This window comes from Seriola aureovittata, chromosome 17, assembly GCF_021018895.1.
Source record: "Seriola aureovittata isolate HTS-2021-v1 ecotype China chromosome 17, ASM2101889v1, whole genome shotgun sequence".
NCBI lineage: Eukaryota > Metazoa > Chordata > Actinopteri > Carangiformes > Carangidae > Seriola > Seriola aureovittata.
In genome coordinates this window covers 12,449,056-12,593,234 of record NC_079380.1, presented here as the reverse complement: position 1 = coordinate 12,593,234, position 144,179 = coordinate 12,449,056, and the positions used below count along the sequence as shown (strand labels likewise).

General features: G+C 41.1%; 3 protein-coding genes and 1 long non-coding RNA gene across 16 annotated transcripts; 1 reads left to right on the top strand and 3 right to left on the bottom strand.

Moving 5' to 3' along the window:
* Positions 1-29,334: 29,334 nt before the first annotated feature.
* Positions 29,335-36,949, bottom strand: LOC130185365 (transmembrane protein 235). Of its 2 annotated transcripts, none has more exons than XM_056401806.1 (4): positions 36,371-36,949; positions 35,096-35,173; positions 34,430-34,584; positions 29,335-31,151 (listed from the first exon to the last, which is right to left on the bottom strand). In XM_056401806.1, the coding sequence occupies exons 1-4, from the start codon at positions 36,567-36,569 to the stop codon at positions 31,026-31,028; spliced, it is 558 nt and encodes a 185-aa protein (XP_056257781.1). In that variant the 5' UTR covers positions 36,570-36,949; the 3' UTR covers positions 29,335-31,025. The 2 variants fall into 2 exon arrangements, with proteins under 2 accessions (XP_056257781.1, XP_056257780.1); XM_056401805.1 differs by having other exon boundaries at positions 34,430-34,567; positions 36,371-36,941.
* A 493-nt stretch (positions 36,950-37,442) lies between these two features.
* On the top strand, positions 37,443-41,694 carry LOC130185766 (uncharacterized). Its single transcript, XR_008830201.1, has 3 exons — positions 37,443-37,664; positions 41,045-41,144; positions 41,305-41,694. It is a non-coding gene; the product is annotated as an uncharacterized LOC130185766 (long non-coding RNA).
* A 2,136-nt stretch (positions 41,695-43,830) lies between these two features.
* On the bottom strand, positions 43,831-51,852 carry fscn2a (fascin actin-bundling protein 2a, retinal). 3 transcript variants are annotated; one of them, XM_056400646.1, is made up of 5 exons: positions 50,893-51,852; positions 47,365-47,521; positions 47,119-47,258; positions 46,845-47,039; positions 43,831-46,691 (listed from the first exon to the last, which is right to left on the bottom strand). In XM_056400646.1, the coding sequence occupies exons 1-5, from the start codon at positions 51,713-51,715 to the stop codon at positions 46,486-46,488; spliced, it is 1,521 nt and encodes a 506-aa protein (XP_056256621.1). In that variant the 5' UTR covers positions 51,716-51,852; the 3' UTR covers positions 43,831-46,485. The 3 variants fall into 3 exon arrangements, with proteins under 3 accessions (XP_056256621.1, XP_056256623.1, XP_056256624.1); XM_056400648.1 differs by having other exon boundaries at positions 46,845-47,012; positions 47,137-47,258; XM_056400649.1 differs by having other exon boundaries at positions 46,845-47,031; positions 47,153-47,258.
* A 27,616-nt stretch (positions 51,853-79,468) lies between these two features.
* On the bottom strand, positions 79,469-143,211 carry LOC130184787 (BAH and coiled-coil domain-containing protein 1). 10 transcript variants are annotated; one of them, XM_056400815.1, is made up of 29 exons: positions 142,928-143,211; positions 139,486-139,809; positions 112,082-112,264; positions 104,795-104,920; positions 102,244-104,580; positions 101,232-101,346; positions 100,900-101,099; positions 100,600-100,761; positions 98,853-99,178; positions 98,163-98,508; positions 96,381-97,316; positions 94,929-95,098; positions 94,638-94,774; positions 94,309-94,425; positions 91,414-91,528; positions 90,875-91,109; positions 90,550-90,741; positions 89,378-89,551; positions 88,964-89,247; positions 88,218-88,298; positions 87,622-87,751; positions 87,407-87,521; positions 86,893-86,968; positions 84,571-84,679; positions 84,336-84,452; positions 84,069-84,230; positions 82,171-83,420; positions 81,785-82,021; positions 79,469-81,693 (listed from the first exon to the last, which is right to left on the bottom strand). In XM_056400815.1, exons 2-29 carry the CDS (start codon positions 139,655-139,657, stop codon positions 81,484-81,486), a joined length of 8,814 nt encoding a protein of 2,937 aa, XP_056256790.1. In that variant the 5' UTR covers positions 139,658-139,809; positions 142,928-143,211; the 3' UTR covers positions 79,469-81,483. The 10 variants fall into 10 exon arrangements, with proteins under 10 accessions (XP_056256790.1, XP_056256785.1, XP_056256788.1 ...); XM_056400810.1 differs by having other exon boundaries at positions 90,550-90,744; positions 142,928-143,210; XM_056400813.1 differs by having other exon boundaries at positions 90,550-90,744; positions 90,875-91,106; positions 142,928-143,210.
* Between the last annotated feature and the right edge of the window lie 968 nt (positions 143,212-144,179).

The window sequence follows — 144,179 nt, the reverse complement described above, 5'->3', positions numbered from 1 at the left end:
AAAGAGTGCGAGTAATATAGAACTGTATATGCAAAAACTGACACACACACACACACACACACACACACACACACACACACACACCCATTTTGCCTATATAGCACCACATGAATCAACAGAAGTTGCCTCAGGGCAATTTTCATACAGAGCAAATTGAGGCCATACTCCTTTCAGTCAGCTTTTCTTATTGTTGTATGTCAAAATGTCTCTTTTGAAAAAGGCCCATCACGGTGTCGTCATTACTTTTCCACTGAGAGAGATACAGTAAACACCACATTTTACACGAACTAAGTTTCCTGCACTGCAGGGCTTAGCTTTTAGTATTAGCACGTGGTACAGCTAATGTCTAAGTATTAGCACCAGAAATGATTGCTGTCAGCACTGAATCAAAGCCGCACAGTTTTTCCTTTAAAGTATCACTAAGACTTAAAGTGATACAATGAAGTTTTACATGGGGTTACTGGTAGTTCCTTAAAGAGGGGAACTACCATTTAGGGAACTACTGCTATGTTGTTTAGTGATTCTTCCAACTTAAAGTATCGATTTGACCTTTGCAAGAAATGAGGAAGGTCACAGAAGCTAAACAACTTACAGCAAGTTGCATAGTTAAATTCAACGAAATAAAGCAGTTTGTTGCCGTAAAGAGGAAGCAGGATTGTTTAATTTTCAGGTAATCTTCTGAAATGTCACTCTTAGATTCAGATTTTGTTCACAAGCAAGATAAACATTTTTGGTTGTCTCACAAGTGTGCAATGTATTCTAAGTTAAAATACTGTAAGCATTTATTGTCATGCTGAATTCATTTTTTACAGTGGCAAAAGTAACTTAAGGCTCACTGACCAATGAAAGCTGCCATAAGTTGCATATGATACTCCTACTGTGCAACAGGGCAGGCCTGTTTGTGTCTGTGCCTACTCATTTTGCCTAATTTGCCCACTTTGAACTCAGCACGTGCGTATACAGTAAGCTGACGTCCCTATTGGAGCTCTTGAGCGCATGGTGAATAAACAGCGAAAGCCCGATTCCCACTCATCTTTCCAGTCTCTCAGTCTGTTTACAATTCCACAACTGCTGGTCGCCATGGAGCTAATGTCAATGAGCTCCAGATGCCAGTTATCTTAGCCAACCAGGGAGAAGCTTTGAGTCATCACAGCCCGCAAGTCCCTCCCTCCAAGACTCTTCTCCCGGCATGCCCCTCCTGTTCCTCCTCCGGGCCTTCAGATTTACTGTAAGCACTCCACTACCCTGTGCTATACTCCACTTCAGGCTATCATTCTATAAATCTGCATCTTCGAACCTGGATCCTCTGCCATTTCAGCAACTCTGTGCAGGGGGGTGGGGTTTCCAAGCAGAGAATAGAAAAAGCACATAAAGTAGGAATATGAGCGAATATGACAAAATTAGACTTTTACGCCATTGCCACTGACAGGATTGTGCACAAGTACTTTCTGGCAGCTCTCAAAAGCAACTTGGCTATTTTAGTCTTATCACACGTTAAGCAGATCCCAGATTCCAAGGAAAATGTATACAAGTGACATAACTATTAGTATTCAGATTGTGCAAGATGTCTCCTGCACAAGGCCCACTTTTCCACGCATTAATTTGAATTATAGCATCTTTCAGTAACTGTGGTTGCACTATACTGCCAACTTCTGATGTCCCTGCTTCATGTCAAATTCACAAGGAATGTGATATACACTCCTTGGCCACTTTATTAGGTACAACCATACAACCTAATACAATTCAGTGCAACATCTCTGCCACGCATTCTTCCACTACAAAGCTTATAATGACCAGTTTTTACTTAAATGTCCAAAGGGGTGTTAATTCAACTCTTTATTACTGAGCTCATAGTTTTTGTGTTGTACTGGACAATATTATATTCTACATATATATCAACACCACTGCAAACTACAACCTGAAAATGAACATTATTATCTTTCTAAAGGGAGAATCTATGGTTGAGCTGTTGTATTGGATCACATTAGATTTTACAGGTGTATCCAATAAGGTGTTGTTACCTTTTCAGCTGTGGCAATTTAGTGCTTTTACATAAGTTTTCAGTTGAGGGTGGAATTATGTAGAGATGTTTTGAATCATTTATGTATTACTCCTACTATAGCTCCTGTTGTAGTGTGAAAACCTACCTACACTTTTACTGGAAACCAACCATACAAGTAACAAAAGGGCACTTAGAAATATTTACATTTCCTTGGTAATGTGATCCATGTTGTACAATTTGTCATTCTGTAGTAAAAATGCTACTTTGAGTCATACAGGAACCAGAATTAGGCCATGTCACAGTGTGGTTCCACACACCTACACAGTGAGCTAACAATAGTCGGCAGGTGATAGATACAGTACGTTTATATAAACCATTAATTGTGCTAGTTCACAGGTGCAAAAGTGAACTGGAAAAAGAGTGGTGTGTCTTTGAACCAGATAAAGCTGTTTGGGTGCTCCACTCATGAAATTACTGAAATCCTGCTGGTTCAGGTAAGTCATTGATAGTTTTTCTTTCTTTTCTGCATTTACTGAAACCAGTCGGAGTGATTTCAACTGTCAATCAGGTACTGAATGTAAACAAATGCCAGCTGAAGAGAAATCCCTAACAGTCCTCCCGCACTGCTGGGAAACACCCTCTGAGTCACCGCTGCAAAAGAGTAGGCTGCACAAGATAGTTCAATGCACTGTGCTAACACAGCCTTCATTACGCAGGTCACCCATACTCATGTAATCAGCAGTCAAACAGCGCCGAACGCATAGTGTACAATGGAAAGAAAAAAGTGGCAACACCTTTAACAAGCCTGTTGCCGCGTAGCCCTCTGATGATGCCCTGACTCACTTCCTGATCATCTTGTCTGAGTGGGAAGCACTTGTACAATCAACATTTGTTCACTAGCTTTGGTTATCATACGCTCAAACTAATAAGCAGAAAATACAGATGCTGTACGCTGCAGGGATACTTTGCTCTCTGGTGTAGCCTGTGCTGTTGTGAAAAATATATACAGCCAGTTTTCTTCTGAATCATAAACAATGTCTTTTGATACACACGTCACTTTGTCCTGAAAACAGTGTCTGTTGACAAAACAAGCTGAACAGTTTGTTCTATAAATAATCTATATATCACCAGGACAGTTTTCAGCTTGTATTGGGCTATTATATAACAACACTGTGCGTGTGTGTGTGTGTGTGTGTGTGTGTGTGTGAGTGTGTGTATGTGTAATCTTTTATTTCACCAAGGTGTGTCTCTCTCACATCAGGACACCTGATTACGTTTGTGCTGTGACATAATTGGGAAATGCGACACTTTTACGCAAATACTCTTCCCATTCATTGTAGAGCACAGGTTGTCATCACCATGGGAACCAAATAATACGGTATTTGTCCGTGAACATTATACTTTATGCAATCTGTGTGTAGACACGTATCAAGAGGCAGTATGCATGTTGTTCAGGGTACATTCTGCTCACATTAATCACAAGTGGGAATTGGCTGTGATAACAGTGGTTCTATAATGTTTATTACTATTATTTATTACTTTACATTTGCATCATATTGTTATTACTCAGCATTAATTCAGCAAATAAAACATTGTTTATACCAAAGATATTACATCAGTACCAGAAAACTTGGATATTAAAGCAACAAATATACACAAACTTCCTCTTCTTGCGAAACCATCCAGTTTTGCAAGAAGAGCCAAATACTTTTTCCCCAGAAGTACTCAAGTACTCAAAATTCCAGGGATTTCCTCTTAACTCTTCTTGGGTATCAGTTCAGTTGTCAAGCTTTAAAAGCGATTTTAGATCATGTGGTGTGTAGAGGTAACAACTGTGTTTACAAAGTAGGTCTACCACCCACGCCACCCAAAAGGAGAAATCTACAGCTGTCTGGCTGTGGCGTACCGTATCAAACAGAAAGTAACAGCTGGCAGATAAACAGGCGTGACACAGGGGTGTGACTAGTAGTTCCTCAGAAATTTCCTCTGAATTAGACTTTCTATAGATGGCGTTATGGTACGTAAAAGATGAACAGATAAGTTTATCGGCTCTGTGTTCTTTGTCACTATCAGTCTGTGTAGATGTGTTGTGCCGATCAGTGTGTTGAGATATGCTATTTGTGAGGCTCTTTAAAGTCAATGACGCATGACATGTACAAACACATTTACTTCTGTCATTCCATCAGTCTTTTAAACCCAATGCACAATCCACAGTACATATAAAATGATGTTAACAAGAGATACATTCAATAATGATTAGGAGAGTAAACAATGGTGTGCATGTCAACATATCATTGATTGTTATTTTGCAGGTTAGTGTTTGTCAGTGTGGTGATAAGTTATATTGTTTTTACATGAAAAGACCAAAACCAACAATGAATTTAACCCACAAACTATCATCAGAGCAGCCAGAGACTGATATAACCTATACTGTCCAAACACTATTAAAAACTGGACTGGGTTAGTTCCTTCATTATGATTAACATGGGAACTATAGTTTATTATTTATTTAGTATATTTTTGTGACAAACTTTTAAAGATTTACATCTTCAGTAGGAAACGATGAGAGTCACATTCAGGCTGGGAAATTATTGGCATTTATTGAAATAGATTGTTGGTTTTGGTCTTTTCATGGTATTAGTTGAAATTAAGAAGAAAATTGAAGCAACGGCCTGTAATATGCAAAGTTGATCTTATTTGCCTTTGGCAATCAGAATTCAACTAAAGTCTGTTGTTTGTTCTTTGTTTGTTCTTTGTTTCTTCAACAATTCCAATTCTATTTGCCAGCTGTAGCTATCCTGACTTTCATCAGCTGAAACAAAACAGAGGTTTTGCAAAGAATAGGGGTGAGCTGCATTTCCCTGGAAGCCATGTGGCAGATGCCTGCAGGCACTGATCCAACTGAACATCTTCATACTCCTAGCACTCAGTGGGACTAGTTAGCACCACCTCTTTATGCAGCATGTCCTCACTTTAAAGCAACAGCCGTGAGTCATGTCCATGGGTATAACTATGTATTAGATTAGATTCCAGGTGAACTTTTTACTTCCTGCATAATGAGGTTGTTATCAGGTGTATGATACTTTATATGCTTCTTCTCTGCAAGTGGCAATAATGAACATGTGAGTGACTGTCCAATATCAAAGTGTTCCTGTTAAAAGTATCTGCCGCTTCATGATAATTGCCTTAACAGTTAGTGTCATTTAAAGTAAAGCAAACCAGCTTGGATTAAAAACAGAAGTAAATAGAGTTAAGTACAACAATATGAATGCACTGTCAAGCTTATTCACTTCTTTTTCATGCACATAGGGAACCTTATTATGCCCTTGCTTTTGGCAGCTATCTGATGTTTCACCTTCATGCAAAAGGTAAACCTTCTAAATCAGGTTAAAGGAGTAATCTGCCAATTTAGCATTGCATTTCCATAACAGTCAGACTTGCAAGGTATCAAAGTATCAAGGCAACCTCTCTCTTACTCCTGAGGTTTTTTTCATTTTCAAACCTGCAGTCTTCAGTCCCAGCCAGCATCAAATCAGACCTCCTGCAGCTCCTTATGGAGCCACAAAAGGTCACACACATTTTTTCCACACGTGCAGGAGTACTCCCCAACCACTGAAAACAGACTTTGATGTGTTAAACCAGTATAGTTCAGATTAAGACAAACCCAATAAACAGACTTCTACTGAAACTGGATGTGGTGCTGGCATTTATGTGAACACAGATGTTGCTGCGTGCTGTTTTCTGCCGTTCCACAAGTCAGCTTGGCTCTCAGGGGAAAGACAGAGTTTCTTTTTGATTGGCCAGTGTGGAACGTGCAATGTGACCAAACACTGGAATTCATCACTTGAAAGATAGAGAGAGAGAGAGAGAGAGAGAGAGAGAGAGAGAGAGAGAGAGAGAGAGAGAGAGAGAAATAGATCCAAAGCCACATTTTTGGATCATGTGTGGATCATAAGCCAGTAGCAGAAGCTTTACTGGAAAGCCTCTGATAATGTGACATCTAGCTGAGCCATTCAATACATCAAGTCACGTACTCAGTATACTATGACAACTGTTTGTATGTATGTGTGTGTGTATGTGTGTGTGTCTGTCTGTGTGTGTGTGTGTGTGTGTGTATGTGTGGGGGGTCTGACAGCTTTGTGGGGACCAAACTGCTGGATGCCACGAATTTAAATGCGAGTTTGAGGGTTGAGATTGAGACGTAAAAGACAAAGAGATAAAGAGAGAACTTGCCCATATGTGTCTACAATATTTCTATATTGTATTTACACTGAGCGTAAGTAAGCTAAATATGCACATTAGGCAACTATGTTTTGATAAGAGAACAAAAATCTGAACCCAGAGCTTTGTCAGATGGTGTGAACAGAAGACATTTCCTGTAGCAGAGGTCATCAGTTGACCAGAAATTACTTTGAATACCCTCGAGGAGTGCCGGGATGGTGCGTCACCAAACAATGATAAAATCTATGATAGTAAATCTATGATAATGATACACCAGAATTCATTTATAAAGCAGCTTAAATATTTGTCTCTGAAAAGTGGTTGTAGAAAATTTAAAGTTGCATAAAATGGAACCATTTAAGTAAAGAACCTAAAAAGTGCTTGAGTAAATGTACTTTGTTACTTTGATGTATGTTATATGTACAGTATGTTATATCTGGACTTGCATGAAAAAGTACATTTTACATTGTAAATAGAATCGTGCATGAGTGAGGCCTAAAACCTGGAAAGTTAATCATTTTTGCACCTCTGGTTCCCACACACTGAAGTCTCTGGGTTTTTGGTTAGATGCCTGAAATTAGGTCTGGTGTTAACACAAGCTGAAGATATTTTTTTAATTCTACAACATAAAAGAGACAGAGACGTTTAACATCATGACACTGAACACAAAAAACGATCTACTCACCACTGTGCTTTTACAGTCTTGTTGTGTTTATATTTGCACTCTTGCAAACTATAACTAACTTTATAAGAGGAAAGGCTTTTGCAGAAGAGGTAAAAACACTAAACAAAATTACAAGTTGGAAGTTCAGTGGTGCTGACACTGAAGTCATGCAACCATGGTGTAGTTCGTTTATAGTCTAACATGACCTTTTTACCTTTTAACTTCAAAAATCAGAAAAGTGGTGTTCATTTGCTAAGATTATCTTGCTGAACATAACATGTAAATATTATAGACTTGTTAAGGGAACCAGGGTGATGCTAACTTTCAGGTTGGCCTACAAAAACACATCATCCCTGTGGCACTGTATAAGGCTCATAAGGATGTTTTATGCAAGAAATAATACTAAACAAGATGCAAGTTCCAGGATTGTAATGGATGATGTGGCGGCTAAGAACCACCCGACGCAAAAATGGTATGTATGTCTGGATTCATGCAACAATCAAACACATTTGAAATCAAATTTGTGTAGATCTTACTGAAGAGTAATTTGAAATCTTATTTCATTGGTTTCACAAAATAGCCCTGCTTCACCTGAGCTTCACTGTTACACCCAATATCCATTCTAAGTAAACATGCAAACAGTAATGATATACAGAGACCACAAGCACAGCACGATGTAGACTTTTTGCTAATTATTTAGATTAGACTTTTGTTATCATATGATCAGCTTTTAATTAATTAAATTTTACTGGCTTTAACATTATACAGTGTGTTTTACTATGAGATCTCACCAACAGGTAGCATGCATAAGACAAAAAAAAAAAAACAAAAGCACAAAAAAAACAAAAACAAACAAAAAGGAAGCAGCATGCTCAGGGTCACAGAGGGCATCCATTTCAAAAGACGCTGTTTTAAATCCTTCCCAGCTCTTGGCTGTGTTAGTTAGTGAACAGTGTTGTTCTGTAGTCAATCCAAGTAAAACTCTGTTGTTCAAAAAACAACAACATTTGGCTAAACATTAATGCGTTACTTGAATTTGAAACATTGTCAGCATGTGGGCTCCAACAGTGTGCTTCTTTTGTTTTGTTTTAGGAGTGTCACTTCGCTTGAAAATATCTTTGACTAATGGCAGGTCCTCACTTGTGCTTTTGAAAGATTTTAGGCAACATAGGGAATTTTGCCTTGGGAACACAAGTACAAACTTAGACCGGTTGGGGCTCTCTGCAGAAAATATCTGGGAGTGAATAAAGAGAATTACTCATGCAACCTTTTCAAAACATTTTGACACAAGCTGTCCCTTGTTTTGGTCACAACAGGGATCTACAGAGATATTCCCTCCACTTTCATATCAGAAGAGACAAGGAAAAATGTATTGGTGTTGTATTTCTAATCCTTTTTGATCCTTAAAATCCAATGGGAGTGGGGTGGGGGGCTATTAAGGTTTTTAGTAGGGAATTCCTGTTAGGACTCGAAAGGTGTCTCAGGAAAAACAAGCGGTTGCCATGGAGATGTCTGCTGAAGACACGTCACAGGAAACCGCACGGCACAGAGAATGCTCCAGAAACAGATCCTGCCACTTCCATGGAAACTCAGCGCGGCGGGCAGGGAACAATCTGATACTGTGCACTGTTCACTCTGTCCCAGCAGGCCTCACACAGCACCACACACCGACTCAAAAGCAGGTCCTGCCGCACGCTGACTCTCACAACACAACACAACACAACACAACAAACCTCAACCTCAAATGTCACTGTCATGATCATAAAGCCCACCATTATGGGCTCAGTGGCCTGTAGAGGAAATAAACTTTTTTTTTCTGGTGCTTTTTTCTTGATGGGAAAACCCTTCTATAAATGGACCCAGATCTCATGGCTTTCCATTACCATGAAAAGTTTGTTTTCAAATTTAACTTACATTATAAATAATAAGTTAATGAATGTTTTTGATTTACGCTCATAACCCTTCTTTGTTTTGTGTTTTATGTCTCTGCATGTGTGGAAATGAGAGTTTCATCTGCATCTGTGAATCTCAAAAAACTTTAATGATCATCAAAAATGCAGCTGGTTTTTATTTTCAGTTTATGTTTGTTTAAAAAGCCATACAGTGTAAAGTGTATTTACTGTGTTTTAGTTGAATGAATTCAGTATGAAGTACAATGACAGGGTGAAGAAGTTCATTTTCCAATTAAGCTTTACAAGGGGAAGGCTTGATCTAAGTTGCTTTGAACATTGATGCCTGATGTTCTGGGTCAAATAATTGGGATTAGTGTGCACCAAGGTTAATTAAGAATTGTGTTATATCCACTACAAAAAACCCAGTATGTGGCACTTCCGTAAAATATAATGAGAGAAAAAGGGAGGTTTGCAAGCATGGTAGTAACAACTTGGGCAAGACTGTTATCTGTGCAAGACTATAGGCTAGTATATTGAAAGTGGAAGAACATATTTTGATTATAACTGTTTTATATAAATTTATATAAAGGTCAGTAATTGAGGCTACGTTACAGCAGGATCACCAAAGCTGAATGACTGAAAGGTGAAGAAAAAACACATGTGTAACTAATTCAATTTTTGTTGCAATACGCTAATGCCAAAGGCTCAAACTGTCATAAACATAATAACACAGACTCTGGGAATAGCCATGTGTCAGTGCAGGTTCAGTGTGAGGTGTCATGGTGCAGGGAGTGCTTATATGCCAGTTTGTGTAACAACTGGACCACATTTGCATATGTATGCATAATTAAACATTACAGCCAGCCACGGCGCAGGTCTCATCATGTGATAAATTCACATTTTGCCCAGATTTTTTCTCATGATCATTGGCTTAATTTTCTCCAGAGGGTGGTGAATTTGCCAGATACCAGCCCAACACAGGATTTATACAGCTGAGCTGGATGTTTGCGCCATGAGTGTGCTACATGAGTGAGCATGGACCAAGATTTCTTGAACCCAATTGTATACGGCTTTGTGAATGTCAAAGATTTTGTTCTGTTCTGAAGGGGAAAGTGGACTTTGCCTTAAAAATGAAGTATATGATTAATTATTATTGAAGTATGAGCCCTTACAGACTATGACAGAGCATGTAAAGTGGAGTAATGTGCATTAATGTAAGACTCCACTTGGAAATATAATAATATAATAATCGCATTTGAACTGAACTGACTCACAGTATTGGAAAAAGCCGGTCCAAAGCGTTGCTTAGTAACAAACTGGGAGAAAATAAGACGTACAGATGGAACTTCGGCAATATGTGTTGAATATTTCAACTTTATTGAATGCCATTTCCACGCCTGGGATAGTAACTTTTAGAACACAGTTTTAGACACAGTTTAGAAAAATGAGCTCACAGGTCAATAGAGGACAGGATACATGCAGGAAGACTCATTTTCACTGGGCTGACTCATATGTTTAATATATAGAGATTTAGAGGAAGAGGAAACTTGTATTCAACAGATTGTCTCTCCCTCTATATCTCTCTTGGTAATTTTTTATTTTTATTAATTTCACTGCAGGGATCATTATCTGCATTAATTACAAGCCATTATAGTTTACATAATGATCACAATAGTGTTCCTGGTTGTGCCTCTGTGTTCATTTTGTGGTGTTGGTGGTTGTTCAAGCTGGTTTACCAGTATGTTACAAGAATAAAGTACTCATTCTTCCTGTTTTTTTGACAAAAAAAAACATTTTACCCTATTGTACTTACCACAGAACCTTGGGACAAACCGATAGATGTTACAGAGAAGCTACAATAAAACACCAGTGTGCGGTACTCCCTGAGGACATTATTATCAAGGCTCCTAATGTGTCTGTGACTATAATTGGTCAAGTGATTATTTCTCAGTGTAAGGAGGAACTTAAGCAGTGCGCTGAGATAGCTCGTAAAACCTTTGAATGAACAAAGGTGATTATTAGAATAATAAAGGTTGAGTCACAAAGTACACACAGTGACTATAAACTGGGATGGATCACTGTTCCCATCATCTACACACACACACACACACACACACACACACACACACACACACACAATTTATCATGTTAGTTCATCTTCATACCCGAATGAGAGTTCACCACTGTTCTGAGTTGTTCATGGTCTTTTACATCTTGTTCAGTTAAGATAGCCCTCAGCTGTAATGAATATTCAATTTGGGAAGTGCAACTACAGAAATACTGCAACTAATGTAATAATTGCAACATTGGTCAAACCAGGAAAAAAAAAAAAAAAACATTGCTGCATGCAGTATTTGCTGTATATCCTGGCACCAAGATGCTATGATGTACAGTACACGCTTGCAAAATGCCTCTAACTAGAAACACATTTGCTCAATTTAAATACCAGAGGAAGTGCTGAAATAGCCCTGTGTATTAAGTATGAAATAGTGACTGATTGCACAGGTGCAAATGTAAAAAAAAACCAAACAAACAAAAAAAGAAAAAAAAAAACACAGATGCCATATCTTGCAGTGAACGGATCACTGAGAAACACAGCTGCAGGAAGGACATTTGTGAACATTTACACTACTGGGAAGTTCATTATCAGTGATCACGTATGTGGTCATGAGGTTTGCCTTGCAGTTTTGGAACTTTCTGACACAGAGAGAGAGGAAGTGGATTTTTTTTTTTTTTTTCCAGTTGATATGATGAAAGGCTGCCAAAATATTCCGCAATGGTCACACTGAGTTGGTGTGGCTGTAATTAGCTGGAAATAGACATCTGTGTTATAATGAACCTGTCCCTGAATCACTTCCATTCTGATAAAAATGAGTGATTTTGAAGAGATGACTGGTGTGCTGCTTTCATGATTTCCTATGAAATAACGTGTACTAACTCATATGTTTCTAAGTGTTTTTTTTTCCATGGAACTGGGTGTATTTATGTGATTGTATCTATCTCAGTGTAATCTGTCATCATTAAATTATACAGTAGTTCAAAAGGGCGTAATGTTTGTGGTTCATATGAACTGGCCTGTGTGTTAAACCCCAATAATGGACTATATTTAAGCCAGCTGTAGTTTGTTTGAGAAATGTAGGGGAAGTGAGCGATTGATTCTCATTCACTCAGTATTTTTGTGGTAATTGGTAAATGGTCTTTGGGAAAAGAACATGATACAAGTTACAAAACATGTTTCCACACAATTACAGGTGTGAGATAGACAGAGAAATGAGTAAGTGGATGAGTGATTTAGAGGTGGAACAAAAAAACAAAAAAAACAACAAAAAAAAGCAATGAAACCTGTGTAACATGAAGGGTCAGTCGCTATCAGAACAGCTTGTCTGGATACACTTTGTATGAATGAGAAAATGACTCCCATAGATAGAAGAATGGGAGGAGACGAGGGAGAGCAGGGGTGGGGAGGGGAGGGTAGTTGCTCTCTTAGTAACAATTCAGGGAACTGATTGTGGCCTCTGAGAAGTGTGAGTCATCCTGTGTCGCACCAGGAAACCCTTCAGATGTTGCTCACAACCTGTGCCTTGAGCAAAATGCAACTACATTTTATGCAAAACGATCACACTCCTCCTAACCTCTCTCTCTCTCTCTCTCTCTCTCTCTCTCTCTCTCTCTCTCTTCGTTCTCTTTTTTTGTTTTTTAAACTTACACCATCTATGTGTGGGCACAGCATTCCCCACTTTCTGCCCCCACATAGCGTGTTCTCTCTCTCCCCACTGCAGTTTTACTTTACTCTAAAACTCATGCAGGATATTGACACATTGGTGATTGGAAGTAGCAACGTAGGAACACAAATGACTTCACATGCCAGACTGCTCACGTCAGTTGTATTTGTTTAAAAACCTCATCCCTGTTTCCCATAAAAGAGAGACATATAATGTAGTCAGCCTGAGTTATTGGCTGTAAACTGTGTATAAGTAAATACTGAAACTTATAAAAGCAATATAAATGATGAATTGCTCAACCAAAAAAAAAGAAAAAATATATATATTTGGAAAGAACAAATGAATCAGGAGTCAGGACATGTAGCTTCAGCCAACATCTGACTCACTCATCTGGAATCTGTGTATGTAAGCCCCACCAGAAGTTTTTACCAAGCTCTAGTGGACTTTTTATGTCCTTTGCTGAAAAATCAAGCAAACTTCATTCTTTTGAAATGCAGCTATTTCTAATAAAACACCAGTGTTGAAAGGTAGAGAAACTTCCCCCATGTTTCTCTCTCTCTCTCTCTCTCTCTCTCTCTCTCTCTCTCTCACTCTCTCTCTCTCTCTCTCTCTCTCTCTCTCTTTCATAATGTGTGACATCAGGTCGAGAGAGCAGAAAACCCTCCCCCTCCTCTCACCCCACAGCAGTGATAGGAAGTGACACTGCCGGGACCCCTGTGTCTCAGCTGTGGTGATGATAACACCTGAGGCCCACTCCTGCCAGACGATTCGTTTCCTCTAAACTCTGCCTCTTTTACCACGAATGTACCAGTGTCATGTTTAGTCAGAAGAATCTAAAGGCATTATCCACTCAGATTGAACAATTCCATTGCTTCGTTGTTGGGTGGGCAAAGTAAGTGTGATTACTCGCAGTTCCTGTAAGATTTACGAAGTTTCACTGTGGTGGTAGATAGAGGTGTGAGGAACTCACTGTCATGTAGTAATAAGCCCCCTCAGAGTGACATTGAGTACTTTTTGATTTTTATGATTAAACACAGTTTTTTTCCCATCACAGTGACATGTAATGAGAATACATTCATAAACCAAATGGAAACATAATCTTCATTTTACTTTATCATCACCTTCTTTTAATCATTTATTGTGTGTGGGATTTTTACAGCTAGCTATTATATTTACATATATATTTACTCCCAAAAATTATTTTAAAATTCTTGTATGACACATACAATTTGAATTTTGTTAAGACACAAATTCACAGGTTAGAAGGTGTAGTTTATTTTTTCATTTAAAGAAACAGCAGATGCTGTTGCTTCACCACGTCTGGGATAGTTTTTCTCTAGTATGCTACGTCTTCATCCGGTGTGTTTGTGTGTTTGTGTGTTTGTGTGTGTGTGTGTGTGTGTGTGTGTGTGTGTGTGTGGGCTGTGTGTGTGTGTGTGTGTGGAGGGGGAGTCAGAGAACAGAGAAAATGACACAAAGGAGACAGAGAGAGAGAGAGAGAGAGAGAGAGAGAGAGAGAGAGAGAGAGAGATAGAGAGAGAGAGACACAGTGCAATAAACTCACACTTGCACAGCAAATTGTGGGAAGTGAGAGTGAAACACTTCTGGCTTTGGACATCAAAGATGTAAACCTCATATCTTTATGTTAATCTGACTCAGGTGAGCTGTGTCAAAGAAGTCCTCTCCCTGCTTCCTGGAAAAGCCTGTTGCAAAACTAAGAGTTTTTTTTTCTTAACACATCAGATAACCAGAAAGCATAAGCTTCCCATAAACTACAGGCTTGCAACATCATAAAACCACAGACTCTCACGAAAAGAAAACACAAGAAAAGAGAAACATATAAAATGGCATGACAACTTAAAAAAAAAAAAAAAGTTTGATTAAGTCAGTATGCTACATTTTTAAGATTTAGAACAGCTTAAATTCACTTTAGGATTCTGCTCTCCCTGATGTGGCCTTCCTGGAAATCAAATGGATGGCCTTATTTGGAAGCCAAATAACATATGCGCCATTCAAATGTCCATTTGTTCCAGTAATTCAGATATGACACATGGAAATGCCTCATTACACTCCGCTGCACATCACATGTACGCTCCTGTATACAGCATTTCCTGACATTCATTAGTTCTATTTGAAAATTTCCCACTTAGATATGGTTTTCACTCATTCCTTTTCCAAGTCAATACATACAAATAAAGCATTATTAGTAACTCATACTTACTGTCACATGTACCCCTGCCAGAATATGTCTATAAATATATTGACTCTTCATCACTCTTTTAAAGTCTCCGTCAGTTTTTCCGTCCAGTGGTGCAAGGGCACAAAGACCAGCTGCTTGTTAACTGGTGTGTGTAGAAGGGGATAACAACATGCAAATGTTTAACAAATAGGACCCAAGGGTCAACAACCCCTCATTTTGTCTTTGGGTAAAAATATTACAATCATACATACTACAAACATCATATCTGGGAAGCCGACTGAAGCAGTCAGCAATAGCTCTGTGTGTGCTGTACCTGTGCTGGTGACACTCTCAGGGGCAAGTTTGTCTTTTGATTTATACACTCTGAGGTGTTTTACTTGAATTCATTACATAGGTTTAGCTTTTATAGTCATGTTGAAGTCTCAATACAATTAAAATATTATTGATTTACTTTCAAATGTTGCTGTCAAACATATATATCTTAGATGGTAGATAAGCTGCTTTCCCAAAAAGAGCCATTCCCATGAAACTCATTAGACCCAGTAAAAAATTGTGTGTTTTTGCACTGAAACACAGAAAAAAGATTGCTTTCCCATATGCTATGACTATTCCCAAAAAACGATTCAACTTGCTAAATAGCTTGTGAAATTATGAAACAGGCAGTTAAGAATGATACATGAGTGTCCTATCATCAAAAGTAACTCTGGCATCTGTTTCCACACAGAAAAACAGTCTGGTCATTTAAGGTTCATATGGGAAAGGATCTTAAGTCATAACATCTTTCCATTAGCTATGAATGTGAAGTCAGACACAGACAAGACTGAATTTACAAAAGCAGCTGCTTTGTTTCTCTTTTGTTTTTGTTTTTTATACAGACACCAATTTGTAATTTTGTAACAATGCATTTGGTCTTAGATTATTATTGTCCACATGATTTCCTCCAGTAAAAGACAGCTGGCAGCAGGTTCGTCCCGCACAACCGAAGAGTTACAGTAAGTGCATATCAGTGAGGGAGAGGTCTATGCATGCAAACACTGCATGTGTGCACAGGGTGTGCAGCTTGAAACTGATAACTCACATCTTCTGTGGAAGCCGTAGTACAGTGGTCAGTATTGCTTACTTCAGTTTTCTTTGTAATCAAGACAGAGCCTCTTATTCCTGAGAAGTCTGTGCTGCTACCATTTCCTTTGAAGTTTATTTGCTTGATATAACAAAGTATTATGACATGGTACTTAAGATAGATAAAGCAACACAATTGGATAACTATGAATTTTGTGATGTGGAACTGCTTCGTCAGTTGGTCATTGTCTGCTTTAGTCAATGTCTGCTCAGTCATGTGAAAGTTTTACAGTAGATAACACAGAGTGGAAACGTTTTTTGTTTTTTTTTACACATAAGCCACAAAAGGTCAGTGTGTTGAGGTGTGTGAAATGCAGATAATAATTTGTTAGAATGAAGCCCTGAAAACAGATGCCACACATGGACCCCCATGAGGTCAATAACAAACAGAATGGTGTGGCATGCAAAAGCACCACATTCCCAGAGGAGGGACATTCATGGATATCAAGAAGCTGAGGTGAAATATTAAACACAGGGAGGATGAAAGAGACAAAAAGAGAAAGAAAGACAGGTGGACAAGTTGTGCAGCTGTAGAAGAAAAACAGGCTAAACACACATGCACACAAAAAGAGAGTAACAATCCTCTAATTCAAATGCTACAGGGCTCTTTGTGATGCAGGATATGGATCTGTTGTTCCACTCTTTACAGGAAGGGCTGACCGCACTGTTCCTATGGCAACCAGGTGACATGGTACGCAGAACCCTTACTCGCTGAGCAAATAGGTCCAGCGGTCAGGCTGCCTATGGAGACCACAGCTCATGACCCTGACCAGATCACATCAACGGTGACGCCAACCAAAGCCCTGCATTCACCCATCTGCCACTATTGAGTCATTCAAACATTTCCAGTCAAATAAGCTCAGATACAATCATGCACATGCAAGTCTATACGGATAAACAGACAAATGCATGCACACAGACAGAGACACAGGCAGACTGATGCACAACTGGCAGGCAGGAGAAGAAATTTGGTGCAGTGTAGTGAAAACCTCCCCAGCTTGAATAAATCAACCTCAGTAATAAGATGAAGGATCTGTGCCATAGTTTGCCTGCAGAAAGAAAGAGTGAAATGAGACTTGAGGGTCAGTAGACACTAAATCAATTTGTCCAATTATCAAATCATTCAGGTTTCATTTTCAGCGCTCAAAAGCGCAACGTTAGAAAAATGTTCAGCCAGAGCTGTGCACATTGATTTATACTTTTTATGGGTGACTGGTGTGTTAGTTGAAAATGAGTTTCCAAAGAATACCTCATGTATTTTTCTGTATTGTTTCACACTTTATGGGCACGGACTTCAGAGCAGTGCGAAAATCTACTTGCAGAGACTTGCTCGAGCAAGTAAACATTGAAATGCTTCTAGTTGGTACCAACACTGAAAGCATGGTAGCAGGTTACGTGCTGGAGTATGTATTTAATTTCTTATAGTCACTTCTGTTCACTTCAGCATGGTATCATCTTGCAGAGACCTGCTTGAGATGATTAATCTATTGCTGTGAACATTTCTGTAGCATTAATTCATTATCGATTTGTGAAAACTAAATTCAAAGTTTTAGATGTCAGATTTATCCTCTTGTACTTGAACACCAACCTGGAAGACTTTTTAAATGAATGACTATTTGCTACTGTATTACAGCAATTATATACAAATCGTTAACTCACTGAGTCAGGATTAGGCTTCCCACATATGTCAAACAAATTTTCAAGTAAGCAAGTTGATTTTAAAAATGTGCATAAATACAAAGATAAAAATCAGATGCAGATACTTTTTTAAAATTTTTTTTATTTGGGAGCGAGATAAAATGACTGTGTTATGATGGATATCCCTTGAGCGCATTTTTGAATTATTATCTGGGGATGCTGTGAATGGTGGATAAAGAGCTGCTGTGGCACAATAGGCCAGACTCCATTTGTCCTGCCTGAGAAACCCAAGCTCCTCCGGTCTTAGGTAATGCCATAGTGTTGGTATATGACTGCACGAGTGGATCAGATGACAGCAGAGAGACCAGGGAGAGACACTTCCATTTTTAATCAACTCGCTGACAGACACATCCTCTCTCTCTCTCTCTCTCTCTCTCTGTCTGTTTCTCTCTCTCTCTCTATCTCTATCCCTCTCTCGCTTACTCTCTTAGAGCTGAAAATAGCAATGAAGTCCCATCAAACAATGTCCTGGGCCTATAGATCAGGCTGCATTATTTTGTCGGGATGGGAGCTCGGTCTAAAATTGGTTTCACTTTTGTCATCTATCAGAAGCTTCAAGCTGAGTTTAGTGCTACAGCAGAGAGTAGTCTACTGAGCTTTCATGACAAACTGAAGAACTGAGAGGTGCTGTGCAGAATAGATGGATGAGATATGCAGCGACAGTGACCAACATAGATAGACTTTTCTGTAAGTGTGTATATGTAGTAGTTTAGATAGTTAATCGATTAAAGACAGATTGATAAGAGAGAGTATATTTCTTACAGTTTTGCTAGTTTTGCTGCATAAGTGCATAAAAGCAGTTCATATTAGTAAATATGAGGCCTCTTCACACTTCATAGTTTCTGAGCAACAGAAAGCAACAGATTGATTCTGCTCCTACAATTCATTTTCTCAAATGGCAGCAAAGTGTTAATATTAAGAATTGTACTACACATTCCACTGGATATTGGGTAACCACTTACATAAAATTCCCTCAGGGCGCAGACAGACTTCATTGTTGACACCTATGGCTGGTGGGATTCTTTTACCACACACTCACATGCCATGAGTATGAATACTATTCATGGCAATGAAATGTCACTGGAAGGATTAGGTACTGTAACTGAGGTACTAAAGTCTGACTGCGTCACTTTGAATGAAGAACAAAGGGCTAACATTTTCCACATTATGTGGGAGGAAAGTTAAAGGGAAATCGTGTGTGTATGTGTGTGTGTGTTGGTGTGTTTGTGTGTTTGTGGTTAGATTATATCTGGATTTGTGACAGATTATATTTGTCATTCCCCTATGAGGATGTAGTTTTAGGGTTAAGAGAATTATGATTAGACTTTGCCATTTCCTTCTTTGTAGTTCCCTCCAGTAACAAGTGTTGTTGTAGTAAAGAGTTTGTACATGGGCAGTATCCAATGGATCATATCATGGGGACCATGTATTTAAAGCAATGGTTGCAAACTCTGAACATTTTCTTCATCAGTCCCAGTGGACTTGTGGTTCCTTCTCACTCTTTGAGTTAGGCTTGCATACAAACTGATTGGTCTATCTCACTGCCAATCAAAATATCTATAGCCCTGGTCCTGATGAGTAAATGAGCCATCATGCATGCTTTTAACACCTTGTGTGTGTCAATATGGCAATCCAATCTATGTGTGAGCATTCAAGGTACTGTAGGTTGTGCCCAACTCTACTTAATGGTGAAAGTCAGTATGAGAAGTTCTGTTTTTCATTGATTTTCCTTTTGTAAATAATTTCTAGAAGTAAATCTTTTACTTTGTTTATTTTCGTCTATACTATTTATTGTTTATCAGTTATTGGTCATTGGTTATCAGTTGTTGGTTATGGGTGAGGCTTTTGGAAGTCCATATTTCCTGTCAGTTTCACCAAAAATCTCACAGATTCCACTGATGAGTTGGATTACTGTTCTAAACTTTCATACTTGGCAACTTCACTTCTGATAAAATGCATTTTGTAACATTTTTGTTGAATTTTGTTTTGGTGAACCTAAATTCTACATGTTTATATGTCTATATGCATCATAAATCTTTAGTGCAACTATTCATATAAAATAAATCTTCTTATGCAAGTAATTCTGAATTCTGAATAAGTTAATATACAATGCACCTCTATTTGAGACAAATGAGAGACGCAAGTTGGACAAACAAATGTTTTAGGGCGAAAGGGTGAATTACAGCAAAAAGTCTAAATTGCACAAGATATGTAAAAGTACAGCTGTATTTTTAGCAATATACACTTTGTGTTTAAAACTTCCTCAGAAAAAAAATTCTTTTACTGTGGAATTGATCTTAATGTGTAATGGGTAATAACTCATTTAGCATTCTGAATTTCATATGAATCCTGGCCACATGCCTCAATAAGAAAATGTTGTGTGGAATTTTGTCAGTGACACAATATAAATGATTAGGTCAACCGTTTCCTCTTTCCTAGTAACATGAACAACAGGTTTGGTGTTTGACCTGCAGTATCAGCAGACGAGTAGTTCCCACCCTATCAGAATGAATTTAACAGAAAGTCAGACTGTTAATCATTAACTTCTGAAATAATATGGGATCTGCAGGAGCATGAATTTGTTACTGAGCTGGTGGTTATGTGTGCATAGCCTGAGGTGACCTTTACTGTTAAAGGTTTGGTAGACAGGCTGTCTCTATTCTTGTGTCTTTGTTGTGACCCCCATCTTGCTGTTGTAATATTTCCACACCAATGAGTATTTCACTAAGGCAAATAAATTGTAAAATTTATGTCAAGCTTTCTCTGTTTCCTAGATGTGGAAGGGAGAAAGGATGACACAAGAGAATAAGAGCAGAGAGAAAGGTTGGACAGAGGTGTGGAAACAGGCTATGGAAAAAAAAAAAAGTTAAATGTTTTTGGCATTCAACGTTCTTTACTCCAACACCTGGCTGCAATATGGAGTTCACTTGCATCAATCCTCTGACCACCTCGTCTAACCCAAACCCAAGCTCCTGTCTGTTTTCATTGGAAGATAGCGGAGAGAAAGGAAAGGAGGGGTAGGGGTGCAGAGAGATTGGGTATGTGTGGCGGGCAGAAGCGTTGGCAGGAACACCAACAATGAGCTCATGTTAGCCCTTCCCATCTTGGCTTGACTTCTGCTTCATCCCCCACGATGAGCTTCACTGTGAGGTGTTTATGGCCCCTTTGCTGAATCCCAGTGGGAGGGACCTTGTCCTGCTAGTGGAGGGCACAGGCCGAGCAGATTAAGATGGAAAAGGGCACATAGTGACCATGCCACAGCGCTGTTTGTTTTGGCAGCAAAGCCATGTCTACGGGAATGAACACACACATCTCAGCTAAGCTAAACTGATGGCACTAAATCCAGAATTGGAACTCTGCAGACATAGCAGTCAGCAGATGTTAGCTGTGTAAATGGAAATGAGTTCTATCCTTGGAGACACTGCATGATTGCTTGTTTGTTTACCATGTGAGTATATGACTCAGAGAAGCTTTGAGAGGGAGATGTTGTTCACTCACACACACACACACACACACACACACACACACACACACACACAGCACCACAAAGGGGGGCTTTGTTCTGCCCCCACATGAAGAGATCAAAAATGGGTCAAAAAGGCATTCCAAACACTGGACAAAGGACTTTTCCTGCTACAAGACATGGGCGTTGACATTATCCACATGAAAGCCCCCAGCCAAGTTTCTGGTTAAAAGCCTCTGCAGAAAGAGATTGGGACAAACTTGAACCTTTAAGACAATAAATCCCTCCTCATGGTTATTCTCATAAAAAGCAGGATGAGAAAACAGCTGCAAGGTCATTTGAGTGCAAGCCAACAAACACTTGAAAATAAAAAAAATACTTTGCAAATGTATGGAGAGTGTTCAGGTCAGATGGGAAACACTTTAGAGGTCTCTGCATCCAATAATCTAGTTGGATCCAGTAACAATCTTCTGAATCAACATGCAAACCTTAGGGAAGTTGCCATTATTAATGCAAACAACTGGTATTCAAAAAATAAGAAGTGTTTGCATAGATTTTGTTTGAGACTGCAGGACCTTACTGTAACTAACACAATAGAATAGGAGGAAACAGTGCCAGCACCCAGCCGAGCCTTACTGGAAGCACAGTGCCCTCTGGATTACCTTATGACACATATGTGTCACTTCTTGCCAGAAAGGAGTGATTGAGTGGCTGGCACAGAGACAAAATAGATTATATCAATGCCTTAATAGTACTGTTACTGCAACTGTACAGAGTGTACCTGTACACCTTGTTGTGTGTCATTATGGTAATCCAATCTATATGTGAGTATTAAAGGTAATTTAAGTTGTGTCCCACTCTACTTAATGGCGAAAGCCAGTAATAAATCTTTTACTTTGTTCATTTTCGTCTATACTATTTACCGGTTATTGTTCATTGGTTATCGGTTGTTGGTTATCGGCGAGGCTTTTTTGAGGTCCATTTTTTCCTCTCAGTTTCACCAGAAACCTCACAGATTCCACGGATGAGTTGGATTACTGTTCTAAGCTCTCTTACTTGGCAACTTCACTCCTGATGAAATGCATTTTGTTTTGGTGAACCTAAATTCTGCATGGTTATATGTTTATATGCATCATAAATCTTTAGGTGCAACTATTCACATCATTCCAAACAATGGACAAAGGACTTACAAGACATGGGCAGTGACAAACTCTGGGTTGAAGTCTGTGCGTGACTAGTGTAGAAAATGGAAGAATGCTGACACCTGGTGGATGATGGGATACCACTCTACAACACTGTGTGTCTGTCTGGATGATTGATTACTCGCTTACAGGCTCGCTGCATGCATAATGAGTTTGTGATAAAGCTCAGGGAAGCTCCTGCTTATCACAAAGAAACCATTTGGACATATTTACCACCGGGGTTTATTGTAAATGGGTTTGGTTTTGGCTACTGCACGATTTCAGATACTTTATTACATGGGTGTAGTTACATTTATTAATGAAATAAAATGATCCAGATCTGCAGGTTTCTACACAGTGTTAGTGTACTTTGATCTTCAATTTTCCTTTCAAACCATGTTAGGAGCTTGGCTAAGGCAATGTTACTCCGTCATCCACATATCTGATCCTGAGTGAAACATTTTAGTAGCTACTGGATGGACTGTCATCATGACTTTGGTGATCCCTATTTATTAGACATCAACAGGTTAAATAAGAGATTGGAAGGCTGACTTTAATTTAATTAAGTTTTAGTTCTAATTCAAGGTTGGTCTAATCAATGTTTTTACTGTATAAAACAAAAGGTCAAATGGATAAGTTTAATGTCAAAGGTGTCATTCACAATGACAAATCCAATTTTAAAACCCAAATTTATTTCCCATCCCTGCAGTACTCCTCAGATCTGCTGAGTGTTTCATCATCTTTCAGCTCTGTGTTTTAGTTTTTACAGTTTTGAGTCAGTGTCGCTGCTCTCATCAGTTGTTGATTCAGTGCACACTGGGCAGCTGCATTCTCTGGAGAAGGTCTGCACACTTTCCTGCCCAGCATCAAACATCAGGTAAAGTCAGTGAAAGCTTGGTAAAAATAAATTGGAGCATTTAGCTTCTGAAAAGTTTTGTATTTCCCTCAGGACCAACAAAGAGAGTGAGTACTGGACTTCTATTCATTGTATTGTCAGAGACACAACTCCAAATGAATTCTAATGTTGCCCTGTGCCAGTTGGATGTGTAAATAGGCTGGATGTGTTTGACATATACCACTTGCTACCTGCATATATGGTAATATTCTTCCTTAAGTTTGATTTACATAAGTGCATGAAACTGTTGTAGGTTTAAATAATTTTTTTTTCCTCCAAGTGTTTTATGTGGATTCATGTGTGACTCACCAAAGGAAAGGAAACATGTTGTCACTTAATCAGTGATGCTGCAGGATTTCTATGTGTGCGATAAAATCTTTCCAGCTAGACAATCTGTACAGAAAGCAGCATTCTAATTTTGAAATCTGTTCTGCTTTGTAAGCTTCTTGTTGTCTTTCACAGCAGCCCTTGCAGCACACTGTGGTTTAATCACAGCATCAACTGCAGTTATTGCTGCTTATTTCGGGAGTTTTAAGAATTTTTCCACATGGACAAAGAAAAGCTTCTGTCCCTCTATGCTTAGTGGAAAAGAAAAGAAAAAAAAACTATAATTTCATCCTTATAGGTTTATATAAGCTTAGTCAGAGAATGTCATGAGGATTCAGGTGGCGACTTGAATCAAATTAGAGGCCACGTGTATCATAGTTTATTGGGTTACCATGACTCTGGAAGGCATGACGCCATCACAGCTGCCGCAGCCACACTGCATGATGTTTCCAGGCAGCAAGGGACATGAAGCCTGTTTCTCACTGACAATTTGCTTCATTCCCTCTTTGCATTATTTGTTGGCTTCATTTAACCTTATTAGCCTCACATGGACTGTGGCTTCTGGCAATTTGGTAGTGCAATGAAGGAAGCTGCACAGTAGAGATAAGAATACATTTGGCTCCAACAGGAACAATTTATCTTTGTCTTTTGAAATAGACCCAGTACGGCAGAGAAAGTGGAAGAGCGTGGCAGAGGTGCAGGAGAAATATAGCTATTTATGCAGCGCTCTCCTGGACCTCTCTCTGCTTTCCTTTCTCCTGGGTTATGGACGACAGCATTGTGCAGCTTTCAGGAAGTGGGACTATTCTATTCAGAGAGGGGAATAAGTGATTCATCTTACTATTCATTATGTTTGTTCTCTCCATTTCTGCTTCGATCCGCCTCTGAAATAATTTTTCCACGTTCTTTATGTTGACGCATTAAATAATTTCTCTTTACAAACTTCTAAACTGCCAGGGAAGTTTTCGAGTTTTCTTCCCTCTCAGCTGAAAGGACACGTTTTTTTATAGGCTTTTTTTTGCTGAATGAATTTTAAAAAATCAACAGAAAAAACGAACTACTCTGGCTAACACTGGTTATGGTTAGTTCAACAGTGAATAGAGCCACAAGGCCTGGCATAAACATTCAAAATGAGTCATACACTTGCCTGGTCTATGGTCTGATAAAACACTGTTTCTGTTCATCTTTTGGTACAATATATAATTGGAGAAGCATCAATAACAATTTGTAATAATTTCAGATAACCCAATCACAACAATACAATGAGCAAAACTAAGAATTGCAGGTTGTGTGGCTGCAGTGGGGCATGTAATAACATTACTCAAAACTTGCTGAACATAAAGACTTTAATAATATATTCAGCTTCTCATTTTATTCCATTGAGTGATTTTAATTCAGCCACCATTACAGGCCTAATGAAAAATGGAACATGTAGCATAACTAAGGTATATACTGTATATACACTGTTGCCCATAAAGTTGGAATAATTTTGTTTTCAGACACAATCCTCTGTTTATTCCTATTCAAATGCATCAGTAATCACTTTGGAAGAGATTGACTACTAAAGTTTTGAGAAGATATACACTTTATCTGTCAAGAATAAATCACATTGTCACAATCATTTCATGGAAAGAGGTAAAAAATATTTTATTCCAACTATATGAGCAACAGTGTATATTTGTAAATATATATATACAAATGTTTATGCCAAATGTAAAAGTAATGTGTGTGTAGATATACACCACACACACTTTTTTATTTATCATTTATCCTTGTGTGAACTATTCCCTCTGTTTCATCACTTACCTGATTTTCAACAGACGAACCAAATGAAAAGGAGATCCATGGCACCTTCAATTTCCTGAATGATCCCATTACCATTGGTGTTCACTGAGCAACAGACAGGTCTAATTAACTTTTCAAGTGCTTTCTAGGTAAGAGAAAACACATCTTATTCACGTTCCTCCAGGGATTGAGTCCCTTCTCGGTTTATGAGACCACTCAATCCTGAGACATCAGCTCCACACACCCCTCAACTGCAGTGCTAGACTGAAGCAATGTGATTTGGTGTGAAGTGTCCAAACAGGTTAAAGATTTAAGCAGCTACCACAACACGGAAGAATGATAGTTTGAATCAGAATGTGGAGATGAAAATGTTGGAGAAACGACCCTTGTAACCCTGCTTCCCTGTGAGAAAATGTGAGAAAGTTAGCTGAATCGGCTACATGAATCACTCTATCCTCACTTCCAATAATAATATATTATATATGACTACAATTATATACAGTAATAGTAGTGGCAAAAAAAAAAAAAAAAATCTGGAAATAAATGTGGAAATATAAAGAAATATAAAGAAAACGAACAAATATAAAAATAATAATTATAAGCATTTTAATTTATTTTAACATTATTTTGTTCATTTATTTCTGTATATATTTATTTATATATTTGTAAAAATATATATGAATCTGTTTTTTTGCATATTACTCCATATTTAGGTTTTTTTTTAAGTGTATTTATTTTTCATATAAAGTCATTTATTTATTCTTCTCCCTTTATTTTTGCTAATAATTCTCCCTATTGTTTTTCCTTTTCAATCAACTGGATTTCAGCAAGCCCTGCTCAGCCTGAGCAATTCCTGAACCCGCTTTTAAGCACAGACAATAGGAAGTATGTGCCAAAGACTGTGCGAGTGCAGTGTTTGTATGTAAGGGCTATACTGTACAACTATATGGGTGTGCTTTTTAGATCTGACGGGCTGTAAAGTAGCTCTCCTTTAGGTCCCTCTTCAAGGGTTATTTTTGTATGATTTCTACACAATCATACATACTCTACCATGTCATGCATCTGTTCAGAGCCTTTCATGTAAGAATTGTTGGTTCAAGATTGCAGATACAAAACACTGCTTTTCCTGGAAATCTAAATGGACCTGAATGCAAGCAATGTCGTCAGCAGCTCATTATCTATGATAGTATGTTAAGGGAAATTTAAAAAAAAAAAATTACAAAAGTCATAGTCATAGCAGTATAATGAGTCTTGCTCCCAGTTCCAAAAATAGTTCTTAATAATGTGTAATCTCAGATGTGATCTACTTAATTCAAAGTGTTGACAATGTTTTTATGTGACTTCAATACAAAATATGAAATCAAATGTGCTGATAAAAACCTTGTAGAGCACAAACTTGGACTTATATTTTTCATTGTGCTGTTCTTGAATCTGCTTTAATTTATGTACACTTCATCAGTCCTGCAACATGGATCAGGATTGATGCCCTTGAGGCAGTGATATAGTCACTTTCTGTAACATTTCAGTGAGTGGCCTATTCATCATAATGATGACAGAGCTACTGACAGAAACCTGATGGCACCCACTAACATGCTTACATACAGTAAATCACTAGATGATTGTATGGCTTACACCAGTATTGAGATAATTATTTTAGACAATAACATGGTTTCCAACCTTTGCCCAATGTAATCTTCTTTTTTTTTCTGTAGTATATATGTTGTATAATGGGAATGTTGTATGGCCATATATACACACATACAGTAAAAACACATTAAGGTCCAGTCCACACTGAGTGCTGATGTCAACAACTGTCTGATGGAGAAATAGCTACAGTATCATGTTCACAGACTTAAGTTGAGGTGAGCATAAGCAACGCTAACTGAATTGGACTGAATCAAAATGTGTTTGAGAAATCCCAGAAAAGATAAGCATCTAGTTAAGCTTGGTATCATAGGCTGTGCAGGAGTCCAAAACTTTAGGGTGTTCTCCAACAACAAGAGGATTGATTTATAAATGCATTGATTATTACATGGTCCAGAGTTTCAAAAACAGCTGCCCAGGGAAAGGTTTTGAGTGAGGTAAGTAGTTCTGACAAAATAAGTTGTGTTTCTTCAATAAATTCTTAAAGCTGAGAGCCTAGAGGTTGTCCAAGTCAAAATTACTGCACTCTGTCAAGGACAAGGCCACAAACTAAAGAGTAATGGCTTAGCACCAACTTTGGTGTTCTTCTGCCAAAGCGGATTGAATTATTATGTTTCATAAAAGTTTAACGGGATTTCAGCAGGCCTAATATATAAAAGGGGGGCTGCAAAACTCAGCCACTGCACTTTGGTCCTTCCTTTATAGCTCTCTGCTCTCTGTACCATCTGAGAGAGGATTACTGGGCAGGAAGCTGCCAAACAAACAGCTGAGTGGACACAATATTTCATGGTTTGGATTCTGATTCACAAGCTGAGTCACATTAAATCATGTTGCAAATCACATTTAGGCAAACATAAGCACACCTTTCAATATAATGTCTATCTCTACCATGAGCACCCTTGGCAAAACATTGCTGTTCCCCCTGCAGTGTGGAACAGTGCACTTTAGAAGTGCCTTTATTGCAGGCTCACATCTTGGGGTCACAAATTCCACTTAGAACACTATTAGTTGAAAGTGCATCTCACATTTTGGCCTGCAACTCTTAAATGTCCCATATTTTGCACTTTTCTGGTGTTTTATTTAAAGTGTTGATATCCATAAGAAGATATACTTATACCACAAACCATCCAATTTACATCTCCTTTCTCTGGCTTCTCTCTGGAGCTCTAGCAACAACAGGTCAGTAAGCCAATCAGAAGCGAGGCTCGGAGCCTCTCCTCTGAGTGGCTGCCTGTTTTCTGAGTGATTGAATAAAAATATAGCAGATTTTATTTTAACACTCAGAGAAACCAAATCCTGCAAGGTTGGATAGTGGGGCATGGCTGAGAGCAGGGCATGTGTAGTTGTGACAGACAGTCCTGACAGCTTGTTTTAAGGCTCAGTTTCTGAATACAGACTGTGTGGATTTCTCTGTGGACTGAACATTTTGATACTTTCACAGTATTAATATATAACCTAGACCTGCTTTATAATCAAAAAAGACACAAACCTCTCACTTTTTATAATATGGGACCTTTAAACTATCCTATGTGTCAAATGTTTTTGCCAAATGACAAAATCATGGATGTAGTCTAGACAGTTTCAGTCAATTCAGTTAGTCAGCACTCTTCTTCATATATAACAAGTGGTTTCTTAGCAGAATTTTTATAAAACTAAGGCATGGGCTGAATTGAGATTTCTTAGACTGCTGCTACTGCTACATACAGTCATTGCTCATAAATTACAATGTATGAAAGTTGAATAAGCGTATCAGTTTCTTGGAAAATTCCTGTACAGCTGTCAGGAACTCTCGCATCATACACTATGGATCATTCAGCTCTATGACAAAATTGTCAGTGAACAAAAACAAAAGGAGGTAGGCCTATCATTGCAAGCGCCTCCTCCAATTATGATCAAAATTGATCAAAATTGATCATTATGTCCGTGTGCAGTATTCTCTGCTTCAAACACTTTCCCCTCAACCCTGCATTATTGCTCACATTCTCACTTGTGTTTTGCATAGCAAATAAAAATTGTACTAAATTCAGTCATATGAAAAAGAATATGGGAAGGTTAAAAACAACAAATTGTTTCTCCTGGATTACCTAAACTTATACAAAAACACTGCACTGTGCAAATTCATATTAAAAACAACCAGCAGAAAAGCCTGGATGTGAGTGATGTTTATGGATGGCAAAGGCCACTAGTATTGGAATGGCTAAAGTTTAATGAGTTCCCTGTAGAGTTTTCTTTCTTTTTTTTTAGTTTTTTTTTAATGTTCCCTCTTTAAATGCATGCGCTTGGATGCTTTGGAACCTGCATGATCTTATTTCACCTTTTTTATTGGCACATTCCCACCTTTTACTGCATGGTACAACACAAAAGATAGTAATATAGTGAATATTATGAGCCCATCTTTGTGTTAAATTTCACTATTGTCACAGCGTTTCCAAAGGTTTGAATGTTATAAACATATAAATTTTGGAATGGATGTAACTTTTATAGGCAGCAGTGTTAAAACATATTAAGCCGACACTTTTGAATTCTTCTAGGCTGTGAGTGGCTACTCTTTACACAATCGCTTTTCTGTCTGGCCTGACTCCTGGTGCGCTTCATGTACATTCAGAGGCAGGCAATTTAACCTGAGGCTCAGTGGCTGGGTATTGTAGTCAACAGCAAAATTGTGTTGTAAATAGAAAATACACACAGTGCATGACAAACACATCTCCATAATGTTTTAGATGATCTTATTGTCTCACAACACAAAAATCTTCAGGACACGGGAAATTTCATTACAGAGTCAGAGCGTGTCACTGATATTGGGAATCATTTGATCAATGCGTTCTTTTTCCATACAGTATGTATTCACGCTGCAGCTGGATGGATGTTTCATTGCTTTTCTGTCACAGCTAACAATAAAAAGAATCAGTTATGAAAGCATAAGCAAGGTCTTGTAATCATTGGGAAACGAGAACAACAACAACAACAACAACAACAAAAACAACAACAGCAGCAATACATACTATGGCATTCCAAAGTGCTAAAAGTTGCATTTTTACAGTGCTCTTTTTACTGCCAGTATGCAGAGAGGAAACGTCTCATTTTGGACAGCACAGAGAGAATAGTACAATATCTAGCTGTTAACTACAGCTAAGAAGGCAGCACATGCACAAATTCTGTACTGCCGAAACAGCTTGCATGATCCCCAAGAGTGCACTTATCTTCAGCCCAGTTCCCATGATTAATGGATTCACCAGTCGATGGGTACAGAAGGTTGTTAGCAGTAGGGACAAACTAACATTTTAGATGTTTCTCTAAAAGTCACGACACTCAGCAGCCAACATGGTCTTAACTTCCACATAAAGCAAATGCTAACTGTTTTTTAAAAGCTGTAAAATGCAAATTACTCCGGAATATGGAGCAACAGTGCAGCAGCTGGTCTATTATGAAATACTACACTTACCACCTCTGATTTTGCTGAGTCTGTGTGGCTCTATTGCTTGCTGCAGAATCAGCAATGTTTTCACTTGAATGATATACTGGGATATGTATTCAAATACAGTACAACACATCTCACAGAAAACATATTATTTAATAAAATGTGAACCCCAGACTCTGACAGAATTGCCTTTGCAATATCATAGTCATTAGCTACACAAATATATGGACTCGAATATGGCAACACAAGGCTGAAATTACTGAAACACATTAAAAGAAGAACCAAATAATAATTCTGCATTCATCTAATCTGCAGCAATTACTCTGTGAAAGGTTAGCCTCTTTTTTATGTGTTTCTGTGACCACATCTATAACACCATTGTGGACTGGGACAATGGACAGAAATTGATACTAAAAGGATGAAAGGTAGCCAGCGACACAACAAACCAGAGAAAACAATGAAGAACAGATGTACAGCAGTGGTACTTATTCAGCATCTATGTATCTATGGCTGCAGTTACGCAAAGCCAGCTTGCATCTACATTTTTTTGTCTTGGTCCTCGACCCACTTGTTGGACTACAATACTCTTCTAAGCCGTACCAAAAATAAATGAATAACAACAGCAATAAAATACTATCCAACCTGTGGGCCTTTTAGCTTCACTCACTCCACAATCTATAACATGGCGATGGCTACACCAGAGTCATAATGTCCCTTCATTTGAGTTATCCTGGCAGCGAGCATGAGCAGGAGTCCCGTGGCCACTTCCAGGCTGTAGGAGAGCCAGGCTGTGGCTAAGGACCAGCCGAAGGACACGTCCACATAGGCGAGGTTCTCCGGGGACACGGTCTGCTGGAACTCCTCCATGGCCTGGTTGGAGTATTTGATGTAAATGCTGACCCCGGAAAGCGTGAAAAGACCTGTTGGTGCACAAAGACAGACAGATGGTACCACTGGAGAAACCCTCCAGATTTCAACACATTCTCGTGTACCTGTAATATGAAAATGGATCCATCTTGAGGCACTGAAATGAAGAACGAGGCTCACACCATAATTGCCATTAACAACCTTTTGCAATGAGGTCATTAAGGTAATAATGCATTACGCAAATAATCTTTTACAGTCCAATTTTCTTCACACAACCAAGTGGATAGTATTAGATGATGTAGACTTAAACCTGTTAGCCCATTAATGAGAAACAATTAGTATAATCTTCAAGCATTAATGATTTAAAGCACTTTTAAGAAAAGCTATTTTTCTCATTCATTTGCAAATTATTCCTGCAAGATGCTTCTACATTTAATCAGATCCTTTACTCTACAGGAGGAAGGTGTGGTGTAAGTATGAACCCTTTTCACTGTGTTTTGTTTTTGATTTTTATGGTTCCCAAACAAACAGATGAAACGTTACACATGACAATTATCACAGAGGTGAGATGACAACAATAACTTAATTAACGCCATCGAATGTCAATTGCAAAATACCTTAAATGCAGAGTGTTGTGCCGAATGGTACAACATGTACAATTCAGACTGACCTTTAGTGTGGCACCATGGAAGGCAGAACCACTGCACACTGTGTCCTGCAGCATTTAACTGCTCTTAATTACAGATCGTTTTAAATTGCAACAGGGGGCTTTCTCATTGTCCATCAAGTAGTGTGCTTTATATGTCAGTAAGAAAGACAGAAAGAAAGAAAGAAAGAAAGAATGAAAGAAAGAAAGAAAGTACATGAGCAAGTCGTTTGTATATATAGACCTAAACTGATGATTGTAGTTGAAGAACACTTCTTTGTGCAAGTACCAATGAACACAGTCTTTCTTGCAGGATATTATTGCTCCGGAATGGGCCAGATTTCAGATGACATCCATTTTGTATGTATAATCTCCAACATACTTGTATGATAACCAGATGGAAGGCATACTTCCCCACTGCATCACCTTACCCAGATTGGGGAAACCAGGACATCTTCCTGGAGCCACACCTTAGAGAGGAACATCTGGTGACCGGGTCTTAGCCTATAAGGTCTGGTTGGGTACAGCCTGAAGAATTTATATGGAACTACCACGGTGAGGGACCACCACCTGGACAGGCACTGGGTTGGAGTGCACTGTAAACTGGGTGGCAGGGACCTGAGCGGGCCAATCCCTGGTGTCACAGACTAGGTCTCGGGACCTGGGTGCCTCCCATTGGAGGTCTCGTCCAATCTTGGATTTGCTATACATCTATCCTGCTCACTTAGAAATTTAAACATTTCAATAGGCTGAAGGCTGCATTTCAAAACAACCCTCAGTTGCAGAGTCTGAGCTGAGGAAGTAGTAAATATTGTCCAAGGTGGAAATGTCAGTTTTTTCCAGATCTCAAATTCACAGAGGCCTGTGCATCAGTGCTGCAGTACGTGATGCGAGTGTTCAGAGTGGGATTTCAAAGAACTATTGATAACATAGCTCAACATAAAACTTGTGTTTGGATATACCATCTCTCATACTAAAATTTCAAGCTCAGAAATAGATAGCTCATGCATTAAATAAGAAGGAATAAAAGCAGAACAAAACATTGAAATCCATTATCTCTTTCTGTTTGCCTAATATCAGGGGTGGTTTGAAAGTGCAAGAGCTTAGTGCTCGCAGGTCCTTTGAAGTAGAGATGTGGACAGGACATTCTGTGCAAAGCATGAAATTAGCTGTCTCTACTGTGGGGCATGGGAGGCTTGGTCTGTCAGCAGAGGTGGCGCAGAACACAATGAGCCCCTCAACTTCTGTGACAGACTCATGCATTCACTCTCAACCTTACACAAACAGATATACAAACTCATTCCCTTTGAGTTCAGACCTAAGCAAATGCATTATTTGATAGATTCTATATTTCTATATTTATTGTGACTGCCCAGCAGCTGAACCCTTCCCAGTCAAGGAAAGAGAGCAATCTTTTTGTTACTGTATTGCTGATGAAAGCGTGTCCTGCTGTTTAAGGAAACAGCTGATCAGGTCACGGTTCGGTCAAACCAAGGGCATTTTCTGCTCAGTGTCAGTTTTATCTTGGAACTCCATTTATATTGGTTCAATTTATAATTTTCAGCATTCAATATTCTCTTGTATGGTCTGATACAAAATCATATGAACTATTTCAAGGGCAATCACAATTACACTTTGGAAAGATGTATATCTAATGTGCCATTTGCTCACAATCAATTTCTACAAAAAGAGAGTTTCCTTTTTGTTATTTTCTTGATATTTTATAGGGAATAGCACAAGAGAGAGTCTACTGATGATTCCACAGGGGAAGTCTGACTGAATTGTTCAATCAAGGACAAGCTCTTTGTGGCATTTCAGTAGATCAGCAATCACTCCACCTGCTGTGATCAATAATGTAAATGTTTGCAGTCTAAAATGATACTCAGGCTCACCAGGAACCAGCTTGCAATTATGATTTATTTTATGCATATCTGATTGCTATATGCTAAGAAGTCAACTATTTTTATTCACACCATTCTGGTTACCATCTGGAAAAAGATGTCAAAACTGACTATAATTGCATCTGAATGCCACGAGTCCATCTTGGAGAGTCTATTCTCAACTTCAGGCAAAAGTGTTGCACATGTCACACGAGTCTAACAGTGTTATGTGTGTTATTTCCTTTTCACCATAAAATCCCCATCACCACCGACTCTAACTGTGTGAGAACACAAGGATCATTACCTAACTCAACTCAACTAAGTCATTTGGGGCTTTTAATGTCCAAACAGAGATATTTAATATGTAGCTGCAGATACGAAAGTATTTTCAAGTCAACTGCAAGATATAATATTTACACAATAAGTATAGCTGTTCAATTATACTGTTGATATCTAGAAAGGCTGAAATGAGCCTCTAGTTGTTGCCTTTAGTCTGAAGTGAATCAGAAGTGAGTGAGAGCAGCTGAAATGGAATTTCCAAGGTTTTTTAAGTGAAGTTAAGACACACACACACACACACACACACACACACACACACACACACACACACACATACACATGTATGATGAGCCACCCACGCACTTTCTCTTGCGTTGTACATCTTACTTACATACCAAGCAAAGGATATGCTTCAGACCAGCCAAGCACAGAGCATATGCCATTGCTACAGAAGGCTAAGGAAAAAAACAGAACAAAAATCAAACAAAAGGAAAACAAAGACAACAGCAATTCTGTGTGAACTTACTGCAGAAGAGAAAGTACGTTGCTGATCCAGCCAGCAAGTTGGGGCTGTAGGCCAACGAACTGACAAGTCCAAAGATCCAGCCAAACACCAGCAGGACCAGGCTAAGGGGCAGCACGATGACCACCACCCTGTGTAAGCCTGCAGACACACATGTGCTACATACAATCAAGAAAAGGTTACAGTGCTTAAAGATTTTAAAGGAATAACCTGTGATTTTTTCTCTCTTGTCAATTCAGGATTTGGATTTTACAATACTGCTGCGTGCAATCATGTGCAAAGGCAGTTGAGATTTTCAGATTGATTTCTATCATCTAAGGAGCTATTGGTTTTCATTTTCATTGTCAGTGGGGTATGAAAATCTGCCTACAGTGGACATCTCTGTCGAGGTGGCAAATACATACTATGTTTTTTTTTAACTCTAAGGACACTGTCATCCAAAATTTGTTTTTCTTTTTCGCTTTTATTAAAAAAAACAAAAAAAAACAAACTCACAGTGTTCTTTGCAAAATGACAATGTTTTCTCAATGTTTGTCTCCTGGATGTGACTGTCTGACAGCAAAGCTTATAAATGCAACGGCTACCCAGACCTGTCAATTACCACTGCCAGAAATCACTTTCTTCCTTATAAATTTCACTATACCTCAGCTGATAAACAAAGCCACTCACCAAGAAGGTGCCTTTCTGCCTCTGACAGGCAGGATATATTTGCCGTGAAAGAGGGGATGACAGAACTCCTGTTTGCTCCTGAAAATGTCAAGGGAAAAGGTTACACATGACAGGACCGCATGGACCGAGCTGGAGGACTCTGCAAAACTAGATAAGGATACCAAATGTGATACCAAATGATATTTTGTCTTAGAGCAGTACAAATAATTATCAGTATCTTGGGAAATATAACATACTGCATGAAACAAATTAAAGACACCTCTGGCGGACACATTGCACCTGACCCCTGCATGTGTTGACAGTTTTGCACCTAGAATTTGTGATAGTGACTGTTTCGCTTTTGCCAGCATGTCACAGGTGAGCACTGCTTGAAGTGCCTCAAACACTATGTTCTCTCATTACTTGCCATTAACTAGGTGGACTATTGTGTGCCACTATAGCAATGAATTGGTTCTCAAGCTGGGCAGCCAACAAACAGATAATTTTGCAGCTGTGACTCCAAAAAATAACCTTTTCAATCTGCAACCTCCTGTGTGTTCGCCTGCAGCTGCCTGCAGGAGCTGATACAGTTGCTACAGTTACTAATGCTAATTAGAAAAAAAATGGACATCATGGATCTATTATTGCACATTTACGCAGCAACTGTGTTTCATTATCAGAAACTGAAATTTTAAGAATCTTATTTAGGAGTCAATAATTCTGCATATGGCTGTCTGTGTCATTTATTTCTTCAAGCAAAACTCACTGGGATGTCACCTCCTCTGTGCATCAGTGTCGCAAAACTAAGAATCACTTGCACCCGAGTTCTCCACTCCCCTGAGAGTGGAGTGAAGAGGGGAAAAAAACGAGGCACATTAAGCTTCTGCCATGGACTGCTGCTGGCAATCGAAGACTCATGATCCATGACAAATGCACTGTATGAACAATATTAGAGCTAAACAGCATCACACGGTATCTTTCCTTTTTGTCCACATCAGAGAAGATCAATAGTACTGGTATTCGCACGAATCAAAACAAGCCTGCAATCACACGCGGAATTACAGTTATTGCAAGTCAATTCGAAACAATAAACCTTAAGAACCCTCAGGGCGTTTTACGCACAACAGTATTAATGCCATATGATAAATGTTTCTCAAAATTACCCCGGCGAAACAGTGCAAAAGTTATTCTGGAAAAATAAGGATTGCAATTTTTATTACAGCTCACACACCATACTTGAGGCATACCCTCTGAATAAAAGCTCACACAAACTGGGTTTATGTTGAATTGACATACCTTCATTAATTCTCCACAGTCCAGAATGTGAACTCAGATCGTCTGAACCTGTGTAGTTGGGCTTATTCACGTCGATGATGTACCAGTAATCAGTCCCAATTGCCACAGCGAGGAGGCAAAAACTGAGCAAACCTGTAAACCCAGCAGAAAGAACCACCACTCCGTACCTCATTATATATGGTCCACACGCAGAGCGCATTAACTCTGATCTCCAGTGGAGTGTTTTTTTTCTTCTTTTCTACACTGTAATCTCCATCAACGCTCCAAGATGTGCGATGCGTAAAAGCTGTCCAGCTGGATCCTTCCTCGTAAAGTGCTGGTTCCCCATGGCTACCATGGCCAAAATGTAGTTTAGGGTGGAAACTGAGAAACGCCACATTTCATTTTATTGTTTCCAGTTTAAAAAAAAAAAGAATAAATAAATAAATAAATAAAAATAATATAAGAGAAATGCGCATTTCTCTGCGCTAGTATTAAACACACTGACTGTGGCTGACCGCAGCTGTGGCGCTCCTGGATTGATCCAGTGTCTTGCTGTTGGAATAAAACACCACTCTTCCGGTGCTGTGTTTCAAAATAAATCTCTAACCGATGAACGTGTTGTGAGGGTGCTTATATATTTTACATATAAAATAGCCCGTATCCGGCCATAGTTTAGTAATTTCAAGTATTTGACTACTTCACTGTAGCCTAACCCAATTGTATCCTGTTTCTAACGGTGACTGTGGCTGCTACTGTGACCAGATATAGCCTAGACAACTACTGACCCTACCCTTTTGTCACTATACTACCCATATAGTAGCACGCTAAACGAAAAGGCAGTTTACGATGAGGTCAAACCAGACTTAATAAATTAAAATAAACATTGAAGCCTTATGTGCCTACACATAATAACAATAACATAAAAGTCCACATGGCTTAAAAGATTATTGCTTTTCTTAATTATTACTATTAATAAATTCGGTTAGCATGACCTTGGTTACATCAAATAATTAATTAATTAAAGTACTTACACCTGTACTTAATGAGCAGGCACTGACAGCTGTCATACCGGAGGAGTCCTGTAGGCGGAGTAGCATTGATAATTGACGATCCTCTAAATGGAAAGAAGACAGTTCGGTGTTGTGTCGGTGGTAAAGTGGCCAGTAACCCGATTGGGATATAAGCTAAGAAAACGTTTAAAAGATTTGAGTTGGACAGTTAACGTTATATGATGAACAATAACGCAAAAATAACGAGAGACGCAGAGATGAACATCTGAACTAACAAGCTAACTTTAACATCAAGCTCCAAGGTAGGCTACGTGTTTAACAGTTGAAATCGATGTGATTAAGCCCTTTTTTTTTTTTTTGTCATTGTTGCACCTAAAAACAAACATACACACAATGAAATGAATTAAGCAGCCTTACAACAAAAATACACCAGTGTATCATAAGTATGTACCCCTTTAGCCTGGAGTCTGTATGAGGGTAGATTTATGAGTCTTGCAAATTTGGACACTACACCCCCCATGTCTCATTGTTTCTTGTAGTATAACTGCTCAATCTCTCTCAGGTTGCACGGGGACCATGGGTGAAAAGTAATTTCTGCCAGAAAATTCTCAATTGTTCTGAGGTCTGGACTCTGACTTGGTCACTACTCCAGGATATTTTGAAGCTATTACTGCATGTGTTAGATTCTTGGCTTTATGTTGTGTGTTGTTGTCTGACAGGAAATTAAATCTTTTACCAAGTTTTGTTGTAGATTGGATCTGGTTTTACCTATTTGATTGCACTGTGCAGAGACCCACAAAACCTTTCAGTGTAATTCTACACTTTTTGGTGTAATAGTTTTTCATGCTAAACAAGACTGAAGCAAACTAGGCAAGCAACTAGGTTTTAAAATTCCTCAGACCTCAGGTTAGTACACATGGAAGGTAATTATTTTACCTTCCATGTGTCCACCGTCTCATTGTATACTTATATCAGAACTGGTAAGAACAATGGACATGAAATCATAAAACTCAGATCTTAATTTGTCATGTATAGGGGGTTCACATTATGTTGTACAGCTGTAGCACAATATTGTTTCAGTATTGTAATTTTCACTGTTTGATACAAAAGGAAAACTTGCATGGTTCTCATTTGCCATGACTAATCTACAGGAAAAGTCTGTCTGATACAACAGTCTCTGCACATACAGTCAACCACCAATCACAATCAATCTTGATCAGTTTATCAGACAACCAAATTGATTAGTCTATAAAATGCCAGAACATAGTATAAAATATCCATTTTAGTTTCTGTGAGTCCAAGGTGATGGTGTCCAAGTTGCCAGTTTATTAGGTACATCTAGCTAAAAACTGATGCAGTCAGCTGTGCAATAAATCATACCTTCATTTTGCTGGATGTAGTTTGTGGTGCTGCTCAGCTGTATTGTGATATACTGACAGCAGCTTCAATTATTGTTCACTCAGTTTATATGAGTGAGAGAAGCCTAAGTAACAGAAACACTTCTACCTTCATGATTGTAGCTTACATTGTAGGACTGTTGTGTTACACTGCACTAGTTTTAGCTAGGTGTGCCTAATAAAATGGCACCTGAGTGTAGCATTGTCCCTGATATCTGCCATTTGTGTTACATGCTGTACTTGATGTTTTTGAGTAGCGCTGTGAAACAGCTGGGAAGTGATGCAACCAAGTTAAAGCCACTTCCGATATAGCATGCATCTAAACAATTAACTGATGCAATGTGCTGTTCAGTCCTTTTAAATTCTCAAGTTTTTGTACTCTGTGACATTTTCAGTTGGCAGAAAGTAGGACATAACCAAACTAAATTCTGTAGAGGTTGCTGCTGTTAGTCAGAAATACAGTAGCTATTCAAGGGTAGAATTGCCTCTTGTACTTGGTTGTGGCCATTTTCACAAATAACCTTATTTTTATACATGACCATCAGACATCAAGGAGAGGGAAATATGGATTTGTCAAGTGAAGGATGTGAAATAAAGTGTCTCCTGATCACTATGATCACTGCAATTTTGCAAGACCCGTGCAGTCTATTTGTAGTTAAGTTTCAGATTTTCAGTTTTGTCTCCACAGATGCACTGTGGCATGTAGGGAATTCAGATATTGCAACAAATAACCATGCATTGAAGTGGAATTAATTTCATTTCTGTGTTTAGTTCAGAGTGTAGAGATGAATCCCTGTGTGAGAGACAACCAGTGTCAACTGCTTATGTATTCATGAAGACTAATATATCCATCTTCTTAGACAGGTGACCTCTCTGTCACATGCAGAGTCTGTCTTTGGGATCATCTGTCATGGTTATTGAGTGAACAGTCTTTTATAAGAGTAGTGTTCAGTTCTGTAATAGGATGGACTTCTAATCAACATGATGATTTCTCACAAACACAGATGATGATGATTTTATATTATTTTTTACTCATTTCGTTTCAAAGAAGACAGACTGTACACAACACATGTTTTTATGAAATTCTAATTTAAAACAGAAGTGTTTGTCTGGGCCACAGTACAGAAAAAGTAAAAGACCCACAATTGTGTCTTGTATTGAAGCTGTGGCAGAGAGAATTTAAAGTTTTTTCTAAATCAGCAATTTTATATCCAAACAAATAAACAGAACCATAGGTTTATATCTTCACTGACCCCTTGATTTGCAGATTCTTTCATTAGAATAACTCAAGTGCTATCTTAGGTGGAAAGCAGGCAATGAAATGTCATGATGTGTCAGAGCTGTTGAGGCTCAGGTAATTATGTAATTTTTTAAAGTGCTCTTGAGTATTTTCACATGGAACATCAGTTGATGCAAACACATCTTATCTTGCAGACTTTTCAGAAATTTGCTTAAAATATTTGGAACACTCACTATTAGAAACTATTGTCAATAGTCTATTGTCTATTGTCTTGCTTTAATTTAACAACCATTTAAGGATGGAATATTATAAATAAAATGCTTGGTTTAATCACCATAACACTACTGCTGCATTATGATTAGTGTTTTAACAACAAGAATTGCCACATCTATTTTTTTTTTTTTTTTACATTTTGATGCCTCTGTGGCGTTGAAAATCATGGCTGGAGGGAATGGCTTCAAATTTGATGCAAACATTCACTAGGACTCAAGGATGAACCAACAGGGATGCAAAAACCCGTTTTTTGGCCATCACTCAAATGATGCATCTATCCAAAAGGTCAAAGGTCAACTTCACTGTGACATTATAATGTTCTGCAAAAACACTTCAACACTGTATCTCAAGACAAGAGGGGAGGATTGTCACCGTATTGCCTGCTACTTGACGGATTGGCAGAGGCATACAACCACGAGTAATTCCCTTCATTTCAGCAGATGGGTAATTGCATTGGTTTGCTGGCTTATTGTGAAGTATCAGTCTGAAGAGCTAGTGTTTCACCTTTGCTCTGTCACAACAGTTAGTTTGAACTTTCAACTTACATCCATCAACAGTCATTACAAATGCACATACAGTGCAGTGGACATGCTGTTTGAGATTTGTCTTGCCGGTATCGGTCTATTCTTGCTTTTGCATGTTGAGCTACAACAGTGGCTTTTGTCCACAGCTAACATTGAACCAGTGAAGCATTGTTGACATGACACAATATATTCCTAAGAAAATTATGTGTTGATGTTGTAGATCACTAATTCTACTCCGTTTTTTGCAGAGTCATTTGAAGAATGCAGGTCAGATGGACTCGAGGCACATTATATCCAACCTGTGGAAGATGGCGAGAGCAGCACAATGCACCAACAGTGAGTGAGAAGGTATGAATAGGAAAACGACAGAAATGAACTGTTCTTTGGTTCTGATAACAGAACCTGCTCTTTCTCCTGGCCAGTTTTCTCTGTTTACACAGGAAACCAATGTGTCATTCAGCTCACTCTAACTCTGAGTCTGTCTGTGTGTATATTTTGTCATTGGCAGGACTGCCACTGTATTGAGGCCATGAGCTGAGAGGACTTTTCATCTTTGTAGCTTTTTAATGGGTGGAGCTGGCCTTGATGGCTTTAAGTTGTTTAGATAATTTTATGGCTCTTTTTGTTACCTAATTAAGTTGGAAATTGGCCTATTTCAGCGGAGCATTAATTGTGTGTTTTGTTTCAGTGGACTCTGAGGCTCTTACAAATTTCAGTGCGCAGGGTTTAAATTGGGTGTTTGTCCCATTTTCAATTGCTGTATTTTGTCCTTGCACTCTACACCAATTTCACTATGGATTACAATAGTTTAGAATGGTAGGTAGGTGTCAGAGGTTTATCTGTGGCATAGAAAATCTTCCTTCCTTTGTCTCTGAAAGCTTCCAAAATGAAATGGCCCCTAAATATAATTTGCATTCCATAATATGTGTAGTTATGTTGTGTATTTGTTCTGTTTTCCTTTGGGATTAATAAAGTATCTATCTATCTATCTATCTATCTATCTATCTATCTATCTATCTATCTATCTATCTATCTATCTATCTATCTATCTATCTATCTATCTATCTATCTATCTATCTATCAATCAATCAATCTATCTATCTCCATTTATCTATCTATCGATATATCTATATCCTTCTATCTATATCCTTCTATCTATCTATCTATCTATCTATCTATCTATCTATCTATCTATCTATCTATCTATCTATCTATCTATCTAGCTATCTAGCTATCTAGCTATGTAACCAGCCTGTGTATACACTCAAAAACTGTGTGTCATGACTGTATTTGTTTGTTGTGTTCGTTTCACTGGAGTTTCGTGGCTGATCCAAGGAGCTGGCTGAACTTTGTTTAAACTTTTGCATAAAAGCTCAGCCATCTGTTTAAAACAAGCACTTGCTTTTAATCCACAAGAAACCTAGCACAAGTAGCCCAATACAGATAAATCTAGCCAGTGTTTTATTACAGCAGAAACATGCATATTGACCTCTAATGTTCGTGTTCTGGTTTTTATGACAGTCATTGCACAATTGATATGCTTTGCCAAAAGCAGAGTCTTTGTCACGTTGGAAGAAAGTTAATCTGTTAAAACATCTGCAGTTCATTGAGTAGTGTGCAGTGATCGGGGCTAGTGAGCAGGGCCTTTATGGGCTGCGATTTTCAAATAAAACTTCTGCCAGTGTAATTATAGATTTAAACAAGAAGAGGCAAAGTGTTAATTTAAAATGTGTTGTGCTTGTGAAAAGTTTAGATTGTGTGTGTGTGTGTTTATGGGTGTACCATTTTGTAGTGGATAAGGAGTTTGAAACACTATGAAGCTGTTTGAGAAGGTGATGATGAGGAGCCTGCAAGACTTCCTACTGTGAGAGCATGTCTATTTTTTTTTCCAGAGGGCATTTATATATTGTGTTCTGCAAGTGACAGAATTTAAGTGAAAGTGTGAATGGTGTGGTGGATTGCTAATAGGTATCTGTGCTTGTTGTCATTGCAGCAGGATATGGTATTCTCAGAGCACTTGTCACTGACTATTACTGGCTGTAAAAGAGAATGAATTCAGAGAGGTACACACTGCCACCCTGTGTAGCAAATGGGAAAAGCCTCACACTGAAAAGCCCACACTGCTTGGATGAGTTTATGGATTAATGCTGACAAAGATAGACTATGTTTGGGGTGGGAAATTGAAATTCACCAGCCACATGCTTGCGAAGAGTATGTTTTGGCAACCTGGTCACAATAGTTAGCATTGCTTTTGGATTCTGTTCTTGACAAAGTATAGGTCATATATCAAAAGTTTTTGTTTTTTGTATAAGGTCCTGGTACTGTAGATGCTGGCTCACCGTCAAAGAATACCAGTCAAACCATGGTGAAAAACAGTGTAGAAAACATGACGTAAATGTGGCATTTATACTTGTTGGATGCATTAATTTGAGGAACTTTACAGTTCAGAGAGATATGTTTTTGACGATACATCAACTTTTCCACCTTGGCCAAGCAATAAACTGTTTTTTGCAGTATTTTGACATCTCAAAAAAATTTCCAGCATTTCCACTCAGGTTTTTTTAATGCACAGATCAAACGTGCACATAAAACCAGGTGGATGGAAACTTGAATAGAACAGAACCATCATGAAATATTGTTAGTAACACCTGTGATTTTCCTACTACAAGTCAAAATGTCTGCTGTTGAGTCATTTCTCCTTCATGTCTCAGGTAACTAACAAAAATATTAGTGATAGAAAATAATACATTGAATTAATTATACTTTTAATTCTTAGTTGCAAACATCAGATGTTTGTGGGGTGTTTCTTACTCCTGCACATCACATTAGAATAATTTGATACATCTGTACAATCACAGTTGCAACTTGGGCTTCAGTGTCTTGCTCAAGGACACTTTTACATGTAGACAGTAGTAGCCAAGTTACCAATCACTGACCCCCTCTGCCATCTGAACTACTGAATCAGAGATGCCACCCATTTGCATAACACTGCATACAATTATAGTCCCGAAGTCAACAAAGATGTTGTCAAGTTTTTATTGTTATCATTTTCAAAAATCATATCAGCAAACAAAGTTAGTAAAACAACAAATATCTATGTATGTTTTAAATACATTCTAAAATATGGCCAGAGGCTCTATATAGAGCTGATACAGAATGCATAGGTGACCAAGCCTTTTAGACATTGCTTTCTAAAAAGTTTCTCTATTATTGCAAATTGCATACATCACACAATCATTGGTTAAGATATTATTCTTGCACTACTGCAGATTTTATTTCTTCCTGGGAAGTAATGACAAAGATCTACAGGATAAATTGCATACAGGTTCAGGTTGTGCTCTGTACTGCACACCAACATCTGTCTCTAAAAAGTGTGGGCAGCTTGTGCCTGTAGAAATTTGATGGGTATCAGTTGTAGGGGTGGGTGACCTGATGATCTTATTTCGTGGACTACCATACTTTGGCATATGATCTACTTTTCAGATGAATCACATAGGTTGTGTCATTAAAAGCTGCTGTATTTAGCTATTTAATTTTTGAAAGTTCAATCGCTGTTAACCAGCAACTGTAGCTGGCGATGGCAGTCCTTGAAGAGTTGAGCAGGAGTTCAACTAAATCTATGCGATTCAGATTGTGGGTTGCAATCCTACCCAAAAACATTGTCATATGATCTTTTTCTCAGGTCGCCCACCCCTAGTCTGGTGTATATAATCAGTTCAGTGAGTAATGTGACAGTCACAATATAAAACTTCCCTCTTTAAAGGGGCAGCACTGGATAGGGATCAACTACAGGCTACTGATCACATTTTACAAAAGTAGTGCTAGGTAGGTTACTTAGAGGAACACTCCATCATTTTGTGAAATACAGTCTTTTGCTGTCTTATCCAGAGTTAGATGAGAAGATTCATATTGATTTCAGTGGGAAGTTATTGGCCTAACTGTGCACAAAGACTGGAAGCAGAGTATAAGCAGATAGCCCAGCTTTGTGAAGTGAAACTTGGTTTCCAACAACTCCAAAGCTGTCTGAGGGAGCAGAGTGCGGACACATTGGAGCTGGGCAAAGTGAGTGTACAAAGCACTCATTTCACAAATAAAAATTCATTGCATCTTCTCATCTTGGGTGCAAGTAAACAGAGAAAAAGCATTACTTGTATTCAAACACATTTGCTTTAGCATAATGTTTTATAGGATTTCAGTTTTAATTGTATAATGAGTTGTCTCATTCCACTCATAAGTATTCCAGTAAGTAATCTTACTTGATCAAAAATATCTGTTATCAAAATCCATTATATTTTCTAATCTTACCACCCAACTCTGAACATGAGAACAGGGTATAATGGGATATAGAGTGCAGTATGGTTTAAGGCCCCTAGGCAGAACACCAGCGAAGCACTTTTTGAGTTCACCCCTGGTACATTAAAAATGATAAATAGTCCATCAGATGATTATATGTGCTCCCCCTTTGATTTCTTGCTTGCCCCTGACATGGATATATGACATTACTACTGACATTTCTCCCTGAACATGTCTGATCTCTGTATTTCTTTATGTATTATGTATCTTTATTGTATTTCTGTGTTTGCAGTGACGCTGACTTAAGTCCTCTTTGGATATGCATTGCTCAGCATTGCAAAGGTGCCTGATACAGTAGTCTATTTGCTCCTGTCCACTTCATTTGCTCTATATTGTGCTTTTAAAGAAGCTGTAAATGGTCCATTAAGATAAATGAAAACGCCACTGGCATCAGCCATTTGCTGTTTTTGAAGACAATGATGCATTACCTTTGCTTAGAGTGGCAACAATGACCACACACAATTACATCATTGATCATGTTGTTATAGAACATGTCAAAGTATTGAAATCATTTTAAAGCTGTAAACATAATGGGGTTGTTGAAAGAGGTTATAGATGTACGATCCAGATAATCATCGTCAAATAATGTCCACCTAAACCAAATGAGGTTATTTTTGTGTCCATAAATGGATATCCCTGTTTTTCCTGAACTAAATCTGAGGATGCAGCCACACTGATCTGTCATTCTCTGTGACTGATTTTCAATTAGTGTGTGTGACTGTTGTTGAGGACTGTTGTGTCATAAGAGGCATATCTGTTTTTTTATAGACAGAAAACCTGCAAAGGTGTTCTAACTTTTTGAGACACTTTGTGTATTTAGACAGTGGAATTTTTCAGAAACAGATGGATTAAAGATTCCTTTTTTGCCATTCATGGACATGCATTCTGAATGGGCTAAACGTGTCAGTGCGAGCAACAAACCGAGTTATGGAGCAACACACTTTGTTAAATTTCTTTCTGTTTAGTGAGTGACCAGTGTGGCTGCCTGGAAAGATATTATGTTTAACAAAATATGTATGAAACAATTGGGACAGTCACTTTCTTATACCATATTTGTGAAATTACACATTTTCACATAGTTTGTGTTGCTTGGTGTTGGCATTGTCATTTGAAAGACAAAACATTTAACATTCACAAGAAAAACCACACATATTTTCCTATAGTGTTCTTTTCTTCCCAATTAAAAAAACAAAAACAAACCATGGGATTGTGCACCTGGCAGCTAGTATAAAAACAGGCAGGAAAATGTTACCGGTCAGTCTGCTTCATATGAGCTGATACAAGCGGGTCCTGCACCCGCATCTTGGGCCTTCTTCGATGACTCTTATTGAGAGGATCAGTATTCCCAGAGAGAAGATGCATCAACGGATGTACCATCACCCATAAGTGTGCCACCCTGGTCCCCACGAAGGTACTTGCCATTGGTGCCCTTGATGGCGATGCGTCCATGTTCCAGGAACTCAAGGAAAAAGTCCTCTGACTTCTCTCCATCCGAGCACACTAGGCCACTGCTAGAGACATACCAGAACTTTCCATTCACACCTATAGAAAGATATAAGTGGAATATATTTCAGCCATTTGTTTAAATGAACAACTATTGTTCTAGTAGATGCTCAATATCTATTAAAACAGGATACAGATGTATTGATTGTTATGCGGAAATTTAGTGTGTTATGCACACATCAAAACACTGACTTTTTACATTGTAGGCGCCGTCGTTGAAGATCAATGAGAAAATGTCATAGACAGATCGATTTGCATCCAGAGTGTTGGAGTTCTTGTGGTGACACACAAAGCCATTCTCTCCACGGAGGATCAGCATAGGGCGATTGATGAGTTTCATCAGGAATAATTCATCATCACCTGCAGTGAAGGACAAACACTGTTCATCTATTGTGTATAGGTTTAAAAAAAAAAAAAAAAAAAGAAGCTGTACCCATGACAAATACAGCACTGAATCTCAAGTGGCTTGCTTGAAAGCTCTTACCCACGGCATCGCTGACTGCTGAGAGCTGTCCATTCTTCTTTGTACACACATACTTTCCATTGCTTGCCTTGAGTGCCACCCTCTGTCCTTGCCACTCAATGTCAAACATTGTGTTGACCTCTCTGGGGGAGAAAAGAAGACATGGATGGGCAGATGAAGAGGTTCAGGTAAGAGATATGTTAAAACATACAACAAAGTTCTACTTTTTAAGCTACAAGAGCTTCTTACACTTCTGTGGCAGTGGACTGGATCTCTCCATGAGTCACCAGAGTCCAGTAGGATCCGCCATTGGTCCTGAACATAGACTTTTTGCTCTCCTTATCAATCTCCATCTGGAAGGTCTCCATGTCTGTCTCCACATCCTGATTGGCTGAAATACTCACTCCTGGTAAAAAGGGAAAAGACAGCATTGACAGTTCAATAGAAATTATGGATTACCATATTGCTTCCTCTTGAATGCCATTTCCTCTCTAAGGTATAACCAAAGAGACTTGTACATCATACTAATCCAACATTTAACTACATCCATGAATCCTCTGTTCCCGCACCAGATAATACACTTTGCTACCTAAGTTTTCTGTCTCCTCTTGTAGGCAGCAGGTGTTATTAAGTCACACAGCATTTTATTTGGCAGATGGATAAAATGTCTCTGCTATGAATTTCATAAATTCAAATTTTTGTACGGAAAAACACATTACATCTTCATACATTAATCTGTTTGGTGTATTTCCTCAGTAATTTTGGTTGGTTGATTATGTGTGATATTAGTGACATACATGTTAAAAGTGCAATAGCAAATGCTAAAACATTTGATAATGCATTGACCAAATGTACAGTGTTACTCATGGATGTATGGCATTGAATCATACTTATTAAATCATGATTTACTGTAATTAACAAGTTGTAACTATAACTAACTAAAATTCTTGTTCGCTCCATCATAGTAGAACATATGCTTTGGTCACTTTGCATTGTAGAAATGGATTATGCTGCAGGAGTGGTTTGACATTTGGATGTTTTGCCCCCTTTTTCACCACCATGAAAACATGTCTTTATTGGAATACATTTCACCTTTGAAATTTATAGGAATTGAGTGTTTCAAACTCAAACTAGAATGGTATTCAGTAGAGTGCATACCTCCCCCAAGGTGAAATATTGACGAAAATGTCTGAAAAATGCCCTAACTTGCAACATTGAGGAAAGTGATTTTAACTATATCGGCACCAAAAATGTATTGAGTTCTTCCCTGGTTCATGCACCATCCCTCCACCAGGTTTGGTGCAAATTGATTCAGTACTTTTTGGGTAATACTGCTGAGAAATAAAAAAAAAAAAAACAAACAGACACAACCTCCTGGGCAGAGGTGAAAATATATTTTGAGCAAGTTAACCTATTAACCTGCTTTGTAGCTATTTATGAGCCATGTATGTTCCCAAACCTCAAACAAGTAAAGCTAATACAGAAAAATATCAAAAATATGCTTAAAGTTGTGCCTGTGTTTCGAGTTAGTCAGTCAGTGCCCTGTTGTCTAAATGCGAGTGCCTCACTTGTCACCAATCTAGTGTTATATACTTAATCCACATGTATTAACTCTGTCTGGTGGGGTGTGTCAGGTGGTGGAGAATTCACAGACACACAAAACTGAACTGTGTCTGCTGCTAGTTCAAATTAGATGCCACAGAAATATCCTTCAACCTTTCTCTTAAGCCTGTTACAACCCTAATCCCCCACAGTCACCCCTCCCTGCTCATTCGCTTGCTATAATTCCCTGAGTGGTGAAATGCAAATCTGCACCGCAGGGCCCACTAAGCAGCTTTCAGTGCCTTGTTCCTTAAAAAAATGTGAAACTGCCACAAGGCCAACCACTACAGTTAAAAATTAAATTCTTTGCCCCCATGTTATGAGGATGGAGGATGGCCACGTTGTTGAAATATTGCCCTGATAGTGACCTTTTTTAAGACAGTTTTATTCACGTATAAGCATAATGATGACTGCTGTCTAAAGTTAGTTTCATAACCTAGTATATTGTACAGCTAGTTCACAAATACAACAGTAAAGCTTTCCTACAGTATGGCTTGTAAAAACTGTTTTAATTTAGTTTTAAAGCTTTAAAAAGCTGTAACAGAACACAATTTGCTCCACTGTTCTCCCACATTGTTTGCTTGAATAATTAAACAGAACAGAGCGGGTCACGTCATGCGGTTGTAAAGAGTCCTTGTTACTGATATGTCTGACTATAGCTCTTATTTTGCTGCCACCTCATTGCCACACTGGCCAAGTATAGATCCTCATAATCTGGCGAACTTCACTCGATGGATGACAGTAAAGAGTGAGTAGCTGCGAGGCTTAAAGTCCATTGATGGTAATTGACACCCATGGGGCACAGATCTGCCCTGGAGTCATTTGCACACTGCTTAATCTTCAATGGACACACAGTGGAAATGACAAAGCCCATTACCACAGTTACCTCCACAGTATGACTGTCAGCCGCTTTGGATCCAGCAAGACAAGAAAGGCGGGGCTTTTTCTCAATAGCTGGTAAATGTTCCTGATTTGCTTTTTTTGTTTACTGTAATATAACTGAAAATATTCAATCAAATAAATCCAGGTCATTTCAAGTTATTCTTGAATGATTCAGTTATTTTGAATCCCTCATTACTATACACAGTGTGATATTTGAATTCACTTTCCACCCAACAGTGATACTGTTCCACTCAGGATTCTTATTTGTCAAAATGTATATCAAGTATCCTACTGTGCTATGTTGTCTAGCTATTTTACATAGGCTAAGGCTACACTCCTAGCTAACCTCACTCCACACTAATGTGTTTTACTTATAAAACGCATCACTTTTGCTATGTCTACGCCTGCCATCGATACTGCTCCAGGGTTTTTAGGGCTCTGAAATGGACACTTTTTGAAACGCTACTGGATAATCTACTTCCTGTTTACACACACGCATGTCCAGTGTATGTAAATGGTCATGTTATGTGTATTTTCAGGGGTGGATGGAGATTATTTATGATACAGAGTGAAAATGCTTATCTGGACAGAGATCGCTTTTGTTTTAAAAATGCTGTTTTAAAATGAGCCTCTGTTTTCTAATAGCTTTGCAAAACTCAGGGAAATGCAGAGAACAGAATGCTGAAATGAGACAGAAGACCACTGAAGGGAGAAGACTGCTGATCTGAAATTAACATTACCCAAAAGATGTAACAAGGACAGTGAGGGGAAAAAAACTAAACTTTTATCTTACCAAGAGGTTGGCAATGAGTCATTGGAAAATTTAGTGCAACACTTTTTTGCCTCTCTAAATGAATCTAAAAATGGTCTCACCTAGTCTCACATGCTAATGGTGTGGTAAAGTGCTCAAGGACTTATATAATGATTGCGAAATCATAGTGGAGGAAATTGCTGTTTTCTTCATTTCATCAAAAGAGAAAAGAGAGCCTCTGGAAGTAGTTCGTTATTTTTAGCTTACATGTTTGTGATATTGTTTGCATGACAATTTGTAACCATAAAGACACCTTTACCGTGCCTCATTTTGAAGACATTAAAGCTAGTAAGCTTTAGTCGAAAAGTCATTTTAACTTTAATGCTTTTAATACCCCATTCATTCTATCAGTGGAGCACTCAAATACATTTTCTGAATGAAGATATTCAGTTTTGTAAATATCAAACTTATCATTAGATAAGGAGGACATGTGATTACATGAAAATTTGCTTCTTCTCAAGACTGCATCACAAGCTGATTACCTTGCTTGACCGAGACAAATCTTTTATTGGCGGCTTGAAAAACTACTTGTGGATGGCTCTCCTCAAGATCAAACAGCTCATCTTTTCCAGGCTTGGAGCATCGGCCAGAACGCAGTGTTCCTGTGGGACCCACCGGGGTCAGATATTTCCCATCACAGTCCTTGAAGGCCAGCTTGCCAGATTTCAGCTCCAGTGTGAAGCTAGTTGTATTGGTGTTCTCCTTCACCAGTTTGCCATCATTGCTGAGGAAACGGCTGTCACAGGTCTTCAGGCTGTACTTTCCGTCCAGGTATACCAAGGTGACCAGGGAGTCCACTCCCCAGGGAATGTTGCTGTCTACTGAGATCTCTCCATCTGAAGCAGACAGATGGGCATAGCGCTTACGTGCCACACTGAGCAGGCTGGCCTGTGGGTGTAAAGCCAGATGGACGGCCCACAGCTCTTGTTCCCCAATGACTTGGGCAAAGCAGGACAGGTAGTCAGCCGAGCCTCCGAAGTAACGCAGGTAAGGCTCTGATTGCAGTGCCCAGCGACCATCTGATTGTGGCACAATAAGGAACCGGCAGTCAGGGTCAGGCTTCTCTGCCCCACATATGACCTTCCCATCTTTGTCAGAGCCCAGATAGCGTCCCAGGTGGCTGCGGAGGAACACTACTTGGCCATCTTGCTCATCCTGCTCTAAGGTCCAGATCTGTTTCTTCTTCATGCTGGTGCCTGAGGCATTCACCTTGAAGCCAAAGGCCTCAGCTGTCAGGTAGCGGTTCTCATAGTTGATGAGGCCAAACTGCAGCTTCAGGGCCCTGTTAATTCCGTTTGTGGGCATGCTTGAACAGGCCGCACGTTAAGATTGCGAATAAAGAGATCTAGGACAAACAAGGGAAACGGTAATAAGGGAAAGCAGGCATGAAACTGAAAAGCAAAAAATAAAGTGCTTGATTTCTCCCCTTTTCCGTGTCTCAAGTCGTAAATTAGCTCCACTTATCTCTCTTGATGGATTGTTTAGTGTTCCTTCCTTCCCTTGTCACTTTCTCTCTCTCCCCAGAGGGCTTGCACAGGCACTTGCTCTCTGTTCCTTAATGAGTTAGGATTAAAATCAGCAGGACACAGCACCTCAATCCAACAAGCTGCTGACGTCACATACCAGAGCACCAACCACAAGCCTCCCCTCCTCCCACTCCTTCCCCGGTACACGCTCAGTGCAGCTTCATTCTCTATCTCTTTCATATCTTCCCCTTATACTCTCATCTCTTTCTTTTCTCCTCCAACCTTGTCTTCCTTACCTGTAACTCCCACTGACACACTCATTTGTCAACTTGACTCCCTATTGGTTCTCACTCTCATATTTAGGTCCATATACTAGTAGCCATGCATCCAGCCCCAGGATTATCCTAGCTTTGATCTGCTGGCGAGCCACAGCCTAATTGGAAAATGTCCAGAGTAAAGGTGCTTTTGGTTGCTCCCACTGCTTCTCCCTCTTTTTTGAGTTCTTTTTCAAACAGATTTTGTCTGAGATTGAGTTTTTCATTGGCCAATTTGTGTAAAGCACATTTTGCATAACTTTTCTTATCCACAAATAACAATTCTCCTTCTTAAAGGCTTGATGTAAAGATTAAAACTGTATTAGCAAAGAGCCTCTGTCACATTGCATTTGACCATGGTTAATGTACATGGCTGACTGATTCAGAAGTATATTTTTAACTCCCAAAGCAGTACAAAGATTTCTTTATGAAAGTTATTACCCCAGTTTGCCACATGTAGGTCCAGAGGAACTCTATACCAACATTATGTTTGGTTCAAGTCCTCAGAGATAGGTAAATTTGTAAAGTCTATGAGCTTAGAAGTATTTGAATAACTAACATTTGAATGTACAAGAATTGTACATTCAAATGTTTCCTTCACTTTCACTTTGGTTAATTCTCAACCTTCTTCTTTCTAATCCTCCAATTATTCTGTCAGTCAATTGATAACAGAGGACGCAACTCCATGCACCATGACCTGTGTCCCAGTGCACGCCAAGATCAACCTTTGTAAGAGCATTACCACCCTCTTTCACTAAAGTTCCTGGGGGATGTTGAGGGTAACGCCAAGGAGAATGTATATTGTGAAGACCAAAAACACAAAAGTGTGTAATCCAAACTATAACACCAAACAAAATCCCTAGGGTTTTATTTCAACTTAAAAAATATTTAATGGTAAGTTCTCTCATCTATTAGCCTTAACAGTTAAAAGTGATTAGCATAATTATATCAGACCATATATATATATTATAGGGGTTAATATTCTAATGATAATCTAAGGACAAGGGTTAGAAATAACCTAAAGCTAAATAGACACACAAAAATGTGTATGACGTTGATGTGTGTATAGTAACTAAAGGACAGTATCCCTTTTAATTGTCAATGTTTATATCACTCTCACAGAGTGAGGAGCTTGGGGGGCCGTGTCTGACCATTCCCAAAATGAAATGTTTACATATATGTAAGATAGTTCTCTTTTGGCTGTAGAAATTATGATGAGATCAAAGGAAGAAGTCAGGTGAACAGTAGAGCGACACAAAGTCCGCGTAGGCCAAGAGGTCAAGGTGGATGGATTATTCGACAAAACGTTTGACTTTAACATGGGCAGTCAAAAACTTTATCATAGCACTGTCATAATATAAAAGGGTTAGATATTTATTTTTTACAGAGATTTTTAATATAATCTGCCACTGTAAGTGCGCTAATGCAGGAAACACTCCTATGGGTCGTATCAGAATCCACAACAAATTATCTATGTTGCTCTCTAGTGTTCTTTTTTTGTTTGTTTCTATCACTTTTCATGTGAACACTGGAGTAAATAACAATGAATGCCTTCCAAGAGAGAGGATATTGCCTCTTCCCTCTCTCTAGCATGGATAGCTTCTCACTCTTCCTTTGAATGTGGCTATCTGGAGGAACTAGAAACCCGCTCGATTTCTGACAGTTGGATAATCTATCATATGCACTACTTCTTTTTGAGCAAAACGTGACCCTAAGGCATGTGACTTCCTGTGGAGGCTAACTGGGACAGGTAAAGGCAAGTATGCTTTTAGCTCTTCAGAAAGCACATTATCGAATTTAGGGACAATAGCCTGCCATTTTGAAAGGAATACAGGAATAACAACACACATTTGGGAAATCTTTCCTCAATGGCATTCATAGTGTTGGACTTGTTTTTACATATGAAAAGTGACAGAAGAAATCATGTGAAGAATGAGAAAATGCTTTAGAGAGAAGTCAAAATCCTGCGTAATTATGACCATTTCTGTAAGTTGATATTATAGTATATAGTATCTAGCTATTCTGTTGGAACTGTGGGATTTTAGATCAATGAAAGTGGTGCAAAGTATTTCATCACAAATAAGGTGTTTATACTGAACTCCTGATCTAAGATAACGCTCCTTCAGTTCTTTAGGTGAGATTCTTTTGACTGTCACTTGTTTTTTTTCTTCCTTTTTTTTCCTTTTAAACCAAAGTATTCAATTTAATTATGTCAGCAAAAAACATCTCAAGTATTGAAATTCTTTGAAGTTGTCCAAATGATTGTCCGTGCCACTAGATGTCGCACTAGACCACAAGGATCTCAGACCAAAACAAATGCTTTGCCACACTTCCAGCTTCCGTTCGGCCACAACCAAACCCAGGCATCCACGATAAGTAAGCCTAATGTTATCATGATTTCTGTAACTGGTCAATAATGAAAACAGACATGTAACATTATATGCCCATTGAGTTTTTTTTGCATAGAGAAGAAGAAAAGCCAGTTCTGAGTCAAGCTGGAGCCCTTTAGCAGCTCATAGGGCTCTCCACCTTGGAAAAGCCAGACCAGTATTGGATCCTCAGTTGGCTTGGGAAAGAAATTCAGCATTGGACTTTTCCACTGGGACCAGCACGGATGACACTAATGGAGCCGGTAAGGACACTGACGGAGCCGGAAGAAAATTAAGAAACTTAATGGATCTTTTGATGATCCACTGGCCAACTGGGATTTGAGCCAGTGGTCCCCATGGCCAGTCTGCCTATGCTCTGGTCTTATGTATTTGTTGGAGGATTTTTTAGCAGAAAAACGTGGCTATTTCACTGGAGGAAATTCTGGAACACTGCATACTGCACTCTGCCATCTTGCGTGTGGGGGTCCCTGTGTGTTTATAATTGTAGGCAGGGCCATCGGTTTAACAAGAGTGACTCACATGCACTAACATGCATGCGTGTTTGGACTGGATACCAAAGCAAAGAAGAGAGAAACTCGGATCGCAACACATACAGAGGGGTGGTGACTTTGTTCTCTGCTCAGGACGCATTACTCAACTATATCTTATTATTGTTTAAAATCTTGTATACAGAACCTTTACCAACCTTAAACTAACAAAAAGCATAATAATATACACCAATTACAGCCTTGTCTGTAGTATCAGTAACAGTATCTGATTCTTAAACCTTGACAAAACATTGGTTGGTCTTCTCTTACTTTTCTTGAATTGTGGCATGAAAAAGCAACAACAAAAAAAAACCTAAAACTTTTCACACCCTCACATTAACCCCAACCCATCATTCACAAATAAAGAATTCTGTAAATAATTTTTCATGCATTTTCACCCTGTGCTCATTGGGTGGCAGCATTGTCTTGTATCAATACATAATGGTGGTTTACTATTACAGCTCTGTTGTGTTATCATTAATAGATTAATTACATGAATTTAATACAATGTCATCTTGCTGGTGTTTGTTTTTATTGCAGTCTCAGAATAAAACTGCAGGGTACTCTATTTGGGAGGATCCTAAATCCATTAATTTATCATTGATCCATATACACAACTTTGTTTATTCCCATAATGAGATGGTGGGCATTATTACCTGTGTCAAAGAGTGTTGTGTAACTTTGAATGTATGTTATGGCAGTTCATGCTTGGCAGTCCATGCTTATAAAATTGTTTACACAATCTGTGAAAACAATTCTGTGAAATCTGTGAAAACCATTGTATGTAGCAGCTCTGTAGGTGCTTTCTCAAGTCTTGGAAAAACACTCCAGTCACTTCGCATGAGTAATCTTGGAGACTACAAATTCTAGGAAAGATATGACTGCTTGTCAGGAGTCTAACAAAATATATCATTCAGTGGCATGATGGAAGTTTAGGGTGCAGTGTTTATGAAGCTTGAACCAATCTAGGAAATAAAAGTCAGGATACATTAGCATTTTCTGCATTGTTTCATTTTTTGAACTGTCCCTCAGAAGTGCAATACTAATATGACAGGATACCCCTTTATTTGCCAATCATTACATTTTTGGGGCATAAATGCCATCACTAGCTATAAAAGGTTCAGAGATTCTCTGTAATACAAGAGGAGAATGAAAAATACAGTTCACCAGTGAGATGACAATCACCACTGTAATGAATGTAAGTCCCTGTATAAATAATAATATTTTTTATATTATATAAAACCCAGTTTTGGGACACAGCACAACTTTCAATTAACTTTAGTTTTAAGTATTTTTATAAAATCGTGAACAAAGCGATTGATATGCATCCATACACACAGCAGTGTTTTTATGACTGGTTTGATTCATGTGCAGTAGATGGCAGTGTTGTACTATAAATTGTACCTAGTTTGTTTTCTCCCACACATTTGTTTTCAGTGGGGTTGTGCTGTGAAATTAGGAATATTTTATGAGAAGAATGTCCCTAATTTTCTCAAGCTTCCTATAAAAAAGGATTTACTTGGCTTGTTGAGCACAAAACTAAAGCTGAATGATTAAATTTCTCCCTTTTCATCTCCCTTAGCATCTCAGTCAACCAATCCATATATCAGTTTTATTAGTTAATTGGTAATTGATAGAACAGGGGCAAATATTTTACTTTGTAAGTTTTTAACAAAATCTTGAGTGTTATTTATATGTGTGATAACAGCAAGTATTTCAAATACAAAATGGAAAAGAACCAAGAAACTGTCAAAAGGTTGTACTGTTACTGTTGTGTCATGAGTCTGATGATCCAAATATTATTTAACAAATGAGGACAATCTTTCTTCTGTCCTTCAGATGCCCCTACTCCTTTGCAGGTCTGGGTTTCCTGGCACTCCAGGAATCTTATGAGCATAACTGCAGGACATTTGAACTGTGGTGGTCCAGTGGCCTGGCTAAATTGCATATTGTGACTTAAATGTCTTTTTAATTTTATTCCCTCTTTGTCTTTCTTGGTTGTATCTTTCACTCTTCTTTTATCTGGTATTTCTTGCTCTTCCCTCTCTTTCCCTTTATCCTCAGCTGGAGTTCCTGGTTAAAAGCAAGTCAGAAAGAATGATAAAACCTTTACTTTTAGCTCTAAAAGAAAATGATTGAAGGAGGGGGGAAAATGAGTGAAAGGGGCTGGTTATTTGTAAACACACACGGACATGCATGTGCACACATGTACACCTACTGTATACATGCACTCACACACAGATCAAATGGTGAGCTGAGGTCTCCCCCTAGGGCATGAACATGGATTAATGTGCCCAGTGTGATTATTTCATTTATAACTGTCCTGGACCTTTTCAGATAAGACCATTTTTCAGGTTGCCATCCATTAGTACCTTTAGACTGCATCTATTAGCCTGCCAAGCACTCGCAGCTCCATTTAAAGGGCCAGAACCCTCCCTGTTTAGCATGCATTATAAAGCCCCTTCAGAGAGGTGTCAAGGTTGTCTAGTGGCAAATTCACCCCAAATATCTCCCAAAGGGCCAAGGTGCAAATGTCTTCAATAATCTGACAAATAAAATGAGACTTTGGTCACAATTAAATATCATCAGAAAGGTGCAGTCACCAATTCAGTTGAGCTCAGTTCCTAAAATAAATGTGTTATTACATTTTGCTTAACAAATTTTTGCATTATTGTGCATCAGCATAAACCGGTTGCAGTTTTTCCCATAGGGTTGTGTCCTTGAAGTGTCAAAGAGTTTATAAAATCATAACTGTATAACTAGCACCCCCACTACTCATGTCCTATATACAGCCCACAGGTCCAAAAATGTCCTTTCTTTGCTCTGTTGTTCCCCAGTGGGACCCTCCTGCTGCCCCCTCTAAAACCAGCAGAGGAAAACGGTCCATGAGACATGCAATAAAAGTAAAATGTAAAATGGCTGCCTTGGATGGGATTCTCCTTCCTCAGCAGCTTGGTGCTCACTGACCCCATTAATCCAGGTGTTCATTCATCTACAGGACAATCCTCCCACAGGCCGTTAACGGCTCACCTCACTGTTTGCCCAGCCCCAACCCAGCCCAGCCCCGGCCTTCTCACTCCTGATCTACCCAGTGTAATGGGTGCTGCCAATGAACTAAGTATGGGCAGCCATATAAATGAGCCTTGGTAAATGTCAAGCCTTTAAATACTCAGTTGTAATGCCACATTTGTTTTGTAGGCTGTCATTTGTTTTTAGAGTGAGCCAAACTTGTTAAACCACCCCCCACCCCTCCTCATTCTCCAAGGAGTGAAGACAGAGAACTGCTCATGCAGAGAGAGAAGGTGGAATAACTTAATTGGAGGTTACATCGCTGTCAGTGCAATACATTATTGACAAAGATACCTCAACTCTCAGGGAAAGCATTTTGCAAATAGGTAAGGAATAAAAGCTGTTCTTTATTGATTAAACTGCAGACTGGTGGTCACTGTGTTTGGCCGTTTGCAGGCTGGGCTCTTGTTTTGATGCAGACAGGGTGAGCTTCAAGGGACAGGAGTGCCCATGTTAATGTCATCCATTGCTTACTGGCTCTGACAGCAGGGCTAATATAAAGCCTCAGCTTCTGCCATTCTGACAATTCCGTGTCCTTTTCCTATAAGGAGAATGATCATGTGAATTACAATGACAAACGATAAAAAATGTACTTGTGTGTGAGCACTATAGGTGGATGTGAGCTTGCATGTGGAGCTAATACTGACTATGCTTGTGTGTGTTTTTTTGTTTGTGCCTGTGCGTGCATATGCATGCATACATGGTAATTTGCAAACACGTCTCAGTATCTCCACATGTTGGTCTGTTCAGTCAAAGCTTTACATATAAGCTCTTCCACTCTGTAAGAGCCAGTCATACGTTGCATTGCATTCCTTGTGTCTCATTTTCACTGCATTCCCTCACGCAGAGACTGTAAACGAGTGATTTACACAAAAGTGAATAAATAATTTGAGCTGGCAATACAGTGTTTGCACTATTCTGCTCCCATGCTGGTTGGAAACCTTCAGTTAGTACCCGGTTTCTTTAAGAGGCTCAGAGGAGCATGTTGGTTTAGCGTCCCAGCAAAATTTAGAAGCATGGGGAAGTATCTAAAACAGTGCAAGGGGAAAACCTTTGGGATAATCATAGGTATGTTTAAACAAAACAGAAATTTTCACCTGCTTGTCGCCAAAGACAATTACAAATGGGAATCAAAGTCAGTGCTATGATAGATACTCATGGCAACGTGTGAGATCAATATCGGAACCGATAGCTAGTTAAACCAGGAGGCCAGCAGTTGGAATAAAGGGGACAATGTGTGGGAAGAGAGAGATAAAGAAAGGAGAGGGAGCCCTTATTATGTAGTGTGAACTCAGCCAAGCTGTATATCCAACGTCTGTCTCCATAAGCCCTGAGCACTTGGTTTGTGTTCATCCACACACAGAGATGCCATTTGTCCTAGCACACACACAAACACACACGCACACATTCCCCTCAAACAGACTACCGTAGCTTGTCTGACAAATTGAGCACATTTGTTCACTGGAGAAATTTTCATTGAGCAACTGGGTCTTCTCTCCGTCTCCTGTTGTTTCTCATTCAGAGGTTTCCTCCCCTCTTTCTCCGTCTGTGGGTAGATTGTTTACAGCAGGAAGTGCCTGGCATCCTCTCACTTGGCATTGGGATACAGTGACTTGGCTGGTGCTGGTAGCCCAACATCATTCACAGTCCCAGTGCCTGCTTCAATGCAAGTCATGTGCTTTTGGGAGACATCCTTACCGGAATGGAGAGTATTTTTGTTGATTATTCCGTCTGTTGTTGATTACATCCTGGCTGGCCTCGGAAAGCTAGTGGACAATTTAGCTATCATTCCTAGATGGGTTAATGGGGCCCGGGCTGGAGGTTTATGTTGGGGTTCAAAACAGTTGGTTGGCTGAGATTTCCAGTTGTTATAGCAATGATTACTGCTTAGAAATGTGTGTTCCCGTAACATAGAAGTTTGGGTGATGTTTCATCAGATGTTTAATCCATCTCACAACTGTTTGGCCAGGTCAGTATCTGTTGTTTGGCCAGCTGTGATGTTTGCACACTTTAAAAGAGAGGATATTGGTGTCTTCAAGGTGCAAACAGAATTTGTGGCCTTTGACCCTTGAGATGGATGTTGCATGGTCTGAATAGTGCTAGCTTCTGCATAAGTACTCCAATTGCTCTCTGCTGAAGTGCTAAGCCTACTGGGGCTGATTGTGCTGGGTAAGCTTGTATTTCCTTGAGCATGCACCACCTGTCAGCAAACAACACAACTCTGCGCGGATGTGTGTTTGTGTGTGTGTGTTTTTATGTTCATGCATGGACATTACAAGCGTGTCACAAGCCATAACTAGTGGCACAAGTCAAACCCATATGTTGTTTTAAGTCTACTGTATAGCAGTAAGAGGCTGGCACTCTCTTATTGAGGAGCTTTTAGACTGTGTAATTGTATTCCAAGAGTGTTTGTGCTAGTGTATGCTTATGTTAGTGCATGAGCGTACATGCAACTTTCCCAGGGGGCAACCTGATCGTATTACATTATCCAGCGCACATCAAAGGGTTAAGAGCTGTCTGCCTCTATAGTCATTAAGCCCTCTCTTAGCCACAGTAAATCAACGCTGTGCCGGCAACAGCTGCTCTGATCACCTATTAAAACTTCCATAATGTGCTGTGTGTACAGAGTGGGGCCTGTAAGCTGACACTGGCCAATAGACCCCAGATAAAGGCCATCTTGAGCCTCTGATCTAGTTCCTATGGTCAGGATAGTGAGGGAAGTGAAGCTGAGTGGGGAGAGATGACAGAAAAGCCTTGTCATTAAGGACAACTGCCTCAGGGCTTGAAACCATACAGATTACAAAACGGATATACGCTGTACTGTAGATTTATTTATATCTCAAGGCACCAGACCATAAGATGTTATCAAGCCTTTAGTCCAGTTGCTTCGAAATCTTTAAACCTTAATATATTCAAAGCTGGAGATTTCCCGAGCAAATGCCTGGTAGCAGCTGAGAAAACACTTTATCTGATGTGATGGGAGCTGTATATTTGAAGTCAGTAAAGGAATGCTCCTTACACAAATGAAATGTCTCTTTAAAATACTCACTGGATGTCAATAATCAACTGAAAAACATGCAAAGAAATGAATCCAAACACTGACAAGAATACACAGCAGTCATCCAAAGCAGTTCAGCTTGCAAGAGAGGCCTCAACCACAGGCTAGCTCTTTCCACTGATCTGGTCAGGGAAATTGTGTGGAAATCAATAGCAGGACTAGCTAGCTGGACTACCGTCAGTCTGGACAGAAGTGCACACTCAGGAGGCCTGTCTCCATGGAGACACAAACAGGGCATGAGACTGCCTCAGGTGAATTCTCTGTGTGCCTCCGCCAGCTGAATTGGTCCATTTAGGTTTCATTTTCTTTCTTGTCTATATCTTTCTCTTTCTCTTTTTCTTTCACTTTCTCCCCTACTGTTCAGCAGCAGGCCCTGAGCCTGAGTTTTATATCTCTTTCTTTCATTCACTCACTCTCTGTCTCTCTCCCACTGACAGGTAGCAAGGCTAAAATTCAAGAAAAGATATAAGGTGAAATTGGGTCTCTATACATAACAACTGTCACAGGCCATTCAGGGGATGGAAGCTGATTTGCCTCTGCCAAGGTTGCAGAGATGTTTGTCAGTTGATCTCATAGCACGGCCCATGCATGCTGTGCTCTTCCCTCTCCTCTCTCTGACAGAATTTATTTTCACGTTTTCCGCCCTCACCTCTGTTTGACATTTTTTCTTCTTCTCTTCCTCACTTGCACATACAGACTGTTTTTCAGCATCTCACCTCTTTATTAAGCAGACTGTATATGGCTGTGCCTCTGTTTGCTGCATCACAAGGTACATTTAGTGCTTTGAGTTTGTTTCGAATTTAGCACACCAACCCCAATGGATTTGTTTGAAGAAAATGAGAGATGTCTCCAAAATGTCTGATCAAAGCCTGGCTTAGTTGCCCAGGGGCTTCAACTCATGTTGATAAGATGTCCAAGTGCCAGTCATGGAGCTTATGACTGCCTAGTATCTAAGCAGATTGTATATTTTTAAAAGTGCTAGATATAAACGAGGAGGAGAGGAGAGCACAGCCATCCAGTGAAGGACATGGATGTGTTTAAGGGCTCTGGAAACCAGGACTGGGGGCCTGGCAGCTGGGCAGAATTCTTTTATATCCTGCTATGACTGGCACTTTTATACACACACAGAGGCATGCATGCATGAGTTCTTGATCTCTCGTTCTCTCTCTCTCTCTCTCTCTCTCTTTACTTTTACGTCTCTCTCTTTAATACGCTCACTCACCACTCATGCCATTATACACGCTGATATCCCTTTTCATCGTTTGTGAGGCTACTACAGAGCTAGGTGTGTGTGTGTGGCAGCTTAAACTGCTGCATAGTGTATCAGTTGTTTCGACCACCTGCATCCCAGAGGATTTTTCTCTCTGTCTTTTTTTAATTTATTTTATTATTAGGATCAAGGTGATTGTTTTAGCAATAACTTTAACCCACAACCTCTTATCAAAAACATTACACAAAAAAATCCATGTAGTGCAAGAGAGCGGGATCTATAGCCCTTTGATCATTTGTGTGCCTGTGTGAAACATGGATGATGTTTGTGGATTTGGCACCGTATACTGTTACCATAGCAGCATCAAGTGGATGTTTTGTCATTCATATCACTCAGGTGAGAATTCAACCAGCTGTTCTGTAACTCTTAGCTGCTGTTGTGTAGCTGGTGATTGTTAATCACTTGATAGTTGAGAGTCACTCTATGTCATACTATATGAGACACCTGTAATCATGCATACACAAACACAACATGAAAGAAGGTTACGACACACACACACACACACACACACACACACACACACACACACACACACACACACACACACACACACTGATGTCATTTCACATATTAGCACTTGTATACACTCGAAGGAACATATAGACCCAGACAGGCCCATATTCCGCTGGCCCTAGGCTGTAGCTATTGTATTGTGATAAATGGAGTGTCTCCTGTCCCTGTAGCCACAGGGCCCTGCAGCGGTCCACTGGGAGCCTGGGATGCATGGTGGCCTTTCTCTCAGGTTTCCTGTCTCCTGACTCAGCACCAGCTGTGCACACCAGCAGGAAAAAGAACATGCGAAGGATAAGAATAATTCACTGGAGATTCATGGTATAGTGTGACCTTAAGACAGTCAGTTAGAGAATAGTCTTACTTTTTCCTGACAGCAAGCCATTCAAAGCTTTTCGGAGGAAGGCTCATCATGCTCTATGAGATAATGGCCCCTATGGATGATGTCATGTAGGAGCAGGATATATAAGGTACTTATGGAAAATGTGCCGAAATGATGAAAATGCAGTATGTTTTGTAATGACATACTATAAAAGCCCTATTTCATTGTAAAGATGTTTGTGCCAGTTTAGTCTACATCATCTGGATATGATTGCTGCTTGTTCAAATCACCACAGAACTGCATCCCATACGGAGACACTTAATCAAAAGCTGAACTTGGCAAATTTGTCTTGCGGTTTGAAGACAATCTCTGACAGTTGCCCTGACTGACTCCATGCCCAGAAGCCACTCTGGCATTTAAGGAGACTGAGCTTTTATGGCAACAATGGCAGGCGTGCCAGAGGAGCCAGGCAGTCATCACGGTAGTGACCATGGTGGGCTGTCAGAGAGAACTGTGTGGCAGTGTAGTGTGGTTGAAGCGCCTGCTCTCTCCATAATGGAACAGCTGTTTGGAGCGCGGTGCGCCAGGGTGCTGGGGCACAGAGTAAATAGAGGAGAAGAGCAATGTAAACAGAGATGGGATGGCGGGAGCTGCTTCCCTGCTACCGTGAGAGGGGGTAAACACCCTGGAGAACTAGATGGAGGGGTTGTCAACACAAGAATGCACAAACACCACAACACAGAAAGATGTGGAAAGAAAGTGAGTGTTTTGCGAAAGAACAAAACAGCAATGTTCTGCTCTAGCCTCAGTTCCCATACAGTACCTGACCTGTATATTTTTATTTTGATGTGATGGATAGTTACAAGAGTTGAGACAAGAATCATGCTTTCTGCCTTGGGGACCAATCCCAGTGTCTCACATTTGAAAACGCAATACAAGTCTATGGTTCAATTATCAACCACATGCCTTAATTTGATTTGATTTTTGGGTGCAACTAATTTATTGAGTTCACAGCTGATCTCCCTCCTAAGAGGGCCAAAGGCCTTTCTTTATTATTTATGAGATACAGAGCGTTTCCAGCTGTCCAGCACTTACAAATGGGATAGTACGAGAAGGCGCCTGACCCCTTTTATTATGGGCTGTAACTTTTCCTGCTATTGTTGGGTCAGTAGAGTACTGTGGACAGTCAGAGAACATCTGCGGCTGTTGGCAGAGTATCGTTTTCATAACACGACAGAAGGGACACAGGAAGGCATCCATACATGTTAGACCATACTCGGATTCATGTGGATGTCCAGGTTAGTTTAGGAATGACAAGTGACAACCAGCCCCTCTGACTGGGCTCAGCTGACTACTGAACTTCCCCCATCTTCTTTCTTTTTTATCACAGCTGGGTCATGTGCACAGAATTGAGGCTAAGAAAGATTTGATCTTTTGGATTCAGAGACCCATTTACAAACTGCATCCACCCCCTGATTATGCAGTATTCTGTAATTGCTGCCAAGCTGGATAAATGCGCTAAGAGTGAGCAGTTTAGGCCAGATACATATCTGAGGTACTTTGAGACCATGTGGCTATTAAATCTCCTTTTTCTCTAAACCTAAACTCTCATGGGGAAATTACCCCTAAGTGTACTATCCTCTTTAAATTGTGTACTCATATGAATATTTTGATTTCTCTTTTCTGGACCTCTCACTTCTTCATTTTCCTTGTTCATTCATTCATAGACACACTACTGCTGCATCACACAACAGAAGGAAAGACATGGAAACATGTCAAGGGATGATTTTTGGATAAAAGAGGATGCGACACTATCTAACCCACAAACAAAAAGAGGGAAGAGACTAATAATGAGTCATGCATTTGTTATTTTGTTAGTGTCGTGTAAACAGGGTGACGACATCAGCGTTTGTGAGCAACATATGTAGCGAGGAGCAACAGTAATCCCATGTAATACTGTGAAAAGCTCTTTTAGCATAGCTGATACAGAATCTTTACAATCCACTAATAATGAGCAACAGAGAAATGGATTATGGGTGGCATGGCTGGATCTGGGCCACAGTAAGCAACACACAGCACAGTTAGTGAGTTGACTGTGGATTGGCATATGTGTCCAGCATTAGTCCAGGATATCCTTATGTGGAAGTGTAGGTATTTGAAAACAGCAGGTGGTTCAACATTCAATGCACCTCTGGAAGCCATCCATTATGCATGCTGGAAACGCACGCACACTTTCAGCTTTTGGAGGTTTCAGGCAGAAATCTGTCCCTAAACAAAATGATGGGGTGTTGTTTACCACCGAATACTTTTAATACTTTCCTATAATTTTTCCATTTTGCATTTACACTTTTATGTATGCTACCCTACCATATTCCTCTCATCTGCAAGTCCCACTCTTCTATGTTTGTATAAATCCAAATGCTGACATCAAAGACGCTCTATGTTTTTCACACTGATGCTGCACTTTTGCTTCACTCCATAGAGGAATTGCTTGAAAGCTTCTGTGTTACTAGAGCATTCAGTATGGATGAGGTTATTTTACAGTGGCTGTAACTGCTTCATAATTGATATGCCAAAAAAAAAAAAAATCGAATGATCAGGGCTTTAGTGTTCTTTAAGAAGAAGCAGTCAACATCTGAGTGATCTGTTTGTCCTGCTCTCTTCTCCCAGCACCTTGTTAAGACCCACAACCTCACCTCAACCCTACTGCTACACAGACACGCACACACACACACACACAGCAGGCTGCCTGTCCCCTGTTCAACCCCCTCATAGTCAGAGGCCAGACAGGGTCAAGCAGAGGGCGAGACATTTATGAGGTGTAGATATTTGTGCAGCAAAGCATTCCTCCTGTTGACACTGAGCAACACAGTCCGGATGCTGAGCGAGCTGAACCAGATAGGCACTGAAAAGTAAGGCAGACGGACCGGTCTGTCGAGTGAGAGGGAGCAGAATCCAGGTTGTCGACTTTAAAATGTGGTCCAAAGGAGGAGGAAAGGAATAAACAACTGTGCATTTACTTCTTTTAGAGATATAGCTTTCCCATAGATGCAGCATGTTTGGTTGGCTGTGTATAATTTGCCAAAAATATCTTAAGTACAACCTAAATTGTCCTTATTAGATCCCTGATGGATCTTATCTTGACTGTGTATCTCTAAGCACAGAGGGGTAATGAAGCAAAACCCTCTCAAAACATAATAACCTAAACAACCCAACACACTCACTCTTCACCCTGACCTCAGCTCCAGTGGGGAGGAGAGCCCCTCCTACCCCAATGCTGCTGATACAGGAAAGGCCCCGGCTTGGACACGGGGCAGTGGTCATAGTCAACACAAAAGGTTTTGGTGGTAAACAGCACTGTTTGTGTTCACTGGGCTGCTGTTGGAGATGACTGATGTGCCCATTAGCCCCTGTCTGGGCATTAGGGGGAGGGGTGACAGTGCTCGAGCTCCATGCAGGACAAAAAGACCCCTGGGCCTGCACAGAAAGGTCACTGACCCATATTGTGACTCCTTCAGGCCTAGCCAGCGGTTATTTCACTGATTCAGGTTACAGAGATTGGCTTTGTCTAAGCTGATGAGCATGTATGCAAATGGACAGATGCTGTAGGTTGTTAATGGTGTGGTGGGATAGAGGAATATACCTGCTGCTCAAGGCGTTGAATCTAGAGGGCTACACATTGCTGCTGCCATTTTGTGCACGACAAAAAATTCATGATACTACACTGTGTCTTTGAGTCAAAATTAGAGGTGCTTTGTGTTCCACTAGAGAGCACCCTCCTTTACATTTAGCCTTCATTCAAGAGATGTGAAAAAATGTGTATATATATAAATCCCTTTATTTTGCTAAGAAACAAAAATTTAATTTGAATAAAATCTTACTTTTTTGTTAAGATATTTATTCATTATATCTATAAAAATCTTGATCCTGTACCATAAATTTATGTGTGCAAATTGTAGCACAAATACAGAAATTACATATTTATAAATCTTTAAAACATTACCACACTGAATGGTGACAAAACTTAAGTTTTAGTTAGGTTCTGAACCTATCTCAATGTTTTCTACCACCCCATAGATACACCAACAAAGAACCAATTAATTTTAAAAGAAAATAGGAAAATGTACTTTATCATGATTCACCAGAATTCACATCTCTCTCTGATTTAGTCAACATCATATTTACAGAGCTTGACAGTTAAACCCAGCAGGCTTTATTTGATGCTGTGACAGATCTGTCTCTGTTTACTAAAGAACTCAAAGCTCACATAAACTTAGTTCAGCCAGAGACACTTACATCAAAGGATTTATTGCAACAAATAAAAGAATTTGGCAGAAAAGGGGCGTTGTGCTTGATGGTGCTTTACAAATGAATCCAAGTAGCCTCAAAATTCTAAGGAGACCACGTAAAAACTCCCTAAGGGGTATAAATAACAGAGCCCAGAACACACATAAATGAGTGATATACGTAATGCACAACAAGGCAAGAGCTGCTATCACCACGGCTAGTAATAAGAAACTAGAACAGGTGGAGGCTGAGGGATGGTTAAGGGAGAAAGAGTGCAAGTTTATATAGACTCCTTATTGACTGGTTGATTTGATTGTTGCAGTCAAATGATACTGATCTGCTGATGACTTGCTCCATTTGTGTTAATGAATACTTCCTGATTTTTCTTCTTTTTTTTTTTTTTTTTGTTCCTTTTAGAATACCAGCAAACCATGTATGGGACATGTATGGCAAAAGAAACAAACACTGTCAAACGCTGTCTCTTTGGTATCAATTTTGGGTCTGTTTGTCCCATTAAGATGACAAAATACAATTTATTTTGTCTTTCAAAGGAAATAGTGTAGTCACATGACATGACTACTGAATCTGTCTATTCCACACCATGACTACTGAATCTGTCTATTCCACACTCTAAGGGGGCCCTCTGAGATGTTTTTTTTCTGTCACTTACAGCAAGGAGTGCCTTTCTAATGTTAACTCTACTACATTCATATCACATATACACATATGAACACACAGAGCCGGCCCAAGCCTTTATGGTGCTCTAAGCAGAATTTGATTTAGCCAAGGGCGTAGGTTCGGTCTCAACTTTAGTAGGGCAATGGGCAACAACCTCGCCACCCCTCCAAAACAAAGAGATTGACTTTTTCATGACAGCAACCGAATGTTTTATTAACATGTAAGATGTTAATTTATATTCAGAAATGCCCATATGTAAATGTAATATATTTATATGTGTTGAATCTCCATATATGAAATATATGTACATATGAATGAAAATCATATATGAATATACAGTAAAACCTATACATGTGAAAATTACATGTGAAACCTGTTAAAAATTGGAACATCATATATTGACATATGTCATATATGTCAGTATTTATACCTAATATAAACATGTATTTTATTATGTTTATATTATAAGTGTATATCATAGTCATATGTAACATTAATATGTATCCCAAAGACTGTCAGTATATGTTCCTTACATAGAGTATGTAAATATAAAAGATGGATATTCATGGTTAAATTGAATAGGAAATGAAGGAAATCATATACAAAAATATGGAATTTTAATAAAAAGTAAATGAAAAAGTCATGGTATAGTAAGGTATAAAATGTCATAAAACGCCATAGTATTGTAAGGCATAAAACTCCATAAAATCGTCAAATTATAGTATGGAATGGAACGTCATTGTATCTTCATAGTATTGTAAAGTATAAAACGTCATAAAAACTTTATAGTATATTAAGGCATAAAACGCCATAAAAACATTATAATATAGTATGGCATGAAACGTCATAAAAACTTAATAGTACAGTATTGCATGAAAAGTCATTTTATAGTATGGCATGATACATCATGGTATAGTGAGGCATAAAACGTCATAAAAACATCATATAATAATATAGCATAAAACGTCATAAAATTGGCATAGTATGGTATAAAACGTCATAAGAATATTGTATACTATGACATAAATGGTATAGTATGGCATGAATAGACATTTAAAACCTCATACCAAAAGCATTAAATGTCATAAAAACATACTATAGTACGGCATGAAACGTCATAAAAATGTCATAGTATAGTGTGGCATAAAGCGTCTTAAATCATCACAGTATAATATGGCTTAAAATGTCAAAAAATTGTCTTTTAGTATGGCATAAAAACGTCATAGCATAGTCTGGCATAAAATATGATAAAAATGTCATAGTATTGTGTGGCATAAATAGTCATATAAAACCTCATAATATCTTAATGCATAAAATGTCATAAAAATGTCACAATACAGTATGGTATAAAATATCATAAAAACGTAATAGTATATTAATGCAATAAAATGTCAAACATCATAGGATAGTATGGCATGAAATGTCATGGTATAGTATGGCATGAAACGTCTTAAAAACACACTGGTATAGTATGGCATAAGATGTCATAAAAAAAAAGTCATAGTATACTATGGCATAAAATATCATAAAAAAAAGTCACAGTGTTGTATGGCATAAATAGTCATATAAATCTTCATGCTATCTTAATGCATAAAGTCATAGTATAGTATGGCATGAAACGTCATAAAAACATCATAGTATAGTATGGCATAAAATGTCATGAAAATGTCATACTATAGTATGGCATAAAATGTTATAAAATCATCAAAGTAAATTATGGCTTCATAAAATTGTCTTATAATATAGCATAAAACAACGGAAAGACGCCATAGTATAGATATGTATATGGTATAAAATATCATAAAAACGTCAGTATGGCATAAAATATCCTAAAAACGTCATAGTATATTAATGCATAAAATGTCAAACATCATATGATAGTATGGCATGAAATGTCATAAAAACATTATAGTATGGCATAAATCGTCATACAAACATGATAGTATATTAATACATAAAATATCATAAAAAAACGTCATAGAATAATGGCATAAAATATTATAAAAAAGTCATAGTATAATATGGCATAAAATATCATAAAGTCATAGTATTGTATGGCATAAATAGTCATATAAATCTTCATGCTATCTTAATGCATAAAATGTATGGCATGAAACGTCATAGTATAGTATGGCATGAAAAGTCATAAAATCGTCATAGTATAGTATGGCAGAAAATGTAGTGAAAACGCTATACTATAGATTGGCATAAAATGTTATAAAATCGTCAAAGTAAATTATGGCTTAAAACATCATAAAATTGTCTTATAATATAGCATAAAACAACGGAAAGACGCCATAGTATAGTATGGCCTAAAATGTCATAAAAACGTCATAGTTTATTATGGTATAAAACGTCATAGTATAATATGGCATAAATTGTCACAGTTTAGTATGGAATAAAATGACAAACAAACGTCATAGTATATTATGGCCTAAAATATCATAAAAATGTCATAGTATACTATGGCATAAAATAGCATAAAAATATCATAGTATTGTATAGCATAAATAGTCATGTAAAACCTCATACTATATTATTGCATAAAATGTCATAAAAACATCATATTATAGTATGGCATGAAACATCACGCTATAGTGTGGCATAAAATATCATAAAAACGTCATAGTATAGTATGGCATTAAAAATCATTAAGACGTCATAGTATAGTATGGCATGAATAGTCATACAAACCTCATACTATATTATTGCATAAAATGTCATAAAAACATATTATAGTATGGCATGAAACGTCATGGTATAGCATGGTATAAAATGTCATAAAAACGCTATAGTATAGTATGGCATAAATATCATAAAAACGTCATAGTATAGCATGACATAAAATATCATAAAAATGTCATAGTATTGTATGGCATAAATAGACATATAAAACCTCATACTATCTTAATGCATAAAATGTCATAAGAACATCATAGAATAGTATGTCATAAAAAGTCATAAAAACCTCATAGTATATTAATGCATGAAATTTAATAAAAATATCATAGTATACTATGGCATAAAATATTATAAAACCTCATAGTATTGTATGGCATAAATAGTCATATAAACGTCATAGTATAAAAATGCACAAAATGTCAAAAAAAGTCATAGTATACTATGGCATAAAATATCATAAAAATGTCATAGTATTGTACGACATAAAAAGTCATATAAAACTTTATACTATCTTAATGCATAAAATGACAGAAAAACGTCATAGTATAGCATGCCATAAAATGACAGAAAAACGTCATATTATATTAATGCATAAATGTAATAAATATATGGCATGAAACGTAATGGGTATAGTATGGCATGAAACTTCATGAAAATGCCCTAGTATAGTATGGCATAAAATGTTATAAAAACATCATAGTAAATTATGGATTAAAACATCATAAAATTGTCTTATATTATGGCATGAAACAACGGAAAGACGTCATAGTATAGTATGGCCAAAAATGTCATAAAAACATCATAGTTTATTATGGTATAAAACGTCATAGTATAATATGGCATAAATTGTCACAGTTTAGTATGGAATAAAATGACAAACAAACGTCATAGTATATTATGGCCTAAAATATCATAAAAATGTCATAGTATACTATGGCATAAAATAGCATAAAAATATCATAGTATTGTATAGCATATATAGCCATGTAAAACCTCATACTATATTATTGCATAAAATGTTATAAAAACATCATATTATAGTATGGCATTAAACGTCATGCTATAGTGTGGCATAAAATATCATAAAAACGTCATAGTATAGTATGGCATTAAATATCATTAGACGTCATAGTATAGTATGGCATGAATAGTCATACAAACCTCATACTATATTATTGCATAAAATGTCATAAAAACATCATATTATAGTATGGCATGAAACGTCATGGTATAGCATGGTATAAAATGTCATAAAAATGCTATAGTATAGTAAGGCATAAATATCATAAAAACGTCATAGTATAGCATGACATAAAATGTTATAAAGTCGTTATAGTATAGCTTAAAAAGTCATAAAAACGTCATAGTATACTATGTCATAAAAAGTCATAAAAATGTCATAGTATATTAATGCATGAAATTTAATAAAAATATCATAGTATACTATGGCATAAAATATTATAAAACCTCATAGTATTGTATGGCATAAATAGTCATATAAACGTCATAGTATAAATATGCACAAAATGTCAGAAAAACGTCATAGTATACTATGGCATAAAATATCATAAAAATGTCATAGTATTGTATGGCATAAATAGTCATATAAAACCTCATACTATCTTAATGCATAAAATGTCATAAGAACATCATAGTATAGTATGGCATGAAATATCATAAAAACGTCATAGTATAGTATGTCATAAAAAGTCATAAAACGTCATAGTATATTAATGCATGAAATTTAATTAAAAATATCATAGTATACTATGGCATGAAATTTAATAAAAATATCATAGTATACTATGGCATAAAATATTATAAAACCTCATAGTATTGTATGGCATAAATAGTCATATAAACGTCATAGTATAAAAATGCACAAAATGTCAGAAAAACGTCATAGTATACTATGGCATAAAATATCATAAAAATGTCATAGTATTGTATGGCATAAATAGTCATATAAAACCTCATACTATCTTAATGCATAAAATGTCATAAGAACATCATAGTATAGTATGGCATGAAATATCATAAAAAGTCATAGTATAGTATGTCATAAAAAGTCATAAAAACCTCATAGTATATTAATGCATGAAATTTAATAAAAATATCATAGTATACTATGGCATAAAATATTATAAAACCTCATAGTATTGTATGGCATAAATAGTCATATAAACGTCATAGTATAAAAATGCACAAAATGTCAAAAAAAGTCATAGTATACTATGGCATAAAATATCATAAAAATGTCATAGTATTGTACGACATAAAAAGTCATATAAAACTTCATACTATCTTAATGCATAAAATGACAGAAAAAACGTCATAGTATAGCATGCCATAAAATGACAGAAAAACGTCATATTATATTAATGCATAAATGTAATAAATATATGGCATGAAACGTAATGGGTATAGTATGGCATGAAACTTCATGAAAATGCCCTAGTATAGTATGGCATAAAATGTCATAAAAACATCATAGTAAATTATGGATTAAAACATCATAAAATTGTCTTATATTATGGCATGAAACAACGGAAAGATGCCATAGTATAGTATGGCCAAAAATGTCATAAAAACGTCATAGTTTATTATGGTATAAAACGTCATAGTATAATATGGCATAAATTGTCACAGTTTAGTATGGAATAAAATGACAAACAAACGTCATAGTATATTATGGCCTAAAATATCATAAAAATGTCATAGTATACTATGGCATAAAATAGCATAAAAATATCATAGTATTGTATAGCATATATAGCCATGTAAAACCTCATACTATATTATTGCATAAAATGTTATAAAAACATCATATTATAGTATGGCATTAAACGTCATGCTATAGTGTGGCATAAAATATCATAAAAACGTCATAGTATAGTATGGCATTAAATATCATTAGACGTCATAGTATAGTATGGCATGAATAGTCATACAAACCTCATACTATATTATTGCATAAAATGTCATAAAAACATCATATTATAGTATGGCATGAAACGTCATGGTATAGCATGGTATAAAATGTCATAAAAATGCTATAGTATAGTAAGGCATAAATATCATAAAAACGTCATAGTATAGCATGACATAAAATGTTATAAAGTCGTTATAGTATAGCTTAAAAAGTCATAAAAACGTCATAGTATACTATGTCATAAAAAGTCATAAAAATGTCATAGTATATTACTGCATGAAATTTAATAAAAATATCATAGTATACTATGGCATAAAATATTATAAAACCTCATAGTATTGTATGGCATAAATAGTCATATAAACGTCATAGTATAAATATGCACAAAATGTCAGAAAAACGTCATAGTATACTATGGCATAAAATATCATAAAAATGTCATAGTATTGTATGGCATAAATAGTCATATAAAACCTCATACTATCTTAATGCATAAAATGTCATAAGAACATCATAGTATAGTATGGCATGAAATATCATAAAAACGTCATAGTATAGTATGTCATAAAAAGTCATAAAACGTCATAGTATATTAATGCATGAAATTTAATAAAAATATCATAGTATACTATGGTATAAAATATTATAAAACCTCATAGTATTGTATGGCATAAAAGTCATATAAAACTTCATACTATCTTAATGCATAAAATGACAGAAAAACGTCATATTATATTAATGCATAAATGTAATAAATATATGGTATGAAACGTCATGGGTATAGTATGGCATGAAACTTCATGAAAATGCCCTAGTATAGTATGGCATAAAATTATATAAAATCGTCATAGTAAATTATGGATTAAAACATCATAAAATTGTCTTATATTATGGCATAAAACAACATAAAAACGCCGTAGTATAGTATGGCATAAAATATCATAAAAACATCATAGTACATTATGGCATGAAACGTCATAAAAACACCCTATTATAGTATGGCTTAAAACGTCATTAAATCGTCATAGTATATTAATGCATAAAATGTCAGAAAAATGTCATAGTATAGCATGGCATAAGATGTTATAAAAACGTCACAGTGTAGTATGGCTTAAAACGTAAAAAAATCGTCATAGTATAGTATGGTATAAAATGTCATAAAAACATCATACTATAGTACAGAATAAAACATCATAAAAACGTTATAGTATAGCATAAAACGTCATAAAAACGTCATAGTATAGTTTGGCATGAAACGTCATAAAAATGTCCTAGTACAGTATGGCCTAAAACGTCATAAAATCGTCTTTTAGTATGGCATAAAAACGTCATAGTATAGTATGGCAAAAATTGTCATACAAGCATCATAGTATATTAATGCTTAAAAAGTCATAAAATCATCAGAGTATAGTATGGCATTTATCGTCATACAAATATCATAGTGTATTAATACATGAAATTTAATAAAAATATCATAGTATACTATGGCATAAAATATTATAAAACGTCTTAGTATCTTATGGCATAAATAGTCATATAAATCCTCATGTTATCTTAATGCATAAAATGTATGGCATGAAACGTCATAGTATAGTATGGCATAAAATATCATAAAAATTTCATAGTATAGTATGGCATAAATTGTCATACAAATGTCATAGTATAAAAATGCAAAAAATGTCAGAAAAACATCATAGTATAGCATGGCATAAAACGTTATAAAATTGTCATAGTATAGTATAGCTTAAAAAGTCATAAAATCGTCATAGTATTGTATGGCATAAATCGTCGTACAAATGTCATAGTGTACTAATGCATGAAATGACAGAAAAACGTCATAGTATACTATGGCATAAAATATCATAAAAATGTCATAGTATTGTACGACATAAAAAGTCATATAAAACTTTATACTATCTTAATGCATAAAATGACAGAAAAACGTCATAGTATAGCATGCCATATGCAATGCATAAATGTAATAAATATATGGCATGAAACGTCATGGGTATAGTATGGCATGAAAATTCATGAAAACGCCCTAGTATAGTATGGCTTAAAACGTTATATAATTGTCATAGTATGGCTTAAAACATCATAATATCATCTTAGAATATGGCATAAAATATCATAAAAACATCATGGTATAGTCTGGCATAAAATTTCATAAAAACAGCATACTATAGTACGGAATAAAACATCATAAAAACGTTATAGTATAGCATAAAACGTCATAAAAATGTCATAGTATAGTATGGCCTAAAACGTCATAAAATCGTCTTTTAGTATGGCATAAAAATGTCATAGTATAGTATGGCATAAAAATGTCATAGTATTGTATGGCATAAATAGTCATATAAAACCTCATACTATCTTCATGCATAAAATGTCATAAAAACATTATAGTATAGTATGGCATAAAATATCATAAAAACGTCATAGTATAGTATGTCATAAAAAGTCATAAAAACATCATAGTATATTAATGCATGAAATTTAATTAAAATATCATAGTATACTATGGCATAAAATATCATAAAAATATCATAGTATTGTATGGCATAAATTGTCGTATAAAACCTCATACTATCTTTATGCATAAAATGTCATAAAAACATCATAGTATAGTATGGCATGAAATATCATAAAAATGTCATAGTATAGTATGTCATAAAAAGTTATAAAAACGTCATAGTATAGCATGCCATAAAATGACATAAAAACGTCACATTACATTAATGTATAAAATGTAATAAAAATATCACAGGATAGTATGGCATGAAACGTCATGGTATAGTATGGCATGAACTGTTATAAAATCGTCACAGTAAATTTTGGATTAAAACATCATAAAATTGTCTTATATTATGGCATAAAACAACATAAAAACGCCATAGTATGGCATAAAATATCATAAAAACGTCATGGTATAGTATGGCATAAAATATCATAAAAACATCATAGTATAGTATGGCAGGAAATGTCATAAAAGCACCCTAGTATAGTATAGCTTAAAAAGTCATAAAATCGTCATAGTATAGTATGGCATAAATCGTCATACAAATGTCAGTGTACTAGTGTACTAATGCATGAAATGACAGAAAAACGTCATAGTATAGCATGCCATAAAATGACATAAAAACGTCATATTATATTAATGCATAAATGTAATAAAAATATCATAGGATAGTATGGCATGAAACGTCATGGGTATAGTATGGCATGAAACTTCATAAAAACCCCCTAGTATAGTATGCCATAAAATGTCATAAAAACGTCATAGTATAGTATGGCATAAAATGTTATAAAATCATCATAGTATATTATGGATTAAAACATCATAAAATTGTCTTATATTATGGCATAAAACAACATAAAAATGCCATAGTGTAGTATGGCATAAAATATCATAAAAACGTCATAGTATAGTATGGCATAAAATATCATAAAAACGTCATAGTATAGTATGGCATAAAATGTTATAAAATCATAATGGTATATTATGGATTAAAACATCATAAAATTGTCTTATATTATGGCATAAAACAACATAAAAACGCCATAGTATAGTATGGCATAAAATATCATAAAAACATCATAGTATAGTATGGCATGAAATGTCATAAAAACACCCTAGTATAGTATGGCTTAAAACGTCATTAAATCGTCATAGTATATTAATGCATAAAATGTCAGAAAAATGTCATAGTATAGCATGGCATAAAATGTTATAAAAATGTCACAGTGTAGTATGACTTAAAACGTAAAAAAATCGTCATAGTATATTATGGTTTAAGACATCATAAAATTGTCTTAGAATATATCAAAGAACAACATAAAAACGTTATAGTATAGTATGGCATGAAATGTCATAGAAACAGCATAGTATAACACGGAATAAAACATCATTAAAACGTTATAGTATAGCATAAAACGTCATAAAAACGTCATAGTATAGTTTGGCATGAAATGTCATAAAAATGTCATAGTATAGTATGGCATAAATCTTCATATAGGCATCATAGTATATTAATGCATAAAATGTCATAAAAACATCATAGTACAGTATGACATAAAATGTCATAAAAACGTCATTGTATAGTAAGGCATGAAATGTCATTGAATAGTATGGTGTGAAACTTCATAAAAATGCCCTAGTTATAGTATGGCATAAAACGTCATACAAACGTCATAGTACATAAATGCATAAAATTACAGAAAAACGTCATAGTACGGTACAGCGTGAGACGTCAAAGAAATCTTTATGGTATGGCTTAAAACGTCATAAAGTCGTCTCATAATAAGGAATAAAAACGCCATAGTATAGTATGGCATAAAATGTCATAAAAACGTCATAGTATAGTATGGCATAAAATGTTATAAAATCATAATGGTATATTATGGATTAAAACATCATAAAATTGTCTTATATTATGGCATAAAATATCATAAAAACATCATAGTATAGTATGACATAAAATGTCATAAAAACGTCATTGTATAGTAAGGCATGAAATGTCATTGAATAGTATGGTGTGAAACTTCATAAAAATGCCCTAGTTATAGTATGGCATAAAACGTCATACAAACGTCATAGTACATAAATGCATAAAATTACAGAAAAACGTCATAGTACGGTACAGCGTGAGACGTCAAAGAAATCGTTATAGTATGGCTTAAAACGTCATAAAGTCGTCTCATAATAAGGAATAAAAACGCCATAGTATAGTATGGCATAAAATGTCATAAAAACGTCATTGTATGGCTTAAAACGTTATAAAATTGTCATAGTATGGCTTAAAACATCATAATATCATCTTAGAATATGGCATAAAACAACATAAAAACGTCATAGTATAGTATGGCATAAAATATCATAAAAACGTCATAGTATAGTAAGGCATGAAATGTCATGGAATACTATGGCGTGAAACGTCATAAAAAAGTTCCAGTATAATATGGCATCAAACATCATAGTGTAGTATGACATAAAATAACATAAAAATGTCATAGTATTGTACGGCATAAAAAATATCATACGACAGTATGGCATATAGGATGGCATGAAACTTCATAAAAACGCCCTAGTATAATATCGCATAAAATGTCATAAAAACGTCATAGTATAGTATGGCATAAAGTCGTCTCATAGTAAGGCATAAAACGTCATAGCATTAATCATTAATTAAGAAAATAGTATAGTAAGGAATTAAAAAAAATATATATATAAAGATCTCATGGAGCATTTCAAGCGCTCTTGACAGTCCCTTGGTGGTCATGGTGGCCCTCTTAGTTCCAATATGCCTTGGGATGGACTACTGCACACACAGTATAATTAGTGAATGTAGTAACGTTCTACTGCTTCGAAGGTTTGTTATATCTATGTTTAAAGCAAAGTGTTTTTTACAATCTGGTAAAATTAAGTTTTCAAATAGGTGAGGTAGGTGCAGAAATACTGGGTTTAACATGAATGTGTTGCAGGGAAATGGGAGATGCAGTAAGATGAATGCGACAGAGGCAAAATAATAGAATTAATTCACAGAGTTTTGTGGATGAGAAGAATCCAGTGTTGCTTTATTTCTTTTCACTAGATGGCCTCTACAAGACCAGTTTTATTTAAGAAATGCAAATGCGACATCACACCAAGAAAAACAATGTCACATTCTCATAAAGCGCTCTTGGCATGAACAAACAGCAACATTGACAATAAATAAAATGTTGGCGAACAAAATAAAACTTTGTGAACAAAGAATACTCAGGATTGCATAAACAAAACAAAAACAGACAAAATGTACTTGGCACAAATTAAATAAACTTAAGTAATTTTCAGATTGAGTGAACCTACTCTATGTCCATTGCTTTGTGAATCTGATTGTCCTTCACAGTTAGCATTGAGTATGTGCGTGTACTGTACAAAATAGACACAGATGGCTGATGAAACTAAAATAGACTAATTCCAACAAATTGTCAGCACTCAACATCTTACTTTGTCAGTACCTTGACCTTCATAGTCACACTCCCAGGTGGCCTTTTGCTGCATATTTTTGTACTAAACAAAACTGCAGGTACATGTGCAAGAAACCATTGTCACAATGCAAAGCCAATACATATGCAAGTATATCAAGGACAAGTATTCTAAGTTACCAGTGATTTCTGATTTGAGTTCAGTACAGGTGCTTGACATTATGTTAAATTTAAATAAAGGAAATAAATGTATTAAAGACACTTTGGTATTTTGTAAGTAATCATGTGCTAAACTATGCATTCATGAGTGCAATGCACACTTAACACATTTTCATTAAAAGACCTAGTCTTGTTCTAAATTGATTTGTGTGGACATGATTATAGTGATGCCAGGACACTCATCACACACAAATATTGTGTCATAACGGTATACTCATATCATTACTCTTCATTTCATCAATCATTTGTGACCCGTGATTGCAGTCCAGTGGGATCTGCCTTGTGATAATGACCAACATGAGAGGTACATAAATAAAAAGTTTTTTTTATGTTTGTTTGTTTTTTTTGTTTTTTTTAAATAGGATAACAAAAATGCGAAGTAACAGAACACTTATACCAAAAGCCACTTAACCTATTTTTTAAAACAGGATGACCCCCCTCTCTCAGAAAGTGAGTCTTGTCCTGTTGTAGACTAAATCCCTCTGTCTTTGTCTGTGCTCTGTCTGTCACTGTCTGTCTCAGCAGGGCATATGCAGTGCAACACTAACGTCTCCAATCTTGACTTCCCAAAGCAAAGGAAAAACAAGGTAATGTATTCTACACCCATATAAAAATAAATCAATCGCAAACATGGAAAGATACATCTCATATATATACAATAAACTCCTATATAAAATAGCTTTTATGTACATATAGACAACAGACAACAATACAATAATTGAACTGTACAATGTACACCTGAACAGTTAAGACAGGCGAGAGGTACTGAAGTGTATGGCTTGATTGGGAAAATTTCAAAATATTTACAGACATCAACTTTACATCCTTTACATGTTTTCATCTTCCCTGGAATGAAGAGGTTTAGGGAGAGCCCCATGCCTCACTTTTGTTTCCATTCCCTCAGGTAAGGCTACCTTTAAAGAATTGGTCCGCTGAGGCTTTTCAGCCTCATGTTATTTTGCACAGTCCAATGCAATCTCAGCTCTCCTTTGGTGACATATGATAAGAGCTGGATGCACGAGTCCTAAAACCAGTTATGAAGCTGTCAATCACATGGGATCTATTAAAAAGAGATTAGTTTGACGATTGAAATGCCACTTATTGAATTTTGTGATGCCCAGGAAGACCCAGGCTTTCTACTATTCTTCTTGTAAGACTCAACCAGTTATGGACATCTCCTTCACTTCTAATAAGGTTAGATGCCAATAGACTCCAGTGTGTAACCTCAGACAGCCCTGCTTTGGTGCTGCCCTTTAGTCCATGGGTCCTTGAGGCATACCCAAGGAACACTCGCCATCTTCCAAAAGCTGGACTGTCTTGTAGGTAAAGTCATGGACTTTTATTCTTTCTCCAGAGGAGTCCTTCAGTAGTGTCCTCGTTGAGGCTCAGCACAGGATGGAAACCCCTTCAGCAGTGACCAACTGACCAGTGGTGGGGTCATACGTCCCAGCCAGGTAGTAGAGGTCTGAGGAGGTACTGTTCTGCTTCTGAATGTGAGTCAGACACTCATAGTCCTCCCTGCTTACCACCTGGCACTTATGAGAGATTGTCTGGACGTCATTCTCATCTTCATGACATGACTGGTACAGGGCATGCTGGATAGGGAAAAGAAACGGTTTCATTATTATAATCAAGAAAGAAAGAATAATCTCATTTGAAAAGTTCAATATGCTACAACTACCTTACCTTGCCATCTCGATGCCTCTTGCCAAGCTTGGTCTCTTCGGGGTGGTAGAACCACTTGACTTTGACCACCATACTGGAGGTCCAGGATTCCCAGAAGTTCTCAATTCGACCAATGTATGGGAGGTTTGGTCGTCCAGCCGAGAGGAAGACAGCACAATCTCCCACCCTTACTGTGTCTCTGCCTCGTACGATGGCCTTATAGAAAAGCTTCCTGGCCTTGCCCTTTAGACCTCGCCTCTGTGAAAAACCAGACACTTTAACCAATCCTCTTTGATAGATGATTATTGATCTTATGTTCTATGTTAACTGAACTTATGATTTAAAAGATAAAGGATAAATCTTTTCTACATTGATGGTATGGAGTAACATGGGTAGGCTATTCTTACCTGTGTTGGGTTTCCTGACCACCTCCACATTTGTCGCCCTGCTAGGAATGCAGACATCTTGGGCCTTGGAATAAACGAGGTGTCATCTGGAAGCATCCGAGGTTTCTTCATGAATTCCTTAGGTTTAGAGGTGGAGCTGGTGCATTCTTTCCTCTTCAAAGACTTGCTGTTGGACATCTGGTCAGCGGGCCCTCCTTTGGCATTGGAAACAGCCACAGCTTTGGCCACGAAAGAGTGCTGATGTGGCCTTGAAGAAGTGGAGGGTTCAGACGGTTGCAGGAGCCCCCGGTGGGAAGACAGACAACTCTGCAGCATTAGTGTAGAACTGTCTTCATCCTCTGAACTATAGGATGAATCATTGTCGGAGGAACACACGCTGGAACTGGAGAGGGAACCTGAAGAGGAGGAGCTGGAGGAACCTGAAGAGGAGGAGGAGACTGACAGACGAGAGAGGAAACGGCCAGCCGTCCTTAGTCCTCCTGAGGCTGCAGCCAGTGCAGCCCTCCTCCTCTCTTCCTCCTCTTCCTCTTCTTCATCATCCAGGTCAGAGTAGGAGCTGTGACACTCTCTGTGAGAGCTGAAGCCTAAGTCACCATATTCTCCCAGACGCAGAGCAGGGGAGGGCTTTCTTTGAGGAGTGGTTCCTTTCAGGAGAAGTTCGACCCTGGAAGCACCGCCCTTTTTGTTGTCTTTAACGAGCAGGACTGGGTGGGAGTATACCTCTGTCCTGGGCATACCACTCACACTGGAAGAACCACCTCGCAACAGCAGAGCCTTGCTGTTCTTTGTCTTGGGGGAGGTCACTCCTTCATGATCTAACTTGACCAGGAACTCTTGTCCAGACTTCCTGCTCCTTGGCATAACAAGCTCATCTTGCCTGCGCTTCTGGCCATACAGCCCACTTCTGGGGCCTAGAGATAAACTTGGACCTGGCCCTGTAGACTGACTACAGAAGGAGGAGTAGCCATTTGCAATGCTGCTGAAGGAGTCCACCTCAAAGGAGCTGCTGCTGAAAAGGCCCTTTGCTGGGATGGAGGCCAGTGGCTGGGTTTGAGGCAAAGGGAACAGGTCATCCTCCTTCCCTCTCAAGACCTTCCTGGGTGCCCCATTGAGCTGAAACAGATTGTCAGATGTTCTCTTCCTGGTGTTGGCCAATGAGGGCCAACCCAGGAAAGGTGAAGGATTTTTATTGGCATTCTCAGACTGCTGCTGCTGCTGCTTTTGTTTTTTCCCAGAGCCCTTTGGTCTCCCTAGAATGAAGAAACAAATAATTAAGCATGACTGTTTTTACTTGTACATACTGTACAGTGATTGGTTCAATCATCCTGTTGTTGTAAATCTACTGCTGCACAGGTTTATGGTGATAGTGTGTCAAAGATGTATTGATTCAACTCTTAAGTAATTTTTTCACCAACCCCTTGCCACCCTCTATTTATATGTGTAATGTAGACACAAAATTAGAAATACCACTGAATATAATGAATATGTAAAAAACAAAACTAAAAATAACTAAACACAGCCACAAAATCACCAGAGTTGAAATTAACACCTCTCTGACAGCGTGTGAACAAAAACTAACCATTATAAACTTAACAAAAATAGGATATTTTGCAAGGCTATTGTGTTGAATTGCATATTTGAGCAGTGTACAAACACACTGAAATGTATTTTGAATTGTACGAGAGAGACAGAGAGAGAGAGAGAAAATGAGAGAGAGAGAAAATGAGAAAATGAATGAGAGAATGAATGAGAATGACATGCAGCAAAGTGCCATGAGTTGGATCCCAGGCTGCTATGGTAAGGACTGAGTCCTAATGGTACGCGCTATACCAGGGGAGCCACCGAGGCGCCAGTCCTCTAGTTAATTTAAGGTGTAACTAAGAAGTGTACATTCTTACCTGGTCTTCTTTTGTGAACAGTTAGAGTTTGACTGTTGGTTACAGTATTAATAGTGCTGAGTCTGTCAGAAGGTCTGTCACTGATGGGGGCCTGCTCCAGACTGGAGCTTCTCTTTGCTGTTGTCCCGCTGGGTACATGCAGGGCAGGATATGGCTCCCCACCTGAAGAACAAGAGGGTAGAAGATTATTAGCATTTAGCTATAGGTGGACAATACACTGCAACATGAAAGGGCAAACTGTTAGTTACAAAGAGAGTAAACACCCACAGTGAATCTGGTATCCTGGAGGCAGGAGGCGGATGTTTGGGAGAGAAATCTTCCCTCGGTCTCCATCATCAAACTCTACCATCACTCCTCCCTGCTTCCCCTCATCAGATGACCCACCTGCAAGGGACAAAAATGCTGTTCGTCAGGTGTACTAAAAATTATTGTGTGTGCATGCAATTAAATAGTTGAGGATAGACAGGATCCTCGCACAGGATGGAAAAAGTTGATATCTCACCTCTGCGAACATAACCTGGATATAAGCAGCGTGAGCGTTCGCTCCAGTAAGCACATACCCTGGTTCCTTCAGTGAGCATAGCCTCTGACTCTGGACGTATATCCAGGACCTGAAAGCCAGACAAAAATATAATTAAGATTCATTACAGGCTGCACACAAGCGCACACAGATAGACATGCATGCATACACACACACACACACACACACACATACAAACAGTGTGAGAGCAACGGAGCATTGTGCATGGGCAGCCACTGTGCCACGTTTCCAAGCGGCACTTATCTCATGCCAATGTGCCAGTCAGGGCTGAAAAGAACGGAAGCCATGATGCAGTAAATCCTGACTTGCTGAGTAATACTAAAGAGGGCCTGAATAGAGGGCTTGTGATTGCAGGTTGCCAGATCTTCCCTCCAACAATGCAGGCAGCCCCAGCATCCGCCACTCAGTGGGGGCTCTTTCAGGTTGCTTTCATTTACTGTTGCCATGGCGAGGGACCCTTTGACTGATGAGGTGTGGATGGGGCGGGGGAGTGTGTGCATGGGGTAGGGAGAAGGAGCTCAGTGGAAATAGGAGTATTGGTGTCAGAGTCAAAGGAATGGCTTTTGAAGTAATTTAAAGACAAGAAAAGTGGAAGTCTGGCATAATTACAACCAGCTGCTATCTGATGAGTGTTTAGATGGGACTAAAGTTGCCAGAGGCGCTTGGTGCAGAACTTCCAAGAGAGAAAACAACATTGTGAGAAGGCATTGTGGGGAATCTAACATTGATCATATGAGCAAGTTTACATAGAGAAAGAAGCGGGAGATAAGCAGTCAAGATAATAGAAGGACTCATATACAGTATGATCTTCAACTGCAACAGGAACCTGATGAATCCTAATCTTGTGGACAATTGAATGCTATGAGTCTATAGATCTTATCCAGTTCTTAGTTAACTTTGAACACAGGTTTTAATGAGAGGTGAAAAAAACAGGGTTTCTCACAATATTTACTCAATATTTAATTCAGCTTTAATTGAAAACATTAAGGGTATGGCTACTAATTGCACACGACTTACAGTTAAAATGTGTGCCAGTTAAAACCCTTCAAAAAGAAGCTAATTTCAATACATGCTGCACTTCACCATGATAACAGGAAATCCAGTTATGTCTAGTCTAAAATTTACTTAGAGCTATAATAATTACTACTTTATTATTCATAATTTTAGGTGAAATATGATCATAAGGCCATGTTAGATATGGTCCTAGCACAGTTATCTCGCACCCTTGTTTGTGAGTGATCCAAGGCGCAATCATGCCAGTTAAACTTTGCTCTACTCCTTCAGGGTCGTCATCTTCGGACACTCCATTGTGTGCAAACACAACGTCCTGTGCCATATTTGGCAACCGTTGAGACTTATTTTCCACAGTTGGAGAAGATGTGGGTAAGATGTGTTAAGTGACCCAGCTGTTATTAGTGCACAGAGACCAGTATCCTCACAGTGTTTACTGCAGGTGTAGGTGACCTTTGTCCCATTTCTTTACCTAACACTCTATTCTGGATGCAAATCACACCAGAAAGCGCAGGTTACCTAAATGCAAGTGAATACCAGCCAAGAATATGCTGTGTTTTATGCAATGTATAATTATGTCTCATTATATAGATGACTTGGGTAAACTGTAATTGTATCTTAACATGAAACTGAGTGAGGATTACAAATACAAATGATATTGTGGTCTAGGTAAAAAAAAAAGAGTTAACCACCCCAGGTACTGTGCAAAAGAAAAAGCTTAAGGGGTGAAAAATGTTATAGTGAAATAAATATCCAGTATGTCCACTATAATAGCTTGACATCACAACACGTTTACATCACTCTAGGTCGTCATTAGCTAGCTTCTCTTCATATGCCGTCTTTGTCGATCTGAGCCTTTAAACAACTTTGTTACTTTGGGCAGTAGGAATGTAAAGTTCACGCCATCTCCCATTTAAACCAAAACATGAATGGATCCAGGTGTTAGTGGGATTATCCCACCCACACACAGAGCCCGGTTTAACAGACATTCAGACACTCACACACACAAACCTAAAGATCCTGCCTCCCATCTGTTCATATTCACTTAACAGGTTTAGATGGCCTCAGTGACCCAAAGAGACAGTCAAAGGAGGTTGAAAGAGTGAAAGCAAAGGGACTGGCAGAGCCGCAGAAAGGCTGGAAGGCAACGGAGAAATGCAAAGAGGGTGAGAAGGATGTTCGAGAGAAATAGAAGTGTTGCGCGAAGAAGACCAAATAAGTGATCGCTTTTCTTGTAACAAAGAGTGTTTTGGTGCAGCAGGGTGAACTTACAGCTTCCTGTAGCAGTTGCTCCAGTGAATAGATTCTTGGGCGGTTTCCTCTTTCACCGTCGATGACAATGCTAAAGCTAGAGAGAAAGCACAGCAGAGAGAGAAAAAGATGAGGCTATTTTCGGATTCTTGTATTATGCTTGCCTGGATCCCATGTCATATGTTACTCCCACTCTGCTGTTGTTATAGCATCTCTTTGCTGCTTGAGCCAGTATTGACACTCAGTGCTCGGTATGAGATGATGTAGGGTTTGTTATGTAAGGAAGAAGGATGTGAAGAGAGATAAAAAGAGGCCAAAATTGGTGATAGTCCTCTCATGCAAAACTCCAAATTTTCTACCCTAGCCCAATAAATCTAGTTTGCATAATTTCTTTTATGATGAATTGATGTCTAGAAGAATATTAGCCTTCAGGATAATTCATTAATTTGATTGTCTGCCAGTTCTAGCCATATCTCAGCTACTACATAGACAGGCCACGAAAGACCATTGCCTGAACCACTGCACATGTGCTTACATGTCTGGGAGCTCTAGAGTGTGGACCCTGGCAGCGTAGAGAAGCTCATCCTCCTTAGAGATCAGCACCTTCAGTCCATCAGTTAAGCGTTCTTTGGTCAGGACACAGTTAGGAACTACATGAGGAAAAGCAAACGTCACAATTGGTATTTCAACATCATTAAAACTATCTGCAGCTTGAAACACTGTCGCGAGACATCCAGTGTTATCCCTTACTTTCAGGGCTTTTGTTGTTGTATGAACAGCTGCTGTCCTCCTCTTCCTCTGAGAAGCTGCTGCCATCCATCTGAAAGCCCTCGTCAGCCGCAAAGCTCTCCAGCAGCCGACTCACTGCTCTTCCCTTTGGCTGCAGAATACAGATAACAGAAGGGATGGACAGAAGAATAAACGGATGGATAAAAAAAAATTAATGTGAAGATAGAAAGTGTGATAGAAGAAATAAGAAATTGTTTAGCATGCCACTCAAAGTAGCAGTTAACCACCGGGGACTTCACAGTGCCTGTACCATGTCCTATCAGTAGCCATTTTACTCTAACATTTTTTCACTCTGTCACAGCAGAAGGTGTGAGCCCCCCACCCCCATCCCACCCCCCACCCCCATCCCACCCCCCACCCCACTGCTCCTCTCCCATCCTCTCTTCCCCTAAGCTTACTCAGCAGGAGGTTGGGCTATGTGCAATGTGCTAAGTACTTTTAATAGTTCTACAGTAACGATCCTCGGGGTGAGAATTCTAGGACAGTAAGACATCACCAGAACAGATTCTGTTTGGCAGATAGAGTGTTTTTTTTTTTTTAATTCGTCTGATTGGTACCTGTTGGTCCTTGCTCCTTCGGCCCCTGCTGCACTCCTCGCTCTGTGAAGGTGGGGCCCCGACCGACCAGCAGCTTCTCCTCTGTGAAAGTTGACAAGATGAGTGGTGAGTGTGTGACATATCTAGGCAGGCACTCCAGTTATGGTCCCAGCAGGTGCAGGGGGGAGGCAGCAATGGGTGCAAACTTTATACACACAAATGGTAATTTATGTGCATAATGGTGTGCACAATTTAAGTCCTTTGAGGGTACAAATGAGTTATTCGAGGGGACATGTTTCTAATTTGTAAGCGCTATTAAATCAGGTTTTTAATTCACATTCACTAATTAAACTGTGGGTATGATTTAAAATGTGTGTGTACAAGTTATCAAAATGTTTTATCCCTAATACCTGCCATGCTCTGCTTGAGCTACAGACAATTTTCCATCATCTAATACTGTAACCCCCATCTTTTTACTGTCATGTGCATGTGCACGTGACACGCCCATCAAGACTGTTTAGTGGCAAGTTTCATGCATAGTACCTATTATTTATGGCTGCTTTTATGCTTAGGGTTAAAAATTTATCTCACTTTCCTGGCAGGCTGTGATGGCCCAAAACCACTTTTGAAATGTGGATATATCATACAAATTTTTAAGCACTATTTTTTGTACAATTTCCTTATCATAGAAAATTTAAGTTTTATTAGTAAAATCAGCTTTTCTTATTCAGTAAATCAAATTTCTGTAAAAACTAGTTTCCGCTAACCTTATTGATTGCTCCTCTCAACATGGTGCTCTTGCGAGTCGCCCTCTTTAGCCTCTCACTTGTGGTAGGGAAGGTGGCCAGACCCATGCTCCTCCGGTAGCGGTTGCCTCTGGTCCCAAGGCTGCCCCACCGAGGCTCCTTAGACCTAGGGCCACCTGGCCTTCTGACCCCTTCAGGTCGGTGATCTTCGCGGTGGTTTTTGACTGCAGTGGCCAGCCCCATCCTGCAGGGGGGCTTCTTCCTTACTTTGACTTCCCCCTCTGCTCCAGACAGACTCTGGGAGCCTGTGCAGTTCAATTAGAGAAACAGACTTAGACTAACAAGCCAGGAGGAGAAACACAAAACAGATGCTTCCCATGAAGATGTAGGGCAGCTTTGTTAACTCATAAATCAGTTTTCAAAGGACGGTCTTACCATAAAGCTCCTGTCTCTGCTTTTTGTTCCTGGCTTTCTGATTGGCCTCCAGTTTTACAACAGATGAGGGACTCGGACCTGTCATGGATGAGCTAGAAGTGACATCTCTGGGGGGTTGGGCTCTGTAGTCTTGACCTTCATCAGTATCATAACTGCCTTCCTCTTCTTCATCGTCTAACAGAGGTGGAAAACAAAAAACAATCAACCATAGAGATGGTAGGTTTTATGAACTCACTTGGCTTATCAAATCCATCTCCTGAAGTCATTACCAAACAGTGAAGTTCTTTAACTTCCTCTCCATCATTTCACAGGCACCTCATTAGCATATAAGTAAATAGTTTAACTGTTCATAGAAATGATGTATGAAGTGCTTTGCCTCAGTGGTATTTCCTGGTGTGAACCCACATGCTACAGAGCGAGTGTGCGAGGAGTGTAGGAGTGCATGCGTGTGTGATTGTGTGTGTGATTGTGTGTGCGTGCGTGCGTGCGCCACTGCACTCGCTCCAGCAGCTCTTTGGCCCAGTCAGCTAGTCTCCAGGGCTGTCAAAGCCTCTCACAGGCAAGTGTCCACAGCTGTGGCTGCACATCTAGCCCAGATCCGCCAACAAGGCCGATCACTGAGGTGTCGAATGTCCATGCACACCCCTGTCAACTAACACCTTTCCACTCACCTATGATTGCTTTTACAAATTAACAAAAAGCATGCCTGCATTGCATATCTTAAAATGATACCCGATTCAATGTGTTAGTGATTCTCTGGTCAGATATGATTATGTCAGGGGTTCTTTCTTTATTTTTAACTTGAAACATGCGAGTTGTGTGTTAAGCACTGCATTCATTTTGTGTTTTTCTGTAGGGTCAATGTTTTTGGAGTCAGCCACCCAGAACACCCTTAACAGGTGGTTGTTCCATCACTCAGATAACACTTTCATAGCTTGCCAATTAGAAATCCCCAGTCCACCTCACTTGTCTGTCTATGTGGGAGTAAAGGAGAGAAACCAGAAGTCAACAGCGCCAACACAGGAAAACATGCAGACTTCACACAGGAGTCAATCCCAGGGCTTTCTTGTTGTGAGGGGATATGTTTACTTCTGAGTCATGGGTTGCCATGGCTAGTTTCATTACCTATCACTGTACATGTCTCATAACAAACTCAGTATTCACTGCCTCACCTTGATCAGAGGAGTCGCTCTCTGCAGGAGAGCTCTCTCCCTCCGCCATAGCCTCCGGTCTCTGACCTCGGAGAACCCTCGCTCTGGGCTGGCTCAGACGGGAGGAACCCTGCGTCAGTGTGGTGGATCCCTTTTTACGTCCACGTCGCACCAGTCCAGTCCAGCTCTCCTGTGGGCCACTGTCCACACTGGCTGCTGAGAAAGTTTGCAAAACCAATCACAGTTCAAATCTATGTTAGGAATTGTTGGTGCATCTTTAGGAATTCATGAATTTATGAACAAAGCAGTGTGGGGCACAATCAATATTGTGATTGCCGGTATCTACCTGTGTCACTTTGTCCCCCAGACTCTCGCCGGGATTCAACTTTGCTTGTGCCCTGGCTTCTGTGCCCATGCTTGAGGTTGGAATTGCAGGGCGAAACCTCCTTGTCCCTGGAGCAAATCCCTGAGAGATTCTTTTTACCCTGGGCTTTCTGTTTGAGCTGAGCCACATCACTGGCCAGCTTGGAGCTGAGGACGCTGTGAAGACTGCTTTTTCTGCAGCCCTGAGCTTTTATCTGCTGCAACAGAGAGAGATGAGAGAGCCGGTTACACTCCCGGTCACAGCAGCCGCAAAAGCATCAGAACGTCAGAGGAAGAGGACTCTCATTTGCTCACACACAGAGAAGAAAAAGGAGTAGTAGAGGCCCCAATGAAAAAGATATTAATATGGAGAGCAGAGGATTTGACTCCTGAGGGTAGCACCTAATTAGAAATAGTGTGCAACAAAAGAATACATCAAATGCAAAGAAACAAAGAAATAGTGCCCTCTTTCATTTCTCGTTGCATGGAGGACAAAAGGGAGGAGGACAAGGGGACCCTGACCTGTGTGCTGCTAAGTCGCTCAAAGCCTCGACTGGACAGCCTCTTCTTCCTTCTCTGGCTGTCTCCGCCCCCTCCTAGATCCTCAGGCGACAGAGCAAGCCCCGCCCCCATCGACCTGCCAGTCAAAACAAGGGAGAGGCATTCATTAGAGAAGAATGGCGGTGGTTTGAAAGAAAAAGAGGGGGTAGAACATCAGAGGGGAAAACAGAGTTGAGTCACCTCTCTGTGGGATCTAATAACTCCCCTTTCTCTGTCTGATGAACAGAATGACAAAAAAGGACAAGGAGAGCCCAGTGTCTGAACCACACACTTGAAAAATTGGTATCTAACAAGGAACCTGGGATTGTCTGAGGGCAGTGTGGCATAAGAAGCCTTAACGCTATATCTAGGGAGTGTCCTCGCAGCCTGTGAAGCACTGCATAGCTTTGAAAGATACAGTGAATGGTTGGAAGGCATTGCATTTGTATGCAGCTCCATTGTTCTCAGCGAATATCATAGCTCTCCAGTTGCATTTTTATATCACTGTGGCACACTCTTTCCCCTACACTGAGCAGCATCACAGGCCAACCACTCCAAACGCCCTTGAATTTCCCTCTGGAAGGCTGCCCATAGACGTGAGCCAGGCCATGCTCAAACAAAAGATTAACTTCCCCACTACTAGTGTGCGTACAGCCTAGGAAATTTTCAGAGTAAGCAGTGTTTAAATGTGACAAAGATAAATAAAGTAACTAAAATTTCATGTTAGTTCTTTGTTTGCATATTGTTCCACATAAAATTCTGTGACCACACATTGGGATTGAACGTGTGTATACTTCTCTTTTGGTGTGTATTCAGCATAGGTACACAAAGTATGTAAGCTGGCCTTGATTATGTGTAAATCTCATAATCAGAGTGTGTCAGGGCCCGTCTGTGGCAGAACATGAAGAGAATGAAGGTGATTGTCGGGGAGTTGGACTGTCTGCCCACTGACTGACAGGCGAATGACAGAGGTGGCAGTGAAGTGTGAGTTGTCCCTCTGAGGCAGATCCCGCCACGGCTTGCCTTCCGCTGCTGACAAACACAATCTGACAGAGTCCCTCCCCTCTGTGGGGGGTTGGTGGGGCTGAGTGCACAGTGACTAATTAAACAGAATTGATTAGCAGGGTTTTCTGGCGAGCAGTAGCTCTCTCCAGCTCCCCCCCCCCAAATCAAAGCAGTACCACAAAGGACCCCAGTGCTCTACCCACAGGAGTAACACAGGCATGCACAAAAACAAACAATGCCTGCATAAATGCTCATAAACACACAGCTGTTTCCATACCTAATTGCACATGATACATAGAATGCACGGGCAGGGAGGCTTGAATGCATCTCTCACTCAGACAATGCCACACACACTCCCAGTGGTTCAACCAAAATAAGGTGAGGAAGGAAACACTAAAAGGCTGGGCTGTTACTCACTGACCCACTGCCCTCCATCATAGCACCCAAGCGTCAGCGTCTTGTAGTGGCATGAGTGGCAGGTGCAGTACATGTTTTTACATAACCCTGCCATGTAACGCAACATGGGGCTAATCAGTCCCCAGTCTGCTTCCCTGTTCCTTGTTCAGAAGTGTCATGTCATTCTCTGCTGCATTGTACACACACATCCTCAGACATGAGAGGGAGTAAAAAATAAAAGTACCTGAGCTGTGGCTTAAATTTGAACACAATAGAGAGATAGAGTGGTGTTTACTGTACTGTGGCCTGTACAACACCCCACTACCCCCATGTTGGCCCCAACCCTCCCTCCACTGCATTTCGCTGCAGGGCCCTGGCCCGTTACCCTTTCATTTGGGTGTCATTGTCACCCAGTATCAGCATCCCCACTCCGATCAGTGCTGGCCTGGCAAGAGGGCAGGGGTACACGGGTGGAAGGAGAGTGGAGGTGACATTGCGGTGGGGCAAGCTGGGAACGCTATGGACCGTTGCCCAGAAACCACAGTGAAAAAAGAAGAGAGAAGAAAAGATGGAGGGAGAGAGAATGCTGCGAGGTGACATTTAATGCTCTAAGTCTTTCCAAACCCTGATGACAAGGCTAATTGAAGCCTGACAACAAACCTTTATCCCCTAGACCGTTTTGGTTTATCAGTTCCCCCACCACCACCAAACAGCAATGGTAGCCCTTGCTTCAACTATAGCTGATACTTGCACTTTTTAAAATGTCATCAACACATTTTGAAATTAAAAAAAAAGAAAAGGCTCTTGTTTCTTGAATATCCCTCAATCTTTATATTTTATATCTGCACCCCTCTTCATTTTTATTTGACTTCTTCTCACTGTATTCCACTAATTGTTTTTTTTCCCTCAGACACACATGTTGTATGAAAGCTCTAAATGTCAGCTAATCTCTGAGTGCCTGGACTGTCTGATCGTCACATTATCCTTTGGACCCCTGGTGACCTCGTGGGGCTGTAATGGCAGTGGTGTGTCACATTCCTGCTGCTGGGACAGATTACAGGAGAATTCACAGTACTCTAATTACATCCTCTGCCTGTCATCTCCTTCCAGCCAGCCCCCCCTCCCCTCCAAACCCTGCCCAGCTAAGCTCAACATACAGTACATTACAGTAAAGCCACTTTGGTTTACAATTTGCTCGATTGAAACCTAATGAGAGCTGTTTTGTAGGTATAGTTTATAGTCAAGCATACACAAAATATTCTGTAGTAGCACACAAACGTACAACTAACACCAATTATGCACCAATTAACGTCCATCTTGATTAGATTAGAAAGGGTTCAAGAGGACTGGTTCCGCTGTATTCTCCCACTTCCTGTTTATGCCAATGAGAGGCAGCCCCTGTACACCAGTGATACAGAAGGGCTTATCAGGCAAGACTGGACTATATCCAGCGGAGATGTACCGACCAACACTCACTTGACTTTTCTTTGGCCCTCAGATGAGGACACTGGACCTGTGGTGAGGGTGGGTTTCCGCTTCCTTGGCCGCCCCGGTCCTCGTCTTGCCGGGCTGCGAGGTGTTTCCTCCTTCCTGCTTGCAAACGCAGATGTAAACACACAAGCAGACAGAGAGGAACTCTTGAGATACTACACATGTCTACACTCCAAAGGTTGGCATAGTAAAGAATACAGAAAGGAACCCTCTCTGAAACAAGCAAAGATGTTTCAAGTTTCTTTAGTACTTTTCAAACCTTTTATTGCGAAGGGTGGAGAGCTTGAGGTAAAGAAGGAAAAGGTCATACTCACTGATGATCGTGCTTCCTCTGAAGTTTGGCCAGCTCCTTTTGCTTCTCTTTATAGCGACGCTGTAGCTCAGCCAACTTCACACGCATTGCAAGCTCTGGACCGTCCATTGTTTCCATGCTACCTTTGGCCGGGCACACCTGAAGTACACATCATAAGTGGTTATTTTTAACATTAAAAACAACTTGTAACAATTACAAGTAAAACACATTCTTCTTTATGTTGTCTATTAATTTATTTAAAACCCTCTAGGATCTTTCCATTAACAACGGCACACTATAGTTGCAGCCTTACTGGTTCATTGCGAGGTGTCCAGCTGCATTTCCTTCGTAAATTGAGGATCTTGCGGGCTGGGAAGTGTCGCCCTGAACCCGCACTGCTGCCTTCCTGGGAGCCCATCTCCAGTGCACGGGCTGTGGCCAGGGTAGCGAGGCTCTGGAGGTCAAACATCAGCAACTCCCCTTCTGTTATGGAACAACAAGTTTAGTTCATATTGTGGCAATGCGTTCTTCATTTAGAGGTACTACAACTGAATTCAAAATTTGTTAAGAGAAACTTGTGTCAAAGTGAGCAAGAAAGGTAGTGGGGTTTTTGTGCATGTGAGTGCTCTGTGTGCACATTCACTTTCAAAACTTGCACATGTGGCTTATAATTTAGGCAGCAACAGTGTCAGGAAGAAAGACATTGAGGGCATATTAAACCAGCAGGGATTGCAGCCAAGGCGTGGAGATGGAGAAACATGACATTTTTGTTCACAATTTGACATTGTCTTATGTCTTTACATGAATAAATAAGAAAAAAATACTGATTCTCTTCACTTGTTTTAGTACTTGTTTTGGTAAAGACAATTGTTGCAACATGTGCCACTTCCCTGAGCTGTCAACAATATCACATCACAGAGACAACATCACTGGAATCAGTTGATGATACCTTTTTTATAGAAGCCTCTTTTGGGAGCAGTTAAATGCATTAGGATGCTGTGGTAAACACAAAACATCCTTTTGCATGAATATAAAAAAAAAAAAAAAAAAAAAAAAAACACATGGCGCTTTGAAAAACAAGGAAGCTTTTAAAGGCACTTTAAAACAATAGGGTCTAATTAGCCAGGCAATGCTCCAGGGTGCTGAAAACATCGACTGCTTTTGTGATTACACACTAACTTTCAGTAACATGTTGTGTTTGGGAGAGAGGAAACCCAATTGGTGTGTCTCTTTTTCCTTTTTGTTAAAGTGTGTATTTGCAGTTAGGGTGTGTGTGGGTTTGTGCACACATGTGGATCAAACAGCGGCAGGATGGAGAGACAGAGAGACAGTTCCCTAAGGAAAGCTGGAAGGGAGAGAGAGGGAGTGAGAACGGGAGGTGTACACCCCTCACTAGTAGTTCAGCCCTGTCCTCCTGCTTCTCCTCCCTCTCCTGAGGCCTCTGCATCGTTAGAACAGCCTTTTAGGAAATAAAAGTGCCTTTAACACACCAAAGAAGAGGAACGGCAAGCAGGCATGCAGACAGCTTCTCTGGGGACATGTTAGAATCCACCAGAGGCTCTTGAGACCAGCAGGAAGAGAGGAGTATCTGGGAGGGAACGCAGAGCGACCGAGGCTAGGCCTGAGGGGGGAGTGGGACTTTGTCTCGGTGGATGCAGAGGAAAAGGGGAGTAAACTACGAGAGAGAAGTGCATTCTGCTGATACGAGTATGTTTCTGTGTGCATGTTAATGTGCATGAGTAATAGAAGACCCACTGTCCCTCACCCTGGCTTTTCCCACAGGTGCGCTTTTGCTGTTGCAGCTCCAGATCTGCCAGCTCACTCAGAAGCTCCATACCCTGGTGGGGGTTAGGCTGGGATGGATTAACTGATGGGGTGTTGAAAGGGAACAAGGGAAAAGGAGGTACGTCTGTGCAGAAGGCAGCAGCAATCAGTAGCTCTAGACTCCAGTAGCAGGGCACGAGAGGTTTTTGGGGCACAGCGACAGTTGCCTGGCTTGGGCTGGGGGAGGACACTGAGGCAGGAGAAAGACACACGAAATCCACCGAGGCGTCATCAGTGGTCATCTCGTTCTCATGCTGCTGCTCGCTGTCCTTTGCTCCCTCAGTGGCCAGGGACTGTGGTTCAGGGGCTGAAGGGGAAGCTGGGTCAAGCTCGATGATGGTGGGCAGCTCCGGCTCCTGCTCTCCAGGCATGATGACCTTTTGAGCATGCTCCACCTGGCTCCCCTCACCCATCGCCTCATCATCCTCTTCCTCTTCTAAGGTGATGACAGCTTCTGGCCTTTCAGACTCCTCTGTTGAAAGGGGGACTGGACAGGAAGCAGCCTCACACACTGGGCTCTCAGCAGGGGGGCAAACCATCACCTCTTCCTCAGCGGGCCCCTGCTCCTCCACGTCCTCTTCCCCAGTAACATACTTGGCTGCTACCTCCACCTCCTCCCTATGTTCCAGTCTTTCAACCACTTTTTCCTTCTCTCCCTGCTCCACTTCCTCAGGTGGGAGTGGCTCTGGGAGGGGCCTGACCACTGCTTGGCAGTCTAGCTCCTCCCCCAGGCTGGAGAGAGACTGGGGAGCATGCTCAGCAGGCTCCACTTGGACTGCTTCCAGGTCGGCTGGCTCAGCCAGTCGAACATCCTGAGGGGAGGGCCCACTCCTGTAGCCCATGGCAATAGCAGGGTAGGTGTATCCGGGAGGCAAGTCTATAGAAGGAAATAAATATAGATAATAGAATCATCAATTGTCAATTTGTCAAAAATAAAAATATTTAATAATGCTGCAATTTTAGTCATATTTTATTTGATATACAACAGAAAGCACCACCAGAGAGCGTTACATGCAGAGATGTAATGCAAGTCTAAAATCCTTAAACCTCAGGCCCACTCTGAACTTAACTCCCTTGCTACCTTTGAGGTCACCAGGGGTGAAAAACAGGAAAAGGAAATGAAGTGGCACTCTGCCTTGATCTCCCATGAGTGGGGAGGGTAGAGGACCACATGCAACCTTGTGTGAGTGTGTTATTTGAAGTGGGCCAGGCCTTTGGTTTATCAGAGCGCCTGACACAATTTCTCTTGCGCGCGGCAGCCGTTAGCTAGACATTAATGATGATGAAGAGAGTGCGGTGCCTGTGGGGGTGGAGGAGAGGCGAGGGCTGCTATTGAGGTGTTTCTTAGTCATTACTGAGGTAACAGTACTGGAAAGCCCCAGTTCAGCTGGCAGCCATTTTCTGTAGCTTTGAGCTGTTCAGTCAATCAGGCGCTTGCCAACACAGCCACCCACACATATTATGACAACACCGTCAGATTATTAACTGCAGTGGCTATTCCAATCACCATTGGGTATCATGTACAAGGTGCTGCTATAAGAATACCCTGTCATATTCTGTTGCTGTGTCAGATGTATTCAGCTCTACATCTGTAAATAGCAGCATCTTAAACTGATTACAAACAGCATGTTCTTTGACAGGCTTTCATCTGATGTTATCAATTTTGCTCATACGGAAGCCAAATACTGATACATTGAGGCACATTTGTATGCAAATAGATTACCAGGCTCCAGAGACTCTGGGTAGTCCTGTGGGGGCTGTCCCTCTACTCTCTTGTCCTGGGATTCACCCCCTTTGGGCATCTGGGGTGGGGCGGGGCTGATGGCAGGTGAGTGAGGGGCTGCTGCAGCAGGGCTGGGAGCAGGGCAGGGTGTTGAAGGAGTGCTTTTTGGATGGGGTCGCAGTGAGGGGGACTGGCAACAAGGGGACAGATGAGCAGCGCAGGCCCCAGGGGGAGAGGTGTTCCTCTGAGGTGGGTTGTAAGAGTAGGGCTTGGCGGGCTTGGACGTTCTTGGTTCTGAAATGAGTTCCTCCAGCTCAACTGAGGGCTCATTTGGCCTCTTCTGCATCTATGGCATTAAAAAAGAGAATCATTTTCATTTCAACATTTGCTGGAGCGTCCAACAATTCCTGAAGATCTCAAGCAATTGATTTTGTATAATAGAAATGTAATAACAAATTCCTTGCACTCTAGTCATTGACACAAAAAGCTACTTTCTCCACAGCCTATATTCAGTGATTCACTTCATCCCTGTGAGAAAATCAGCATATCCCAGAATAATATTAGAGGAGTTAAAAATAGATTAAATAGTCATGTGAGAATTTAAGCTGATTCATGACTCACTTACTCTGCTTGAAACTTGTCCTATTTTGTATAGATAAATGGATGGCTGGATAGATACTGTATAATCACCTGTGCATTGTGAGTGGCTTGATGCTGCATGTCCATGCCATGCATAGCTCTGTGCTGCTGCTGCTGTTGCTGCTGCTGCTGCTGCTGTTGCTGCTGCTGCTGCTGCTGCTGCTGCTGAGGTTGAGACTGTGGTTGTGGTTGCTGTGACTGGTGGCTCTGGTGCTGATGTTGATGCTGATGTTGGAGCTGTTGATGCTGCTGGAGAGCATACAGCTCCTGTTGCCGTAGAAACTGGGACCGGGAGTACACAGCAGGATGTTGCATGTGGGAGGGTGGGCCCCGGGCGCCATACACAGGGGGCCACAGCCCTGGCTGCTCCATCACATCTAATGAGAAAAAAGGAGGAGGAATGTGACGGAGGGGGCTAACCTTAAGAACAAAAAGACATACACACTTTTCCTTTGGATTCGTACACACCAACACAGTAGAATACAACATTGTTTTATCCATATCTCTCATTATCTACCTCCCACACAACCATTTCAAAACAGTGAAACCATTATGGATAATTTAAAAATCATTGTATTCACATTTTAAAGCAACGACATAGACAAATCTTTAAGAAAAAAAAAAAAGAAAGATTTTTGACTTCACAGAACAACATCTCCCCAGGCAACAGTAATCCCACACCCCCGCTCCCCCGCTCTGAACAGAAAGCTGTGTCTTAAGAACTGCCTAGAGAATTTGCTGGAATGCTGTAAAAAAAAAAGTCATGACAATGATGAAATGTGAACAGATGATAGTTATAGGCTGATTAGAGGCCAAAATACTGGGCTAGAAATGCGTGTTTGTCTCGCTGGAGTATTCAGTGCAGGCTTTTCAAGGAAAAGTCCCACCTGCCTGGCCAAACCAGGAGGAGGTCTGTGAAAGAGCCCAGCAAGAAGCTAAGTTCCCATGTCTGTGGTTGGCCCTCTCTCATGATATGACTTTAAGGACTAGTACAACTTTATGTTGGTGATGCGCTATGACAGAGGTCCCGTTTGGGTAGTAGTGGGCTTATACTATAAGATTTACATTTTTCTATTCTCTGTATTTAATACACTTCTTTCTCATTAACAGTTAGGTCCAAATTGACTCGCTCTTCCATCCCCTTTTGCCTAGACACTGCAAAAATCCTTGTTCGGTGACATAAACTTGGATACGCAAATGTTTCCTGTGGGAAAGCTTTTGTGGATGCACTTCCTTTCTCAGCTGAAACTCCCGTGGAGTGCAGAAGGAAATGTACCGTTGAAGATTGTGAGCTAATTAAATTTTGCCGCCTGTTCACTGAGAACGTGTCTACAAGGACTTTTGAGAAGTGATCTTTCCCGCACTCTCACACTTCCTCTTCCTCTGATGTGGTACTCTGTGTGTGTGTGTGTGTGTGTGTGTGTGTGTGTGTGTGTGTGTGTGTGTGTGTGTGTGTGTGTGTGTGTGTGTGTGTGTGCGCGCACACAGGTGAACCCTGACCCATTGAGAGCACTATTTCTGCTGGGCCAAGCAGGTCCAGGAAACGTGTGTGAGTCTTCACAGGATCACTATAATGTAACAATGTGTTAATGTCTAGTCAGTGGGAGTGTAATTAAACAAATTTTTGTAAATTTCTAATTTATGGAGTTTTTATATTTGTGAGGCAGAGGGCAACTGCATAATGTGAATGTGTGAGGCTGTGCATTCATAGTCTGTGTGAACTTGGCAGACTCATTTGTTTAAAGTGCCTCATAAATACACTTGGTTTTAAAAAGGAGGAAGAGAGGTTATTGCATACCCAGGTGATGGGTCGCGGGATGGGCTGGAGGCTCAGTGGGCAGGACCACCAGCTGGGCAGAGGGGTCCTGAGGCAGAGGCAAGACTGGCTGCAGAGGCCCTGGCATGGCTGCAGAGAAACCTGGGGGCAGATTCTGGTGCAGGGCTGTATGACCTATACCTGCTTTATGGAAAAGATGTCAGTTTAGATTATGTATCAATCACTTTCCATGTTAAAAAAATAAAATAAAATAAAAAAAACAGCTACAAATATACAATGACTACCATTACTGAAGTTAAGAAAATAGTAATATTCTCTTACCATAAGAGTGTCCTGTCATCCAGAGGGATGGGCTTCCAGTTCTTTGCATCCAATGATGGTGAGCAGAATGTGCAGCAGGATCTCCTAATTGGCCAGACTGGAGGGAAGATCCGCCTGGGACCATGAGATGAGAGGTGAGGTCACCGTGACAGCTGTTGGAGGGGTGGATCCTTGCAAACTCCACCCGTTCCTTATTATCCCTGATATCAGGAGGACACAAAGATAAGGAAATACAAATGAAGACTAGCACACTGGAAGTTAACATACTGACATAGCAGACAAAACATACTTACTTGAATTGGGTATTAAGCAGTGGGTTCACAGCTTCTTACCTGATGTATGTGTCTCTCTCTCTGTCCAAGCAAGTCAGACCTATTTGTTCCCCACTCATCCTCTTCCTCTCCTCCTCGGTGGTGGGATCCGAAGGATACATGGAGCGGGGCGGTCCTGTGAGACAAACATTAATTTAACCATTAGCTTTCACTGTTGTGTCGCTATTCCCAAGTCTCCCACCATTTTTCAAAACACTATCACAACTCACAAGAGACTTGTAGTGAATGCACTTATTACTTTGCCCCACTATACAGATTTTGTATCATACTTTTTTAAAGCCACATTAACTATTCACTCATACACCTTTCAATTTTCAGTCCTTTTGTTTTTACCGTACCTGTATTTTTTCCTCAGAAATGAAATCAGTCTTTTGTTGACATGTTTGCTCGGACATTTAAGAGACATTATATTTCAGATATCAAAAATTTGGTTTTGATGAAACCAAAGCAAAGGTGCAACTCGTCACTGCTGTCCACTATTTTCAAAATGACACCATGAATGGGTGGGCATTTAGTACAGATCCAAACAAGGACACATATGTGTTACAGATTATGTACATTTGCTATAACTGAAATAATTTTGACTCATTTTCATTGGGACTGCTAAATTCTCTTTTCTTTTGGAGCCAAGTTTAAGTAATATTGGTAAAATGTAGTTTGCTATTATTAACATTTGCTCAAATTTTACTTCTTGGAATTCAAGTATTAATATCTGGAGTTTACTAAGTTTTGTTTAAGGATAACAAGAAAGCAGATACAGAACTCATGGATAGACATGTTTTGGGACTACTGTGGAGCAAATTCTATTCAAACCTATGAGATCTAAAAGCGTGTGAGAATACTCTACAACAGTCTTAATGCATTAATCAAAACTGCAAAAATGCTAAGTATAACCAATATTTCTGATCTTTTTCAGCTTTACATTTTGTTTTTTTAGTTACTGTCTTTCACGGCGACGTCATTAACAGGTGGCAGATAGAAAAAAATACTGGTCGCGACCTCGACTGCTCACCTTTCACAGAAGGATGTACCCTGCCCTGCCGGCTGTTGGGATGACTGTCTGCTGAACGACAAGGTGGCTCCCTTTGTCTGGCCACCGCAACAGCAATTCCCACTGGCGGCTGCCGCACCTCACTTTCCCCATGACCTGCTTCCCCCATATCCCGGCTCCGCCCACTGTAATCAGGGCGCTCGTTGTCATTGGCTGGGCCCTTCCTGGAAGGTAGAGTCTGTTTGTTGCCCTGCAGGGCACAGCTCCCACCAGCAGGACCTGATTTGAGGCTTCCCAGCCCCCCAAAGGGGCTTTTCTGTGAGAGGAGCAGTGGCTGTTGCTGGTTGCTGTACTTTAGTAAGCTTTTCATGGCACTGCCCTCCCCCTGGGTTGGACCCTGGGGTTCAGGTTGCTGCTGTGGCTGCTGCTGTTGTTGACTGAGAGGAGGTGCAGGGGGAGGCTGAGGAGGAGGCAGGCTCATAGATGGCTGCTGTTGCTGCTGCTGCTGCTGAGAGTGTTGCCCACCAGTGCTCCCTAACTCCATGTAGGACTTCCTCTGCTCCTCCTCGGGTTGTGACATGTGGTGGGGAGGCCTCATGGCCCAGGTTGGCACCGGGGGCTGCTGGTGGTGGTGCTGCCCACTGCTGTTGCTGTAACCATAAGGAGACATGTCCATCTTTCTTTTCAGCTCCTGACTAGTCCCCTGGTTTAACTCAGCAGGAGAAGGAGCATCCGGGCCAGGTCGCCCATGTTGCTGGTGGCGTATCCTGGCTACCTTTTGACCATCTCTCTGTAAGGAGCAGCTACCTCCTGGACCAGGGCCATGGGCTGCTGTAGCCCCACTATGCTGACCCATGCTTTTACTTCCAAGTGGGGAGGAGTTAGGTGGGGGTCCTGAATGGGAACAGTCTCTGTAAGGAGAAGTGTTTACAGAATGCGGGACAGAGTGTCCAGCCTTGGGCCCCTGGGGCAGCGAGGGTCTGAACACATCCATATCCACACCACTGTTGATACACTCAGCACTGCGTGATCGTACAACCTGGTGCTGCTGTTGGGAATGTGGAGGCTGTTGTTGTTGGGGAGGTGGAGGGAGCTGTGAAGGCTGAAGGTGTTGTTGGTGGGACTGCATCCAGTCTGGAGCTTTCTCTGTTTTTCTGTACTGGTGTTGCTGCTGCTGTTGCTGCTGCTGTTGCTGTTGTTGTTGCTGCTGCTGCTGCTGTTTCCTGTGCCAACTGCTATGGTGCCCACCTCCTCCATTCTTTTCTATTACCTTGTCCTTGGCATTGCTGCCTCCCCCTCCACCACCCACACCCTGGCAGTCAGGGTTACCAAGCTGGAACGGCCCACTAGTTTTGTCCCCCAGGTCTGCCACAGATGGCACAAATGTAGGTCCTGTGACTTTAGGTTCTCGCCCCACATTGGCTGGCCCCCTCTCATGTGAGGCAGGGTTGACTAGAGGAGCAGAGGGGGGCGGGCAGAAGAAGTCTGGATGATGGTGTGTATGGTGGGAATGATGTGGGTGGTGTGGGTGGCTGGGGTGGAGCTGAAGGCAGTGGAATCCCCCTGGGTGAGGATGTGTATGGGGGTGAGCGTGAGGATGGGGATGGGGGTGTGCCCCGCCAGCAGCAGAACCCATGTGTAAGGGTGGGGGTACAGAATAGGACAGAGAGTGGTGGAGTGGTGCCTGACCCCTTTCCAGACAGTCTGAAGGTTGTTCACTGATCCTCATCTCCCCACTTATCCCTTCTTTGGTACAGCGACTACTGCCACTGGACCCCATATGTCTGCTCTGGCTGCTCCCCCCACCACCCATAGCCCCAAGGGCTGTGCCCTCCCCTCCATAGCTGGACATGGAGGCCTTAGCCCCTGCTCCAGTTCCTGCATCTCCATTTTGCATCTTGCCATTGTGCAAGCAGGCACTGAGGGGCTTGCCCATACTCTGAGTGTGTTCCTTGCTGTACTCCATCGTGAGTGATGCCTTGTGCCTCTCCAGGGCCCGACTGTTGACCTCCTCCAGGGGAAGTGGGTGCTGTGGATAGTGTGGGTGCTGCTGATGGGAGTGGGAATGGTGGTGGTGTGTAGGCTGGGGTGGCTGGTGGCTGTGGTGCTGTTGCTGCTGCTGTCTCTCTTTTGTCTCCTGTTTGCTACTGGACCTCTCCTTGTCCTTGACAGGTACCACTCCTCTCTCAACAGACCCCTCTTTGAGACCCTTATGTAGACCTGTCCCTACCCCTGCGTCTCTGTCTCTGCTGCAGGACCCCTGAGAGTGGCCTGAACTTGCCCTGGACATCGGTGGCAGACTGTGATTGGCTGAGATGAGAGGAGGCTGGGACGGGAGACTTCGAAGATAGAAGTTCTCTAAGAGAGGAGGGAAGGCGGGCCAGTGAAGACAAAGACATTAGTCAAGAAAGGAAAAGGTAATGACAGAATTAGATTATTCAGCTCTCATGATAGTGTCCCTAGGCATCCTTTTATCAGTATCCCACATCAAATTACACCATACCATGTTGTATAAATTGGATTTAAATGTCTTATTTCTGTCTGATTGAATTTTAATCATCTCATGCCTCACCTTTTTGGGTGTCATAGAAACGGTGCTGCCCATAGAGAACTCCACTGTTGGCATGGTGATCCAAGTGGCTCATGGGAAGGAAAGTGTGGGCCAGACTCCCTGAGAATCGAGGATACCCTGGAGCTGCTGAGACAGATAGCAGAGAGAGGGAAGGAGAGAATTGATAAGACAGGACAATAACCACCAAGATGCAGTTATCCAGTCTAACCCAGTATAATCCTTCAGGTCCAATGCAGCTGGTGGTGTTCATACGCAAATAAGTACTGGCTCTGCCTGTCATGTTTGCTTTTTGTGCCCGAGTTTAGAATGTAAACAATACAAGACAAGCTTGGAGATTACTGTGATGTATGAAATTTGTCTTTGAAACATATGGCTCTTTCTTTATCTCTCTCTCAGAACTGACAGTGACACCTCTGTCTATCTGAATGGAGTGATAAAGATGGATTTGAAGCTTGCGTTTACAATGAAGTGAGAGGCAGGCAGCTGACCTTTACTGACCTACAGCAGAGGTAAAAGGTCGTGTGGATGTTGGGCCTGTAAGCCAGCACACCCGGGCGTATCACATCAAGCCCATCTGGAGGACATTTACACCACAACCAAACACTAAACTCATTTTGCAGTGGGACAGAGGTAGAGGAAAAAGAAAACATGGATGGAGATGAAAGCCCATTGCAATATTAAGATAAAGACGCAGCATCACTATGACAACCCACTTTCACTGCATTTGGGTAACTACTATCTAAACAAATCAACATGAATTGAATTAGCTAAGCTCTACTACTGTGTGATTATGTTTTCACACAATTGCATGAAAATTATTTAATAATAAAATCAAAGTAATGCCAATTATAAATACAATAGTATGGTGAAATTATTTAGGAACAGCAGTGCTATGGTGAATACGCTCTTGTGAGAATATTATGTAATGTGATACTTAAAAAAAAAAAGGCTGCTATCCCCATCTACTCCATGCCACACACAAGTAACAGAACTGAACTAGGACATTCAGAGACCACAGACACCCACCATGGCCAATGTCAAACAACATATACCAGACTTCAGAGAAGAAAATTGAAATTCATAGTAAATAATCCAGATCTGCCCCAAAATTTAATGGGTTCCTCTCGGGCAAATGCCCCTTCCCTCCACCAAGTTCGGTACAAATCAGTTCAGTACTTTTTGTGTAATCCTGCTGACAGACAAACAGACACAGGTGAACACGTAACTTCCTTGGCAGAGGTAATAAGAAAAAGAAAACTAACCTATATATACTATCACTATGAGTGAACCCGTTTCCAGAGACATGTGGTGTTATTTTGTATCTGCGCTTCTTTTCTAATGTGTCTGACTGTGATCAGGACAGACAGGTCATCTACTGTCCAGCAGCTTCACATATAAGCATCTCAGTGACCTCCAAGTCATCTACAGAAGTCCAGGTGCTTCACGTCTCCTTTTCCTTGCTTTTGCACCTGTTTCACCCTCCAGCCTAACTTTCAAACACAACTCACAGATGGAGTGAAGGAAGGAGGAGGGGGAGAGGCAGAGGAAAACATGGCTCTACGAGCTAAATGAAAGACAGACGTATTTGTGTTGGCAAGCGCGCGACCTGATCCCGGAAAGCGCAGATGCAGTTCATTTGGCCCTGTGTATGTGTATGTGTGTGTGTGTGTGTGTGTGTGTGTGTGTGTGTGTGTGTGTGTGTGTGTGTGTGTGTGTGTGTGTGTGTGTGTGTGTGTGTGTGTGTGTGTGCCCGCACTTGTGTGCATGCACTGCTGTGGTTTTTACAGCAGCTCTGAGTGTTGAATGTCTCACTTTCTGCCGGTGGAACAATGGGCCGATGCTGTGAGCCGGCTCTGGGGAGGGAGGAGTGTTGTGGTGGGCTTAATGACCTCGTCTCAGAGCGGCCTCCGCATCCTCCCATCTTAATTAATGAAATGCACAGAGAGGGCAAACAGCCCAGCAATAACACAGGAGGTGCTGTTTTCTGAGGAGGGCAATGGGGCGATAATTACATACCCTCACTTTTTTCTTTTTTTCTTTCACCTATTTTTCTATCTCTCTTCCCTCTCTCCCCTTTTGTCTCCGTTTCTTTCTTTGCTGTCATGATTAATAAGCACACACGTTTATGCCAATTCATCTACAGATGGAGGAGGGGGGATCCTTTGTTTAAGCAAGACGTTTTTCTCTGGTTTTGGGAGGGAGAAAAGCAGAGAGCTGTTTGGCAGTCTTTATCCAAGCTGGGAGAGGGGCTTTTTTTTTTTTTTCTGCAGCAGCATGTTGTTTGTGAGCGTGACGATTGACGGCGTAATCCCTTTTCACAGCGTGGTCTGGCTGTGCCCGATAATGCCAGCCCGCTCAGTTTCAGCATGCCCTCCATTGGGGCGGCAAGAGGGGGACTGCTGGGCACGGCAGAGCCCATTCAGCCATTAATCTGGCCAGGACAAGGGAAGCTGCTGCTGCTGCTGCTGCTGCAGGCGATGTGAGCAGGGTCTTAGTGCAGTCTGCTGACTGCACAGCAGCCTCACTCTCTTCTGCTCCCTCCACACATTCACACACACATAAGCAAGTCAGCACTGAAAAGTGATTGACAGAGGGGAGTTCACAGCACATGCCCTCCTTTCCACGGGCAGAGCAGGGGCGAGAGGCAGAACAAACAGAGCTGCATCCCAGGGAGGGATTTCCACAAGTTCTGAAGGTATTTCTCTCAGCATGGTGGGGTGAGAGAAGCGGGGGGGGGCTGGATATAGAACAGCACCTTGAGACAGAGGCAGAGAATTAAGCCTGCTGAATTAGAGGCAAACGACAGAGTATTTCATTACCATCCTCTCTCCACTCCTATCCAGTCCTCATATACCTGCTCTGAAGACACCAGCCCATACAATTACTGATGAGGGCCTCTTCACGTTTGCTAAAAGCCAAATTACATAATGGCTGAATTGTATATAGTCTCTGGGGAAATGGCTGTAACATTTCAGAGATAGAGAGATAGAAGGACAGAGATAGAGCATGGCAGAGGAAGACCAAGAGGAGAGGAGCAGGCTGAGCTGCCTGTCAAGTCTGCTAATTGAGAAAAAGTGACAGAACCATCAAGACACAGAAAGGGAGGAGAAGAGGAGAGGAGACGAGAGATGTTTGGTGGAGGAGGGGCAGTGCTGTGGTGGATCTCTTCAGGTTTGACTAATTGAAAGGAAGGGATGCAGGCTGGCACAAGAGAGAGAGAGAGAGAGAATGAAAGAGGCAGGAGTATGTAAGAGGAGAGGTGGGGGGTGCAGCTTAAATCCCACAAAAAGAAAAGCTAGCAACTGCTCACAGAAGGAAAGATGGACAAGTGAAGATAGGCTTGGAAAGGCGTATCAAACAGAAGTGGATTAGACAGGTGTGTGCAGGCAATTGTGTGTGTGCATGCATGTGTGTCTATACGTGTGGTATGTGTGGACAGAGATATGAGACTGCGATTGTTTTTGGCATAGCGTAAGAAGTCATTTGGACCACAGCCAGCTGGCCTCAGGCCTGTGAGGAGCCTGCAGGTTTGTTTTTTTTTTAGTTTTTTTTTTTTTCTTCCATTTTTCTTTTTTAATTTTTGCATTGAGTTGATCCAGTGAGGTTTATTCAAATGATTCCAAACATGAAAATCAATCTTTCAAAAGCTCAGTGGGCCTAATCCATTTTACCAGGTGTTATGAAAAACATTTTACATTACATTTATTAAAACAGTCACTATACTACATCTGTCCCTGTTTTTTGTTCTGTTTTTTTTTTTTTTCCTTTTTTAGGTTGGATTTGTTTTGTTTTGTCTTTTATCCCTGTTTTCTTACAGCCACAATCACACTGCCACTCCTATATCCATCGCTGTGACAGTGAGTCCACATCTCCCCTCATCAAATGAACAACACACAATCCCATGTGTGGTGCGCACAATGGCGGTTACTGTGTTTGGCAATCAATCTGAGGAGAGAATCTGAAACAAAAAACCTCTTTTAATCCACGCTACCCTCTGACATCATGAAAGCCACTAATGGTTTAGTTCTTGGCACTGTCCCCTTATACAAATACCTCAGCATTTGTAAGGCAGTATACTGTACACTTTCCTTTTCCCAGCACAATAAATCTTTAGGCAAAAGTTAACACAAGACTTTTCTGTACCACATTCGCTGACTGTTCTGCCAAAGTTATCTTGATCCAAAGGACCAAACCACCTCTGTCATGTGGTGATGTTATTTATAGGTGTGCTTAATGTGTCACTCAGCTAATGGTTTGTCGCTAATGCTCCCAATAGAAATGCGGTCTGTATGCATGACTTAACTGGCCCTCTCTGTATATGTACTCAGACCATGTTCACGCTAATGCGGATTAAGTTAAAAACACATCTTTTTCTCTCTGATTTGAGCTTCCAAGCCCAGAAACTGAGCTTTGAAAGCTATTTCCTAATTGGACTTTGTTTCAAAGACATGGTCAAAGTACATTTGCTCAGCCAATTGTCTGTCATGTCAAATTCAGGGATGACTTATTTTGTGTTTCAGTAGCCAATCAGACAGTACATGTGCTGCCGTAGACATTTTTTTTTTTTAGGTTGTTTTATAACAACTGCAGGAGCATAAAACAGTAATTTGAAGCATCTCAGCACAGCAGATCAGTGATTGCAATTAGGCAGGTTATGACAATCAGTCAGACAGTCAGTCACAGGTTGATGATGTAATAGTCAAACAGAAACAAAACAAACCATGCAGAGTAGCCATGTTTGTCAGAACTATTTGGCCATGCACCTGTTTTTTTTATTTTTTATTATTATCTATACAAGGGAGGGGTTTTTTTCAGGGCTGTTTTTCCTGATAGTTTGCAGATTATCACAAAAACAATTAATGCAGTTTAGTGGAAAGTTAGGCCAAGGATCTTGTGATTAGTTTTTGGTGCAAATCCAGATTCTATTTCATATCCAGAAAAAAACACACATTTTAACTATGTTCTCATGCATTTCTCCACTAAGTGGAGTATCCTCTCATCTCTACCACAATGTGGTTATAGATCCAAATGAAGATTAAACATTCCTTAATATTTTCCATTATTAAAATAAAACATTCAGATAGGAATGTTGTGCAGACTTGGAAAAAAAGAGCTGCTTTCTAATATATTCATACATTTTATGTGACCTCTCTTCATCTCCACTGTAATTCTTTTTCAAAAGCATATGATGATTGTTGTACAGAAAAGAAGAATTAGTTCTTAATTTATCCTAATTACCCAATAAAATATTAAAATAACATAAAATAAATAAACAGACAGATACCTCTTAAATGTGCTTGTGATTTAGCCTGCTCCATACACTCACAGTCCACTATAGGAAAGCGTTTATCCACACTAAGTGACTGGTTAGCAAGTGACTAATGAGATCATTGTTATCGATTGCTTGAGACATGGTAGATTTTAGCTCTTTAATCTGTGGAAAATGTGTCAGAATAATAGCACAGACAAAGACATTCTGCACCATGACAGGTTTATGCCAGAGACATGAAGATCATACAATAATCTTTGAATACAAATTCGAGCTGCTATGCTTGGATTTGCATGCAAGCAGCCACTTTAAAACACACTAGGAAAAAAAGGAAAAAATTCAGACAATATTTTTAAGGTTACAAGTGAAACACTAATGCACCAACACACACGCACAAGTCAGTGCCTGCTCTGCTGCTGGTGGGGTTCTGCTGACACCCGGAGAGAGGAGGCGAGAGTCTGGGTAATTGTGCCGCTCATTTTGATGACTTGCTTTTTATGCAAAACAGGAAAAAGACAATATGCAATTATCTTGAGGAGGGAACAGCTGAATGTGGTTGATGAACAGTCTGGATTCAATCATGCTCTTAGTGCGTTATATGCAATTAAACTGCAATAGAGATAATGGCCTCCATTGCCAACTGAGTAATAATCCCAGTCATAATCACCTCCATTACTTTTATTAGGCTTGGCATTATCATCATCACTCTTATTAATATTATTCTAGTTTTCCACAAGAAGAACGTCTTTGACAATGAAACCCTGAAACTATAAGGTAAAAGAAACACTGATGCTCACAAAATGAGTTTGGAGGGAAAATGTGTGTAGAGTTTCGCCTTCTCTCACCGCTGTCGCAGCAGTCCACTGACTCAACCCCTGGTGGCCAGGACATGAAAGCGAGGTGAGGGGGTGGGGGTGGGGGTTGGGAAGGGGTGGGGTGGCTTGGAGGCATCCACTGGCTTAACACACTCAAGAAACAGACAGCATCTCAGCTGCAATGCACACAATCAGCCCCAGCAACACATCACGCAACTGGGGCGCCGCTGATCAGTGACCACAAATAAATGCTCCCCACTGCCTCCTCCCCACCCCCATAGGCTAACAGCTGGGCTATTCTTAGAAATTAAATAAATAACAAGACTCTGTCAACTTCAAAGACTGCGGTTCACTGGATTGATTTGGGTGGCCATTACATCGTGTAATTAGCAAAAAGATTATGAGCAGGTAAATCTGAAAGTGACAGAAGTGAAGTCACAGGAGAGCAGACCGTGCATTAATGTATCTGCTGGTGGCACTGGATAGGTCTTACATTTATCTGTCATCCTTAGCATTTGAATTCCCGAAATACCCGAGCAGATTAATCTTTCTAATTTTTCCTTGTCTGACTTCCTGGCTGTATCTGAGCAGAAATGTGAGGCGCTGTGCTCAGTGTGTGTATGTTTATATTTGCCTGACTGTGCACATGTGTGTATGTGTGCGTGCGTGCGTGCGTGCGTGCGTGCGTGCGTGCGTGCGTGTGTGTGTGTGTGTAGCTGAGGTTTTGTAATGCTGAGCGTTGAGTGGGAACCACCCCATTAAGCTGAGATGGAGACACCAGCTGAAAGCTCTGCAATCACTGCAACTTTTTACTGGCCTGAATTCACGCGTGCTGCTTCAGAGAGCCTTGAGTGACATTCCTGCTGACGTGAATCGAATACTGCAAGATTCCTTGGCTGAACTTTTGACCCTGTGTCCCCATCCAAAAACCATGGCATGGTGCTCCATCCCAAACATGCTGGGCCGGGGCCTATTTTGGTCCACAAATAAAAGGGTGGGAAGCCTGGCTCTTCCTAGACGATTACAAGCTGTGCTTTGGTGGAAACCTAACACGGCCCAAAAATACACAATATCAAGGGTAACATTACACCCTGTAAAGCTCTGTCCCAAAACTGCCAACACATGAATATCACCCCATCCAGACGATGTGGTCAGATGAGGAACTGTGGGCGTGTGTTTGTGTACATGTGTCATTTGAGGTACCTTCATGCGAATGGGGAAACCAGATTTGCGAGGCGCTGGAGTGGGGTCCGCCCCGGAAGGAAGGTGAGGAGGGCGAGGAGGGCGGCCGGGAGGGGTGAGACGGGTGGGAAGGGGGGGAACCCAAACTACTGGCCAGAAAGGTCCCCATGAAGGAGGCGGAGGAATTGCCCATCAATCCACTGCCTGCATTCCCACAGGGACAAAGGTAAGGAGAGAAAACATGGTTAGAGTTAGAGGAGTGCATGTACACTGTGACCATGAGTGTGACTGGAGAGAGAGGGGAAAAAAAGAACCTGTATCAGATCTAGATGTAGATGTAGAAGGATAGAATCCACTGGCCCTCTAGGTGGAATCATTAAACCAGGCAGATTTGATCGCTGCTCCAGGGAGAGGGTGAATGAGTGAGAGCATGTGTGTGAGAGAGAGAGAGAGAGAGAGAGGAATTGTGCGAGACTCTCCTCCCCCTCACTGACAGCAGAGTCCTCTCTCTCCCCTCATACCGCCTCTCCCCATGGGCAGACAGAGGTCTCATCTCACAGCTGAGCACACACTTTCTCAGGCTCTCTCCCTCTCGCTCTCACACACTTTTGCTCCCGCTCCCCAGTGTCCCTTTCTCAATTTCTCTCCCTCCCTCCATTATCTTATGCTCTCCATCTCTCACTTTCATGCCCTCAATCTCTCTTATTGCTCTGCTCCATTTCACCTCTTCTCCGTCTCTCTCTCTCTCTCTCTCTCTCTCTTTCATTCTTGCTTTCTCTCTACATTACTCTGACAGTCCTGTACTTTTTCTTTCTCCTTTGGTTCCATTTTGGTGTTTTACTCCTTTTCCTTCCTGCTTCTGGTTTGTCACAGTGACCCTTTCTTCTCTTCTCTTTCCCTCCTCTGTCCCTCTTTCTGCTTGACACATAGCATTGCATTGCTTTGTTCTTTACCATAATGATGGCACCAACAGAGCAATCTGTCCCTGGCTGGCTGAACTATGTGTTTAACAAGACTATGATGAGTAATTGACCATTCGTAGCACCGCCCGTGTGACTGGGGGCTGATTGTCTATTATGCATTGCTGGGCAAGCTGGAGAAAACACACTGATTAACCACTGCTTAAATTGCATTCCCATTACGCGCCCGCCAGTGCACTTGAGCGAGGGGCCCGGGTGCCCGGCTCTTTGCACATTTATTTCCCCCAAGTCACACTGCCGTGAAGTCTCATGCATATGTATGAGGATTCCTGGATGAGAGCACACATGCACATACTTACACAAACACACACATTTGTGTTTCATACATTGTGCGCACAGAGCTGGCTGTGAAAACGCAGGGGAGAGCGACATGGTAAAAATTCATTATCAGCCCCTCATGACGAGCTGATCTAACAAGGAACGCTGTGTGATTTGATTTTCTTTAAACATGAATCAGTCCAAACATGAATCGATCCTTTTCTGAGAGTGTGAGAACAATTGCGTGGAAGTCTTAATCAGCCAGGCAGTGAGTGAGCACATCCTCTGGGCAGACAGAAGGGATAAACCCCTCAGTCTGCCGCTTGCTCCTGCACCGAAAAGGCTATGGCTCATGGGCCATAGAACATACACACACACACACACACACACACACACACACACACACACACACACACACACACACACACACACACACACTTCACACATAGAAATAGACATGGATACGCTTTCTCACACACACACACAGACACACCTCTGTCACACTTTGCACCACAGCCCCAGACAGGTGGAAATCCCCCACAATCCCCAACCTTACAGAGTCCTACCTCGAAAACTACCTTAAAACCAGCCCGTGTGCGTGGGTGTGTTCACACGTTGCTCCATCACAAAGTCTTGGAAAAACATTTAATCACCTTAACTGGCGATGTTAACACTGCAATGCAAAATAGACGATAGAAAATATAAAAAGAAATGTGATATGTTATGTTCCTCATTTACTGATACCATTGTCCATTAACGATGCTGATAATCATCACGATGTTGAGCCCAGCATTGTGACCCCCTCCCCACCCCACTCCCCACAGTGAATGTATGTCCATTCTCATTTTACACCTGAAAATATCAAATGCCAGCACTGTTCTTGAACACACTCCTATCTGATAAATCCATTCAGCGAATCAATGTGCAGTATTCAAGTCAGGTGATGCAACATGGCTGTGACTGTTCAGCATGAGATTTGCTGTCTGAAAGGTAACTGCTGCGCTCAATTTTGCCTCAAAGTCATCTTTAAAGATGGATCATTTTGACCAAAACTGAAGAGTCTATCATGTTTCCTACATCAGGACATAAAAAGATGAGGAAAGCTGAAACTTGTTCACATAACAAAGCAGAGGGAAAAGATCACATGATAGTGGTCAGAGAAAAGTTCCCTCCATTGTCTGTAAACACAAATTTAGAAAAACTTTTTTCCGGCATCTGCACCGTCTGCTGAGGAGTTAACGGAACTAAATCGGGTGCTTTATTCCACAAGGGATAAAGTAAAACAGGACGTCACTCTTGTCTTAAGTGGACATTATGCTGGTTAAATAGCAAAGACCTGAAGTAAACAGTCCAGCTGTATTGAATATTGCTGAATGTCTATGATTATGTTGTGAACAATTGTTTTTTTTTAAAATTTCATTTAAATTGCAGTCTGTTAAGAACACACTTCCCTGATTACAATGAATTGTGGGTATACCCCCTCCTCCCACGATGTCATCGTCCATTGCGATATTTCACAGTAGAAATAGACCAACCCTAATTTTAACTATAAGTCAACTTTTTGAATCAAAGGTTTTTTTCTGATGTAGTACTACGGACAAAATACAGAACACAAACAAACAAACATCCACTTCCATTACTAACATTTGCAGGATAAAAGAGGACAGAAATAATGTGGAGTACTTTAAACGGCCTTCAGCCACGTAGGAATGGGTGCCATAGCAACATCGTACATGTCGGTGGGAGGCATTGTGAGTTAGCCTGATGACATACTACAGTATCCTTGCTTTGTGTCCCTTCCCCTCCATCCTTCTCCGCTGCCACCTCCTATCACCTCTGTCCGTGCGGAGCGCTCCTGGCACAGCACTGTGGAGTGCAGGGTGGGGGTCGGGGGCACTTGGGGGTGGATTATGGCCAGCGTGCTCGCTAGGCACACATCCAGCCCCCATCATCCAGACACCCAGGGCTCCTGTATGGCACCGCCCTCCACACTGCTCACAAGTCCCCCCACCTCCCTCCCCTTCTGCGTGTCGCCCCCAGGAACCCCAGCTTTCCTCAGCGCCTCCGGCTCACATAAATCAGCTAATCCTCCTGCATTATTAACAGCCTCACCCCAGAGAGAGAGAGAGAGAGAGAGAGAGGGTGAGAGAGACATAGAGAGTGACAGGGAGAGGCCGCGAAGCCCCTCTTCACACACCAAGAGAGGAGAGAGCCTCTGCCAGGAAGACAAGGAGAGGAGAGGGACAATACATATAAAGGGGATGTCTAGATGTCAGGCAAGGAGATCTTTGAAATTTAAGCTGATGTTAGGGGAGGAGGGGGATTGAAGTAAGACTTTAGGATGGTCTGGGATCAACTCATACATGAAACCCTACCCACAACACAACTAGATCAAGCCTCTAAGCATTCCAGTTTGGCCACAGGGGCTGGACTGGGAGAAGGGCTGACCACTGGTCCAATCTGAGCTGTAGCAGGTACAGAATAATAAAGCAGTGGCCTTCGCCTCTGTCACACCGTCTGTTTGCTGACTCCACAACCTGTCACTCACACTAAATGAGCCCCTCCCTGTGTGTTGTGTGTAACGTTTGCTCCCTGCTCAGAAATATACTGTGCATGATGCTGCGCAAATGTCTGTCCTTCTCCGTGCTCAAACATTATCACACCACTACACTGCATGAGTACGATGCCCTCCCTGAACCCAGTGAAAGCGTAATGAATCAGAGGTGTTGGTGAGAAAGCACACAGGTTCTAAAAGTGGGACGGTCTCCCTCAGTGTGAGGGCAGTTCCAATTTGGGTGCTAACCAAAGCAGTGCAGAACAAGTATGGTAAAGGTCCGATGAATGACAGCGCTCACCATAGCTTTTTATTTAGCAGCTTATTAAATGGTGACATGGATCCAAGGGTTCTGCCATTGCTACCCCAGCTCCTTGTAAGTTGTCTTTTCTTTGCCTGCATTTTTTTTTCTTTTTTTGCTGAAAACCCTGTTTATTTATTTCTCTGGTTCTTAAGAGGTGCTAGCAGTGCACTTGTATGGGCTCTTAAGAAAATCGGGTCATGTGCATCCTAATCGGCACCGATCCCTGACAGCGATGAAGATTAATCCTATTAGAGAATTAAAGGAGAGGGGAGCACTGGGATGGGGGAACTCCACCTCCCTCCCTGACATCTAAACATCCCACCCTGACACCCTCACTCAAAAAGTTGCCTTTAAATGGGTTCAAATGTACAAACAAACACAGAAATACTGCACAACCTCTGGAGGTGGAGGTGTTAACTATTGCTACTGTTTCGCTCCAGCGTGGGTGTGTAGGGTGAAGGAGTCCAGTTTGTGCACAATAACACAAATTCACACACACAAACATAAACACACACACACACACACACACACACACACACACACACTAATGTGGGCCCAAGCAGAGGCCCCCCTGGATGGCACGGAGTGAGCAGCAGGCGGAGAGGCGGAGCAGGGAGAAGAAGGTCCAGTTGTCATGGGAACGAAAGAGAAACAGCGCTCGAGGCAAGGAGGCTCAATGCTAGCCATTACAACAGCAGTGGGCAGATGCAGTTGGTCAGTGTGCTGCTCAGCAACAACAGCCCTCCCATCCTACCTTGAAACCGCACCCAAGCAACTGTTCAGTTTGTAAAAAGACACACACACACACACACACACACACCTTTCCCCAGGATTTAATCTGGTTTCACTTGTTAGGCTGCTGGGGGCGGAGGGTGTCATAATCTTTGCCCTGTTTGGGTCACTAATCTGCTCCGATGAGTGCCCCTACACATTTATGTAACTGGAGGATCAGTGGTTGTTTGGTGTCTTAAACAGGAATTATACAATAATGGGATGTAAAGGGAATCATCTTAGTGTGAGCCAAGTAGTGATGGGAAAAAAAAAAGAAGCTGAGAAGACAACAAGCACCCACCCACAACACGTTGTTCTTTTGAATGCTGGGAATCAGATCAAAATTTCTTCCTAGAGAAATACACACCCATTCACACACACTTGTGTGCTTGAGCATGGCGGCACATACACACACACACCACACACAAAAGCACATATCTACGACTATACCTATTGTCTAAGAGAAGATAAAGTACAATTATTTCACCACGCATCATATTTCCCTGTCTGCTCTTGATAAATGAGCCACGGTAGTCTTCAGCTCTTTGTCTTATCTGCAGACGGCAGCCCGGAGGGACGGATGGACGTGTCGTCTAGACTCTAGACAAGGACACCAGACAGAAAACAAGAGATGAGAGTGATGGTGACAAGAGAAGAAGAGAGACAGAGAGAAAATTGCAGGTGTGACTGCATCAACCTGCTCTCCACAGCTCAATGATCAGCAAGCGCCAGAGAGGGGAGGATAGAAGAAGAAATGCTAGGAGATAGAAACACACACACACACACACACACACACACACACACACACACACACACACACACACTAGTTTATAAGACCTCCTGTCACAGAAGGAGTCAGTGAGCACAAGGCAGCTGAGGTTGCACAGTCAGCGGTCAGTGCCATGTGGCAGCCAGGCTCTGTAGCTCTTCACAACGCACCCTGAATGATTACAGCTCGCATACTCTCCCTCTGTCACGTCCCGTGGCAAAACACACTCCCTTCCTTCTTGTTTCAAATAAATTAAATCAGTATCATCAAGAGTTAGATGATCAAACAGAAAACAAGAAACATTTAGTAGTCCCAAGGGCTGTTTAAATCCAGCGGCTAGTAGCAGTAGCTGTTGCTGGCACTGCTTTAACTCTCTGACACAGTAAGACAAGAGACCGGGACATGTCTTATAAGATTTAAAAATTACTGATTTCAAGTTTTCTTATTCAAGAATCTCTGTACTGTAAGTCTTAGTTTGGCTCTTTAACACTTGACAAATATAAGATTTCTAAAAGAAGGAGAGACAGCAGGATGAAGAAATAGACATCTGAATGTTTACTTACCAAGTAAAAACATATTGAGCAGGATGTCTGTTGGTAAGAGAGTTTCACTACCACTTCAGTGTCTCTCTCATCAGACTTTCCTACCGATGCAGTTCCATGTTCTGCCCAAGGAATTCAGACGCCCAAGAAGAAGCCAGCCAGACTTTCCACACACATATTCACTCATAAACACACAACTAAGTTTTCAGACCCTTTCCAGTAACATAGGGGAAACTGGATTGGATTGGGCAACTGTACACACCAGCGGCCCCAGACAGACTGCACACACTACCCTGAAGGGCCACTGACTAACCCAGCGCCTACTTCCTCACAATAAAACACAGAAGGAATTTCAAATGGCTACTAAAGTGGGGGGATTTCCTTCAAACAGTCAAAGTCATCTTGAAAACATTAGCGCAACTGGTAGCCAAATTCCTCCTCACTTCGGAAACAACTGTAGCAAGAGTGGGGTTTTTTTTGTTGTTGTTTTGTTTTGGTTGCTTGCCCCCCCTGCTTTACAAACTCCTTCCCTGACTTTATCCTTTTGCATTAGTGGGTGGTTGGATGGTGGGGCTGAGGGAGTGGGCCCCCCCTACAACTGTAGTAGGAGGCTGGTCTGATCAGAAGCAGAAGTGTGTGTGTGTGTGTGTGTGTGTGTGTGTGTGTGTGTGTGTGTGTGTCTGTGTGAGAGAGACAGAGAGAGAGAGAGAAAGCAGGCGGTCCAGTCCTGGAGCTGGGCCCAGTGCAGGGGTGGGGGAAAGTGGCAGCAGCGCACGCCTCCGACACTCTCCACACTGCGTGCCTGTGGAGTGAGTTTAGTGGATGTGGTCAGTGCGGGGGTGGGAGAAGTGGAAAAGGAAGAGGAGAAGCTGTTGGAAGAATGGATGGAGGAAGAGAATGAGAGAGATTGCCTGCACTACAAGGCAACATCCAGAGGAGGGGTAAGGGGCGAGAGTTTAGACTAGTAGTGGAGATAAGGGTGCGAGGAAGTGTGAGAAACTTTGAGAGCGAAAGAGCAGCAGAGAGTGTGTGGGAGTGTGTGTTGCCGAGCATATGCGAGCCTTTGTGTGTGTGTGTGTGTGTGTGTGTGTGTGTGTGTGTGTGTGTGTGTGTGTGTGTGATTGTGTGTGTGTGTGTGTGTATGTGAGATTGTGTGTGTGCGTATGGTGGTCGTCTCGCTGAAGTTGACAGCCCATGTTTGCAGAGTGGCTTCGTGGTCAGCCACTCGCTCGCGATTGAAGTGAAGGTTGGGTAAAAGGGATTCTGGGAATTTTTTCAGAGAAGTGCTATGCAAATAAAATTGGCTCGGGGAGGTCAACCAAAGCACACCGCCCACTTCACCCAGCTGTTTATACAATATACAAGTTGACATGATAGGGATAAGAGAATTCGAATCCTAAACAAATTAGTCCAACTGGCTTGTCCCAGTTTGGCAGGGAGCCTGAAAATAACAATGGATCCACACAGGCCGTGATGCTACAGAGAAAACAGATAGGAGAAAATGTCTCTGAGGGATGTTTTGTTCTAGTTGAGGTGGAGCGGTGTCAAAGAACATGCACACATCCCACCAATATATGTTTCTCTTCGTCTATTTTCTTTCTCACCATCTTTCGTTATTTGTACACAAATCGGCAAAAACATCTCTCACAGCAAAACAAGTGTAACGCGTGTCCCACTACCTGGCCAGCCTGCAGTAGAGTTCCTGCTGAAAAGGCCTTTTATGGGCACAGTAAAAAAAAAGAGCTGGACACACAGACCCGGTGCAGCTATTTGTTGAAGAGCAGGCCAGGAAGTGTGTCATTTAAAAAACAATAAGACCTCTGACTGTCAAAGTAAGAGCTGGCTAAAGGCTTGAGCAGTGTGGGTGAAGGCCACAGGGTAAGAGGAAGACAGAATATGGTAAAAGAGGAGGTAAAAGATCAAGCACAAGTTGAACGTTACTGTTAGACTCGGAAGGAAGCTGGACATAAAGTCGCTAATGGTTAGACTACTGGCTAAGGTAAAGGTCTGGACTTGTCATTTGGACCTGTGCTTAGGTGTCCTCGCTGTGATCCGTGTGAAAGTGCAGTGGTGTGCTGAGTCACTGGCCTCATCTGTGGAGAACAGGGAGGCATTCCAGGCTGGGACACAAGAGGTGGGAGGATGGATTTGAAACAGCAACGGGACCAGGCCAGGACAAATGAGCTCAAGGCCCATTACCTTCCTTTTATACCCACCCACACATGCACACTCACATTCCCTACGCCCACAACACAGATTTAATAGGACATACAAGAAAAAGCAGCGTCACAACACAAAATCACTAAACTGCGCTCTTGGTTTCTGTCATTGTGTCCTTTCGCTGAGAGCTTAAATGTTCATGATGTAACAGGAAGTGCACATTACTCCATACCAGTGCAGTTTTGCTTGGACTGGCCGCTCATTATGGAGTGTTTTCTCTCCAAGCACCAACTTGTTATTTCCATCAGCATTTTACTTTATTAAATCTCCCTCCACGCTACCCGCTATAGCAGCCATTTTTCTGTCTCTTGGTTCAGATAAAATGCAAGTGTTTCTTATGGAATGGCCAATAAAGGCTCGACATTTCTGCTGATAGCTTGCAGGGGCCACAAGCACTTTGTTCTTTGTATACGGGGAACCTACACACTCCTCGAGGAGAATCATTTGTTATCTGTGCAAACTTCGGTGAGTGTGCTTGTTAACTGACCCATTGTTACATGGGAGCATTTCAGGGCCGTTTGTTGCGTCCCGGCTCTTTATTCCTGAGGCGTGAAATTGTGATTACCATAGTGGGGCTCATCCATCTCATTCTTTCATCCACACTCTCTCACACACTCACACACACATACACACACGCTCAACATCCGCATTTTTATTTTGCTTTCTCTCTTTCTCTTCCCTTCACTCGTCGTATCAGTCTCATGATACACATACACACACACACACACACACATACAGCAACACACCCAAACACACAAAGAGCCGCCCACAGCTGCGTCAGGCCATCTCTCTAACAATCCAATCTGTTTTCTTTCCCATGATGTTTCCCATTGGCACAGAGAGGAGAAAATCAGATTTACTCCCCCACAGGGCCCATGCAGTTCCACTGATATGGAAAATGATTTCAGTGCTGCTTGAGCCCATAAACATTATTTTGGTCTCCCCTGTTAATGACACATTTCTTCCCAGCATTGTGAATCTCACAGAGGAAGAGATGAGTGTAAGGGGGTGAAGAAGGGAGGAGAAGGAAGAGAGGAAGGGAGGAGGAATCCTCCAGGGCCTCACATAACAACAGGGGAGTCCTTCACCCCTCAAACTGCATCCTCCTGACATCCTAGACTTCTCTCACCCTCTTCCTCATCTACACACATATACCCACACACAAACATAGAGACACACATATACAGCTAATCAACCATGCAGGAACTTAAATTGTCACAGCCTTCAAATAAAGCCCAAAAAAAAAAAAAATCAGAGCACAAAGATATCCCCGCTGGAGAAGGAGCAGAGTCAAAGAGGGATTTCTCACCTCTCTCTCTCTATCTAGCTGTCAGCCTGATTCCAAACACACTGCATTTGGCTTCGGGGCTCAAAGCAGCCCCCCTACAATTGTGTCATACAGCCCACATATCTTTTATTGGTGGTAGCAGACAATATAGCACCACTCCCCCCTCCTCTTCCTCCTCTTCTTGAACACAGGGATAAAATTTGTACTTTTAGTGGTAAGTTACAAACACTTTCTGCCCCAGGCATATTGTCAACGAGAGGAGCACGCCGTAGCCTGCAGTCCTAAACACAAGCCATTTAATATGATGGTGTTAAAAAGAGACTCTAACAGGCCAATAGCGAGGCACTAAACCTCCCATTTGGCATCCATTAAAACCCATCTGCAGGACCAAATACAAGGGGCGAACAGGAAACGGCCATGTTCGATATAACTTAAAACTGTCCTCCACTTTTGAACATTCTCTTACAGGTCTCTCAAACTCCAGATCCAAAAATAGGATTTTCATGGTTCTCCTGTTCCACTGGAAACATCACATGGAATGCTCTGGATCTGGTTTGCTTTACAGCTGATGACTGATCTGTCTAAATCCATTGGTTTTATGTTTTGGCCATGGGAATGGATGGGTGACTAACGGCGGCTTGCGTGCCATGTTTCAGCCAACGCAGCCAAAGCTCAGCCAGCCAGGTCACGGACACAAACATGCCTGGTAGTGGGAAAAAGACAGATTAAAACAAGTGCTCAGCACTATTCTCTCTAATTAGTCCCCTGTTAACTTTTGAACTTAATTGGTTAATTGAGATGTGGTTAGACTGGGCAGGTTTCCCCTCCCTCAGGGTGACCATACGGCTCCAGTATTTCAGCCTGGCACTGCCTGGCACAGGAGGTGGTTGCCGCTCTCTCACTCTCTCCCTTTCTCTCTCTCTCTTTTTGAGCATCCCACCGCTCTAGTGACGAGGAGTAATGATGCCGCACAGGAGGCAGTAAAACTGTGTTTTGTGAGTGTGTTTTAGCAGAGATTGTACCCATGCACTGCACATATGCTTGTGCCACATCAAAGCAGCTCTTTGACAACCCGGTCCTGGGTGGTCTAAACCTCTCTTCTCTCAACCAGCAGTGCTGGATAGATAGGCTTTGGAAAAGTGGAGTGTGGATGTGGGAGGATGTTACCTCACCACAGGCAAGTGTGTTCTGTTGAACTCAGAAGTCAGTTTGCTTTGGAGGAAACATGAACAGTGCAAGGAGGGAGAATAAAAGTGTGGTGCAATACATACACAGATAAACACACACACACACAACGCCATAGGCGTCACGTTGCTTGAGTCTCCCCATCTCTGGATGTATAATGATACCCACAACACCACATAAATCTGCAAGCAGCTCGATTCATTGGGGCAGATTTTGCCTGCTGTCTTCCCTTTTTCACTTTCATCCCCTCTTCTCCCCTTGCTCCTTTGAGCCCCATCACTCATTCCCCTTCTCAGTTTTCCCTTTCCGTCCTCACACCCTCTCCATCATCCCTCCATCGCTCTCCCTCCTTCCCCCTGCTACTCAGCTCCATATTTCTGTCCTCCCTCATCACCTCGCTCTCTTCCCTCAGTTGCCGTCATCCACATGCTTCAAAATGGAAACACTTTCTCTTCATTTTTTGGGTTTTTAAAAACCGCTTTCCCGCCCACTCCCTCGTCCCATTTGCGCTCTGTTTCTCTGCTCTCATTCGTCCATCAGTTTTCCTGAAGCCTAGGAGGGTAATGAACGTCTTGTTTTATGGGGAGTCACAGGTTGGCCCCTCCCTCTGTCAGAACCGCCCATAAATCAGCATCCCAGCATTCAATTGGCAACCAGCGCTTGTCGGAATGTCCTGTTCTCTCTTGACCTCCCATCCTCTCTTCTTCCATCTGTGGCCCAGCGCCTCCTTTAGGTCGTGCAGAGCAGCGCTGGGCTTGATGGGCCTGGTTGTAGAGACTGCTTTGCTGCCGTCCTTTGAGTTCTCTTGGATTGGCCTGTAATACGATAAAGTCCTGGAGTGATGCGTGTGAGAGAAACAGAAGGCAGCTCCCTGCTCTGGCTTCTCTCCGTCTGATGTATCCTGTCAGAGGCGCAGAGACAGAACAGTGCAGATAACGGAGCAGAGAGCCGCCGTGCCAGCCAGCCAGCCCAAGGTCTTTCTACAGCCCTGAATATAATTTCCCATTGGTTCACAGGGGGAAACAAAGGAGAAATGTTTAATTCTTGCTGCGCTGGCCAAGACAAATGTAAGCATTTTTGTTCTGATAACCTACAGACATGGGGATGGGTGAACCTAGGTAGCCAAGGCCAAACGATATACAGTATTTCCTTGTAAAGAACATGCTGTACAATCATGTGTTGTTGCAAACCTTCTTAGCCATAAAGACAACACTCCAGTTAGCCTGTACAGATAACCACCTTCTTTCCCACTGTAGCAGACTACAATTTCAAGTGCACACAAGGTCAGCCAAATCACACAGTAAATTCTTTTATGAAACGCATCTGACAAACTGGGTTTTAAAGTTGAGTTATGTCTCCTGACCGCTGACACTGGTCATCCATGGAATGCCGCTGCCGGGGCCTGCTCAACATCTGCAGCAACACACTTGAGCAGAGATGAGTAAAATTAAGAGCATTTCCTGCAATCTGTACAGAGGAGGGGAGGTCATCTTCACCCGAAAATGAACAGATGAAGTGTAACATAGAGCAGGACAGCCATAAAAAAGAAGCCTCTCCTCTCCTCTCCTCCAGCTGAGTAGAAAAAGCACAATCCAAGGTCAAACCAGGGAGACGGGTGGGGTGGGGGGTTGGGGGTTGGGGTGGGGGGGGATATCATCTTGATCAACTGCTCATGGCTTGTCTGTCTGGTTGGCTGGCCGCATCACCACCACTGCGGTCGTCTATCTCCTTTGCAATGATCACATCTAGTCAGCTGGACAGGTGGGCGGGCTGGACGGTAACGTGCCCCCACAGCCCCCCACTCCCACCCCACACACACAAACACAGTATTTGTCTGCAGGTCATATTCAGAAATGGCAGAGAGGAGGAGGGAGGCCTAGTGGGGTTACAAGAGGCTTGCAGCATCTGATCGAAGTTAACAGATGTGTTGCAGCTGCTCGTTTTGTTTGCCACAGCACATCCTCAACCACACACACACACAGACACACACAGACACACACACACACACACACACACACACACACACACACCACACACACACACACACACACACACACACACACACACACACACACACACACACACAGATACACATACAATGAATAGACACACAAAAAATACCACTAGTTTATATATAATGTTAGCAGGATGAAAATTAAAATCATATATTTTCTAACCGGCCATGCTAAACAGTACTACTGGCAGTGTTTTGGGTCTCAAATAAAAACCTTACATCCCAGAGTAACCATTAAACGACTTTGAACAGTGTGCCTATGAGAGCACATGTTGGCTTTTCTTATTTTTCTTTAATATATGCTTAGGTCTGCTGGCCATAAAACATGTCAGCGCCTACCCGTTGGGCCAGAAAGCTTCAAGCTATGTGACGGGCCTGACCAGTGAAATGATTTGGGGAATCTGTGGAGGGAAGACAGCGAGTCACGGTCGTGGAGTTAAAGAGAGGAAGCACAAGAGAGAGGCAGCGCAGAGAAACCTCAGCTGGGTGTCCTCATATCCACGGGAGAGCAACAGCTTTCAGCAGGTTATAACAACGCCAGTGCAAGCAAGCCGAGCTCAGACTAGATCTGGCGGGGGCCATGATGGAGAGAAAGGGGGAGGCAGAGGTGGGGAGGACACGGAGAGACAGGGAAGGAAAATAAAGAAGAGTTATTAGGGTGATGTGAGGCAATGAGGGGAGGAAGGCCTAGTGAAATGTTTTGACACAGAAAAATAGCAAATGTGACACAGGTACTTAAACAAAGGTTTGAAAAGCAAACCACTGCTGTCTTTCTCTCTGTGCCCTCTCTCCCCCTTGTTATCTTTCTTTTCTCTCTGCTCCGCTTGACACACGCTCGCACAAGTGATAGTTGCAGCTGCAACTTCCACAAACCGCTCATTCACTTAAGCCCAAGGACGGCGGCGCTCGTCTCATGACTGTCAGACTGGCCTTCATTGCTTGCCAGGTTGAGCAGTGTGTTGAGCTGAATCCAGGTCCTTTACCCAGATTACTGCGACCCTAAACACCCCATTATTTTCATGAAGCGCATGATTAGCCTGCACTGGGGCCACAACTTGATTATACTACTGCTGTGTAGTCCTGTTTTATCAGTTATGCATTGTTTTGTCAGATATAGATGCCGGCATCAGTAGTGGCAGCTTTGACTTGTAGCACCATGCGACACATTCCCTCACAGCCTGTGTGTGTGTGTGTGTGTGTGTGTGTGTGTGTGTGTGTGTGTGTGTGTTGGAGAGTGTGGTTTCTATCTCCTTACTGAATTTGTTCTGGCACAGTGTTCTATTGTGGGGCTGGGCTTTGCACTCCTCAGATAAGAGAGCAGTTATGTCAACACTGGGTGCTGTGAAGGAGCCGCCTGGTCGTGTTGACATTCTACAACACTGCTTATTTACTCTGACCACAGAGTTCAGCCATCATCTAGCCTCTTATGCACTAATGACCAGAGGCCTCTTGAGGTGGAGCCCCCTCCTGGCTCTGGTCGGTACTGGCTGTCTGTTTGTAAGGTGAGAAGAAAGATGAGGGGGGTGGGGTTAACTAATGGCTTTGAATAACCCTCAGTTTAAAGCAGACTGCCAACAGATTCAGAAAAAAAGGTTGACAAATGCTTCTAACAACACACACAACCCCTGGTAGATTCAGGCAGCATGAGTCTGCATATTGAGCTGAGCTGAGCAGCCCTATCAGTAAAGAGCCAGTGGAGCAATCCATGCATAATTAGGGAAGGGGGGAGGGGGTTAATTGACTTCTTTGAGAAAGATCCTGATTTCTATCAGCCAGTCCCATAATCATGTGAGCCAGGGCTCTCATTAAGGCCCCTCCCTCATTTATCTCTCTTCCCCTCTAACCCTTTACTCTCTCCCTCCCTCCCTCCCTCTCCTCGCTCCTCCTCCCACTTTGAAAAAGGGTGAAACCCCAACCGCTCCTGCTGTGTCCTCAGCAGGCCAGGAAATGGGTGAGGCAGATTTATAGCTAGCACCTGAGTGAGGTGCACCCTGGCACATAAACACACAATGAATGAGTTCACACACACACACAAAAAGGCTCCAGACTGCAGTTGACCTGACTGTGACCTCAGTGCGGTAATGCACTGGCTAGCAGGTATTAGCAGCAAACCTGTGTGTATGTGTCCCTGTGGCAATAAATGCTCTGCACAGGCAGACACAGTGTTGCACAGAAGATTCAGACACAATGTTTTTTTTTTTTTCTATTCCATTTCCAACAATAACGCTCAAACTACAGGGACAGCAGCGTAACACGCTTTGAATTATTTACTGGCAGAAAGTATACACTAATGACACGCATCTTTACCACAAACAAACTACATTATGATGGGATGTCAACACGTCAGCGTAATGTATAACTATGGATATTTTCTAAAACATATCCACTAAGACTAAGATTTTTGTTCAGCATTGGTTTTAACCAGAGAGAAACCAGCTCCCTCCTGGCTGCTTCCCTTTCTCCTCCCTTCCTCCCTTATTCTCTCTTCCTCTCCATTCCTTGGAAGCGCTGGGAGATTTGGGGGAAAGCTGAATTCCACTGAGAGAGAGAGAAAAAAAAGGATGACGTGGAGAAAAGAGATGAAAAGTGACAAATGAGAGATTTCCTTCACAAGCCCATAAATCAGCAGACGCGGGCAGGGGCAGTATGAGGCCTCCCTCAAAAAGCCAAACTTTTTTTCCTTTCACAGCCTGCGCTAACCACCCCTCTCTCTTTACATGCACGCAAACACACACACACACACACACACACACACACACACACACATACACACACATGACACAAACATATGTGCAGGCTCACATACACAAGAATGCAAACTTTATCCCTTCCACTGTGCACACTCTCCCAGATGGTGTGTGCTGGAATGGCATCCCCAATGCTCTCCACCAATCTGGTTGTGGCGCAGCGGCCTGGCTGACTGGCACAGAAGCACGTCTCATAAAATCACTTACAGTTAAGAGTGGCGCAGGCTTCAAAGCAGCACGCCTTCAAACCAGCCCTGTTAAAGGGTCCAAGCACGCGTGCTGAAATAAATCCTGCCCATTCTGTCACATAAAACACATAGGGTGGAGGGGCTGGGGGGCGGGGGAGGGTACGGCTGCTGCGACAGGTAAGCGCGACAGACAGATGAGGGAAGACAAGGGAAATGAGCTCTTCAGAGCATTTGCTCTATGTGCACAGTGGGGCGCCGCACGCTGGGCAGGGATATGGGAGAGCAGAGGCACCCTGCTGGGTTCGGAGGTATCTACTGCAGTTGGTGGGGATGAAAAGAGAGTGAGCAATGGGAACAAGCGTCAGCAGGCCCATTTTTCAGCTCCAATATGTTAGTGCGAGTGAATGTGGACCATCGTTGGATGTGAGATTAAATAGCACTGCTGTTAGACTGGACATATGTGCGCTGTGTAGGGAAGGCGGCGACTACGGCCTGGTGGTTGGAGAGCTGGGAAGTGGCGAGAAACTTGAGCCCCGTGCAGGACGGTCCCAGAGACTGGCGGATTGATGGAGATCCAAAAGGACTTAGGATCTGCTTTCATTCTGAATGTTCACCATCTGCTTGGCTGGAAAGAGAACCTACAAAGCTGGAGAAAACTCTGTCAACTGACAGATGAGACAGTAAGCGTAAAAGTGTGTGTATGTGTGTTGTGTACTTGTGTAGACAGTGTGTCAGTATTGATCCTCAAAGCAGCTCCACTTTCTGAAAGAAGATCTGTCAAATGGGGATACACACATTTACCCACACACACCAAAAAAAAAAAAAAAAAAAAAGGGATTCATACATTTGGGACCATACAGCTGACATAAAATTATTTCTCTAACATAACAGACATCTGCAGCAACCATCATATGTTCCAGTATGCCCAACTATCCTCTCCTTCGCACACAGCTGCATAGTTTACCACCACACCGGAGGTATTGATCCATCCAGTTTCCATGTGTGCAGACGGCTCTGGTCTGGTAAAGCCTTGTTACCATGGATGACCACTTCTCTCCTCATACTTCAATGCTCTGTCACACATTAGCCGGGAAAGTACAGATATTCCACATCAACCAAAATAAACCAAACACATGTTTTGTTTTGTTTCCTAACAACCGCACGCAAATCCACATGTACAATCAGGTCCATTTCTGATCCTTGAGCAGCCATGGTCCACTGCTGACCTCCAAAAGCCCTCACTGCTTGGAAATGCATTCCCTTGAATAGTCAGTAACACACTCCAGCATCTGTTTATGACCACAGACTAACCCAGGATGTAATCAACAGCGATTCACACAGCAAAATTCGTGTTAGTGTTTTGAAAGTTCTCCCTGACCTGCTGACCCCTGGAGATACCACAGTGATATCTGTATTCCTTCTGTCTAGTTAAAAAGAGAGATAACACGGGCCTAATGGCCTGATGAGGAAACAGCAGATACACTCCCATAACTGTCACCCCATATGCTGGGAATGCGATGTGATTTACAGCACTTGCCAGCAAAACAGTAAACCACAGCTTCTTGCAAACGGGGGCGTCGGCACACCTGAGAACAAGCTGTTCCGCAAGCAAAAAAAAACGAGTAATTAAAATTATGGGGTGAAAAATGAACACAGCTTCTCAGATCTCTTGCCTGCTTATTTATGCAAAAGACTCGCAGTATAATGCCGCATAAATCCATCGTTGTGTGTTATTATTCTGATTGCTGTCACAGATATATCGGCTAATCAGCGTTGTAACTGAAGCAGGTGGATTTACTACATCCCCCAACAGCCTCGTGCAGAAAGTGGAGTAGAGAGAAGGGCTGAGGCTGAATTAGGCACCTGCATCAGCCCCCCGTCCACCCCCACATGCTGCCCTCTCAGCTGTCTGCCACTCTTGTTTCCGCTCTCACTCCTTTTATAAAATCTCTCCACCACACAGCTCCTTTGATTGCTCTTTCCCGTGGGCATACACACACTCACGGATACAACATATGTGTACACAAAAACTCAAACACACAAAAACACACTTCCTCCGTACTGTTCGGAAACAATTGTGCCAGCTGAGTTTTGATTTGGGAAGAAAAGTTGCCTCCACTACAAATAATGACAGGCACTCAAGAAACAAGAAGAACACAGTTATCACACACAGAACACACACAGACCCACACACGTATATGAAAGCAAAACTCATGCAAAAAACACAAAAAAACCCCACTTAAAATCAAGTGTAATCACAAATACACACAGGCAGACACCCACACACACACGTGTGTCCACACACCCTCCCATTATGCTGTATAACCAAAAGGCATTCAGCCATTTCAGCAGCATTCTGAGAGCCAGCCAAGTGAGAGGTCTGTCAGTGCATTAGCCAGCATGTAATCATAGCTCAACCTCACTGCAATTAGAAGTGGTTCTAATTCTTCACTGGAAACACTGCCTTCTCCCACCACTAATAGTTTACTTTACTCCAACAGCTGACAGACCCAGCCCTGCCTCCCCACCTCGGCTCCCTAAACATACTCACACACACTTACACACTCACAGAGACACACCCGCAGCTGCAGCTTGTCTGTCAGCATGGGAGATCAAAATGGATCCTGGGAATAGTCCCCTGCCGTGTCCCACTTGTGCCACATCACTCCCATGAGTGTTTAGGCTGTGCCACAGTTCACCTGTGCCGTGGAGCTGTGTGAGTAAAGGCCTCCTCTTTGCCATCCCTCTCCACTGCCTTCAAGAAAGAAAAAAAATCTCCCGTTTTACCAAACATGACAGAGAGAAATGACAGTGAAATCATGAAACAATTGCAAAAATAAAAACGCGCGAGTTCGTAAAAGGTTCTCCGTAGATGAGGCAGGCGTGTGAGGGGAGGGCGGCGAGATAGCGCTGGGGAAACATTAGCTAATGAAGACTGAGGAAGAGGGAGCGCTCACTATACTGATGGTATTGCTATTAGCCTGTGAGCCGGTGCACTTGGGTGTCACTTCAAAGCATTCTCCACTATTAATCAGAGGCTATCCAACCCTCCAGCAAGGGCCCCGCTGGCTGTGCTGCTAACTACCCCCCTCAACATCAACACAATGGAGCCATCATTACGGCCGTTATGCTACGCCTCGGCCAGACAGCGCACCTTTATCTCAGTATATACGTTACATACTCATGGCCAATTAATTTACCTGCCATGTCTCAGAATAAAGGGGGTGGCGTCGGGGGTGGTGGGTGGGGGGGTGGCCATGGAGTGTATGTAAGCACACGCTGCCGTTATGTAGTGGTTTATGTATTTGGGTGGGGGATGGGCAGCACCTGGCTCAGGTTGCATCCAGCAAGCTGTGCACTGCATTTGGCCTTGGGGGGGCCCTTTGTGAAAACACCTGCAAGAGGCTGCAACCTGTCTGGCCCAGACCCGCAGCCCCATCCCTGCCTTGCTCTGGCTCTCACCTGGCATAACAGGCGGCCCAGCGTCTCCCTCAACAAACTCACCGGCCCCCCACCTCTCCAGGCAACCCTGCAGCCACTCAGCTGGATATCAGCCACCAAGCTTGAGGATTAACTACCGAACTGGCCCTGTCTCTTTAATACTAGATACATTTTATACAACGCTAATCCCCAAGATCAACTCTTTCTTCCTTTTGTTTTGACTGTTGTGATGGACAGCACTTTCCACCGGGTCGAAGCGAGAGCCGGCGGGGCAGAGGCGAAGAAATTATTCTCTTTTTATCGGGGTGATTGTCAACTGAACGTATCAGTGAGACTAATGGGGGAAATACATTGCCTTGTTTGCAGTTGCTCGCTTCTCGTAAATTTGCACATTCATGTTACATGAGGATGAGAGGGCTTACAATACAAGACACTCTGCCCCTCCCCCTCTGTCTCCTGCTGTACTGTACTGAGAGCCTGCAGACTGTAGCAGCGCTGAGGGGATGAGATAACCGTTCACCATTGTGAGAAAAGGCTGTCAAAGCTTTGTTTTTTTTCCCCTCGCTCACTTCTCTCCCTCTCTCCCTCCCTCCCTCCCTCTCTCTCTCTCTCCCTCTCTCTCTCTCCCTGGTAAGAATATAAAAAAGCTAGAGCAGTGGTTGCAGAAATAGTCCTGTTTCTATAATTAGATGTAAACAGACGAACCAGACTCTCAAGCTTGCTCTGTCCCACTGGCCCCACAGCCTCCTGGGAAGCAAGATGTGTGAGTGTGTATGACGTGTGAGTGTTTGAGTGCGTGTGCACGTGTGTTTGTGTGCGCCTTTGTATGCGTCTGCTTGCTATGCACCAGTAAGTGTATGACAGCATGTGACAGTGTGCATCTAGTCTCTAGTCTGTCGTTCTCCTCTCTTTCTCTCCGTCTGTCTCCCTCTTTCTCCTGCAAACACACAAACTCACTCAGTCCCCCTCCCCCACATTCACCAGAGGGCAGGTCAGTGGCCGTGCATGGCAAGCAGAGAAAGCTAATGCATGCAGCACCAGCAGACAAGCACACATCTGTTGCTGAGGAGCCAGTCATTTGCCCCAGATCCTCAGGACACATACAGTATCAGAGAGAGGAGGCAGTGTAGCCTAGTGGTCACACCAGGCAGAGGGGACCAAAAAAAAAAAAAAAAAAAAAGATCCAGAACAAGGCAGTGGGGGCAGAGAGGGACCCAGTCTGAGAAACATCGAGGACAATAAATGTAAAAGAGAAGGGGGGAGGTAGGAGTTGGGGGGTGGGGGTGGGGGTGGGGGGGTGTGGACAGGGTAGAGACATGGATCATCAAAGAGAGAACATGTAGACATGAAAGAATCTGTGGTGTAAAACAAGTGATTTGACAAAAAAAAAAAAAGCTGAAGGGGAGGGAGAGAGTGGGATTTTGTTCTAATCAGTGTCAGAAGGAGCACAAGAAATCCCTGCAAGAGAGAGAGCGAGAGAGAGGAAGAAAAATAAGAAAGAGAGAGAGCAACAAGTCCCCTTTGGATTGAGGACTAGGCAGCTGGTTGGATGGTCCCAAGAGACTTATTAAAATGGAATTCCTGATGCTAATCTTTGTTTTCTCACAAAAGGGCTGACACATCCTTGAGAGGCATACTGCATGTATATTTAATGGCAAATCTCTGCATATATTTAGCAGCACACCTCATTGTTTGGTACTGTGTGCGTGTCACCACCGCCCGCTGCTCCGCTGACAGTCACCGAATTGTGGCCCATTATTTGAGTTTATCTGCCCTCACTCCTGGCCCTCCACCACATACCATCTACATTTATGGATCATAGTCAGCCAATTGAAATGGGGAAGCACAAGAATGCAGAGAATATGCAATAACAATAAACAAACAGGAGCAGAAAGGAAGCGCTGCACAGGAACAACTGCTGCGTCGTATAATTGTTTCCCTTTCAAAATGAATCCCGTACATTAACAACATGTTAGTGCCGCAGCAGAAACTTCAACTTGTTCTTTGTATGAATTCTTTTTTGCAGAACTGGACAGGCACCATGCACGCTAAACTGAACGTCGTCTGACAGATAAAAAAAATTGGGATTTTTCATCACCGCTCGTAAGTGTAGAGAAAGAGCGCACCATTAGCGCAGCCCCACTGGTTGCTGTGAACGCAACACAAAGTGGAACTGCCACACAAGCTGCATCTTGAGCATGAAATCTTGCGAGGAACACAAGCGGCAGATCCAGCAGGGACAGACTCAGACGTTAGAGGGTTAACAATGCACCTGTCTAGGCCTCACAGCCAACCACAGGGTGCCTCGGCTGTAGTTGGAGGATGGGTGGGTGGGTGTGTGTGTGGGGGGGGTGGGTGTCTGGGGAACACAGCCCAGGATTCACACACATGCATGCAAAAACCCACCCACCCAAACATAACCACACACACACGCTCATACACTCATGTGCATAGAGTATTGTCACTGACCACAAATCTGCCAACAACAATAGGGCAACGGCCCTTTTTTGTTCTTTTCACTGGACGATTACAATAATAAAATTGAAATTAAAAAACAAGTAATCTGGATTTTCTGCTTGAGCCGTTAATAATGTCTAACAGCTGTCACATGCAATACAGCCATGCGCTGAGGTGGGCCTGGGGCTGCCTGATGAGAAGCAGCCTGATACTGGGAGAGGGAGGGAGATTGAGGGGGGGAAGAGAGACAGAAAGGGAGAGAAAAAGAGCAAAGCAGGGAGGAGAGATCCAAATCACAAACAAAACAGCAGTGGTTGACTTTGGGCAAATGTATCAGTCTATTCAATCTCGCAACAATATATTTTCAGTCCAGCTATTCTTTCTTTTTTTTTTTTTTTTAAGTTTTTGTGTGTGTGTTCGTCATGGGAAGTGAACAAAAGACTTCCATAGCCTTGTTGGATTCTCAATGCAGCTTCTCACTTCCTCATGTTGAGTGTAAAAATAGATGGGAAGGTTCTGAAATCCTATGCCCCGAAATCCGATACAGGAAGGTATTACCCTGCCCGTCGCTCTCACCCGTGGGTCTCCTTTGTGTTTGTCCTGTGTACACGCCCCATGCTTGAGGCGAGGGCTCTGTGGCACCATGCCACACGGTGTAGTGTGGGTGGCGGTCTGTTTGAAGAGCCCGTCTCTGAGGCAGCATGGTCACTCGCTAGCCAAAATCCTCTTGGCTTTTTTTTCTTTGTTTTTTTGGTCCACTCAGCTCAAGCCTCCAGTTTCTGTGGACAGTTTTGATGATGACCAGAGAATTGCAAAGAAAAAAGAGCTGATTCAATGTTATCTGACATGAAATCTGTCACTTCAGTTACCTGAGTGTAATGAATTCCAGATGCTGGTTACTGGACACCTGGTATGATGGTGATCCAACAGTGACAATAAATGTTAAGGGAAAGTCTTAGGGTTGCCAGAGTTTTAATGATGCTTTACTCAAAACATAGTAAGCACACGTGACCAAGACAGTCCACTGCCCTTGCAAGTCATTTGGGCCTCCAATGGGAGTGTCAGGGGAAGGTGACAGATGGTGGCAGCATCGGGCAAGGTGCTATTTCAGCCAGGTGTAGGATGCCAAATAACACCTCCACTATTCATGGGGACTCCTGTGACATTGCGTCTGAACCGTGTCATCTCACAACAGTCCACAAACGAGCCAGACAACAGGCCAAGGTTCTCGCTCTGTTTTGCAGAGCTGGAGCTAGAGCGGGAACGAGCGAGCGAACGAGCGAGCGAGCGCGCGAGGCCGGAGCCAAATGCAACTTGGCCTAAGACCCACGTTCTGTCACTGTACTTCCACCACAGCGGCTCCCGGATACAAGAAGCCCTTTAATGTGATATTTAAGATGGGTTATTGAAGATGTCAGTTTTCTTTTCACTCAGGTAAGTTTCACCTTATGAATTCCTCTCAACAAATCCCCCAAATTTTGTTAGATTTAGAAAGAAAGGACTGGCACTGGCTTTCAGTGGGGCTGGGTGCTGTGCTGCTGAATAATTACACTGAGCATGCAACACACTCTAGTCACCGCTCTCGTCTGGGGTCAACAAGGACCGGGGGGGGGGGGGTAAAAGCAAAGTTGAGCCGGGTACGAACTGTGAGTGCTCACAACACAAGAGCTACAAGGCCAAGAAGAAGCCTCCCTTCACACAAACAACCCTCACCCACTCACTGAGGTTTATTCTTTTAAAGACCCTGGTTGTAACCAGCTCTTTGCTAACTCCACCAAACACCTGTGTTTGTCTTTGAAGCGTCTTCCCAACAACCACAGACCCATGGGATATTCCAGCAATGACACGTTCAATAAAAGTCTCAGTAAAGTTATTTATTCCCCTTTGGAAAAAAAGGGAGAAGGCAGACAGCACAGCTAACCTTTGAAGGGGGAAGCTGTTCGGATATCCAGCTAGGACATAAAAACCAAGGGAATGCCAGGGACATCCTACCAGAAAACAATAAAGGGGGTGGAAGGGACTGTTTTTTATCTTTAACAGCAGCCGTAAAACACACACAAAGCTGGGGTCTGCAACAATGGCCCAGGGCAGGGGAGGGTGGCTAAAACAGAAGTGGCAGGAAGACCACCGCTTCCCAGACAGAAGGGTCTTCCTGCTGGAAAGAAAGGAGACGGAGAAATGGAGGGGAGGAGAGAGAGCGCAGCTTATGGAAAGGGAGACAGAGGAGATGTAAAGGAAGGGGGGGCCGAGTGAGAGAGATGACACAAATATGACCTTTGATTACATGGGGTGTTTAGAGCAGAGCTCAGCCATGGACAGCCCCTGAACCCCCCTGCTGCTTTCACACAGCCACACCTCAGCCAGAGCACACTAATCAGAACAATATGGCTGAAAGATGAGCCCCCAGCCATAAATGCCAGCAGTAAAGACAGCTCCACTGTGTCTCCTGCTCTGACACTATCCAACATCTGAATCCCGGGCCTCACAGCCAAGTGAGGACTGTCTCCAACCCTGAGCCAGAGCCAGCAGAAGATAAAATTACTATTTCAAAGTCCTTGTAAATGAACTGCTTGAATTAAACCACATTAGATGTGTTAACAGGTTTGTGTCTCAGTAAGCACAGAGAGGGAGAGAAGTTGCTCCAATGTCACATTCCCAGAGCACAGTGCAAGTGTAAACTATAAATCGACCACCTGACATGCATTACAAATGACTGGCTTGTAGTAGGTGAAGATGGACAGAGGCAAATGCACACTGACAGAATGTCCACCGGTGCTGAGTAACATGGTTCAGTGGACAAGAAGGTAGGAGTGTATGTTTGCGTCTGTTGTTGCTTGTTTGTAACCAAACTCACCAGTCTGTGCAAAAGAGAGAAAGGAAATTTCACCCCAAAAAAATATGTTGAAATTCTGTAACCCGGCAAGGAACAATGCCAAGGGAGGGTGTTGCAACCGCCATCACTCTTTTCAGCAGTGAGGGTGACGGGAGCGCTCACAATAAATACCTCTGCAAAGTCAGAGGAGCCCTTTCAAGGAGCCACATCAGAAACCTGCCTCTGAATGCATTTTTACATCAACCCTGAAATATTCATGCTCTTTGTAAAGTATTCATGTGAACCAGTGTGCAAGTTAGTCCCCAGGGGGAAAGTGCAGAGAAACTGGAGGGATCCAATACACTCAGCAAACAACATGCTCAGTTGTGCTAATGTTGCTAGCATACGGGACACTTGAACAGACACTAATGACCTGCCCTGTCAAGATGAACAACAGACTGTCCTCACACACTATGACTGGCCTGAAAAAAAACAAAAAAACAAAAAAACATTAACAGTTAAGAAGTAAATGCAGTGTAAAAAAAAAAACTTAATTAGTTTTTGCTTATATTAAATTTTAACCTAATGAATGAAAATAGCTTTCAAAAGGTTTTTTTTTCCTTGTCTAAAATAGATTATAAATTTACATTGTGTACTGTTTTGATGAATTACCATCTTAAGAATATATGCCATGAATAATTGTGAATTATGCTTCATGTCTCATCCACCTATTTGCATTATGACATGCTTGACATTTTCAAATATTATTAAAATAATAAATCAAAGCTCGTACATCGGCACAGTGCAATAACTAAATAATTCTAACGGATCAAATCTATCAAAAGCCTGAGATGTAAAGAATTAACTCGTTTTCTAAATCTTGAGGATATTAGATAGACTTCTCTCCAGTCACACCCATGTGTAACGGATGAGACTGGGGGAGAACAATAAACCACCTGTGCTGCTCATTGAACAGTGATGACATTTGGAGGGTAGGTCTTCATGTTGGTGCAGCACAGTACTACAAAAGAAACACCAAATCTGGTTGGCACCTGTACCCTGTAGCCAGCATTAGCCTTCATGCTCTCAAAACATGTAAAAGAAAAAAAAAACATACGGACCCAGGCACTGTGTATGTGTGTGTGTGTGTGTGTGTGTGTGTGTGTGTGTGTGTGTGAGTGTGTGTGTGTGTGTGAGTACTGCCAAAAGCAAACATGAATGGTGGGACATGAATGGTGAACAGCGCCCATGAATTCTCCTGAATGACTAATTATACCTCATGTTTAGCACGATTCTGCAAATGAATTCAGAATCTTTCAGAAACACAATGAATTTGAAAATATCTTTGATTTGCCTGCCACAATACTGCCTACAGTAGATCAGTTTAATAAGATATTAAAAAAACAGAAAATAAACAAACACACAAACAAATAAATAAATAAAATGTTGAAAACAAAACAAAAAACCAGTGATACTGTATTTAACAACCTACAACAACCACCTACGCGTAGCCCACATAATTCAGTCATAAATTTAGCTGATATACGTTATATAAAAATAACTTTAAAGAGCTGCATTTTCTTTGCTTTCCACTGACCTCGGGTTCAACAGCTGCTGCATCATAAACGTGTTTTTTTTTGGAAGCCATGTTAACATATTTTCAAAGGAGATTGTTTCAGAGGTTTGAGTGTTTGATGCAATAAATATGCAGCTGATGTCACTTATTTAAAAACCTCTTTTGTTTCACATAGGTGGACAAAACAAAACCACAACAGTATATTGTGATTCAGCCCATCACAACATCTGTGCATTTTTTGTTATCTTTTCCTGACAATGCATTTTGGAGAGGCAATTCAAAATCTACATAGAGTAGCTCATATGGCTCAAAAATAATCATAAATGAAGAAAAGCTAAATATTATAAAGGCTTTTTCTTATTTTTTTTATTTTATTTTGGAGGTTATTAGACTGCATTGGACTGTACAGGTGTTTCTTTTATTGTGTCTACATCCTGTTTTTCAAAATAAATCAGCTGCTGTGGGTTATTCTGTTCAGCAGTCTTTATGTTGACTTGGCCATCATGTTTGTAAACGTATACATTTGGGTACACAAGATACCCAAGTCACTCGTTAAACCTGATGCACGCACTGTGAACACATTTGCACCCCGACACCTTGAAGCTCCAGTGCAGGAGGAGGATTTTCTAGTATTGCTCTTCTTCCTACATCCTCCATACTCTGCTCTAACCCATGCAGACCTGCTCATCCAGCTTCTTCGTGTGATTGCTTATGGCTCCAGGGGTTTTGGTTAAGTGATGGCATCGGTGTGACACTTGTCAATTTAACGTGAAATGACAAAATCTCATTTCAGATTCAGCTCCACAGCCAGTGGGAAACCAGTGCCAGTGTGCTCTGTCCAACTCCCCTACGTACAAACTAAAACAGATCTTAAATGCCATTTTTAAATACCATGGCATTTACCCAACTTATCAAATGGCTATTTGTTTAACTAAGATGCTTTTATTACCTTTGAGATATTTGAGCTATAAATGTTGATTCAGCTTAATCAAAATTCCTGATCGCAGGCCTAGTGTAAATCAAATTTCACCTGATTTATTCGCTGATATTTGAATAGTGAAACTCTGTCAACAGCCACACCTGAGCAACCGTTTATATAAACCGAGGAGCCTCGTCTATTCTTTCTCTTTTGTGCAAAAAATAATCAGCTTTGTTCTACACCACACATGCAGGCCATAGCCTGTGCACGCTGATAAATGCACAGGCTTAACAACAGCCAGCGTTGAGACAGACAAATGTTGCAGCTATGGGAACAAAAAAACATTTCAGTAGCTGCATTTTTGTGTGACAAAACCCTCCACCGTAGATGTTTGACTAACCTGAGTGAGGAGCCATTGGTATGTGCGAGGGGTAGTATTTCCCCGGCGGGAAGGGACCGGCGTGCTGTACAGAGCTGTGGCCCGAGGGAGCGATCCGAGAGGCGGCTCGGTGCACCAGGGCGCCCCGCTCTGATAGGAGGTGCGCCGGAGCAGCGAAATCCCGTCCTTCCATTCCGAAGAATGTTGAGTAATCCGAATTCCGGATAGGGCAGGTCAGGAAAATCAAATGCAACCCATATAATAATCCTTTCCTTCAGATCTATGTGTTGCATTCAGTCGATCGCAGGCTTCTCCAGCCAAAAACGTAGCCCCCGATCATCTTTCCTGTAAAAGGAGAAATTCATAGCACTTTTCATTATCAAGAAAAATGAAGAAGCCCAGTTAAGAATCACACGGTGCAAAATACTGACATTGCATTTGGCCTATATTCCTTTAAAAATGTCAGAGAAAACACATCATTAGTACCGCTCCATTGACTTTTGTTGTAGCAGGCTACCTTTCTTCTCATGTCAAGGTTTCTTGTGCAAATAGCTGAAATCACCCTCCTCGACCTAAAACTGATGCTGCAAAATAAGTCACCGCAGATACGAACGACCATCGAGGCGTCCACGAGCCCACTGAGCCAGGCTCAGCCTCAGCTCTTATTGATCAGCCTGGGATATAGGCCTGATATGCATCATATGGAGAAGAGCACTTCATATTCCACAGACACAGGCACAACGATCACACTGGCACAGTTTAGGTCTCTATATTTCTATTTAATAATGTTCATGATATATTTTATCCAAACAGTTAATTCAACTACAACCACTTCAGCAGCTGTCACTCTCTCCCAAAAGCATGGTAAGCATATTAACATGCAATATTTATTTATTTTAATGAAATCGTGATAACTTCAACAATCTAAAAATGTTAGAGGAGGAAGTGTGCTGTCCCTGTTTGGGTGGGATAAAATGATGGAAGCCTACACAGCTTACATCTCAAGGTGAACAACGCTGCCTGCGTTCTCCTGCTCGTCCTTTTGTTTCGGACTGATACAGGCGTTTTTCTTCCTATCACCTCCATCCAGCTCTCATCACACCTCACGTTATATTTTCACATTTTGCACTGCAGTGATCTGATCTATAAAATGACATAAATACCAGAATATCTTATGTTTGCACCATCTGCAAACTATAAAAATAACCCAGTTTATAATAAATCTGGTAACTGATTTAAAAACAATGAATCTTGCATCAAGAAATTTGCTGAACCCTCAGGTACAAGGACCCTGTGCTGTCCGTTCATAAAGTTTGGAAACAAATAATAAAGTAGAAGACCTGATATTTAAAAAAAGGATATAATTAAAATACCGCTTCATAACAGAGATGCATCAGCTCCTGCAGACATGGACTCTCTCTCACTCTCTCTCTCTCTCTCTCTCTCTCACTCTCCTTCTGTGTGTTTGTGTGTGTGCGTGTGTGGCTGTGAGTGTGAGTGTGCGCGCGCCCGTGAATGAGTGTGTGTCTGTGCATGTGAATAACTGCACTCTCACTGTCTTCATCTGCCTTGACCTATTTCAGGTCAGGTAATCAAATGGAGTAGTAAATACATTATAGGCTACATCCTCTGCCATGCCACAAAAATAGCATTATTTAGTCAAGATGTGGGGGTGGTGGTGGTGGTGGTGGGGGGGGGGGGCATTCGCATGAATTGAAAAAACATGTAATTTCACTGTAAAAATATATGTTTTTGTCTTTACAACAGTCATCTAAACGTGACAGCTCATTTCTGTGTCAGTGATGGCTTTGAGTAATTAAAAAATAAAAGCAGGCTAGCAGAGGGCAGCTTAATTTTATAGTTCAAATAAATGAATAAATACTACATGGTTGAATTTTCTTAACACAGTAGGGTGTGTGTGTGGTTTTCTATTATAAACTCTCAGTTTGGGGTCATTACAGGGTTTCTTGAGAGGATTGAAGAGAGTCCCCAGCAAGATAAAAGCTTTTTTTTTTTTTTTTACCGTTAATTAAATTACAAAATAAATATCAAAATTCTGCAATGTATAAGAATGAGCAGGTGTATTCTCATCACTTATTGGCTATTTCACACTCAGCACTATTATCTCCCCATGTAGCCAGTTCCAGCCTAGCCTACAATTCAGTGCTACATCAACAACAATAAAATCCTTCCACATGGAGGTCCCTGGGACAAAGTCTTATCAGCTGAAGCTTCGTGAACCAGTGTGTGTTCCTGCATGTGGGTCCTTAAGTAGAAAACGTTAAAGAAGCATTGTTATAGCATACATGGTAGCTGAGTCCTCAGTTTGTGGACTGTATAGAGATCCAAGGTGAATGGCCGCCCGTCAGGAGGACTGCCTTTGTCTCCATACTGAGAAAGTGCTATGCAGTCAGCCATTACCTTCCCCTCGCCATGCTGTTGCATTCAGCCCACTCTATATATCCACTAACAACCTTAGAATAAAATTATTCACTATTTATGAGACTGGCACGAGCCTGCTGCTTTGTAAATGTTCGAAATGTACATTCATGAGAATTTAATTGCAGTAGCGAAAATGACCACGTTTGTTTTCTTTCATTTGCCCTGAAATGTGCGAATTCTGCCACCGAATATACGCTATAATTTTTTTAAAACCTTCAAATGATCGACGCCCCTAATGCAATTCATTATGCAGTTGTCAATTTCATTTACAGGATCCAATCGAAAGCAGAAACGCACATGATAAATCAAATTACGCTGTATAGCCTCGGTCGGATCGTGCTGCGAGTCAGGCGGCCATCCGTGACTGACTAGCCGGCAGGGAGTGCATCTCGGCTGGGGCGAGGGGAAACATGTCTACCGTACTCGCCATTCATGGATTAGACTACTCTCCGCTTGGAGTTCAAATGTTACAGCCGAGCCACAACCATATTCTACACCCTACCGACAACTTAACAAATAAATATATTTGAACAAATTATCAAAGGCTCTTAAATCTCAACCAACAGCCAAAAAAAAAAGGAAGAAGAAAAAAAGGCCCGTTTCTAAAATAAATGTAGGATAATTAAAAACAAAACATCAGCAAATAAGGCGTCGATTAGAAATTAGGCGAAATATATTCCTATACATTTACAAAAATGTTCCTAATGTCAAAACTATTGATTAGAGACACTAATAATACTGATGATGATGATGATGATATTAAAAATAATAATAATAATTTAAAGGTAGCCTATGTATTTTTTGGCAGCTCATTGTATTAAATGATCTGCTTATTCCACAAAGGATACACCTAACAGACATCCTGTTTTGTTATTTTAAAAATTACAGCAATACACTGTGTATCATGGAGCATGTCACATAAAGCATTTTGTACTAAATACAGTAATTTTACAGCGAGGAAATAGGCCTTAAAATATTTTATTCCACAAAAAAATATAAAGTATATAAAATTACTACTTACTGGTATGTTAAATCCTTGCATAACAATAAATTATAAAATCACAAAACACAGAGAGGGAAGGTGCAAGGCCAAGTGCGACGCCCATTTAAAATCAAAATCTGAAATAAACCATGTGGCTAGAGTGAAATCCTACAGTATTTCCATCTGAGGCTGTGCAGTAGCCTGCTGGTTCAGTCTATGGAAGCAGTGGGACTGGGGCTTCCGGCCTGGCTGGATCGCGGCTCGGATCTCCGAGCAGCGGTTCCACTCCCGGTGCAACTGCGTACCTCGCGTCTCAGGGCAGGGTAAACACGCCCTCCCATTGGTCGGATACCTGCATGTTAATGTGCTCGTGCCGCCCGCCCGGAGATACGGTTGGCTCTGATTGGCCGGCATCACAGGCCAATGGTGTGGTGACTGGCAATACTAAACAGAGTGAAAAGCGCCAGATTTAAAGCACGGGATCGTCTAAATCACTTACAATAGAGCTCAGTGCAGCCTCAGCTCAGCTTAGAAATCCACAGCAGATGAAACAGGTCTACAGGCTGTGGCCATAACAATGTGAAAATGTAAAAAAAGACATGAAATGGTGAGAATTGCAGTTCAATTTATGCACAACCCAAACAGAACTTATGGCCTATCACTTGTGAAAATGCTCCAAATTGGCTGTATTTGTATCAAAAAGATGTAGCCAATAGACCTATACCATACATCAAGAGCTTGAAGCATGAACACAGCACAAAAATGAATGCACGGCAGATTAAAAATGGTTTAATTTTATCACATAGGCTGATCCTAACAAATGTAGCCTTAATAATGTAAAACCAAAAAAGAATTTAATTATTTTTTAGAGATATAATTAAATCCATGCTTGCTATCTAGAAAATCTGAAATGATCTTTTTAGTTTGATATTCAAATTATAAAGACTGATAACACGATAAACATGAAATAAACAATGTTTAGATCTTTGCCTACATGACATTTATTTAGGGATATAAACATGTCACCAAACATACGCACTAAAACATAAATAGAGCTAAAAAAGAATGATACAAGAGAAAATAGGCCTATATATATTACATTATTATTTATGCAGTAATGTTCAAACAGTTTTGAATTTTTTCAAATATAAATGGTATATTGTATTGTATTGTAACATAAAATTGAAGTAGCCATTAATATCTTTATGAATTTTTCATTTTCAGTTTTTGCGAACATCAGGGCATTTATACACATCATTGTCTTGTTGTGTCTGTATTTTTTTCCTTCTTC

Bases quoted from the DNA above. Each gene is read 5' to 3' on its own strand.
- LOC130185365 (XM_056401805.1), bottom strand. From the start codon at position 36,569: ATGCGCTCTGCGTGTGGACCATATATAATGAGGTACGGAGTGGTGGTT. The intron at 35,174-36,370 runs GTATGTCAATTC...TGACATTTTCAG, and splicing joins ACTGTGGAGAATTAATGAAG to GAGCAAACAGGAGTTCTGTC. The intron at 34,568-35,095 runs GTGAGTGGCTTT...GTGTGTCTGCAG, and splicing joins GGCAGAAAGGCACCTTCTTG to GCTTACACAGGGTGGTGGTC.
- fscn2a (XM_056400646.1), bottom strand. From the start codon at position 51,715: ATGCCCACAAACGGAATTAACAGGGCCCTGAAGCTGCAGTTTGGCCTC. The intron at 47,522-50,892 runs GTAATCAGCTTG...CCTTTTTACCAG, and splicing joins ATTTGTCTCGGTCAAGCAAG to GAGTGAGTATTTCAGCCAAT. The intron at 46,692-46,844 runs GTCAGTGTTTTG...ATCTTTCTATAG, and splicing joins CGGCGCCTACAATGTAAAAA to GTGTGAATGGAAAGTTCTGG.
- LOC130184787 (XM_056400810.1), bottom strand. From the start codon at position 139,657: ATGGAAGGACGGGATTTCGCTGCTCCGGCGCACCTCCTATCAGAGCGG. The intron at 112,265-139,485 runs GTTAGTCAAACA...GTGGGAATGCAG, and splicing joins ACCAATGGCTCCTCACTCAG to GCAGTGGATTGATGGGCAAT. The intron at 104,581-104,794 runs GTGAGGCATGAG...CTCCTCTCTTAG, and splicing joins TTTCTATGACACCCAAAAAG to AGAACTTCTATCTTCGAAGT.